General features: G+C 38.7%; 1 protein-coding gene and 2 pseudogenes across 2 annotated transcripts; 1 reads left to right on the top strand and 2 right to left on the bottom strand.

Moving 5' to 3' along the window:
* Positions 1–120: 120 nt before the first annotated feature.
* Positions 121–1,350, bottom strand: LOC148013977 (glucose-1-phosphate adenylyltransferase small subunit, chloroplastic pseudogene; annotated as a pseudogene).
* Positions 1,351–19,466: 18,116 nt separating this feature from the next.
* On the top strand, positions 19,467–23,623 carry LOC148013978 (uncharacterized; annotated as a pseudogene).
* A 460-nt stretch (positions 23,624–24,083) lies between these two features.
* Positions 24,084–100,324, bottom strand: LOC148013979 (agamous-like MADS-box protein MADS2). 2 transcript variants are annotated; one of them, XM_087666432.1, is made up of 6 exons: positions 99,391–100,324; positions 31,275–31,377; positions 25,154–25,215; positions 24,949–25,048; positions 24,805–24,846; positions 24,084–24,674 (listed from the first exon to the last, which is right to left on the bottom strand). In XM_087666432.1, exons 1-6 carry the CDS (start codon positions 99,774–99,776, stop codon positions 24,297–24,299), a joined length of 1,071 nt encoding a protein of 356 aa, XP_087522558.1. In that variant the 5' UTR covers positions 99,777–100,324; the 3' UTR covers positions 24,084–24,296. The 2 variants fall into 2 exon arrangements, with proteins under 2 accessions (XP_087522558.1, XP_087522557.1); XM_087666431.1 differs by lacking the exon at positions 31,275–31,377 and adding an exon at positions 55,612–55,690 and having other exon boundaries at positions 24,805–25,048.
* Positions 100,325–144,179: the final 43,855 nt, after the last annotated feature.

The following is a 144,179-nucleotide window of genomic DNA, read 5'->3' on the forward strand; positions in this document are numbered from 1 at the left end:
ATGATGAATGAATCACAGCTGTGAGGCAGGACGCGAGGTCAAAGAGGAGTGACCTGGACAGTCTTGGCAAAGGCCCTTCTTCCCTTTCTGATGGCCATGGGCAGAAGAAGTGGCATAACTTCACCTGAGGGAGCTACTGCCATCCCAACTAGACACGACAACACCATCAGAGTTGCCGAGAGTGGCCTTGATTTCCAAGAGGGTGCTAATGTCAATGCTCAGAGCCAAGGACCCCAGAAATTCTGCACTAGTTTCCAGAGTGCTTCCCTCCCACTTTGCAAATATAATAGTTCGGTTGCGATAAAAAAGATGGCTAAAGATGTGTGAGTTGTGCCCAATGCCAACTGGAATACTACCCTTGGATGTAAGAACATCTCATTGCTCATCTGTCTCATAATAATTAGCACCCATAAGAAGAGCATCTTCAATGATAGCCCCTTCAGCAATCCACGACCGCAATCCAACCACTGAATGGTGAATTTTACAGTTCTTGATAATGCACCCTTCTCCAATAACACTATCAGTAATATCAGCGTCAATCATCATTGAAGGAGGCAGAAATCGGGCCTGAGTGTAAATTGGAGCTGATGGATCATAGAAATTGAAGTCCGAAAGAGGTTTCTTGGTGATTCCCAGATTAGCATTGTAGAATGCTTCAATGGTTTCAATGTCTTCCCAGTACCCATCAAACAAATAAGCTTGCACATTCATCCCAATAGATGTAGCACTAGGGATGACCTCACTGCCAAAATCATTTGCTTGTGGAAAATCATCTTACAATAGCTTGATCATTGCATCTTTGCTCACAACATATATCCCCATACTGGCAATATATAGAAGTTCTTTTGCTCTCTCCTCATCCAATCCTAAAACTGTGGTGTCTACCTTCATAGCCTTTAGAAATTTGCCTTTTGGTTTCTCAGAAAACTCCACTATACAACCCTCAGAATCATTCTTCATTAGTCCGAATGCTATAGCCCTTTTCTCATCCATTGGCAATGCTGCTACTGTGATGTCTGCATTTGTCTCTCTATGAACCTGGATAAACTTTTGGTAGTCCATTTGATAGAGATGATCTCCTGCCAGGATAAGGAACTCCATGACTTGTTGCTCCTCAAAAAGCCATAGGTATGGCCTGACAACATCTGCAGTACCCTGAAACCAATTGGGATTTTCTGGGCTCTGCTGAGCTGCTAGGACCCCCATAAAACCCTCATGCTTGTAGCCCCCCATGTTGCTGGAATATGCACGTGAGAGGTGGTGATTGAGGGAGGCCCAAGATGTTATCCATGAATCATTCAAGAAAAGACTTATCAGATGCATTTGCAAGAACAACCAGAAATTCGCCATCCTCAGTTGGCAAAAAACAAAGCATATGGTGGAGATGAAGGGTACTACCAGTGGGAAACTCTAATCGATTTGGAAGTAGGGCTCATCTATCTAATGGTTTGATGCCACAAGTGAGGCCTTGGAGCAGTGGGTCAGAGGTTTCAGGCTTTGGATGGATCACAACTAGAAAGAGAAATTTGAGTCCTCCCTTGCACGATAGCTATAGCTTTGGCTTCCAGAAGCTCCATTCTGAATTGGGAACAAGTGGGGCAGCAACATAACCACTACGAAGATCTTCGCTAACATATGTAGGAGTATAATCATAGGCATACAGAGTTGCCGCAGGCAGTGCTCGAGCTACAACTTGGGGATAAAATGGACTGAGGATCCTCTCCCCATAAGCAAGCAGTAGGTCAGAGTACCAGCTCAAGTATGGTGTATTCCATCCATAGTGATGTTGCTGAAAAAAAATTGTATGCTTGTGATGGTCCACTCTAGTTTGATATTTCCACTGTTTGGATTCCTTAAGGACGATACTCCTAATTTCACTGGCTCTTTTATTCAATGACCAAAGCAATGGTGGAAGATTTTTTGGAGATTACAACAATGTTTGCATGTTGCATGTGTAGCAAGAATGAAAGAAGCAGTATCTAAAGCTCGTACCCAATTTTTAGCGTGGACCCCATAGCTTGATTTGAAGAGGGCATCATCCCCTTTGATCTGAGCCAAAAATCTCTCCATTCCGCCCTAAGGTTTGGGAGATACACCCAATTTTGTGCTCAGAGGTACTGTGGGATAGGTAGCAGTCCCTACACAGTTAGCCCACAAAAGTCAATTACAGCAAAACCCTGATCATTTATTATCAGAGATATTTTTACATAGCCTCATAGAGGGGATTGAGAGCTTTAATTAGAATCAGAAATTTTGGTGATCGGGGCTTCCTAGCTCAAGATATTGCCATTTCTGTAACAGGGGGTCTAGTGGACTGTACTTGGGATGGCAAGCCACAAGGGTAAAGCAAAGGCCCAAGAGGACTTCCAGCGTGAAATAAGGGACTTCCATGCCTCAATGAATGATCCTAGCTCAACCCAAGAGGATTGTGAAGACATGTTTGAAGAGGTTGCCCCTGAGATGGACCGCTTCTCTATGCCAACATGAGACCTGTCATGCCGACTGGCATTGAGAGTTGGAACAATGCCATAGGGAGATGGAAACCCACCAAGATCAGCGTCATTCCGAGATGATGGCCAAGATGGATTTACTCATCAAGCGCATGGGCGCCCTTATTCCCGCCATCACACCCTCCTCTGCTCAGCCCAAGGAGCATGTCCTTCCCCGTGAGGCCAACTCCCCTCCTACCTTGGAGACTGGGCGTAACCCACAAGGTTTTAGTGGCACCCATGGCCTTCCCCATAGCACCTATGAGTTGGGTGAGCCCTCTATGTGACATGATGAACCCATTCTCCCATCACCCGTGACGAACCCTTCTAGCCCATCCTTGGGACTACAACTCCCTCGTAATGGAAGCTATATGCACACTCATGGGAATGGCCAGCAAGGGCCTAATGCAAATTTTGGGCAGCATGGAATGCAAGGTGTACATGGGTAGCATGCACATGGAAATGGGCAGCATGCACATGGCAATGGGCAACATGCACATGGCAGTTTTGGGTAGCATGGTCATTTTGGACAGCAAGGTCCTAATGTGCAATTTGATCCTCATGTAATGCATGGGCAACATGGCCTCCATGGAAATTTTGGACAGCTAGGGTTTGGACGGCAAGGCATGTATGGGCAGCACAACATACATGGGCAGCATGTAGCACATGGCATACATGGAAAGTAAGGCCCTAATAATCAGTTTAGCCCACGTGTAATGCATGGGCAGCATGGCACCCATGGACATTTTGGTCAGCAAGGCATGTATGGGCATTCGCACGGACATTATGAGTACCATGACCATTGGCATGGATTCGATGTGCAAAGGCAAGTGCATTTGCCTACTTATGGTCAACATGCACATGATGAGTGTGAATATTTTGAGCAGCATGCATCTGATGACTATGTATGTTCTTATGAACTACATTCTGGTCACATACATGGACAACCATCTAGACATCATTATGTACATGGACAACATCACGCAAATGTATATGAGTATGTATATGGGGAGCAACATCATTATTAGCAATGAAGTGTTCGATATATTTAGCCACTTGATCATTACTATAAGCAATATGCGCATCCTTATGAGCCACATGATACTTCTTAAGAACAATGCCATGATGAGAGCATCTCACTGCTACAGGCTCATGAGTAGATGCTCCATCAACCCAAAGCCCTTAACTTTGAATGCCCAGTAGTAGCTATGCATGTGAAACTCATGGACATGAAATGCCTAGGGATTGATGCACTGAATGATGTATTGATTGCAGCCTCATCTGCTCTAGTCCGATTTGATCTAGTGGTTCCCAATGAGTTTATGGACAAGTCAATGCATGCTACCATATGGGTCGGTAAGGATCTTGTGCCACCATCAGTGCTTGACGATGACACCATGAATTACTTCTATGATACAGTGGATGCATTGGATCACAATTACCCTTTTGACCCTAGTGGTAGTATGGTGACCCATGCTTGTATGGATGACCCTTGTGCTCTTGATGCTTATTATGCAGGTTATCCATTCGATCTCGGGGAATGGAATGGTCTTGGAAAAGCCCTATCCTGATCAGCATTTCACCAGTGCAGTTCTTTCCTTACTTCAAGGATGCAATTTTGATTGAGCAATAGCTAAATTTTCCCCAGTCTGAAATGCAAACAACTTGCAGACAACATACTATTTCAAAACACTTTTTACCTTGCATTAATGACAGTCAAGTGTCACCTACAAGGCTTGAAAGTATGCTTCATGAGCTTTGTTTTGACATGTCACACGTCTCAATCGGAGCTGTCCATAGGAAGTTATGACCAGTTTTCTCCAGCAGGCCTGTTCTGGACAGCATGCTGTCCCAGCCCCTAATTGTCAAGAATTGGAGGCCAAACTCATATGCTATCAACTTGCATGTCATATACATCATATACACAATTCTATGTCCCAATTCCACATGAGATTGTACTTCACTATACCTATATTCTCTTTTGTAATGCTGAGCAGAGTAGTATTCTGCAACCCTCTCCTTTTGCTGTGAGCCATAGGTCCTCTTTTTGTTTTTGAGGGAAAAAACCTTTGGGGTCGGGATGGAATATAAAAGAGTGGGGATAGATGGGTAGGACACAGATTAGCATGAGAATACCCAGTTATACTGAGAGGGTATATAAGGTGTTGAGAGACCCAATTAGGACATCAGTTATCAATAATCAAGTATCTCTTTTATCCTTCCTTCTAGCTTTCATGGCTTCCCTCCTCCTCTCTCTTTTCCTATCTTTTTCTCTCTTCTGCTAGTATTTCTCTCTCTTCTTCTCTCATCTTCTTCCTCTTTCTCTCTCCTCTCTACAGTCTCTCCCTTCTCTCCTTCTCTCTCCTAGGTCTCCTTCATTACAACTTGACCCACGTAGAGAGAGTGAGCAACCCTTATGTAGGTCTAGACAGTGGGTCAAAGGGGATGGATAAGTGAAGATAAGTGCATTCTTGGAATGTTAAATATATTGGCACTAAGAGGGGAGTTTTTTTCAAATGTGTCTATGTGTGGAAGCAGTGCATCAAGGGGCCAATCCCCAAGATGTAGAAGAGCTACGATAGGGCCACCACAATCATCCGGTGGGGTGCCCTTGTGTGTGTAATATGTGGCATTTAATGCCAATGTATGTATAATCTCCCTCTAAGGAGATGGGGGAAAAGGGAACATCCAATGGATTACAGACTATAATGTGCAATAATTAGTGTTTAGGATAGTGTATCCCTCCATAGACGCTCCTGGCCCACGAGGCCGTGAGGTGGGTTTGTCTGTTGAGAGCATGAGGTCCGACTAGTGCCTTAGCTAGTGCCGGACCATTTTAGGTCCCATCATATGCCTTTGTTAAGGATATCTTTCTTAAGTGTAATCCCAAGGGGCTTTTACAATTGCCTCCTGATGTTAATCCAAGCTACTGTGGGGATTATTGACATGTCATGTTTTGGCTAGTAATGGTTAGTATGGATTATGAGCCAAATAGCGATTGGCCATATTCCTATTTTGTCATGGATGCATTAGATCATTCAATGACATATTTGTCAGACATCCCTTGCCATTTATATAGGGGGCCCTAGCCAATAATTTGATGCATTTAGTGGAAGGCCTAAATGGCCATCACCTTCGTCTAGCTTAGTGCTTTAGTAGGATTTATGTGAGGACCAACGGTTTGTTTTCAAAAGTAGGTTGCTAAATGGTGTACTTAATGGTTACATTGTGTTAGGCCAAGAGGCCATTTTTTCCTTGGTATGGGTGTAGTTATTGGACATTGATTTGGTGCTACACTAAATAGATTCAACGGAACACCTACAGGGAGCCTCTTGCTGCATAGAAGCTTCCTTCGGCCAAGTCAAAGTGATATCCTTCTTTTATGAGTTCCTTGCCTTTATTCTTCATGTGTATATGTATATAGTTGGGGAATTGTCCTTTCTTGGGGACTGACATTCAAGGCATAAAGTCCCAAGATTTGGTTAGGTGTGTCTAGGGAGGTTTGAGTAGTTGTTCGCTTCCTGTAAAGACATTTTTAAAAACTCTAAGAGCTATTGTGTAGGGTAGTCCTAGTGACCCTATTCTACTAGCTTGTAGGAAGCTAGTTCTTGGAGTCCTTGTTAGTTGTGAGGAGGTAGTTGTAAAAAACCATAGATAGAGAGAGACAAAAACTAGGCGAGAAGGGTAGCAGACATGCTCTCTCTTCAATCCATTATCTTCTGCACTCAATAGTTAGTACAACACACCACACATACAAAGGTCAAGTAACCTAGATGTAACTATGGTTAAGCCAGTATCACTCAACCTTATTCAACTAAGGTAGAAACTGAACCAAGGTTTATGAGCTTGACTCTCAACACTCCCCCTCAAGCTCAAGTGTGGCAGTTCACTCCAAGTAACTTTCTGAAATGCACAAACTTATCTTTACACAATGACTTGGTAAAGATATCTGCAGGTTGGTCTTTTGTCCTCACATAGACCAAATCAATGTCACCTGCAATCACTTTTTGTTTGATAAAGTGATAGTGTACTTCAATATGCTTACTCCCAGTATGATAGGCAAGATTATTGGCTAGGAGCACATTACTCATGTTGTCATAATAGAGTGTGACAGGCCTGACTTCCTGCATGCCCAAATCATCAAGAATCTTCATGAGCCATGTTGCCTCACACGCAACAAGTGCAACACCTCTATACTCTACCTCAATACTAGAGAGTGCAACTCTAGGTCACTTCTTACTACTCCAGTTGACCATACTACTACCAAGGGAAAATACATACCCACTAGTAGATCTCCGATCATAGGTACTTCGTGCCCAATCGATATATGTATATCCTGTAAGCTCCAAAGGCTTACTATGGTCATAGAATAGACCATAATTTGATGTATCCTTCACATATCTCAAGATCCTCCTCATTGCATCTAAGTGAGGCTTCATAGGATTTTGCATGAATTGGCTTACTAGTCCAACTAAATAGCTAAGATATGGTCTAGTAATGGTAAGGTGAATCAGGCTACCCACCACCTCAATCCCAAGGAAATACTTCAATTCACCCAAATCTTTGGCTTGAAATTTTGCATGTAACATTTCCTTGATCTCTCCAATTTTTGTGACATCATCACCTATAATGATCAGGTCATTCACATAGATGAATAATATCACATAACCAACCCTTGTCTTCTTTGTGAATAGGCTATGATCAACCTTGCCCATAGTGAAACCAAGTTTTTGTAAGCATGCACTTATCTTAGCATTCCATGCTCCAGGTGCTTGCTTCAACCTATATAATGCTTTCTTCAATCTACACACACATGTAGGAAAATATGGATGTACATAGCCCCCTCAGCTAATCCATGTATACTTCCTCAACCAAATCACAATTGAGAAAAACATTATTCACATCCATTTGATGCATATTCAATCCTCTAGATGTTTCCAATGCAATCACTGTTCTCACGGTTGCCATCTTAGCAACGAGGCTAAATGTTTCCTCATAATCAATACCATATTGTTGTGCATACCCTTTTGCCACAAGTCTTGCCTTGTATCTTTCCAATGTGCCATCTGATTTTCACTTCACCTTGTATACCCATTTGCAACCAATAGGCATTTTACATTTAGGAAAATCAACCAGATCCCAAGTGTCATTTTCAGCCAATGCTAAATATTCCTTATCCATTGCCTTACACCAATGATCCTCCAAAATAGCTTCAGAAAACTTTGTGGGTTCCTTGAAGCTAGTGACTTTTGCCATATATGCATAGTGCCTCATTGTGTAGCCACTGTATGTAAGCCTATCCACAAGCTTCCTAACTGTTTTTTATATCCTCAATGGAGGTGCAATATGAGACTCTCCTGTCTTATGAGGTGGTATATATCTATGTCTCACACTAGGAGTCACTACAACTAATGGAATACCAAATTCACTATCCAAGCTCTCAATGCCAGGTGAATCATAACCAGAAGTGAGTGGCCCTATAAAATCATCAAGTTTTCCTTTGCCTTTATCCATATTTCTCCCCCTCACTGACATACCTGTGTCAGTGGACAAAGATGCTGAAGTCCTCAACCTACCTGTCCAAGGACTAATGGATGTAGTAGCATCTTTAAAGGCCTAGAAATTTCTGCACTCTCATTTATACCTGCATGTACATAAGTCTCTTGACAAACATCATCATCATTCATCAAGATGGTATTCTTCTCATGCCATGACTTCAGCTCATCAAATGCTACATCTCTTGAGACCAATGTCTCATGAGTACAAGGATTATAGCGTTTATAAGTCTTCCTATCTTGTGCATACCCAATAAAGATGGCCTTTACTGCTTTTGGATCAAGCTTCTTCCTCTTCTCATCTAGAACAAGTATATATGCCAAACATCCAAATACCTTAAGATGGCTAATGTCAGGCTTTATCCCATAAAGCCTCTCATGAGGAGTACTCACCTCATGTATCCTTGGTGTTGGTGTATGATTCATGACATACACAATAGTCATTTCAGTCTCTACCCAATATGCATTTGGTAGGCTCTTTTCATTTAACATGTCTCTAGCAGATTCCATGATCACCCTGTTTTCCCTTTCTGCCACACCATTTTGTTGTGGTGTGTACTTGCATGTCAATTTCCTCTTTATCCCATGGGGTGCCAAGAAGTGATCAAAGTCTTTAAAGACATATTCTCCACCACTATGAGATCTCAAGCATGAGATGTAGCAAGCCAATTCTTTCTCCACATGTCTCTTGAAGTCTTGAAAACCATCCATGACATCACTCTTGTGCTTTAGCACATACAACCATGTGTACCTACTATAGTCATGTATGAATGACACATAGTAATGTGATCCCTCAAGAGATGCATTCTGTGAGGGTCCCCATACATCAGAATGTATAAGCTATAATGGTATAGTAGTGGTGCTTACATGCCTCATAAATGGAAGCCTTGATTACTTCCTAAATTGACATGACTGACATACATCTCCCAATTTCACATGCTTGAACTTAGGGAGTCCAATTACAACTTGCTTATGTTGCATATTCTTCAAATTTTGAACATTTACATGACCAATCCTTTTATGCCATATCTCAATGTCCCTTATTGGAGCATTGTTATGTGAGTACATAGCAGCATTCAATGCTAGAAATTTTGTATCCAATGTAAACATCCTACCATTTCTTTTGCCTTTAGCAATGAGTTTGAATCCTTGACCATACTCTTCAATGTAGCATCCATCTCTATTGAATCTAACTTGTAGATGTTATTCGGCCATTTATCCCATAGAAAGCAAGTTTTTGGTTATGGAGGGTACATATAACACATCATAGAGACTCTTTTTCTTATCACCATGCATCATCAAGGGAATAGTGCATGTATGTTTAATGTCATACTGTGTATTATCCCCTATGCAAACATATCCATGAGCACTTTCTATCGATGTGTCAAACCACTCTCCATGAGGAGTCATGTGGTTAGATGCCCCTGCGTCTATATACCATACATCATCTACTTTGCCTTGTGTAGGAAACCCTTTCTTCAAATGTTGCATAGCAAACAACCTGTCATCCTCCTGCATACCAGTAGAAGAAGCATAGTTACCATGTTGCCTTCCTCTTGCTCTCTGATCATTCTGCTTCTTGTAGCAATCTTTAGCTACATGCCCATATTTGCCACAATAGTGGCAATCCTTATTTGCATTTGATTGTTTTTCATGACTCATTTGAGGCTACTGCCAAGTGATTCATCCTCTAGATGAGTAAACCCCTCTTCCATGAGTATTTGAGGCACCTCTATTTGCTTGAGGCTGCCTATTTTGCCATCCAGTACCTTGTTGTCCATGAGCTGCATATGCATTTCCACCACCTCTTCCTCTAAAGTTTGATCTTCCTCTTCCACCTCAACCCCTTTGATTTGAGTAGAAGACATTATCCCTATTGTTTTTAGACCCACTGGAGCTTGTATTGAGTCCAATCTTCACTTCTTCATGCAAAAGAAGTGCCACAAGTTCATCAAAGTCAGGTTGATCCTGACGTACTGATATAGAAGTGTCAAATTACTTATACTCCTCTCCAAGACCATGGAGGGTAGTGGCCACCAAATCATCATCCTCAACTTCAACTCCAATTGAGCCTAGTTGTTCTGCAATGGTTCTAATATCACTCACATAGTCTTCAATAGACCTTCCATTCCTAGATATGTGGCTAAATTTTTGCTTCAATTGTGTCTTTCTTGCATGAGAGACATGCCCATAATTCTTCATTAATAAGTTTCAAGCGGCTTTTGGTGAAATAAAATTTGCAATTTGCATAGCTTTTGTGTGTGACACACATAAGGATAGCCAATGTAAGACCTTGCTAGCCTTTTCCAACCATATCCTATGTGCCTTTAATTGATCCTGTGTTGGAGGTCTATCCTCTGGTAGCTTGGGCTCATCTTCAAGGCCTCTGACTAGGTCACAATAGCCTCTTCCAATTAAAAAATTTGACATCCTGAACTTCCATAAAACAAAGTTATTGTAGTCTAGCTTCTCACCTACTATTTGGGTGATAACACCCTTCTCTCCTATGTTTTTCATTCCAAAGTCTTTAGCTTTACAAAACAAGATTTGATGTAGAGAGTCAATTTTACAAAATGCCAGCAGGAAATGCGCTTTAATGACCCTTGCAATTCACAAAAGATCTATAGCTATTAATCTTCCTTTAAAGTTCAACTTTCCAACATGGAACATGCACATATACTACTAACAAACTCAACCAAAGTCACATACAATAGACAATGGAGCTGTGGCATTTTGAATGTGCTACTAATGTGCTGTCTTTAACATCTTCTTCAGCATTGATGTCAACTATATCTGACTCATTGTTGCCTGCTTCGTTTGACACAGAGTTATCTATTGCTATTACATCATCAACACCTCCTGATGCATTCTCTGTTGAGACCTCTCGTATAGGATACAATTCAAAGCAAATCTCAGCTGCCAATGAATTTGCACAATCGCCAAAGAACTTTGCATTCTCTGAAGTAAACTATTGTGATCATACAATGTTAGCTGCAATGAGCTGACAATCCAAATTGAGGCCAATAAAACATGGTGACACTGATCAGGACAATGGAAAGTGTGAAGCTGAAACTACAGAACCAATCAGGGAGAGTCTTGATCCAAAAACATCTCATATGGAAGGAAAGCATATGTACATGTTCTTTTCCACAAATGCTTTCAGATGACTGTATATGTAATAGGATTACAGCAACTCATCTATGGAAGGAAAGAAAGATGTGACTGTTCTTTTTAAGGCATCAAGGGTTGATGGGGCGTGAAGTGTTGGTAGACAACAAGTACATGAGGAAAAACTATCCTCTTTTGCTGATTGATTTCTATGAAAAGTATTTTTAGGTACAGCTCACCAAACGATTGTGTAAATAAGGATATCTCATGAATTGGGACACTGCATCCATGTCTCAATTGAGGCTGCCAGCTTTATAGGTGGCCGTCAACCTCCCGAGCAGAGCAAGCCTATGAACTTGCCTCCATCAGCAACCTAGGGTCCCCTCGCTTTCCAATAGCTAATCATATGCCAAATCTTCTCAGACTACACTGCCAGAAGGTTTACTCTTCATTCGATTAGAGATGAAAATCTGATGCTTCATTCATTCCATCAGCTAATCATAAGCAGGTCTCAACAATTAAATTGCGCTGCATAGAGGTTCTATTATGTTCAAAATGATATGCTGATCATACCATCCGAGAAATATCAAACCCATCCAAACTAACTTCTGACGCTGCATATAACAATGTCTGCAAGCATGCCACTGTTTGAAAATTTGTCTCCCAAGCTTCTTATGCACTTCATGATGAGAGAGTGGAAGACAGTCACCCTAGTCTGAAGAACTTTGCACTTCAATCAAATGCCACAGATCCGAATGCTTCTGTCCAATCTCTTCAACTGGATGAAAATCAAGAGGCAGACTTAGTGGAGTGTATTTTGAGAAGAGGATAATAACTTGTTCTAATACCATGTGAAAAACCAAAGATAGAGAGACCGGTTAGGCTAGAAGGGTAGCAGACATGATCCCTCTTCAATCCATTATCTTCCACACTCAATAGTTAGTACAGCACACCACACATACAAAGATCAAGTAACCTAGATGTAACTATGGTTAAGTCAGTATGACTCAACCTTATTCAACTAAGGTAGGCAACTGAACCAAGGTTTATGAGCTTGACTCTCAACAGTAGATAGGGAAGTGTGTCAAATAAAAGAGGGAAAAAAACATGAATGTGTCTGAAATATATAAGATATGAAGGTGTGTAAAAGGTGTTTCTAACCCCTAAAATAAGAAAATAAAGGGAAATTTTTTTCCAAGAGTAGATGTTCATTGCCTTGCAAAGGTCTGATAGCCTTATCTTCCTAGGGGTGGCATTTATCCAAAAAATAAGTAAGGATGGCTAGAGCGAAAACAAAAGTGAGTAAAAGGAAAAACGATTTAATGTCACCTTGTGAGAGCTTGGTAGGTCCTTGGGTACCAAGACAAGACCTGAGACTAATGCATTGTTCTCATTGGGTCACAATATGCTCAACTCCATCCTCTTTACATACCCAAGTATAAAGGATTGAAGGAAAAAATGTGGTAAAATAGAATGGTGAAAGACGATAGAATCAAATGATGGATTTTGGGTAATATAGGAATATACATTTGTTCTTAGTTGGTTATGGTCCGTGGGTTGATTGAGCAAAGGCTTTTAATTATCTTTGATTAAGAACCATGGGCCCATTAGTGGATGCTAGGAAACTATAGAGTAACTTTCAATCTTAGAAGTGTAGGCCTAAAAGAGATCACTAATTTGCATTTCTAGATAATGAGCTGATAAAGCTACTCGAAAAGAACAGCCCCAACATACCAAGACAAATCCTTATCATTAGAAATAAAGCAAGTCTACCTTAATATACATGAAAGACATCAGCATTGTATCTAGAGTAATAAACTCTTCAAAAACCATTTGAACTACTTCTATGAGTAGAGAAGATGTCCATGCACTAGGCCAACCTTTCTCTAGAGGAGAAAGATTCATTATAGACAAATCAATATACAAGGCTAACTTCTATTTGTAATGAACCCAAAAAGAATGATCTAGGGAAACTATCTCCACAAACTGCTCAAAGATAGGCGTAATGATTTACATTCAAGCTTGCAATCTTTAAACTTTCACTTGCAAAAGAGGGCACATTGAGGCATTGTGTTGAAGAGTAATTGAATCCACTGAGGAAAGAAATGGAATCCACTGAGGAAAGAAAAGGAATCCCTAAAATATTGGGACTTAGTGGAGGGATGGAACAAGACTGTGCTAACTATTCTTGTATTCTTTAATCATCTTATCCTATTGATCAATGGTAACATTGGCTAATTGCAACTTAGTTGAATGAGTAATCATTTGAGATTTGAGATCATGACCCTCTTGTTTAATGTTATCTCTTTCACTTGTGATAGAAGTTAATTATACCTTACCTTTAGTATGTTTTGTGCTTGCAAGGATGCTAGTTCAACATCATGAGCTTCCAATATCCTAGTTGACTCTTCCATTTTTTGAGTAATATCAATCAATGTCTCTCATGTAGAACTCAAATCAATCATGGCTTGATGGAGTTCATCCTTAGATAGTTGCATTTCCTCATGGAGAAATAAATAAATTTGTAAAAATATGTTGTGAGACTACCAACTCAATAGAGCATTGAATGTCCTTGAACATGAACAAAATGGAGTCACCTACCACAAAGTGATGGAGGAAAGGAGACATCACTTCAAATTATCCTCTCACTATGCTAGAAGTAAATTTGGACGTATTAGGAATGTAGGAAGAGAATCTCCTAATGTGGTAGGTATAGAGATGGTAGGGACTAAAATAGGAGAAGAATCCATAGGACATTTCAAATATTTTGTGCAATGAGTCACCATGGGTAGTAGAGAATCCTTTTCAACTAGAACGGGATTAGTAGGGATACGAGGGACTACAAGAGGATTAATAGTGGGTGTAGGTAGACTCTTTAAAGAAGTAGAATGTGTAAGAAAGATAACCAAATAAGCACCATAGGTGATATTGATAACATTGTCCTATGTTAATCATGGAGACTAACACACACGAGGTGGTGATAACTCCATTTGGGAACAAAGTCTTAAAAGTCTATCTCTACAATAGATTCATGATCACATTAGAGGCAAGTAAGTCCTGGGCTACTAGAAAAACATCATCCCCGGTTTACAAAAGAGATAAGGCCTTCCCTAGACTTTGAGATGTAATGTAATAGCAATATCACCAAGCGGATGAGAGCGCTTCCTGTAATTGGATAAGAAGACATTACATATGGAAAGATATTTGAGAATGAGTGGAAGCAACTTGGCCACAAAATCATGCAAGTCAGCCTTGTAGATAAGGTCAAACTGTAGAAGGGAGGAATAGTCTTTGGAGACCAAGGGGACATATTGAACTAGTTAGAGTGCCCTCCAGATTATTCACAAATGCACACTAGGACAAACAAGGGAATGCTTGCAAAATAGACCAAAATAACATGAATAAGACCTCCAAAAAGAACAGAACCTTCAAGACATGAGAAATAAATCCCTTCTATGATAGGTCCAAGTTAATGGATCACATTCTAAATTTTTCCTCACTATAGTTGCAAGACTTAAGCTGATTTAGCTTTAGCCATGAGGTTATTAGCCTCATTAACTTGATGAAATAGTTTTAAAAAGTTTTAGGGCTCACAATTTGAACTATATTTATCTCACTACTTAGCTATCAAGTGGATTTACCTTGTTTTGCTGATGAAGGGTTGTTCACTCCAATGCTATCAAGCTAGATAGTTGCCATTCTCATGCTAGCTTTTATTGTTCAGTTGTTATTTGCAATTTTCTTTTGTATAAGATCCATTATGTAAACCTAGAAAGTAATAGCCATGACTACAACAAAAAGGCTCCATAGACGCTCTTGTAGACGCAATATTTGAACTGTGTTAAAAAATGTCGGACATGTTTATTACCGTGTCTACTGTTGCGTCTAAAATTTCGCGTCTACAAGCGTGCTTATAGTGAAATCTATACGCGCATATAGACGCGCCTATTGATGCGCTCCGTAGATATATAATCATATTTATTAAAAAAGTAGATATATTCATATTCTACATCTATACACGCGTGTAATTGCACGTCTACAAAGGCGTGTACTCTATAAATTTTTGACGATAATAGACGTGCACTTTTCTTGCAATTTAGATGCGCTAATAGACGTGCAAAATAGAGGTATGAAAAAAAAACCAGAGAGCATGTGGCTTTGCAAGCCACATGCTCTCTGGTTTTTTTCCCCCCATCAACATCAAATCGTATGCTTAGGGAAAATAGAGAAAGATTATTTTGAAGATTTTTGTACTGAAAACAAAACAATGTATGTAGAACACGAAATTTCATATATATATAGATGAAACATTTTTACATGATGAGTTCTAGTGCTTGTGACCTCAAGTATGGTCATGGTCGCAAGCACTAGCTAAAAGTAATACAAATCAAAAATGAAAACTACAAGCCAAGGGGAGGCATGCATGCATGGGGCTCCTCTACATCTCCTCAGAAGAGGCATCATCATCGCTACCACCACCGCTGCCGATGCCACTGCCGCTACTGCTAGTCCCCCCTTTACTATCCTCAACTACATCAGGGTTCACCTACACAAAGGATTAAGGTATATAAATACCATTACAAATAATAAATTAGAGTTACCTATACTTTTCATGTAAAAAATAAAACATACCTCTTTTGGTTGTGGAATCCTCATGGCACGATTATATTGCTCCTCCATGATGAGTCCCTCCTCGTAGAAATGCTACCCAAGTGGACGCTCGGTTATGACCTCGATGGTAGCCTACCTCTCTAGGAGTAGGCATCCTACCAACGATATGATACTATAAAACAATTTGAACATACAATGTATTAGAACACACTACATAATGAATTGAAACAAATTACAAAATTTAAACTTAAAAAAATCAAATAATACTTACAAACTCAGCCTCCCATGACTCCCTACCACCCGATCCATAATGCGACGATCCCATGGTTGCCATCTGGATACGTCGCGCCTTTGCATGCTGGCAACTTGTCCTTTTCTCTATTGCTCTCTTCTTGGCCTCTTTCCACTCCCTGCAGTGGCAATTGGGTGGTTGGCCATATCCAAGGCGCCCATGCTCTTGTCTCCACAGTGACTCCTTAGCGAGCGTCATAAGGTGAGACCTCTTGTTATGAAGTGCGTCTCTCATCTTTGACCGTCCCCAATCATCTGAGAATCGTGAATTCTCGGGATGAGGGTACCTTCTAAGTGATGATTGCAGCACCTCTTACCACTATGTATATGCATAGTGCGTGGAGTACCTGTTAGTAGAGGTGTACCAAGGTTTGGTGTGCCAAGGTTTGGTGTTTATGCGGCAGTGCTAGGCAAAGATCTGATAGGTGTCCCAGACATGACACTAAAAACCTCCTCTGCAGTGGGAGGGCGACCAATATAACTAGTTATCTCCCCCATGACTTGCTCCTTGTTCGAAAAACCTCCAAAAAAGCTGCTAACACCTCTAGAGAACTCTGCTAAGGTGTTGTTCATGCGTTCCAACTCAGGATCAGTGCTGGAAGATCCAAGATTCCACAACAAAAATCCATTATTACCCTGTGCAGATAAAACATATTACATGCTGCATCTATACCTCCGTCTATACCCACGTCTGTCAACACGTTTATTCATGTGTCTATACATGCGTCTACACTGTCATCTAGATGCGCTAACAGACGCGCAGAGTCAAACCATATTTTGCAAATTGTTATAAAAAACACACAAAAAAACCTCCATAGATGATAGTCTATAGCATGTGAAGAGGGAGAGAGAGAGACAAACAGACAAAGAGAAAGTAAACAAGTTTCAGAGAGAGAAGAAGAACTCACCTTCTTTGCTTGTTCCGATGGGTGGCGGCTAGGTTGCAAGCTCCTTGTCCTCCTTCTCCCTTCCCTTGCTAGGTTACTTGATTCTTCTTCTCTTCCTTGCTGTTTGGCTCTTGTTCTTCACTCTTTGGCTCTTCCTTCCTCCTGTCCTCTTTTTACTCTTATTTCCTTCCCTCATTGTCTTCATGAAGCGATAGATAGATATGATTAGTGACATGATAGCAGAAAATGCGTTTACAGACATGATAGCAGAAAACGCGCAAAAAACGCAGGAAAGCACTGGTTTAAAAAGAAAGACACGACGTTTTTAAATTTTTTTTAATATTTACATGGCGTGTCTGTAAGCGCGTGTATATGCATGTGTATATGCACAGATAAGACATATTACACGCGCTGATAGACGTGCAATTACAATTAAACTTATTAGATGCTAGCTTTTGGTTGTTTTTGGATCAACATGACTTTCCTAGTCTTTCAATATCAAAATGTTTGCATTAATGTCGTAAGTATGAATGAATTTAGGGAATATGACATATATACCAAATGAAATCATATATATCCTTATGATTCAAGTGTAATTATGTCGTCATCTTCTACTAGTATGGGACATGCTGAGTCAACAAACAGTACATCCTCCAGTGAGGATGAGACATTGCGTCTTCACAATTGAGACGCTTGGCTACGATGAAAAATCAAATGTATGTGTGATTGTTGTCGAGGATGTTTTTTCGAGCACGTCGAATCACAATGTCACACCTCAGCATGTACGGAGAGTGGGACCAAGAAAAAGACCCAGTAAATTTTATTGCTTTATTTGCACAAATATTATTGGTCTATGTTGTGTCTTCACCATTAAACAAAACCTCCTTTTTTTTATTAAGCAGGATGCGGTACCACATCCTCAAATGGTCCCTCTAGGGCGTTAAGAGGCTGCGAAGCATCGACGCAAGGAGGCAAAGTCCTGAGGAAGAGTAGAGATTGATGACGACAATAGCAGCCCTCTTCAAATGCCCCATCAAGTTTTGGTGGAAGAGATTTTGAACAACATGGTGCACGATTTTTTTTCCCATAAGGTTCGGGGGGAGGGCACCACTAGAGAGATAGATGACCCGCTACACATAGCGTCAAAAACTCCATTGTACGAAGGTTGCACCTACTCTGTTCTACATGCATCTCTCGAGATACTGAACTTACAAGCCACTTATGGATGGAGTAATGCTAGCTTGAATGGATTATTGAAGTATGTATAATTTGATATTAATTTATAAATGCTTCTAGACAATATTCGCGGTTTGTTAACTCTGTTTGCACAATATATGCAGGTTATTGTCACAAATGCTTCCAAATGGAAATAAATTACCAACTAGAAGGGAGCAAGCAAGGCGTTTCTTGATATCTCTTAGAGGTCTCGATTACATTAAAATCCATGCATGCGTCAATGATTGCATCTTGTTTTGTGGGGATCATGCATCTGCACGACAGTGTCCTATTTGTGGTGAACCAAGTTACAACTAGGAGATGAAATCAATGGATATGCCTCGTAAGGTTTTGGGACATTTTCCTATTATTCCATGTATTCAACTTATGTTTAAGTGTGAATCTATTGTGAGACTCGTGTCATGGCATGCTAGTTACCATTCAAGTGATGGAAAGTGGAGAATTCCTTCAGACACACCACCTTGGCAACACGTAGACAATTTGTGGCCTACTTTCAAAGAAGAGCCCATAAATTTGAGATTTGGTCTAGGATTAGATGGAATAAATCCATTTGGCATCAAAAGCACCTCATATAGTGTATGGCCAGTGGTATTGGTGAACTATAATATCCCTCTGTCCATGGCAATAAAAAAAGGACATGTAATGTTGTCCCTTTTGATTCCTGGAAAACAAAAAGTAAAAAACATGGACGTTTACTTAGAGCCTTTGATCGAGGAGCTAGAAATGCTATGGAGAGGTATTGAGGTGCAAGATGTGAGGGCATCATTGTCCTCTAGAGATTTCACTTTAAAGGGCATGTTGTTGTGGACCATGCATGACTTTTCAGGCTATGGAGAGTGTTCAAGTAGTTGCATACTCTATTTTATTCATTCTTACCCTTAATCAAATATATGTCATCATTAACCCACTTGTTTTTAAAGGTTTAACTACATTAGGATATCATGCATGTCCAATTTGCGGTCCCTCTCTGGTTTCTTCTAGATCGACACGCTTGAAGAAGGTTATCTATGACAATTATCATCGTTTTCTTCCTATTGACCACCCCAAATATGCACCCCCCACTAATGGAAGAACTCCACAATCTTTGACCATTCAAGATTGGAAGGATACTTGGACACACGCCAATGATCATCCTCCACTCGAGGTAACTAGTTTACTTATTTTGTTTGTCTTTAAAGTACACTCCATTATAAGAAAGAGAAATAATATATTATTTGTGCCTTAGATTCTCTATATTTTTTCGTGTTCCATATTGGACTGAACTCAAGATCAATCACCTATTGGACCCCATGCATATATTCAAGAATGTTGCCTCTACATTATGGGATCACTTAATCGGGACTCGTGATTCTGTCAATATAAGGGAGGATTTATGTAGCATTGGACGTTTGAGACAAGCTTGGCCACGCATCGGACCCAAAGGAAAGATCCAGTTACCGCGTGCACCTTGGATGTTGTCGAAGATCGAAGAAAAGATGGTAAAGCAGCAGATATGTAGCTTTCAAACTCCCACAGGATATATGAGATGTCTTAAGGGAGCCTTCATAAAGAAAAATAAAAGAGGTGTGAAGTAACTATCTGATTTAAAGTCTCACGATTGGCACAAAATGATTCAAGTAAGGATTTTCATATCCATAAATATATTAATTAGTGGAGTAACTATGTAGACTAATTAACAATGTATGAATATTTACATACAGTTCATCCTTCCTACTAGCATATCCCATTGTGTTTCGAAAGATGTGTGTGATATCATTTACAAGATGGGTGAACTCGCGAGGTATGTATACTTTATACTTATTTTTTAGTTTACATATTACGTACATCACATAGTAACCCGCTTGAATTTATGGACAAAACTAATCATGGTTCTCAATTGCATGTTGGTAGATTTGTGAGTTTGAAGGAAATTGATCCAAATACGTTGCAAGAGGCTCGAGTATTGTCCATTGAGGTGGTTTGTTTGGTGGAGAAAACTTTTCCTTGTTCCATTTTGACTACTCAAGTACACTTACTCGTACATCTGATTGATGAGATTGCAATTTGTGGGGTAGTTCATGCAAGGTGGATATTTTTTCTAGAGCGCTTTATGAAAATCCTAAAAGATTTTGTAAGGCAAAATGCACGGCCCGACGGAAGCATGGCTGAGGGTTGGTTAATTCTTACTAAAGTGGACCCCTCTTTACCACAACTATGGAAAGATGATGAAGATTTGAGGATGACCTCTATAATACCTCAAGGAAAAGGAAGGAGCAAAGTGCTAATGAAAGAGGGACTTCGTAAGTTAAATGTATTTTGTGTGCTAAACAACGAAGTAATGAGAAAATGGGTGACAGTATATAAAGAAGCAAGGGCAAGAAGAGTAAGCAAAAGACAAGCATTTCGTGCTAGACATGGACATAATGTCCCATATCCAGAACATTTAAGTGCACTTCCACATCATATTGATATAGATTGGCTACATGAAGAAATGGAAAAGATGGAAAAAGAGGAGGCGATGGATATAGAGGAGTGGGAATACACACGAGGTTGCTTATCAAAGGTGAGACATACTTATAATTAAATTATCTTTAGTTATATATGATATAATAATTTCACGTGTCATCTTTAACTAAATCATTAATATGATCTCAACAATGTACTACTAGTGCACATTGTTCAATGCTATTTGGTGTGAAGGCAAATATTTTCGAACTCAACGTATAGATGATAAGAGAAATACCTAGGATTGTGATATCCTTGCAAACTTCCAGGATACCAATGGTGCCATGGAAGGTTATTGTGGCTTGATCCAAGATATTTTGAAGCTTGACTTTAGGAAATTTTTTATATATGTATTAGATGTAAAGTGGTTTAAAGAAGTAGTAACAACGGGTAAGCATTGCACAATTAGATGTCATCCAAGTGGTTTTATAGTGATTGACTCTACAAAATTTCACCAAGGCAAGAATGACACATTTGTACTACCTCAACAATGCGAGCAGGTATATTAGAAGCTATTTATTTTCATATATATTACTTCTTGATACATTCTCAAAATACAGTAAATATCTAAGTTGCTTACTTTTTTTAAAAAAAATGCAGGTTGTGTATCACCCAATGGTAAAAAACAACCGATGGTGGCACGTCATCCCCATATCTAATCGTTCAAAACCAATATATGGCAATGCTACCAACATAGAGATAGTTGATGACAATCCAACAATCAATGATGATGCACATGATGATGCCATGATCGATGATATACATAATGCAGTGCAAGATGATCCCTGGGAGGATGTTCAAGGAAGCGCAGAAGAGGATCACAATATGGTTGTAGATGATGATGAAGAAATTGAGCAAAGCAATACATCTGACAGTGGGATAGACGCATTTGTTTCATTGCCTATTGGTAACATAGACCTAGAGGTAGATAGTCTAGCAAGGGCCGATCTCATTGAAGATGAGATTGATCATTCATTGTAGCATATATAATTAGCTTTGAATGATTGGATGTATATTTATAATACTCAGAAAGAAGTAAAGTTGGTAATGTATTCAAAAAAATACTAGCTGTTAAGATGTTTGGTCATATTTAGGGACTTTATGAGAAATGAAAAATATGTGTGTTTATTTTCGCATCTATAAGTGCGTTTAAAAATGCGGGTATATAGACGCATATTATATACTAGCGCCAATAGACGCGTTGATAAACGCGCCCGCTATTTCGCATGTACAGTGCGCATCTATAGGGCCTTTCTCTTGTAGTACATTCCACTATGCTTTCTATCCCATTCTCTTACTTTTGGATAGGGTCTTAACTAACACCCACCACTCTAGCCCAAATGTTCTAGATACTCCATAATCTCCAAGACAATTGATATGAAGTCAATAGTTTTGGCATCATAAAGTGCCCTAATGGCATGCCTTGCCTTACTCAAAAGCTTTATTTTTCAACCAATGTTATAGTAGGGGTTTTAATGTTAAGCTCTTTGCAAGAGCAAATCGATCTATCCAGTCCATAAGAAGATTGACAATTCTCTTGGTAGGAGGAAGAAGAAATGAAAAGATATAATAGTATTCTTACAATGAGGAGGGGCTGTAGTGGTCAACGTTAGGTGTTGAGCTAGAATATATAGACTAAATTGGAAAATTTTATTATATAATTGAGGAAGAAGTATGATTTCTTGTAATAAGGAGGGGTTAGAGTAGTCAACATTGGACAATGAACTAGGATCTCCAAATTGGTTAGGGAAATTCATCAAATAACCACACCCTAAGTGATGTACCACTCATAATTATGTTTATTCTAGATAGGTTTTAGTTCCAACAAATACTCTCTTATCAACCATTCTAATTCTATCCTCTCAATGCTCAAGGTGATACTAGTGAAGTGACCATTGCAATGTTGCACTAGTTAATATTGTGATTCACGAATAGGTCATTACAATGTCATTGATATGCCCACTATGATGCCCCAAAATTCTAGGCAATCATTGGTCCATAACCTTGGGTACTTTGTAGAGGGATGTAGCTAGAGCCTCAGAATGAAACCAAGCTAATTAAAAGGATTCAAAAGTTAACCTTGACTCTAATTGGAAACCCTATTTTTGCTATGATATAACAATGAACAATGAATATTTTTGCTACAACAAATTTCCCTATGATGCCACATTAGCAATATTGCAATATCAATTGAAGAGTATATGCTTCTACGAACCAAGCATTTAACAAATATAATCATGTGCTCATTTTGAAGAGAATTTGATACAATATACAATGAGATAAAGCATAAACCTATTCCTTTTTGTTTTCTCAAATCAATTAACTTCTTCTTGAAGCAATAACTCAACGACATTATCCTAAGCAAAGCACAAGATAAGCAAGCTATTTGAGATTCCACAAGGTTCCTCTGTGTCTTAGAAATGAGACCACAATGTTATAAGACACAAGTTCACTACATGGGACTTGATGGTCTATCAAGGCTTCTTGACACTCAAAGGCTCACATATCTCTCAACTCAATTGCTTTATTTTCAAGTGTTGCCCCTCTCCGAATTCGCTTCTACTCCATGCATGCAAGCTAGAAGAAAGGAGAAGTCTTGAGAGTTCTACAAGTGCTAACCAATCCCCTAAGTACTAGCATTATGGTTTGGATGGTGGAGAGAAGCTTTGACTATCTTCGTTCTTGTATGCACGCTCTGGAGCTCCTCTTGCTTCACACTCTTTGATCCCTTCATCTCAATGGTGTCATGAGTAAGCAAGAGAAGAAAATAAGAGATCAAACTCAAGATAATAAGAGAGGAGAAGCTCTCATATCCTCAAACTCAAGGAAGTTTGCATAGAAGCACATAATATCACTCTCATTTAAGCTCGAGCTATGGTAGATGGAGAAATAAGAAGAAGAAAGATAGGCACACAAGTTTACATGTATTGTGTGTGTTTGAACCTTACAGAAAGTTGGATAAAGCTTTCCAACCTTCTACATGGGTTTTTGGTTCATTTCTTATTCATATAGTGCTAGAAGCTTGGCCTTGGCCTTTGCAACTTTGCTCATGGGGTTCTATAGTTTGTACACTAGAGAACCTAATGCCCACTTTTACAAGGGACATTTGATGCTATTTGTAAGATTTGAAAGAATATCAAGAATGAGTGAGCCAAAATAGCAATAATGTAAAGATCAAAGAGCACACATGATCTTTGGAAGTGAGTAGAAATGCAAAACTAGATTCATGAGCTAGTATTTGAGCTTCAAACACATGCATTAGACATAGCTTGCTTTTTGGTGCCTGTGAGTGCACAACCATTGTCTTCAAAAAACTGGAAGTGAATTGTACCATGCCAACTCTTGACCATATATATTATTATACAGCAATCATGTAGATATACAAAGTATACACAAACAGAAAGGTAGCTTATGATCCACTAGTTACGCTTAGAAGCATGTGTATTAATTTGGTAAATAGGGAGAGCATGGCTCTTGTATCCAAAAATTATGAGCTGGTAGTTACACTTGTAGCGTGTGTATTAATTTGGTAAATGGGGAGAGCATGACCCTTATAGCGATAAATTTGGTTACATATCCACCATACATATTATATGTCACTCATGCAGGTTAATGCATGGCACACTTTTAGGACGCTATTGCTCGTTAACACGAACGATTCTATGCTTGTAATCATCCCTGTCGCAAAAGACATTGGCAGCACAAGTTATGTATGTGCCACTTCCATGGCTGTCTGTGGGGGACTCGGGAGACTTAATCAAGGCGAAGGCATGCGGTCCCTTTTGCCGCGCATCCCATGGCTCCACGTCAGGGACGACCTGTGCTCCCCCTCCATCGTCAACATCTGCATTCACACAACACGCACACACACACACACGAACGTGCTCTATCACATCCTGCTGCTGGTTGCTAGCAATCATCATCGCCCGGCCATAGCGACCTCCAGAATTCAGGTCATTCTTATTACTTACCTTTGCTTTAAGCATGCCGTTCTCCTGTACCAGCGATTGGGCCTGAAAATATAGACACATTGAATCACGCCATCTAGTTATACTCATATAGATGCAAAATCACATGTCAGACGGTTTGTGTGCACCTAATTAACCCTTGCTTTCGAAACCCAAGTCTTTTGCGCATCCCTACCTGTTCATTAAGTCCCTGCACTTGTTCCGTCAGCAGTTTGGTCTGCTCAACAAGTTGAGGCGCAATTGTTACAACAAGCTGATGCGTATACAATACATTTGTACCGTTCACCGGCAAATCTGCTGCATGCGGCTCCGAGTTTACCTGTCTTGATCTCACCCGCTCTACAGCTCCTTGTAGCTGGCTTTCCAGGTTATCTAGCTCCTTTAGACCTAACATCTGAAGGTCTTCGCCCATCAAACGCCTACAACAAAGCATTGTGTACTATTGTTGCTATCGCTAATTAATCCAGCAACGCAATTCGCGGCCTATTGCGGACACGTTAACAGGAACTGCAATCTTGCCATACCTGAGATTATCTTGCATGGCTTTCAACTCGCCGTTACGTCTTGCAGCTTCTTCTTTCCAAAACTACAGCAATAAACAAACCTTTGAAAAACGTGTCTTTCGCAATTCAGAGAGTCAAACAGAGAAATTAACATGGAATGTGGTTTTTCACAGTAGTTAATTGTGGTATTGGTTATCGTATTGGTAAAATGTAGCGTAAAGAGTAGCTATTTTGTTCAAGTCTAGTACGAGTATGTATGTATGCACACAGTAAATCAACATGGATTATGGCTTATCCTCCCTGTTGATATTTGCCTTTAATTAACTCGGTAAAACTACCTTGAACAGAAATTATGTTGTTGATCTCTAACAGAAACATTTAACTATGTACATAGACACCTACATACATCCTTGCCAGGGTGCTTCTCGGAGAGGTTCAGGCCTCAGTTCACTCTTACCCAAGAACCTTCAGCTAGATTCCAAGGAACTGCACGTAAAGGAGCCTGAACATCAGGATGGCTACATCTTCTAGATAAGCTTGTAAGAAAGATCAGCACTCTTTGAGAGCTGGATGGACTTGTCTCTCCTATACCAAGAGAATATTGTGACAAAACATATAGCAAATTGCTAAGTTATAAAGCCTTCCAATCTTTCCATTTAAAGTGGTTACAAAGAGACTCTACATCTAACTCAATTTCTATCTTGCTTTTTAGGCTTTTATAGGGGTAGCTGGCTATGAAGTTTGTTTCATGGGAAAACTATCTAATCCATTCCAATGGTCTTGAGTATAGCTTGTAACTTATAAAGCCTTGCAAGCCATACAGTGATGTGGTTGCAAAGAGAATCTTCACCAACACACGAGAGCTTGCGACCATGCAACACATCCCCTATGGGAAGACCACGGATAAGGAGCCTCCATAGAAAAATTCACCTTAATACGAAAGCTTGGCCTTCCACAATTGAAGCAGATGATCACACCCTCAGAGGCTTGTGGAGACGAGATGTAAGAAGCTCGGAAGATATGTTTTAGTAAGAGAATTATTAATAATACCTCGTCACACTGGCATAGGTATAAAAGGTGTGATAAGTGATTTTTGACATCTTTTACAATAATACAAGTACGGTCTCTCATCTTGCCTGCTTGTACTTAGTTGTCATGGCTTTTCTCTCTCCTTTTCTATCTTTCTAGTCTTTCTCTCTCTTGGTTACTCATTCTTTGTATTCTTTTCTCTCTTTTGCTCTTCTTTCTCTCACCTCCCAACCCTCTCCACGATAGGTATATTAGAGCATTGGTCTTTAATCCATTTAGTTCAATCTTTTCTTAGATTTCCTTCACAGGATAGTTACCTTCTTGTTACTCAAGGATAGGGTGTCAACTTGAAAAAATAGATAGGTGCACTAACCAAGAAGACCAAGGATAGCCCAATTAGAGTTAATTGGAGTACTTAAAGATAAAGTTGGTGGCATCTTGGACAAAATAGCAAGTTGTGCATCCATGACAAGCCATTTTGAAGGCAAAATAGTTAGAAAAAGGGACAATATAGTTAGTCAAGATTAGAAGTCCCATTACTTTTTAGGACAAGTCTTCTTTTTCCTCTTCCTTCAAGCTTTTGGGTGAAGCTTTCATGGTGGATGGCAAATATCTTTTTCTCTTGATCAGTAGCCACTTTTTCTTTCTTTGGAAGCATGGGGCAATGATTCTTTATGTCTTGCTAATCATTTTAATCACCAAACTTGAGGCATGAGGCTTAAGAGAATACCAAAAGTAGGCTCGAAAAATGTGTTGAATAATACATTGACTTACTACTCTCCATTCTCAGCTCAAGGTAGGCATCAAACTCTTCTCTATATCTTGCTTACTTCATGGACAAGTGTCCTATATCATTCTCAATTGGGATATACACCTTTGAACCTCTAATTTTCATTTTCTTTGCTGAAACCCTAAAACATAGTAGGGTAGCCATAGCCATAGATTTGGAAGCTTTATTTTGTTCAACAATTGGCTCCTTTTGACTTCAAAAGTTTCTCTACTATCATTTGGGAGTAAGATTGGCTTTAAGATTGAAAACATTACAAAGATTTTAGTATATTGAGCTTCTTGCTAGCTTCTTGAAGTCTATAATGGAGTTAAATTTTGGGGCTTTTGCTCAAAGAGCTTGAATCTTTGATATCAAGTGTTCAAGCGGGCTCCAAGTATTGATTCTTCAAAGATTTCATCATCTTTAAGCATGGATGGGCTGAATTCAATGGATTATTGGAGCTTTATAATGGATTATTTTGCTACATGAACATGGAGTTATTATCTTTAAAAGTCATAAGCTTATAGATAAGAAGATGGCTATAAATGTCTATGAAATAGCAACTAAGAAACATGTTTTTTTGTGTTTGAAACTTATGAAACATTTCTTAAAGTAAAAAATGTTCCTAAGAGTAAAAAATGTGGGGTTTTTTTGTGAATTTAAACCCAAAACATGGTTTTTTTATAAAAACCATTGGACAATGTTAAACATGATGATAATGTGCAATGACTTGTGAGGGCTCAAGATTTTGAATGAGAGACTAATTTTTATGGGATTTTGTTTAGTTATTGGACATTGTCAATCTAATTTCTATTATTGTCTTGACAATTGATTATTATACGACTTTAGTCTTATTTATGAGTTATTTATTATATATTTGATTCATTCTCGATTTTGACATTTTGTCAGTTTGTTTTAAAATGAAAATCATGATATTGCAACTTAAGTTAGTTCATATTGTAGATAGAATAGTTACATGTTTATTTCAATTTTCTTTGTATAATATATAATCATGATGTTTGAGTTCTTAACCATAGTACAGCTTGCCCAAAGACTAACTTTGATATAAATGACTAACTTTGATATAAGTCTATGGTTTGAGTTCTAAACCATAGTATAGCCCAAAGACTAACTTTGATATAAGTGACAAGTCAATAATGGATTATGGATATGTAACATATTATTCTCAATTGAGTCTATTATCACTCAAGCTCAGTTGGCCATTCTTTGTTTAAGAGAGAGTTTCATAGAGGTTTAGAAACTTTTTTCCTAGTAAACAAACCTATTAGAAATTCCTATATCAAAAAACCCATGTTTCTTATTTTACACCCTCTTGAAACAAACTTATGAAACACATTACACGTTTCTAATATTTTGTTTCCAAATATTTCTGGCATTTTTGGCTACTATGGACTATGACCAAGAGATGTTGCCTATTCTATTATGTGGTGAAGAAATAGTATAATTATTTGTATGGCAGTCACTTTAGAGTTCAAAGTGATCACATGGTCCTAAAGTATTTCCTTATTTTATATGGCAATCACTTTAGAGTTCAAAGTGATCACATGGTCCTAAAGTATTTCCTTATTTAGTCAAATCTCACTTCTAAGTAGCATAGATGGGTAGCTACCTTGCAAAACTATGATTTTAATATCAGTCATACAAGGATAAAGGACAATGTGATAGCTGTTTCTCTTTCTATAATGTGGGCATGCCAGGTTTCAGCTATGATCTACTTACATAGTAACTAGATTGAGGCGTTACAAGAGGCCTAGATTTTGGATGATGAACTCAGCCATATATTTTAGAAATTATAGCAAGTTCTCATGGAGAAAAACTCAAATTATTAGTTTAAAAATAGCCTAATTTGGTGTAAGCGCAAGATTGTTATTCCCTCTACTTCTTCTTTTATGCTGAAAATTATTGAGGACTTGCATTCTTTGCTTATAGCTAGACATTTTGGAGTGTTTAAGATCTATGATAAGATCAGAAAAAGCTTTCATTGAAATGGATTATGGAGAGATGTTAAGGACTATTTCATGAAGTGTATGCCTTGTTAGTAGAACAAGGATAGCACCCATAAGCTAGGTAATTTGTCATTGTCTATCCCTAAAGCCAAATGGACACAAATTACCATAGATTTCATTACTCAATTACCTACTATAAATAAGGATTGGAATAGCATTTATGTAATAGTGCATAGACTCACTAAGGTAGTCCATTTTATTCTTACACAGACCCAATTTACTACTTCGTAGGTGGCTAGTCAATTCATGTAGTAGATACTTAGATTATATGGATTACCATAGGTGATTGTGCATAATGAGGATACCAAGTTCATGAGCAACTTTTAGTGGGTGGTGTTCAACTCTGTGGATACTAAATTCGATCCTTCTACAACCTATCATTTGCCATTGCAGACTAGTGGCAAGACAAAAAGGGTAAATAAGTGGTTGGACACTTACATTTATCATTTCTATCATGATGTGTAGCATACATGGGATTCATGGTTGCATTTGACTCAATTTTCCTATAATAACTCCTTTCATGCTAGCCTTGGAGTTTCACCCTTTGAGGCTATGTATGGTTACAAGATGCCCCTACCTATAGTAATTTTCAATGAGAAGATCAATCCTCATGAAAAAGAAGAATTGGAAAGAATGCAGACCCTTCTTCAACAATGTAAGATAAATCTTAAAAAAGCTCAAGATCAAATGAAGATGTATGCTGATGAGAAGAGGCGACCCTTGGAATTATAGAAGGGAGAGTTGATTTTATTGAAAGTACCCAAGTCTCATTACTCTACTTTGAAGGATGGATCCAACAATAAACTTGCTCATAGGTTCTATGGACCATATAGGATCATGAAGCATATTGGAGACTTGGCATATAGATTAGAACTTTCCTCTTCCACTAAGATTCATAATGCATTTTATGTTAGTCAACTCAAATCCTTTGATGGTACCCAAGTAAAAATAGTCGATGAGCTGTCTCCTATGGATAAAGAAGCCTTATTCATTGTAGTCTTGAGGAGATCATAGATCAACATGAAAATAAGCTTTGTTCTTGCTCTATCATTGAGTATTTGATCAAGTTGAAGGGTTTACTAGTTAAGGAAACTTTTTGGAGAGACTGGATTCTATTTTACTTGAGTTTTCTTATCTACGGGATGCATCAGTGTCTAGGACATAGTCAACAAGGAAGCCACTTATGGTATAAAAACGGCCTAGATATTAGTTTGTTTTAGAATATATTTTATTCTACTTAATTTTCAAAAATATCCCATCTACATAGAGTCAAAGTACTCTTCATTAGCTATGTTTTGACATGTGGCAAGCCCTATTTGGATACTTTTATCAGAAGATATAACAGTTTTTGTTTAGGAATGAATGTTTCTACAACAAGATATCTATTCATTAGAGAGTGTTTCTTGAAGATCTAAAGGCTCCAATTTCTTTTGAAGACATTGCGATTATGTATATGGTAGAGGCTTTCCTTTATGTCTTCATTTTAGTCAACACGTTTCCATTTCTCTACTCCTTAGTCAACACTTTGTTTCATCTATCATTCTTTGCTATTGTAAAATTGTTTTTGTGGACAAAAACCTTTGGACAGGGATGGATTATAAGAGGTTGGAAAGACATGTTTTAGTGAGAAAATTATCAATAATAGCTTATCACATTGACATAGGTACAAAAGGTGTAAGACATGTAATTTTTGACATCTTTTATAATAATAAAATTACTATCTCTCATCTCACTTGTTTGTACTCAAATTTCATGACCTTTGTGTCTTCTTTTTTATCTTTCTAGTCTTTCCCTCTCCTCATCACTCATTCTCTCTCCTCTTTTCTCTCTCTTCTACTTTTCTTTCTCTCACCTCTCAACCCTCTCATTGACACAATAAAAGATAAAGAAATACCAAGAGAGGTGCTAGTTTTGGGACCAACAAACTCTCCAATGTCCAAGATTAAAGTGGTAGTGTGCATTTTAGTTTATGTGAATCAATTACTTGTTGTAATGATTGATTAATCAAGTCGTTACTACTCTCTCTAAGGAGGAAGGTTCGATTCACACCTCCTCCTTGAGATACATCCCTCCTAATAATAGAATCTAAAAGAAAATAAAATTAAATCTTTTGGTTCAAAATTCTACCAGAGTATCCTATATAATCGTTAAAAAATGTGATGGAAAGGCCTTAGCATATACATGTGCATGGATAGTGTAGAGGCGCAACCGCCAAGACCCACGGATGGCTTATTGTTCAAGCATGTCAAGGGAGCACTAATGGCTACCTCTCACATAGCCGACGCACTATCCCTCTCTACAAGTTTAGTGAGCTTACCTTGATGCCCGATTGAGTTGCTTCCTCTCTCAAGCACTTCGATAGTTCCACGATTTGTGATGCAAGCTCAAGCATCCTCAAGCCTCTTCCTCCAAGCTTCATTCTCCATAGCCACATACAAGAGAAGAGAAGATAAGAGAAGAAGAAGAGAGGAGAAGATGCAGAGTTTCACCTCCAAGTTCCCCCACTCTCACAAGCTCACTTCCTCACACTCCCTCCCTCAAGCACTCACAAGCTCACTTCCTCACACTCCCTCCCTCAAGCACTCACAAGCAAGCAAGAGAAGAGAAGGAGAAAACAAGAAGAGTCCACACACTGAAGAATGAGCTCACATTCACTTTTTGAACTTGATATACAAAGCCCTAAATCCCTTTTGGGCGGTCATCCCCTTATTCCCTGTTTTATATGGCCAGCTTCCTACCGTGCCCATCTACCTTTAGAATTTTCACGGCACTCTTAAAATAAATCACGGTGCGCATTGTGCTCTTTTACAAAATTATTGACTTGTGTTTTTTCTTGAGCGTGCCTCCTTGATTTAGGACTTTTTTACAATTCTTGTGTTTCTCGATTTTTCTTGTCATGCCTTCATTCTCCATTCTGCTTTTGCCTTGGCTCTATCTTCTGCTTTAGATTTTCCCAATGTTTCACCTTGTTTGCTTGTTCATTTGAGGGTTAACATTACCCCCTCCTAGCTAAGTGCCCGTCCCATGGCACATATTGGGGGATGCATCCGACTCTGTTGTTGGAGTAGCCAAGAAGCTCTTTGAGTTTGTGTGCAAATCAAGTTGGAAGGTGTGTTGGAGGGATTTATGGAACTCTAAGGCCCTTGAGTTGGAGATGATCCCTTGTCTTGGAGGGGTTTATGGACCTGAAGAAAGGCCGTTGAGGTCTGGTCATGGAGAGAGGCTGGGGGGTGGATCTGGTGTTGAAATTGAATATTGTGTTGGATGGATCCATCACATGGCCCTCTACAGTGACCTTCTTATGCACTATTTGAAATGAGCTTCTTTATTCACTTTTTAATTGAGGTTGTTGCGTCCACCCCTTGGTTTGTTGGGTCGGCATGGTAGGATGTTTCATGAGATGGGGAGCACATTGCATGGATGATGGGGTCGCTGAAGCTGGTGGGGGGGGCCTTCAGTTGTACTTGAAAAGAAAAGAAAGGTGCATTACTTGTGGGTGTGTGCCATTGTCGATGGGTGCATTGTGTTCCTGCTAATGGGATGGAGCTTAGGGTGAGAGGTCTAACCATAGGCAAGTGTTACCTCGAGTGTGTGTCCTGCCCTTGATGTGCCCCCTAAGAAAGAAGTGGGGGATCAAAATGAGGCTAGGGGGTTAGAAATGGAGCTGACTAACTGAGGCCATTGGGCGCACCTAACTTGAGAATCCCTAGGTGTAGTGACGGTAATCAATGTGTAGCTTGTGTTTTTTTTAAAATAAAATAATTTCTTGAATTTGGAGAAGTAGTACAAGATGACAGATTCGTTTTCTGGGTTCATGGGCGTGGGATGGGAAAGTTGGGGGCTTTAATGATTTGTTAAGGAAGTGTTTGCTTAGCATATACCATTTTTTGCCTATTCTAACGTGGAGAGGTGTGGTGGACAAGAATGGATGGCTACATTTGGTAAATTGGCTGTTGTTCATGTCTTCTAGAAGGGCCATGCAAAAGGATGGGAGTAAAGCATTGCGCAACATTAGCCGAGTCATGGCGCACCCATCTATTTCTACATTAATGTCAAAAAAGAGCAGCGGAAGATGGTACTCTGCCGGTGCGGGGGGTTGCTTGAGGAGAGTCTTAAGTAATCTAATATACTTACATGTTGTTACAAAGGCAAGGTCTGGGCAAGAGGAGAATTCCATTAGAAAATGGGCCATGGAGTTCCATAGATCTCATTATGAGAAAGCGAGTGCCTCCTCTGGCTTTGTGGTGTTGACATTGTAGATCCTCAAAAAGTCGTATCGACCATGGATGTCCGAGTCAAAATCTACTCCCACCCTTTGAGGATATGGTAGATAGGTCGATAATTCCATTCGAAGGGTAGGGAGCCACAAATTGACATCCACGCATCCATGTTGTCATTCCAGACTCTTCTCCTCCACTTAGGTTGGGATTCATAGCCCTTCATCGTATGGGGCACCTCCTCAACCTTGTTTTCCCTGTAATTTGGGGACACTATCTCCCAAGATGTTGGATTTTTCTCTCTTTCAATGAGCCATATTTTCCTAAACCTTTTTCCCGTGGTGATTACCTCCATTACTGCTTTGGTGGATAGCACTTTTCTCAAACCCACTGGATATTGGAAAGTGAAGTTGAAGGGTTGGCAATGATACTCTCACTGCTCCTACACCGACAACTCTATACTCCAGTTCATAGGTAAGCAATCCCTTTCTAGTGGGATGGGTGGGTATGGAACTGCATGTGGTTGTGCTTGAGCTCATTTGCATGCTTGATCTAACATTCTGGCTCTCTTCCTTTTTGCTTTTTCCTTCCTTTCCATTGTGGCATCTTGTTTTTGAGGGGGCTTTGGTTGGGGTGAGGGGGTGGTGGGATCCACTCCTCATCTTGTTGCTTTCCTTCACGGCTTGACCCTATCCCTCCCTCTTGGGGTTGTCGTTCCTGAAGTTCCAAGGCATCAATCTCCCCTCGTGTCAAGCTTGGTCCTAACTATTTCTCTTACTGATCTTGACTGATTCGATCGAGGCTTGCATCTTGGACTTGGGAGCACAACCCTTTTTTGATTACCTTTTAGGCTATTTTTAGTTTTCTTTTGAGCATATCAACTGCCTCCTCCTCCTTAGAGAGTGTGAATTCTAAGATTGTGCTAAGGAAGGCACATTGTTGGACTTTGAGTCTAGCTTGAGTGGCGTCTGCCCTGCCTTATGCTAATATTCGGCCTCCCTCTGCGTAAGGGTCAAGTGGCTCACTAGATCCTTCACTTGCTTCTCACTCTTGGCTTCCCATTCCCTTACCTTCTTTTTCATTTCTTCCAAGCCCTCACGTTGCCTTTGTGACAATGCCACTATCACTACCTCATGCCTTTTCCATTTTTATACAAGGTCCTCTTTTTCTTCTATTAGGCGCCTGATCTTCTCCTTTAGTGTTGCTCGTTCTTTCCTTTGTCGTTGCGTTCTACATTCTACTTCTTCTCTCTCTTTTTTCCATTCTTCTTGCTTTTGTGCTCTCTCTGCTTCTAGTGTGGCGAGCTCTTCCATGCCCTCTTGAAGTTTTCTCAAATGTGTTTCGAGATACACCTATTGTAGAACCAAGATCTTGTATTCCCTTTGCATTGCAACTAGCTCGTGGTTCACTTCCTCCAATCTTTTTTGCCACTATTCTTTGTTGTCTTCCTTGGCCCCTAGCTCTTCTTTCAGTGCATGGATTTCTTTGTATAGCAAGGCCACTTGGTAGGTCCTTTCTAGATGGGAGGCATTTTCCATTTCCCTTTCTGTTTCTAGTGTCACCATTGCCACCCTCTTCTCCTCCTTTTCCCTTTCCAACTGAGCGTAGAGCTCCCTGGCATGCTTGTTCTAGTCTACGGCCTGCGGCTTCATGGTAATAGCATCTACCTTTGGTCACTTGGGTCCCTGTTGAGATTCAACAATTGCCACAACTGATCTTCTCACTTCTATAGTTGGGGTTCTTACACTAGAGGTGGGCATTGGGGTATGTGCCTTAATAACTAAGAACTGCACCCATGCCATGAGGTTACTGGCCTCCCCTATGGCTAGGCACATGTCTAGCATTGTTGTGATGGTTTGGATAGTGGGCAAGAGGATAGGCGGGGTCGGGTAGAGTGAGGCTTTGCCCTTTCCTTTAGGGTGGAGGTAAGTCTTCTACTGCTTGGGCACTGGCTCCTAGTCTGTCCTGCCTAGGCAGGCACATTGCTACTAGCTCCTCCTAACTACACTGTTGTTCTATGAACATGTGCACCACTTGTACCAAGTCCTCCTCTTCTTTCTTTCTCAACTCCTCCTCTTGTTCAGTGGCTCTTCTTGAGTCATCCTTGGCTTTTAATAGGCCCATTTCCTCTTTTCTCTTCCTCTCTTTCTCCTACTTCTTCTTCATTGCCTTATTTTTTGGCATCTTTGCCTTCCATTTGCTGGATTGAGCTTCTTACTCTCCCTCTTCTTCACTAATCGTCCTCTCACTTGATGCTTCTTTGTCGTGATGAGGAGGTGACTTTGCAGGCATTTCACTTGATCCCTCTTCTATGTCTTGTGCCTCTTTTATAGCCTCTCGAATAAGGGCAGTCAAGACCACTCCATACCCTATGAATGCAACCTTGGCCAAGGGCTTCTTCCTGTCAGTTTCCTTTGATGCTGGGGATTCTCCATCCGCTGGTCTACTTCCAAGGTCGAGTGTCTTGGTTGATTGGTCTATGGTTTTCCTAACATAGCCATTCCAATCCACTTTATGCAACGAATGAGCCGCCACACTCTCTAGCACAGGCACGTTGATTCTATGCATGAGTAAATTGTACCTTAGGCTGAAGAAGAGGGTGTGGATAACCTTTGCTTGCAATATGATCTCCACATCGAGGATGTCCTGGATGCTTATGCCATCATTTGCCAAGAGACTTTCCTTCTTCATCCCTAGCATGGCATAGATGTCTTTTTATGCCACTTCTCTTTTATGCCGTTTTCACTAAGGTCTTACTGAGCGGGACCTACACCTGCTTGGTTCCTTCCCTGCTTGTCAAGGACACTGTCCCACTCTCCTTGTCAGGGTCATACGTCCTTAGGAATTCCACACACCTAGTGTGGTCCTCCCAAACTTTTCGATATATGTAACGGGGTTGTAGTGATTCACAATCCTCCTAATAACTTCTTATCTGGTCACCACCCCTTCGATGTTGTGGATGCTCTTAAACTTGAGTTGGTTATATGCCCAATTTTCAAGGGATAGACGTACTTTTCTCTTTCCTCTTCCATGAAAGGTAGGCAATGGGCTCGGTCTTGTTGCGACATCCTAAGCTCCTATCATAAGCCATGGTTTTCCATTAGTGATTTTCCACCTAGCTTTACATAAAGAAAATACTTCATGGTTGGCAAATAAACCTATTTTTAGTACATAATTATACTTTTTCCTTCAACAGTCTAAGTCCATTTCTTCCAAGTTTTATTATCAATTCCTTAGTCAGAAGTTGATTCGTCCTACCATTGAGGTCCCTCGTGTCCCGCATGTGCTATTTTATTTTATGGTTCTTGTTATGTTTTTTAGTTTGTTTCACCATGCCTTTGTTTCACCATGCTCCCCCCTCTTGGAATTGAGAAGAGTCCTTCCTAGGATTAAGGGGTGAGAGGATGAGGGCCGTTTAGCACACAATGTGAGTGTTTTACCTTTGCTTGAGCCAAGCATAGAAATTTGGATTATACTCGAGGTTAGCATAGCTATCCATGTTGAAAGGGTGGATGCCTATGTGCGTAATATAAGTTAGAACATCAAGCAAGAAGTCATTGAAGTCCATTCGACTAGAGACATGCAACTCCTCTTCAGTGATGATGCAATCTAAATACGGATGTTCCTCAACGTGGAACTTCTAGGGATTGGTTATGAATAGAAGGCAACACCTTATAGGAAGTTGGAGCAACATAGGTTGGGTCATATTCAGATGTTTTGATTATGCATCGTTATTTAGCATTGGTCATTATTTGGTATCCTATTTTCTCCCATTGCAATCGTAGAGTGTATCATTTCCGCAAAAAGGAGTCGTGGTCGGTAAGTTGTTTCAACTCTGCGATTTCTTGATTTGTGGCCAGGGTTGTATTCTTGGTATACGATGTAATGGGGCACTACTTGATAGCTTGCTCCTAGGGTATCTTAGTTGCAATAAAATCTTGAGTTGCTTTAGAAGCCTTGACGAATACAAAGTCTAACTCTTCCCAAGAGCAAGGGAGTGTTCGTACTTCCATTGCTATAGGTTCGTCTAGCAGGCCTAAATCTAGTCATTCATGGCTTTTATCCAAGGTCATGAAAGTAGCGTCCAAGCATCTGAGGCAAGCAACCAAGTTGTTCCCTGTACTTTCAGCTAAGTCCGTGGCCAAGGGTAAGATTGATCGTTGCTCATAAGAGGGTCAAAGGCCGGTGGGGGGTTGAGGCTTAACAAGATTAGAGAGTTCAACAACGAATAGTCATAGTTTGGGTTGTTCTTTAGGTCGGCATTTGGCCTCACATTCAATGGGTTTAGTGGGATGTGCGGTTATCATGCCACTAGGTGCATTTGAGATGTGAGAGGTATCATTAACGCTAGAGCTGGGCATTTTGCTAGTAGTGGGCTACGATTTTGGGTGATAGATTGGTTCAGGCCCTGCTGAGCTAGACTTTGGAGGTTCTACAGACTTAGTGATTTGATTCTCTTGTGTTGTGAGTGTCTTTGGCATGATGTTTCATGTGGTCAAGTTTCAGGGTGTTGTTTGAGTAGGGCCTTTGGTTGTTTTGGCTTTAGGTAGCCAAATCCAGAAGTTGCCCTCATAGTAGCCTTGCACATGCAATAAGCTCTTAGGGACCCATCACGGCTTGACCATGCGTCAATGTTTATGGTTCCGCCTTGGCCTCCTAGGTTTTGGGTGTGGATTGTTAGCCTTGCAAGGCCATGGTTTTCTATTCCTAGGTGGCGCTCCCTGTTTAGGTACCCATTGGAACTGCGGTTCATGGGTTTCAGTGGTGGTTCTAGTGGGTTGCTGGCTGCGATACTGGATAGGTTGTGATAAGTCAGGACCTCCCTCTTGAGACTTGGCAGTGGGCTTCTCTACCTATGGCTTCATGGACTTAGAAAGAGTCACACTGCCCTTGCTGAAAGCTGTAACTCTGTGAATGTTACCCACGGCTAGGTGGATGCATTGCGACTCATAATCGACAATGCAATGAGCTTGCTTCTTGAAAGTTCGTCTCCTAACATATATTCTATTCCTGTAACATCTTTAGTGTTAGGCAACACATAGAAGATTATTAGCATGGTCTCAGACTTGATAGAAACTGTAACCTTGCACTTTTCCAGAAGTTTGTAGGGTCGGCCTCCATAAGGGGTGAGATTAGCATTAGTAGGCTACAACTATAGTTTGCCAATTTGGGCCAAATGGTCATGGGTTAAGATATTAAACTCAGGTCCCTTGTCAATCAATGCGTTGATGGTGTATGTGTGTTTGGCAGTGATCATCATGCATAGGTAGGCTGGTGGTACTGCTTCCTCATCCTCACTGTCCATCTAACACCATATTGAGGAATATGGGAATTTTCCATAAGTTAGGGACACGTGGTCAAATCTTTGGATTTGTCATAACTTGAACACTATAACTTCAAATTGAGTGTTCTACAGCTCAATAGATTCCATATTTCATGTGCTTTCCAATGATAGGTCACATCATATGGTTTTGAGAAACTTATGGATATGCTATCCAGGTGCCACCTTTTCAGTATTCAAAATTTGGGAATTTGGAGATTCCTAAACTCACTAATATTGTGTTATCTCAGTGATAGTGGCTACTCGTACGTTGATAGGTAGCATTGGCATTGGGGGCTCATGCAATGGGTGTGTGGGGGAAAAGTACTTCTTGATGTTGCTGCCATTGAAGAAGCCTATGCCCTTGCCCTCTAGGGTTTCAAGTTCTACCTTGCCAGTTCGGCCAATGGTTTGAACATTGAAAGGTCCTAGCTCCCGGAATTTCGGTTTTTGCCTATGTCCTTTGACTAAGTAGAGTAGTACTAAGTCACCCTGTTTGAAGTTGCGCCGCTTGACATGCTTATCGAACCAGCTTTTGCATCTTGCCTTCTTGCATATGAGCACATGGGTGGCTAGAAGCTGGGTTTTTGTTAAACATGTGAGTCCAATCAAGCTTTCTGTCCGTGTCCCCTTCCAATCCCATCTTTCTTGAAGGGCAATCCTGAGGCTTGGAACGAGGAATTCCAAGGGAAGGATTGTATCTATACCATATGCCAATCTAAAGGGGATCTGTTCTACCACCATCTTGTAAGCCATGCGGTAGGCCCACAAGGCCACCATCAATTTGTTATCCCAATCATTGCATGATGTAGCGAAGACCTTGGTCAAGACATTCACTAGGATTTTATTTGTTGATTTAGCTTGATTGTTTGCCTGTGGGTAATATGGTGAAGATTTTTGATGGATGATTAGAAAGGAAAACAAGAGGTGAGCTATCACTTCATTGATGAAGTGGGTGCCTTGTTCGTTAACTAGTTTGATGGGGCAGCCAAATCGTGAGATCACTTGCTCCCATAAGAACTTAGCGGTGGTCCGAGCATCATTCTTTCTTGTAGATCATGCTTCCACCCATTTGGTTAGATAGTGAGTGGCCACAATGATGTATTTAGCCTGTGAATATTGTGTCATGAGACTAATGGGGCCGATGAAGTCAATACCCCATTTCTTGAAAGCTTGTCATGTAATAATTGGGGTTAGGTCCATGCGATCTTTATGGATAGGTACTTTAGTTCGTTGGCACTCATCACAATGCTTCATGAATTGCGTCACAACTCGAAAGAGGATAGGCCACCACAACTAGGACTGCAACACTTTGTGAGCTATCATGTCTCCATTGAAATGTCCTCATATGACTCTGCCATGTGTCTCTATCAATACATCATGTATCTCATGCTCACAAACTCATCTGCACAGTAGTCCATCTTGTCCTGACCTATAAAGTTAGCCATCTATCAATTGATAGGGTTGGATTTTCAAGATAAGTCATCTAAGTCGGACCTTTTCTATCGGTAGCCCGTGTTCAAGCACTTGAACTATGTCATCTGCTAATAAGGTATCATGTCAGCTCTAAACAAAGATTTTTCATTGGACAAGTGGAATAGATGCACGTTTGGCAGCTCATCCACAATGCCTTGCCTAGCCAATTCTCCCATAGGGATGTGAGATAGATGGTGATAGGGATGTAAGATAGATGGTGAACCATGTAATGTTGTTTTCCCTTACGCACTGTCATAGGGAAATCAAACTCCAAAAGCAGAAGAAGCCATCTAGCAATGCATTGTGTAGTGCACGGTTTGTTAACCAGATACAACAAGGCTTGATGATCAACAAAGAAAGTAAAAGGTGTAGCTAGAAGGTAATGCCAAAATTTCTTTATAGCAAACACCATGGCCAAGCCCTCTCACTCCATTGTTGAGTAATTCATTTCAATCTCTGTGAGTTGCCTGCTAGCAAAGCTCACCGCGTAATCCAAGTTGTGTTCACCAGGTTGGCATATCATTGCTCCTATGGAAAATTTCGAAGCGTCAATGTGCATATGAAACATGAGTGTTCAATCTGGGGCTCGTAGAATTGGTGCTGTGGTTAGAGTATTTTTCAATTACTCATGTGAGCATTGGCATTCCTCTGTCCATTCGAATATAATCAACAACTTATATAGAGGCCTAGCAATCAATGCATAGTTTAACACAAACCATTGATAGAACCCAATATGTCCCAAGAAGCACTAAACACCCTTGTAATCCGCTGGGAGTGGAAGATTGATAATGACCTTGATCTTTGAGAAATCTATGGCAATGCCATTCTTTGACACCACGTGTCCTAGGATACATCCATGCTTCACCTAGAACTAGCATTTCAAGGGGTTCAATGAGAGGCAGTATAGCTGACATTGTTCAAAGACCGCTTGGATACGGTTTGTGTTCTCACCAAGTAGAGTGAATGCGCGAGTCATCCATGAAGACCTCTAACTCCTTTCTCAATATGTCTTTGAATATTGTACACATCAGTCGTTGGAAAGTGGCTGGTGCATTAGTCAATCCAAAAGGCATAATAATGTAGGCAAAGAATCCCCAGAGAATGTCAAGATTGTGGGAGAGAAGGAAGGAATCTCACTTGTAGCTTTCTTGCTTGCACAATGGGGGAATAAACACAAAGGTGGAGGCTGAAAACAGTTTTCCTCTTCTTAGTTGTGTAAGCCAAAAAGAACTCAAGTACAAAAGAAATAGAAGAACCCTATATATGGGTCTCAAACCAAACTCAACTAACTAAGGTGGCATACTAACTGAGCCACAAACTAGAGTAGATAAGGATAGCTATCATCTAGCTATTATTCATGGGTGGTGTACCAACCGCATTTGCAACTGACAAGTCGGTGATATAAATGCACAACAGTCACCTTGGCATATCACGAGTGCAGCTCGATATCTCAACACTCCCCCTCGAGCTCAATCCCAATTCCTGCACACCAAGTAGGTCTCTAAACTTGCGCGGCTTCTCTGTGCCCAATGCCTTCGTAAATATGTCAGCTACCTGATCCTCTGTGCTAACATAAACTAGATCAATAAGACCTAGTAAAACCCTCTCTCGCACATAGTGATAATGCACCTCAATGTGCTTTGTTCTAGCATGATAGACTGGGTTATTTGCCAAGTGTATACTGCTCATGTTGTCACAATAAATGACAATTGGCCCATCTGTAGGCTGATGCATATCATAAAGTAGCTTATGCAACCAAGCTACCTCACATGCAGCCATTGCTGCACCCCTGTACTCAGCCTCTGTGCTCGACAGGGCAACTGTAGGCTGTTTCTTGCTGCTCCAAGTGACTGCAGCACTCCCAAAAGAGAACACATATCCACTAGTAGATCGTTTGTCAGAAATACTACCAGCCCAATCAGCATCAATGTATCCATGCAACTGTATCTGAACCCCAGTCTCATAAAATAGTCCATATTGCAATGTGGACTTCACATACTTGAGTATGCGTCTAGCCGCATCCAAATGTGGTTTCCTTGGAGCCTGCATAAACTGACTTACCAATCCAACAGCATAGCTCAAATCTGGCCTGGTAATAGTCATATAAATCAAACTTCCTACTATGTGTCTGTACATAGTAGGGTCTTCTAGAAGCTCACCTGCATCTGTGCTCAGCTTCACATTCTGCTCCAAAGGAACTGAAATAGGCTTCCAGCCTGTCATCCCATATTTGGACAGCATGTCCAATTCATACTGCCTCTGCAAGAGCTGTATCCCACTTGGTGATCTAATCACCTCAATGCCCAAGAAATAACGCAGCTCTCCCAAATCCTTCATCTCAAACTTCTGCTTCAATAGCATTTTCACATGAAGGATATCTTCATCACTGTCACCTGTCATAATCAAATCATCAACATAAATGGCAAGTAGCATAATACCTTTCTCTGTTTTTCTCACATAAAGTGAGAAATCTGCCTTGGAAATCTGAAAGCCAATAGTGACAAGATACTGTCCTAACTTGTCAGACCATGCTCTAGGTGCTTGCTTCAAGCCATACAAGGCTTTCTTCAACCTGCAAACAAACTCAGGATGAATAGCATGCACATAACCTGGTGGCTGCTCCATATAGACCTCTTCTTGCAAATCACCATGCAAGAAGGCATTCTTTACATCCATCTGATATAAAGACCATCCCTTTGATGCAGCCATAGCAATGAGTGCTCTTACGGTTGCCATCTTTGCAACCGGACTGAATGTTTCTTCATAGTCAATGCCGTATGTTTGTGCATACCCCTTGACTACTAATCTTGCCTTGTATCTGTTCACAGAACCATCTGCATTGTGCTTCACCTTATAAACCCACTTACAGCCAATTGGATTTTTACCTTTAGGCAAAGGTACCAATTCCCATGTAGCATTTGCTTCCAAGGCATCCATTTCTTCATCCATGGATTTCTCTCATTTTTCTCTTCCCATGGCTTACTCAAAAGAAGTGGGTTCTGGTTCCTGTATCACTTTGACCATATATGCATAGTGAATGGCTGTAAATCTATCATATTTCAGCCTATCCATAGGATACCTAGCTCTCGTAGACCTGCGCAAAGTAGGTTCACTCCCAGCTGCTCTCAAAACATCCCTGGTCTTCCTTACTCCAGGTGTAACAATAGAAGGAATACCCAACTCATCATCAATGCTCTGTTCTGAGCCACTGGATTCACCATCCACATAAGAGTGACCTGCATTCACATCAAACATGAGCTGATCAACCTTCTCTTTTCCTTTTCGTGATACCTGCATACCACTATCTGCATTGCTTTGAGAAGATTCTCCTGATCTCAATCTGTCTGTCCATGGTGAAGAATGTGAACCACTGCTAGAGGACGCTCCAGGTCCACTAATATTTTGTGACTACTACTGTGAATTCTGTGCAGCATTACCATTTTGTGCATCTACATCATCAATCAAATTTACTGGTTTATACCAGCTACTCATCTCATAAAAAACAACATCTCTGCTCACTGTAAACTTACGAGTAGAAGGGTTATAGCATCTATACCCTTTTTGCTGCAGAGAGTAACCAATAAAGATGCACTTCTCAGCTTTTGGATCCAACTTGGATCTCAACTCATCTGGCACATGTACATAGGCAATGCAACCAAAAATTTTCAAATGAGAAATATCTGGTTTCCTACCAGTATACCTCTCCTCTGGAGTCATTCCATGTATTGCTGCAGTGGGAGTCCTGTTCATTATGTAGACTGCTGTAGCAACTGCTTCAGCCCAATAAAAATTTGGCAAGTCTTTTTCATTGAGCATGGCACGAGATACCTCTCCAATATGCCTGTTTTTTCTTTCTGCAATTCCATTTTGTTGTGGGGTATGACTGCATGAATATTGCTGCTTTATGCCATGCTCCTGCAGGAACCTTGCAAACTCATTTGAGAGGTACTCTCCCCCTCCATCTGACCTTAGGCATTTTATCTACATGCCTGTTTCTTTTTCAACCATAGCTTTAAGAGTTTTGAAATGCCCAAAAACTTCACTTTTCTTTTTCATAAAATACACCCAAACTTTTCTGCTATAGTCATCAATAAAAGTGACAAAGTAATGACAGCCTCCAAGAGATGCAGCTTTAGTAGTCCACACATCAGAGTGGATTAATTCCAATGGCTTCTCACTCTCTTGAACATGTCTAAGAAATGGTTTCCTTGCCTGTTTTCCAAACTGACAGGCTTCACATACCTTATGCATTTCTGCAACCTTGAATTTAGGCAAACGTGCAACAATATTTTGGGCCTGCATTAGTTTAAGTCGCTGTACATTAACATGACCAATGCGTTTATGCCAGATATCAATATCTGCAACTACACCGGTCCCATGTGCAAACATTGCTGCACTCAATTCAGACATGTCTGCATCCAATGTAAACATTCTGCCCTTCTTCTTTCCTTTTGCTATCAAGCGACCTTTATTTTTCATATCCTCAACAAAGCATCCATGAGGATTAAATCTGACCTGCAAGCCCTGCTCAACCATTTAACCAACAAAAACCAGATTCTTGGTGATATTCGGGACATGAAATACATTGGACATGTATTTCTTTTTCCCATCCTGCATAGACAAAGGAATTTTTCCAATCTGCACAATAGGATGTGTACTATCATCACCAGTCTCCACAAATCCTGGTTTTTCCATTTTCCTTGCAATCTCAATCCATTCTGCATGACCTATCATGTGGTTTGATGCACCTGAGTCAACATACCACAGATCGTTGCTTTCTTCTGCACTTGTCACAGAATTGTTCATGTGCTGCACCATAAACAAATGCTCATTTCTGTCATCACCCTGTCTACTAGAAGATGCATAATTTCCTTGTTGCAATTTTTCATTCATGATGTCATTCTGCTTTTTATAGCAGTCTTTAGCCATATTACCCATTTTACCACAATAGTAGCATTCAACATTACTGTTTGCATTTTGGTCTCTTTGCCATCCACCACGACCTCTTTGGCTCCCCCTGCCTCTAGAGTTACCACATCCTCCTCCATAGGACTGGTTTTCTTGAGTTTGCTGCATATTTTGATTTCTACCACGGCCTCCAAATCAGCCTCCTCTACCTCTGCCTCTATCTCTTCTAGCATTTGAGTAGAAGACAGTTTCTTTTGAAGTTCCTCCTGAAGAAGATGCACCGCCATTTCTCTGCTCCTCAGAAATTAGAAGAGCAATCAACTCCTCAAAATCAGGAAATCTTTCACGATTTGAAATGGATGTCTGAAACTGTGCATAATCCTTTCCTAGACCATTCAAGGTCACTGAAACTAAATCATCATCTTCCACTGGCGACCCAATGAAAGCAAGTGCATCTGCAATCTTCTTCACCTTCATGTGGTAGTCATTGATGCTCATATTTTCTCTTTGCACATTGTGCAACTCTTACTTGAGCTACATTTTCCTGGCTTGCGTATTTGTGCTATACATCTTTGACAGAGTATCCCATGCCTCCTTTAGCGTACTTGCATCCTGAATATGCACAATCATAGAGTCTGAAATGCTGATAGACAGCCAGTACATAACTTTCTTGGCTCTCTCATGCCATGCTTTAAATGCCTGCATTTGCTGTTGATTGGGAACATCAGGAAGAACTGGTTCTTCTTCATTTCCTGCAACAAATTCCCAATATCCTTTTCCCATAAGGAAATTTGTCATTCTAAACTTCCATGCTTGGAAGTTGTTCTTGTCAAGCTTTTCAATGACAATCTGTGAAATAGAATCATACGCCATTACAGAACACTGCAAAAAATTCTGTCACTACAAAAAACACAGCTTCAACCTCACAAGGGAAAATCTGCAAAACTGACGAAAGTGGTACTTGACTACACAGTCACTTCCTAGTGACGATTTTGCATCAAAAGGAAATAAGGATGATTCTGTAACTCCCAATGTCTCTACGCACAGGCATACGATGCAATTTCTACAGTAACTTTTCACTGACCTGTAGAACAGTGGTCGCACAGCATAAAACTGGGCCATTTCTTAAGTGCGTGCAGAAAACTTCTGCCTCCAAAAGAGGTCCCGAAATGGCCTCAAATCAAAAAAGTAGGGTCACCGCAAGGACGTCTCAACCTGAGACAATGCACTCTTGCACTTTTCGGCAGTGCTACCTGCAGAGACTTGCTCCCAAAACAGAAGAATGAAAGCAACACTGGTCCTCTTACTAGAAATCGTGAACTTGGCTTGCTTTCTTGAGCTCCTTACCACGAACAAGGCTCTGATACCATGTCAAGATTGTGGGAGAGAAGCAAGGAGTCTCACTTGTAGCTTTCTTGCTTGCACAATGGGGGAATACACACAAAGGTGGAGGCTGAAAACAGTTTTTCTCTTCTTAGTTGTGTAAGCCAAAAAGAACTCAAGTACAAAAGAAATAGAAAAACCCTATATATGGGTCTCAAACCAAACTCAACTAACTAAGATGGCATACTAACTGAGCCATGAACTAGAGTAGATAAGGATAGCTGTCATCTAGCTATTATTCATGGACGGTGTACCAACCGCATCTGCAACTGATAAGTCCGTGACATAAATGCACAACGGTCACCCTGGCATATCATGAGTGGAGCTCGATATCTCAACAGAGAACATGTCTAAAAAATTGTAGGCCTCCTTGTCGGCTACTCTCTCAAGCATGTGCTCTATGCACAACAATGGGCAATTATCTCTCTTTGTAATTGCATTTACCTTCTTGTAATTGACACATACTCTAATCTTTCCATTGCTCTTTAATATGATTACTATGGGGGAAACCTAGTCCGTGTGTTCAATTTTGTAAATGAATCTTGCTCTCATTAGCTTGTAGATTTCTTTCTTGACAGCATGGACATGCTTTGAATTAATGGGATATGGTCATTGCTTGACGGGTCTTGCATCAGGTGTCATGGGTATGTTGTGGTCACCACACTAGGGTCCACCCCTTTAACTTCTTCTAGGAACCAAGCAAACACGTCTATATACTCTCGTAAGAGAGTAATGAGACTTGTTTCATCTTGCTTAGCCAAGTCATCCGCTATAAAGATAGATTGTGGGGTCTCCCCATCCCTAGCTAAATTGATATCCTTGACCTTGGCGGGTCCCTCGATTGGTTCCCTTATTTGCCCTTCCCATTTGGCTCCCACCAAGATCACCACCCTATCTCCCTTTTTGAACTTTGTGAATAATTTTGATAGGTCTTTTTATTTTCACTATTCTTCTATTTGCATCTCTTTAGGTAGCTTCTGTCGTTCCTCCCTCAACCATTGGTGCCATAGGTGGATGGGTAGGTCCCCCTTAGTGCATCTACTCTTGGGAGGTCGAGGTATTTCAGGATCACTATCTAAGCTGACTTTTGATTTGGGATCAAACTCTCCATCTTCTCTAAAAGAGAGGCTCTCCCCTGGCGGTTGTAGCATAGAAGGTGAGTTCATTCGAGCAGTGGTGCATCATTTGGCAGGGCTGGGCCTGCCTGCTCATAGTCAATTGCACCCATGTGCTCCAACTAAGTTCGTTCATAACCCTTGCATCTTTTCTCTACTCTAAGTGCACTCTACTTGCATGGTATGGGGTCTATTTGTATTAGTTCGATCATATGTCCCCCAATGTCATACTCTAGGGCATTGACTTTCTTTTTGCTCTCATCACTGAAGGAACAATAGTCCTCATATTCATGATCAGAGCTGTCTTTGTCCAGTTGCTCCTGATTCTCCTAGTTCAGACTATTTCCTTCTTTTTGGTCGAGAAGTAAGGCCAAATTATATTTCAAGTTCAAATCCTGCACCTTGGACCATCGCCATTCAAGCTCATTCAAGAGATCTTGGAGTGGCTTAAGATTCATCGCTAGATTACCAGCCAACTGATTGGTTAAATATCCTAGGATCTCCTGGAGCTTGCGTTTATTGATTGAGACTCTGAAGGCAACCTGATTAGGTCCTCCATGTAGACTCTTAGTCATCATACAGACTGGTACTGAAGGTGTCTCCTTGAAATTACCAGTTGCCTTGAAAGTTTCTTCGTACTCCTCACTATCTAATAATGATAGGTCGATGGTGGCAAGAACGTGCATCCAATCTCACTTGTCCTCAAGGCACGATATATACTTGGTAAGAGCTCCATAGGATCTCCTAGTCTGTGCATCGCTCTTCAGCATGGTGGAGATGGCGTCTAGGTCGATTGGTGTGGTTTTCCAAGCATCCATCTCCACTCTCATAGCTTCTGTTTGATTGCCTAAGAAGATAAGACCGTTGCCCCAGTCTTCTACGACTCTTGCATTGCGCACCTAGGGTTAGCCTAGCAGGATATCATAGTTCACTCTCTCATGACTATAAATTCAACCAAGAATTGGATCCCTATGATCTTTACTGGAAAAAATTTTAACACTCCAAATAGCTTCACCTTCATTCCATTTGCCAGTGTGACGTTAAATCTAGTAGTCTTGATCGATGGGTTGCCCGAAGTTTGGAGTACTGTATGACTTAGCACACTCACTCCTATCCCTGTATCCAAGATCCCATTTCTAGTGACATCCCCTAGTACTAAGACCAGTAGGATTGCGTGCATTTATGTGCCTTCCCAAAAGGCATTGATGTGTAGGGATTTGGACATGGAGTTTGACGTCAGACTTGGTATTTGAGTTTCTGCATCGTGCTTAGGAAAATCTGTGGCAACTGGCTCATTTGGTTCTTCAACTCCAACCATAGCATTGGGTGCTACCTAAGCAGGTCACCTAAGCTTAGAGTTATAGGGGTGGTTATCAGTGTATTAAGGAGGTTGCTAGCTGCTTGCCTCTCTTCCAACTCCACGGTTCTTGGACAATGGCCTTGATTGGCTTGGTGGCATGAAGCATTTAGACTTTGTTTGGGTGGCCCAATTCGTGGTGCTATCACCTCCCTTAATCTTGGTCGTGGGGGAGAGATTGGCGTACTTATGATTGAGAGATCATCGATCTCGTACTCTACTATAGGTTCAATGTCCTTTAGGTTTTCTTGGGCCTCCTTCACCCACGCCTTCACCTTTTTGATGGCTTCGAGTTGGTGCTTCAGATTGGGGTACTTCCCGACCTTAGCACTTCTCTTCTTAGTTGTCCATGGAGTCAACATTTCTTCCTCTGCATCAATGAATTTTCTTCCAATTGGCAGTGTTGTGGCACTTTCTTAGTTGTCCATGGAGTCGACGTTTCTTCCTCTGCATCAATAACTTTTCTTCCAACTAGCAGTGTTGTGGCACTTTCGGTTTTAAGGGTAACCTTGGCATCCAGTCTCTTCTTCCTTCATGTTTGACTCTTTTTCCCAATTGAGGTTGCATCAAGGTTGCTAGGACCTGGCAATGATAAGACAATCTGCTTCATTTGCGCACGGGTCATGACATGCAACAGGATAGGTGTGGCCTCTCCGTCGAGTGTCTCAACAGCAAACAACCCCAAAGGAACCGATGGCTTGTTTGCTAAACTAGAGGATGGTGTCCGCCTAGGGAAATCCATAAAGAGATTAGTGATTCCATACTCAACTCATCTCAAGTTAGCCTTATCTTTGTTTGCTTGCTCCCTCTCGGGGCAGCACAAAGAAATATGTCTTGGGTGAACTGCAAGTCCAACACATGATTGACTATTGGGCTTACCCTCCTAGGCCTCTGCCTCTCCCTCTTCACAATGCCATCATTGGTATTGGTTGATAGTCCATGGAATAGCATTGCCTTCCTTATCGTATGGCATGTATGGGTTTACATAAGGCTCGTATCGTTACTAGGCTCGTCCACATAGTGGTTGGAGTATCACTCAGTGGGTGGGTCACATAGGGTCTAGGTAGTCTGGGATGCTCGTAGGATTTATTCCCATCCGAGGGATAGTAGGTTTACGGTCATTTGGTTCTGGGAGAGCCAGTGGGGCTCCCTTTCCAAAGAAGTTCGATGGCGTGTTCATAAGGTGGGGCTGACCGTAAGGCTGCGGGTATGGGAGCCTTTGGGATAATTCACAATGCATGGTGTCATGGTGAAACTTACCACAATTAGCACAAGGTCATGATCTAGGGTCCTGAAAATCAGCTGGCAAGTGAGATCCGCCACAATGCACACATTGGACGTGTGGGTATGTTGGTTGTCTCATCATCTCCTATAGTTTGGCTATGTCCATCCTAATCTCCGCTAGCTCTTGTCCCCGACTCAATGTCCTTCCCTTTGTCTTGCATGCTTAGGTCTGCTCTCTCACTCAGCATTGAGACTCTCTCAAAACTCCTAGCATTGGACTCTTCTTGATTTGAGCCTCTGGAGCCGCTTTCCTTGATATGGTCATCTACTCTAATAACTTCTTTAAAGACCCTGGCCAGTGTGCCTCGCTGTAAGCTTGAGTTGCCGGCCAAGGCTTTGTAGAGCTCTTCACTTCGTATTTTGTTCACGAATACTGTGGATACTACCCTTTCGGTTTGGTTTCTCACCCATGGGAATTCTCTTAAAGAGGCTCCTCACATGGGTCACATAATCTCGAATATCCTCTCTCTCTTTCTACTTAATGTTCATAAGTCGCACTAACAGGTTCACATTATCGCTCCAAGTTTTAAAAATGTCTTACTGAAAATATTTTTCAAGCCATTGAAATCGACATGCTCTACAGCATCTAGACTTGTGTACTAGGTCCCACCCTTGTTGCCTAGGCATAGTCCAAAGGCTTGGGAGCATTGAGTAGGATCAGTGAGGCCGTTGGCCTCGCAGACCTACTCAAACTGCTCCACAAAGTTGTATGGGTCATCAGTAGCTTTGTATTTATCAAACTGTTTTGCTACCACACGGACTTTTGATTGGCTCTTAGAGCCTTGGATGACTCCTAACCTTGTCAATAGCGATGTTGCCAATGCTACAATGCTTTGTTCTACGGCCATGTTATCTAGTAGCTGCTTATTTAGGAGCTCGCTCGGTGTGAGATCTCCTTCTAGCGCTCTCTCTCTCTAACCAATTCCTAATTGTTGCTAGGGCTAGCACCCTCAAGATCTCTCGCATTTCTAAACTCTGGGGTAAGTTCCTAGATTTTTTATCCTAGTTGTATGCAGCTAGGCCTTGCAAAGCTCTGTGGGCCAGTTTTCTTTCCTCCTCTAGGTCTGCAAAGATGTCCTCAACTGGTCTACCACGCTGTTCTAGCTGGGTTTGAGCGTCATATTTGTATGCTAACTGTTGGAAAACCTCAAGAAAGTCTCCTAGATTAAGCTCCTCATTGCTTCTATGGCATGAGCTACCCTCTTCTATGTCTAGGACTTCCTGTATTGCCAAGTCATTGATCACGTAGATAAGGACAGGTAGATCCACTTCTGCGATACTATTTATCCTTGTTGCATTCAGATTTTTGGTTGTGTCCTTTACTTGGTCCTACTTTTGGGGATTTGATCTCCCTTCTATGTCCATGGGTCTTCTCTTATGGTGGGTTCCTTCAAGTGCTTAAGTCCAGGTGTATTCCTTAATACACTCAACTAGTCCTCAATTTAGCCTCACTATGTGTGTGTGTGTGTGCATGTGTGTGCTCTTTCTGTGCATTGTACGAAATCAAGCTTTTAGCTTTTCTCCATCATGCTTTGAGGGTTGGAATTCAGAATGAGTGAGAAGACAAGTATCTAAACAACTATATTGCTCTTGTCATGGGTTTAGCTTGATAGGCTTATATGCCCACTTTTTGGTCAGTTTTTGGCCATCCTTGCTGGTTTATAGGATTCTCTGCTACTCCCTTTTCCCTATCATTATTTGAAAGTGATCTAAGACTCCACTCAATGTTATTGTCAAGCTAAATTGGTAGATGGTTGACTAGCGCCTCTATGCTTGAGTCTCGCTGATTCCTTTGTTCCTTCTACCAAAAAGACTTCTCTAGAGTTTGTGTGGTCTTCCGATGTTGACACAGCCAACGTCTAGGTAGTTTGGTCCAATGTTTTAAAGATTATTAAAATTCAAACTCGGCCCAATAGGTCCAAATTGCAAGGGCCAAATTTCTGATTCAGCTCGTCCGAATGGCAGAGGGTCAAAAGAGAAAGGGCCAAATGTAATTGGTTTGAGTGTCGAATGTCAACAGTTCGAATGCCATTGTCTGAGGGCCGAACGGCCCACGGCCGAGTCAAGTGGGCCGAATGGCCGAGGTTCGAATGGTGAATTTAGTGAAGCCGAATGTCAACTTGTCAACCGAATTATCAAGTGTCTAAGTAAGATGGGCCGAATGGTTGATTTGACCACGCTGAGTACTAAGCATTCAAATGGTTGATTTGGATGGATTAAGAGGTGGGTGTTTAAGTCAAGTGGGCTAAATGGATGAACAACCGAGGGCCGAGTAGGGGTTTGGTCGAGTGGCCAAATACAAGGTGGGCCGAGGGCCAGTTTTGAGACTCGACTCAAAATTGTCGTCACTCAGACGCTGAACGCGACACATTTTTCACCAAGATTGAATTTTGCCGAGTGATCAAAGCCTTCGTGTTGCTCGAGTACCTCCAGATCCTAACTACACATGCAAGGGGAGGTGTGGGAATACATGTAGGCAATGAACTCATCGGCGACGAGATTGAAGCAAGTCCACATAATGAATTCTCTCTCTCTCAAGCAACCAGGGTTTCAAATGAGCTTCCCCTTGGTCTCCTAGCTCGTAAACCCCTCCTCCACAAAGTTCTTGCCACTCTTGCCCCCTTGCTTGTCAATCTCAATTGCATTTAGCTCTCCTTCCTCCCATTTTTCACAGATCTTTGCCCTGTTTGGCCTATTTTATAGCAATAAAGCCTACACTTTTCCAATTGATTTTCTAACCTTAACCTAGTCTAAATGCAACAAGATTCGAAAGCAAGATACTTAACTAATTTCTCCTACTAAACTAACCATCAAAGATAAAAAATACTTACTTGTAGCACGGATTAAAGACCCAAAACCTCCTATCTAGCTCAAGCTCTAGTTCGAGGATGGAACCCTTACTTCGATGCTCAATTTGAAGCATGCAAGTGCTCAAGCTTGAATCTGTTGGTCCTGACAATGGAAGAAAAATGTAGAGGCGACAACCACCAAGACCCATGGACTGCTTATTTTTAAAGTGTTGCAAGCGAGCATAATGGCTACCTCTCACATAATCGATATAGTATCCCTCTTTACAAGTGTAGTGAGCTTACCTTGATGCCCGATTGAGTTGCTTCCTCTCTCAAGCACTCCGATAGCTCCACAATTCGTGATGGAAGCTCAAGCATCCTCAAGCCTCTTTCTCCAAGATCCATCCTTCATAGCCATGTAGAAATGAGTGGCTATGTAGTTGGCATATTGCTATCATTACATCCCTTTATATTTGAAGCCTTTGTGAAGATTATGACTAATATATTCTCCGTAAGTACACTTGGGAGGCTTACTTTTTGTGCAAAAGGCAAGAAAGACAAAATTAGCATCCAAAAGAATGGTGACAATTTTCTCATAGCTAATCTCTCCAATGACTTTGAGGGCTACAATAGTCTCTCTATATTTTATCCTTTTTTGTGAGAGTGTTATGAAGAAGAGCCTTCTTATTATCATCATCTAGACAAGTTTTAAGAGTAGTCCTACATAACCCTAGATGTATCTTTCCCACAAAAGATAAAACCAAACCCTATCAATTGGGATAGTAAAATATTTACATTAGAACAATGGGAGTCCAAAAATCTCTTATCCAGTCTACTATTCATTTTCCAAAGGAACTCAGAAATGTAATAATTAGGGTTGTGTAGGAAATCACTAAAGTAAAATAATAGCTAAGGAAAAAGGTGGTTAGAGCATAAGGCCTAGGATTCCAAATTATGGTACCGAGAGCAAGAAGATTATTAGCATGACAAAGTATTTGAGGTACCCAAAACAATACAAGGCTCTAAATCTCAATCAAAGTGGTGAAGAAATCTCATGGATATTAGCATAGAAACTTGGGTCTCCTTTTATAGTGCACTACCCCTTGAGAGAGAAGATTCCACCTATGCCCTACTAGTAGAGACACGGGGACAATTACCATAATGGGCAGTGTGGCTTTCTCCTTATCTTCAAAATCAATGTCCATAGGGAAAATTATAATCTCAATGATCTAAGAAAGAGACTTAGTGCCCTCCTTCAAATGATTTGTGTCATACCTTTTAGATTTCCCTAGTCAAGCCTTTGTTATCATATGTAACTATTTAAGGATACTCCTCACATTGTTAAAGAAAAATAGAGTAGCAAAAGAAGAAGGTATGCATGCTCTCTTCTTTGATATAAATGTAGGAATAGATAGATATTCCATATTTAGATTACTCCTTTGAGAAACAATGCTACCAACTTACTTGAGTTGCTAGAGAACATAAATATAGGTAGATTCATTAATTATAGTAGTTCCTTCAATCCAACTGCAACACCATTAGCAACAAGGTTAGCCCTCAAGAGTTATATGGTGAGCTAGGCCTACATTGAAAAGTCTATGAAACCATTCTCTTTAGCAACATAAAAGAGAAAGAAAATTGAAAAACAATATTTAAAAAAACATAAAATTGATCTAGCATAGGTGCACCCATGATCACATCACATATTTAGACATTAAGATAGTAGTTGAAGTCATGCTCTATAAAGCACCTTGCTATCCTTCTTTATTTGGTCTATTTTGGACAGAAGGGGGAAACAAAACAGGAAAAAAGCATAGTCTTGGTGGATGAGAAATAATATAGGTGGTTTCCAAGTCATCGAAAGCCAAAATTTGGTGCTTTAAGAGTCATTCTATAGTTCTTAAAGTACTTCAAATATAATAATGGCATTATTAACCATTATCATTCTATAAACAAACCTTTGTAGCAATTACATCAATCCCTAGAAGCAAGTGTAAATTATCTCAATCTCTAAAAGCAAGTGCAAATTATCTTTTGGTTTCTTTTGGCCTCTTTATATTAAAAACTAAATTTAGCTAATATGTGGTTTATGATTTCAAAATGGAGAATGATGAACCATGGCTTATGTAGTGATATTTTTAAATGTCTTATTAGGTTGTATATTTTTAAGTTTTGAGGTGTTAAGTGAATTTTGATTTTTTTTCAAAACACAAGGGATTTGGATGGTACTTTGAAGACTTTCATGGATTCTTGGAGTAGGATTAAAACTCTTATGAAATGGAGTGCTAAGGAAAGTCATTTGAGAAAGCCCCTTTTTTAAAACAAATTTATTTATAGACTAGACTATGCTAAAGTTAGAGTAATAGATACTAAAGCATTAAGCCATATGCTCTCTCTCACATTTATAGAAGCTTTGCATTTGAGAAGGCTTAAGAAGTAACAAAATATTGAGAGGACATGTAGTAAAGAGACAATATTGTAAGGTTAGTTGACTAAGTGATGGGGACATGATGTTTAGATATTATTATTTTGGGTAAAATAGAACTATTAAAGGAAAGCTAAGTGATAGGACTCCGAATAGGTAAAGGATGGGCCAATTAAGAATACTAAGAGAAATTTCAATTCAATATTTTCAACACTTAATAGTTATTTTTAAAGTCCATGTTCTTTGATAAACATGCATGCATCTATACACATTCTCTATAAAACATGGTAATTCTTTTCCTACCTATTACATTTAGAAGTGTATTAATTTTAACTTTTGAATAATATTTCTAGCTTGATGAAAATTGTTCAAATGTTTACCTCAATTGAGCATTCTAAATGAGTTTGACTAAACTTTCCAGTGTTGCTTCTTTTATATCTCTCCAACACTTCCTCCATACTAGGTAAGTAGTCATGTATATTAGATCTCTCTCTCTCTCTCTCTCTCTCTCTCTCTCTCTCTCTCTCTCTCATGTACATATGCATGAAATTTTACACCTAAACATGCATAAGTAACACGTGGAATAAAAAGAAAATCATATGAGAGTTTCTTAAGTACTAATACAATAAGTCACTTAGATATACAATGAGATTTGAGCCATGTATATCAACAATTGGTTGTATAAAAGAATAGCATGTCAAATGAAAAATATGTAATTTAGAGATACTATACTAGATACCACCAAAGTTTACGAAGCAAAAATATTCTTCCATTTTACAGTAATAATCACACTAGATTAACAACCCTCATATTGATATTATAGTAACTAATATGTATATCTTATAGAAAAATATGGGATTATCATTATGAACCTTACTTTGCATACAAAAATCTACATTGCTAAAGTAGTTGATGTTTGAGCATTGGATCAAAATAAAAAATAAAATCATATGATTTACTTTTCATTCATAGAAATACATGAGCTTAAAGGCTAGTAGTTGATCTTTAGAAATAAGAAAATATATATGATTCTTTCGATATTATTTTCCTTCTTGGATAGATAACACATTAAAGACTACCATGTTATTATACTTTGTAATAATATCGTGCTTAATTTTAGAAGTAAATAAATATTTCATTATGCCTTTGGGGATGCAGCGTGCAAGGTTTGAAGTGAAGCACCCTTATAACTCACTTCAAATCCAATCTACTATGCCCTATCACTAAGTCATTGGTATATCTTGCTTATATTTAACAAATAAAACTTGATAGATTCATCACCTAAGTTTGGTTATCCAAATGTTCCTTCCCCAAATTTCATAAACAATCTAAGCATCACATGCAATACCAGTATAAAAGAATGTAAAATGTGTACCTTAATTAGAGAAATTTATAAGATTCTTTGAATTGACATTCAACTACTATTTAATATAAGCTATTATGGAAAGGTGTAGCACTAGCTTAAAGTTGATGTATATGTAAATGCACTTTGAGATCCATGACAATTGCTAAGAAATGATTACAAATGAGATAAGATCCTTGCTGTATTGCCCACTTTGAATAGACTTAAATTGCTTTGCAATTTAGTAGTCTCACACTTGACAACTAATATAAGTACTTATCTCAAACATGTGACCCTTGAGAAGCATGAGCTATATTAGAAACCAATATAGTTGTTTGATGAATGTGATATTAAGATGCTTCTTACACTAATATGGTGTGAAAGTTAACAATACTAGAGTTCAAAAATACTAAAATTATGATTGGGATACCTCAATGGGATATATATTAAGAATTAAATGCAGTAGTATGTTGTCATGAGTGACCAAGTTGTCTAAGCATTACAATGCAACCTCTTATACGCATGTATTCATGCACTTATTTGACAAGATTAATCACCTTTCAAGAAAGTTTATATTATCTAATATGAGTGATACCATGATCAAGGCCATGTTATTCGACTAGTTACATATTATTCTATTGAGTGAGCCTCACAAAATGTTATTTATTCAAATTTTAATTGCCACATGTTAGAGGCAATCAACATGATCCTAGAAAATGAATCAAAGAATGAAGTTGAAAATTCAGCACAACCAACCCTTCTATCTACAAGAGTCTCTTTAACTCCAAAGAGACTTACTTACACTAGCACTATTGCTATTGCACATATATCATTTATTTCAAAAGCCTCTTCCATCATTGAACCTTATTCATACAATGAAGCAGGCACAAAGAAAGAAAGGAACTTAGCAATGGATAAAGAATACAAAGCCCTTATGGACAACAATACATGGAAACTTGCTAATCTACCTGAGGGTAAGAAGGCCATTGGATGTAAGTGGGTCTATAAATTTAAGTTGAATACTAATGGTTCAATTAAGAGATAAAAAGAAAGGTTGTGCTAAAGGGTTTGACAAAACATGTGATAAAGATTAAAATGAAATTTTTTCTCTAGTCATAGAGATAACAACAGCTAGACTTATGATTGGTCTTCTTGGTCAGTATGGATGGTCCATGCACCAATGGGTGTATAAATACTTTTTTAAATGGAGATTTGTAACCAAAAGTCTATTTGCAACAACCATGAGGATATGGAGATGCCAACTATCTACAAGATATGTAGGCTAAAGAAGTCTCCACATGGGTTGAAGCAAGCTTGTAGATTTTGGTACATCAAGATAGACTCCTTGCAAGCTCATGGATTTTGGAGCAATAATGTTGATCCTAAACTCGATATAAAGTAGGAAGATAAGGATACTATAGTGATCGTTGCCTATGCTGATGATTCCATACTCACCAATAGTAGTAATGGGAGCACAAGTACTATCAAAATATCAGTTTGAAATGGAGCATGACATGAAAGATCTTGGTGAATTAAAATATTCTATTGGACTTGAAGTTTTTTAAGGGATAAAATTTTTATTTTTCTTTATCAATATAAGTATGTCACAATTGTGGGAGAGAAGGAAGGAGTCTCACTTGTAGCTTTCTTGCTTGCACAATGGGGGAATACACACACAGGTGGAGGCTGAAAACAGTTTTTCTCTTCTTAGTTGTGTAAGCCAAAAGAACTCTCATACAAATAAATAGAAGAACCCTATATATGGGTCTCAAACCAAACTCAACTAATTAAGGTGGCATACTAACTAAGCCGCGAACTAGAGTAGATAAGGATAGTTATCATCTAGCTATTATTCATGGGCAGTGTACCAACCGTATCTGCAAATGACAAGTCAGTGACATAAATGCACAATAGTCACCTTGGCATATCACGAGTGCAGCTCGATATCTCAACACTCCCCCTCGAGCTCAATCCCAATTCATGCACACCAAGTAGGTCTCTAAACTTACGCAGCTTCTCTGCGCCCAATGCCTTCGTAAATATGTCAGCTACCTGATCCTTTGTGCTAACATAAACTAGATCAATAAGACCTAGTAAAACCCTCTCTTGCACATAGTGATAATGCACCTCAATGTGCTTTGTTCTAGCATCATAGACTGGGTTATTTGCCAAGTGTATACTGCTCATGTTGTCACAATAAATGACAACTGGCCCATCTGTAGACTGATGCATATCATAAAGTAGCTTATGCAACCAAGCTACCTCACATGCAGCCATTGATGCACCCCTGTACTTAGCCTCTATGCTCGACAAGGAAACTGTAGGTTGTTTCTTGCTGCTCCAAGTGACTGCAGCACTCCCAAAAGAGAACACATATCCACTGGTAGATCGTCTATCAAAAATACTACCAGCCCAATCAGCATCAGTGTATCCATGCAACTGTATCTGAACCCCTGTCTCATAAAATAGTCCATACTGCAATGTGGACTTCACATACCTGAGTATGCGTCTAGCCACATCCAAATGCGGTTTCCTTGGAGCCTGCATAAACTGACTTACCAATCCAATAGCATAGCTCAAATCTGGCCTGGTAATAGTCATATAAATCAAACTTCCTACTATGCGTCCGTACATAGTAGGGTCTTCTAGAAGCTCACCTGCATCTACACTCAGCTTCACATTCTGCTCCAAAGGAACTGAAATAGGCTTGCAGCCTGTCATCCCATATTTGGACAGCATGTCCAGCCATACTGCCTCTGCAAGAGCCATATCCCACTTGGTGATCTAATCACCTCAATGCCCAAGAAATAACGCAGCTCTCCCAAATCCTTCATCTCAAACTTCTGCTTCAATAGCATTTTCACATGAAGGATATCTTCATCACTATCACCTGTCATAATCAAATCATCAACATAAATGACAAGCAGCATAATACATTTCTCTATTTTTCTCACATAAAGTGAGAAATCTGCCTTGGAAATCTAAAAGCCAATAGTGACAAGATACTGTCCTATCTTGTCAGACCATGCTCTAGGTGCTTGCTTCAAGCCATACAAGGCTTTCTTTAACCTGCAAACAAACTCAAGATGAACAGCATGCACATAACCTGGTGGTTGCTCCATATAGACCTCTTCTTGCAAATCACCATGTAAGAAGGCATTCTTTACATCCATCTGATGTAAAGACCATCCCTCTGATGCAACCATAGCAATGACTGCTCTTACGGTTGCCATCCTTACAACCGGACTGAATGTTTCTTCATAATCAATGCCATATGTTTGTGCATACCCCTTGACTACTAATCTTGCCTTGTTTCTGTTCACAGAACCATCTGCATTGTGCTTCACCTTATAAACCCGCTTACAACCAATTGCATTCTTATCTTTAGGCAAAGGTACTAATTCCCATGTAGCATTTGCTTCCAAAGCATCCATTTCTTCATCCATGGCTTGCTCAAAAGAAGTGGGTTCTGGTTCCTATATCACTTTGACTATATAGGCATAGTGAATGGCTGTAAATCCGTTGTATTTCAGCCTATCCACAGGATACCTAGCTTTGGTAGACCTACGCAAAGTAAGCTCACTTCGAGATGCTCTCAAAACATCCCTGGTCTTCCTTACTCCAGGTATAACAACAGAAGGAATACCCAACTCATCATCAATGCTCTATTCTGAGCCAATGGATTCACCATCCACATAAGAGTGACCTGCATTCACATCAAACATGGGTTGATCTACCTTCTCTTTTCATTTTCGTGATACCTGCATACCACTTTCTGCATGCTTTGAGAAGATTCTCCTGATCTCAATTTGCCTATCCATGGCGAAGAATGTGAACCATTGCTAGAGGACACTCCAGGTCCACTAATATCTTGTGACTGCTGCTATGAATTCTGTGCAGCATTACCATTTTGTGCATCTACATTATCAATCACATTTACTGGTTTATACCAGCTACTCATCTCATAAAAAACAACATCTCTGCTCACTGTAAACTTACGAGTAGAAGGGTTATAGCATCTATACCCTTTCTGCTTTGTAGAGAGTAACCAATAAAGAAGCACTTCTCAGCTTTTGGATCCAACTTGAATCTCAACTCATTTGGCACATGAACATAAGCAATGCAACCAAAAATTTTCAAATGAGAAATATCTGGTTTCCTACTAGTATACCTCTCCTTTGGAGTCATGCCATGTATTGCTACAGTGGGAGTCCTGTTCATTATGTAGACTGTTGTAGCAACTGCTTCAGCCCAATAAAAATTTGGCAAGTCTTTTTCATTGAGCATGGCACGAGATACCTCTCCAATATGCATGTTTTTCCTTTCTGCAATTCCATTTTGTTGTGGGGTATGACTGCATGAATATTGTTGCTTTATGCCATGCTCCTACAAGAACCTTGCAAACTCATTTGAGAGGCACTCTCTCCCTCCATCTAACCTTAGGCATTTTATTTACAGGCCTGTTTCTTTTTTAACCATAGCTTTAAGAGTTTTGAAATGCCCAAACACTTCAATTTTCTTTTTCATAAAATACACCCAAACTTTTCTGCTATAGTCATCAATAAAAGTGACAAAATAATGACAGCCTCCAAAAGATGTAGCTTTAGTAGTCCACACATCAGAGTGGATTAATTCAACTCAACTAACTAAGGTGGCATACTAACTGAACCACAAACTAGAGTAGATAAGGATAGCTGTCATCTAGCTATTATTCATGGGCGGTGTAACAGCCGCACTTGCAACTAACAAGTCGGTGACATAAATGCACAATGGTCACCCTGGCATATCACGAGTGGAGCTCGATATCTCAACAAAGTATGCTAATGATATGTTCAAGAAGTTTTATATGTATTCCTATAAACTAGTCTCTACTTTGAATGCATGTCAATCTTAAGCTTGTGAAAAATGATGGATATAACTTGTAGATCTCAATGTTTATAGGCCACTAGCTGATTTGCTAATATACCTAACCATGATACATGCAAATGTTGCCTTTGCTACTATGAGTGTTGTTAGCCTATTTATGCATCAAGCAAACTCATTGGACTATAGCTAAGAAAACACTTAGATATGTCAAATGTACTACATATTTTGGATTGCACTATGACTCTATTTTAGACTTGAGGTTATTTGGATGCAAGGATGCTGATATGGATGGAAATATTGAGAATAAAAAGTTCACTTCAAGATCTTTTTCTTCTTAGTGAAAGTTGTATAATTGATTGATCAAGTGAGAAGAAGCCCAAAATTGCATTATTATTTTATTCAAGTTGAATATAGAGAAGTAGCTAATGTCATGCATCCCACAATTGCAGTATTATTTATTCAAGCTAAATATAGAGAAGTAGCTAATGTCATTTGTGAGATTGCATGGTTGAGAAGAATACTTGTAGATATTAATATACCAATTGAAGGACCAACTAAAGTCTTTTGTAATAATCTCTCAAGTGTCTATCTTGCAAATAAGAAAATCTTGTAAGCCAAGACTAAACACATTGAGGTGCACTACCAGTTCACTTGAGAGAAAGTCCTGAATCAAGAAATTGATTTGATTTGCTACTCAACATATGATCAAATTATAGATATCTTCATAATGTCGATTGGACTAGATACCTTCACTATCTTTGAAAATAAGCTTGGTGTATGTAAGTATACTTTTGTACTTGAGGGAGAGTGGTGAAGAACTATCATTAGAAGTAGTTCTAGATAGAAGAATGAGTACTCATGGAAGATAGTTCTTGATGGTAGATAATGGTTGATAGGAACCAAGTCCCTATGTAACATAGTTCTGGATAATATCTATGCTTAGAAACAAATTATCAATGCATAGAAACAAAGTACCTTTATAAGATCAACCTATGTATAGGAATAAATTACCTATATAGATAGTATACAAAATAGATACTTCTACACAGGAAAAAAATGTGTCACGACTTACAAAGCTGAATATAAAATCATCGTAGGATAAAATGGAATAAAGACATTTCAACTTAGATTTACCGTTTTATATTAGTATGGTCAATAACTTAAACATTCTAGGCCCAAGTTTTCTCAACAACTTGATATCTACGTTTTTTATATTTCAAGCTACACGATACACCAAATTCTAAAGAAATATGTGAAATAATTCAACCAATGCATCAAGTTGAAATTCTTTCCCTACTCATGATCTTCATTCCCACCACTTAAATTGAGTATATTTTACTCTATCTAATTAAAAATCCATATTTACCAATCTATAGATTTCAGACAACAAAGAAATCTGTGGCATCCACCCACTGCCATATATTGAGAGGTAGTCTCAATAACCATAGTGAATGAGAGGAATTGAAGAGGTATTGTATGAGATTAAGAGAGTGTTAATAGAATGAAAATATTTTTATTTTCATTATATTACATTTTTAAATCAATATAGTATCGTATTGAGTACGTTCCATCATTTCTATTGCACATTCTGTGGTTCCATCGAAATCTACTTGATTTTGATCTTATTCCAAACAAACCTTTGTATTATCTTCTTATTAGCTACTTTCAAGTGAACTAATTAAAGTGTTGGGTCCCTCAATATTGAACGTAACAACGAGAAATGTTAGAAACATTTAGAAATGAAACTTTTAGAAATGTATTTTGTAAGTTTCTTTCAAGAGGGAGTAAAATAAGAAACACATGCTTTTTTTATATAGGGATTTTTAATAGTTTTGACTAGGAAAAGAGGTTCTAAACCTCTATGGAACTCTCTCTTAAACAAAGAATGCCCAATTGAGCTTGAGTGATAATAGAATCAATTGACAATAATACATTGCATATCCATGATCCATTATTGACTTGCCACTTATATCAAAGTTAGTCTTATCTATACTATGGTTTAGAACTCAAACATTATGATTCATGTATATCATACAAAGAAAATTGAAATAAACATGTAAATAGCCTATCTATAATATGGATTGAGTTAAGTTGCAACATCACGATTCTCATTTCAAAACAAACTAGCAAAATGTCAAAATCGAGAATGAATTGTTATATATCATAAATAACTCACAAATGAGACTAAAGTCGTATAATAATCAACTATCAAGGCAAGAATAGATACTAGATTGACAAAGTCCAATAACTAAACAAGATCACAAAAAAATCAATTTCTTGTCCAAAATATTGAGCCCTCACGAGTCATTACACATTATCATCATCATGTTTAACATTGCCCAACCATTTTTGTCCAAAAAACCATGTTTTGGATTCCAACTCACAAAAAAATACGCATGTTTTTTACTCTAAAAAACTTTTCCTAAGTTTCAAACTAAAAGAAATGTGTTTCTTAACTGCTATGATATCAAAATTTATAACTATATCATAACTCAATCACCTTAACTCCTATTAGAATCTTCACTCTCTATTTCACTCAAAATCAACAAGAGACCATAACCATTCTTTCTAGCTCTTGGTGTTATCAGTTATTCCTAGAATATTTCCTTCAAATTCATTTAAAGAATCCTATACATTAGAGAGACATTAGATCCCTCAACTTAAAAAGTTCCAAGTCATATCTCCTTACCAGGTGATGCAAGCAAGTTGGATAAAAACAATAAGAATGCATGGACGTTCAAGATGCAAACCCTACTAAAACATGTAGAAGGTTGTCATAGGTGAAATGGGCATATGAAATCATTCTAAGAAGAACAAGGAAATGTTTGGAAAGGATAGAAACCCAAGCCCAAGACTTCACTAACATCAATGTGAGTAATATCATGGTTGGCTACATTTGAAATATAACGAGTATGAAAGAGGCATGGGACATCTAACAAAGATGTTGGAGAGTAAAAGCACTATAAAATTAATACACTTGAAGTCTAAGATAAATAAAATAACTATAAATTCAAATAAAAGTTATACATGATTGCTTGTTGAAGATTAAAGACATTGAGGATTAGCTAACTACATTGGGTAGAAATTTTCAAAGAGGAATAGATCTCATAAGTTATTTTCAAATGTACGAAAAGAAAGTACAAGCACTTTTTCACTTCCATTGTTTCAAGGAAAAGAGTTCCTTTACTTAAAGACAAAAAAGCCCTTTTTATCCAAGAAGAAAAATGATTCAATAAAGATATGCCCACTTGCAAAAAACAAGAATCATCCCTTGCAGTGGTAAAAGGAGGAAGACATTGAAGAGGAAGAGGAAACCACTTGAGCACCAAATCAAGATTTAAGAACCAACATGAAGATTCAACAAATCAGGATACATCTACAACCAACAATCCACAAAGAGGGAAAATTACTTGTATACAAAATCAAGAGGAAGAGGATATCCACTAAGAAGACAAGGCCAATGTAACTATTGTGCCTCTAGAGTCCATTGGAAAAGAGATCGTAGAAAAACATTGGCTAATCAGAAACAAGAAAGAAGACCCTACTTTCAAATGAACCACCCTCAAATGAAAGATCTTCAAATACCAACTATTTGTCATCCATGTCAAATCAGCCCAACAATGGTAGTGAGCAAGTTTTCATATCTGCTTTATAAGCCACTCAAATCAGCAACCTCAAGATGAGTAGTATATGGAATTCGGAGCCTCTAATCACATGAGTCATCATCGAGAATGGGTTATTCTAGTTCAAACCCTCAATAAAACAAAAAAAATCGTAAGTGATGATTCAGTACATACTATCCAAGGAGATGCCACCTTTCCCATTCAAATAAACTAGTTATACAAGGAGAGAATATTTGAAGTCTATTTAAAATGAAGACATTCAACTGTGATCAAGCAAACTACTCCTCCAAGACCCTCTACCTCAATGAAATTATAGCATAGAATATTGGTACACATGAACAACAAAATAATCATGCATTTGAAGAGAGAGAAGCTAGTTAAAGGCTCATTGAAGTCCATACTCCAATAATGTAATGAAGACAACCATACATATTCTACATGCTACTTTAGGGAGAAACAAAGAACAAGGTTTAAAAAAAGTATCTATAGAGAAAAGTAAAGACTTGAAATCATTCATATACATATATGGGGAGTTTGTCAAGATTGTGGGAGAGAAGGAAGGAGTCTCGCTTGAAGCTTTCTTGCTTGCACAATGGGGGAAGACACACAAGGGTGGAGGCTGAAAACAGTTTTCCTCTTCTTAGTTGTGTAAGCCAAAAGAACTCAAGTACAAAGAAATAGAAGAACCCTATATATGGGTCTCAAACCAAACTCAACTAACTAAGGTGGCATACTAACTGAGCCACGAACTAGAATAGATAAGGATAGCTATCATGTAGCTATTATTCATGGGCGGTGTACCAACCGCGTCTGCAACTGACAAGTCGGTGACATAAATATACAACGGTCACCCTGGCGTATCACGAGTGGAGCTCGATATCTCAACACTCCCCCTCGAGCTCAATCCCAATTCCTGCACACCAAGCAGGTCTCTGAACTTGCGCAGCTTCTCTGTGCCCAATGCCTTCGTGAATATGTCAGCTACCTGATCCTCTGTGCTGACATAAACTAGATCAATAAGACCTAGTAAAACCCTCTCTCGCACATAGTGATAATGCACCTCAATGTGCTTTGTTCTAGCATGATAGACTGGGTTATTTGCCAAGTGTATACTGCTCATGTTGTCACAATAAATGACAACTGGCCCATCTGTAGACTGATGCATATCATAAAGTAGCTTATGCAACCAAGCTACCTCACATGCAGCCATTGCTGCACCCCTGTACTCAGCCTCTGTGCTCGACAAGGCAACTGTAGGCTGTTTCTTGCTGCTCCAAGTGACTGCAGCACTCCCAAAAGAGAACACATATCCACTGGTAGATCGTCTATCAGAAATGCTACCAGCCCAATCAGCATCAGTGTATCCATGCAACTGTATTTGAACCCCAGTCTCATAAAATAGTCCATACTGCAATGTGGACTTCACATACCTGAGTATGCGTCTAGCCGCATCCAAATGCGATTTCCTTGGAGCCTGCATAAACTGACTTACCAATCCAACAGCATAGCTCAAATCTGGCCTGGTAATAGTCATATAAATCAAACTTCCTACTATGCGTCTGTACATAGTAGGGTCTTCTAGAAGCTCACCTGCATCTGCGCTCAGCTTCACATTCTGCTCCAAAGGAACTGAAATAGGCTTACAGCCTGTCATCCCATATTTGGACAGCATGTCCAATCCATACTGCCTCTGCAAGAGCTGTATCCCACTTGGTGATCTAATCACCTCAATGCCCAAGAAATAACGCAGCTCTCCCAAATCCTTCATCTCAAACTTCTGCTTCAATAGCATTTTCACATGAAGGATATCTTCATCACTGTCACCTGTCATAATCAAATCATCAACATAAATGACAAGTAGCATAATACCTTTCTCTGTTTTTCTCACATAAAGTGAGAAATCTGCCTTGGAAATCTGAAAGCCAATAGTGACAAGATACTGTCCTATCTTGTCAGACCATGCTCTAGGTGCTTGCTTCAAGCCATACAAGGCTTTCTTCAACCTGCAAACAAACTCAGGATGAACATCATGCACATAACCTGGTGGCTGCTCCATATAGACCTCTTCTTGCAAGTCACCATGCAAGAAGGCATTCTTTACATCCATCTGATGTAAAGACCATTCCTTTGATGCAGCCATAGCAATGACTGCTCTTACGGTTGCCATCCTTGCAACCGGACTGAATGTTTCTTCATAGTCAATGCCATATGTTTGTGCATACCCCTTGACTACTAATCTTGCCTTGTATCTGTTCACAGAACCATCTGCATTGTGCTTCACCTTATAAACCCACTTACAGCCAATTGCATTCTTACCTTTAGGCAAAGGTACCAATTCCCATGTAGCATTTGCTTCCAAGGCATCCATTTCTTCATCCATGGCTTTCTCCCATTTTTCTTTTCCCATGGCTTGCTCAAAAGAAGTGGGTTCTGGTTCCTGTATCACCTTGACCATATATGCATAGTGAATGGCTGTAAATCCATCATATTTCAGCCTATCCACAGGATACCTAGCTCTCGTAGACCTGCGCAAAGTAGGTTCACTCCCAGGTGCTCTCAAAACATCCCTGGTCTTCCTTACTCCAGGTGTAACAATAGAAGGAATACCCAACTCATCATCAATGCTCTGCTCTGAGCCACTGGATTCACCATCCACATAAGAGTGACCTGCATTCACATCAAACATGGGCTGATCAACCTTCTCTTTTCCTTTTCGTGATACCTGCATACCACTATCTGCACTGCTTTGAGAAGAATCTCCTGATCTCAATCTGCCTGTCCATGGCGAAGAATGTGAACCACTGCTAGAGGACGCTCCAGGTCCACTAATATTTTGTGACTGCTGCTGTGAATTTTGTGCAGCATTACCATTTTGTGCATCTACATCATCAATCACATTTACTGGTTTATACCAGCTACTCATCTCATCAAAAACAACATCTCTGCTCACTGTAAACTTACGAGTAGAAGGGTTATAGCATCTATACCCTTTTTGCTGCAGAGAGTAACCAATAAAGATGCACTTCTCAGCTTTTGGATCCAACTTGGATCTCAGCTCATCTGGCACATGTACATAGGCAATGCAACCAAAAATTTTCAAATGAGAAATATCTGGTTTCCTACCAGTATACCTCTCCTCTGGAGTCATTCCATGTATTGCTGCAGTGGGAGTCCTGTTCATTATGTAGACTGCTGTAGCAACTGCTTCAGCCCAATAAAAATCTGGCAAGTCTTTTTCATTGAGCATGGCACGAGATACCTCTCCAATATGCCTGTTTTTCCTTTCTGCAATTCCATTTTGTTGTGGGGTATAACTGCATGAATATTGCTGCTTTATGCCATGCTCCTGCAAGAACTTTGCAAACTCATTTGAGAGGTACTCTCCCCCTCCATCTGACCTTAGGCATTTTATCTGCAAGCCTGTTTCTTTTTCAACCATAGCTTTAAGAGTTTTGAAATGCCCAAAAACTTCACTTTTCTTTTTCATAAAATACACCCAAACTTTTCTGCTATAGTCATCAATAAAACTGACAAAATAATGACAGCCTCCAAGAGATGCAGCTTTAGTAGTCCACACATCAGAGTGGATTAATTCCAATGGCTTCTTACTCTCTTGAACATGTCTAGGAAATGGTTTCCTTGCCTGTTTTCCAAACTGACAGGCTTCACATACCTTATACATTTCTGCAACCTTGAATTTGGGCAATCCTGCAACAATATTTTGGGCCTGCATTGATTTAAGTCGCTGTACATTAACATGACCAATGCGTTTATGCCAGATATCAATATCTGCAACTACACCGGTCCCATGTGCAAACATTGCTGCACTCAATTCAGACATGTCTGCATCCAATGTAAACATTCTGCCCTTCTTCTTTCCTTTTGCTATCAAGTGACCTTTATTTTTCATATCCTCAACAAAGCATCCATGAGGATTAAATCTGACCTGCAAGCCCTGTTCAACCATTTGACCAACTGAAACCAGATTCTTGGTGATATTCGGGACATGAAATACATCGGACAGGTATTTCTTTTTCCCACCCTGCATAGACAAGGGAATTTTTCCAATCTGCACAATAGGATGTGCAGTATCATCACCAGTCTCCACAAATCCTGGTTCTTCCATTTTCTTTGCATCCTCCATCCATTCTGCATGACCTGTCATGTGGTTTGATGCACCTGAGTCAACATACCATACATCATTGCTTTCTTCTGCACTTGTCATAGAATTGTTCATGTGCTGCAGCATGAACAAATGCTCATTTCTGTCATCACCCTGTCTACTAGAGGATGCATAATTTCCTTGTTGCAGTTTTCCATTCATGATGTCATTCTGCTTTTTATAGCAGTCTTTAGCCATATGACCCATTTTACCACAGTAGTAGCATTCAACATTACTGTTTGCATTTTGGCCTCTTTGCCATCCACCACGACCTCTTTGGCTCCCCCTGCCTCTAGAGTTACCACGTCCTCCTCCATAGGACTGGTTTTCTTGAGTTTGCTGCATATTCTGATTTCTGCCACGGCCTCCAAATCGGCCTCCTCTACCTCTGCCTCTACCTCTTCCAGCATTTGAGTAGAAGACAGCTTCTTTTGAAGTTCCTCCTGAAGAAGATGCACCACCATTTCTCTGCTCCTCAGAAATTAGAAGAGCAATTAACTCCTCAAAGTCAGGAAATCTTTCACGAACGGAAATGGATGTTCGAAACTGTGCATAATCCTTTCCTAGACCATTCAAGGTCACGGAAACTAAATCATCATCTTCCACTGGCGACCCAATGGAAGCAAGTGCATCTGCAATCTTCTTCACCTTCATGTGGTAGTCATTGATGCTCATATTTTCTCTTTGCACATTGTGCAACTCTTGCTTGAGCTGCATTTTCCTGGCTTGCGTATTTGTGCTATACATCTTTGACAGAGTATCCCATGCCTCCTTTGGCGTACTTGCATCCTGAATATGCACAATCATAGAGTCTGAAATGCTGATAGACAGCCAGTACATAACTTTCCTGGCTCTCTCATGCCATGCTTTGAATGCCTGCATTTGTTGTTGATTGGGAACATCAGGAAGAACTGGTTCTTCTTCATTTCCTGCAACAAATTCCCAATATCCTTTTCCCATAAGGAAATTCGTCATTCTAAACTTCCATGCCTGGAAGTTGTTCTTGTCAAGCTTTTCAGTGACAATCTGTGAAAGAGAATCAGACGCCATTACAGAATACTGCAAGAAATTCTGTCACTGCAAAAAACACAGCTTCACCCTCACAAGGGCAAATCTGCAAAACTGGCGAAAGTGGTATTTGACCACACAGTCACTTCCTAGTGACGATTTTGCATAAACAGGAACCAAGGATGATTCTGAAACTCCCAATGTCTCTGCGCACAAGCATACGATGCAATTTCTACAGTAACTTTTCACCGACCTGTAGAACAGTGGTCGCACAGCATAAAACTGAGCCTTTTCTTGAGTGCGTGCAGAAAACTTCCGTCTGCAAAACAGGCCCCGAAATGGCCTCAAATCAAAAAAACAAGGTCGCCAAGGGCTAAAGCCCTCTCCCGTAGCATATACTGCCCTCTTACTTCACCGCGAAGGGCGTCTCAACCTGAGACAATGCACTCCTGCAATTTCCGGCTGTGCTACCTGCAGAGATCTGCTCCCAAAACAGGAAATGAAAGCAACACTGCTCCTCTTACCAGACCACCGCGAGCTTGGCTTGCTTTCTTGAGCTCCTTACCACGAACAAGGCTCTGATACCATGTCAAGATTGTGGGAGAGAAGGAAGGAGTCTCGCTTGAAGCTTTCTTGCTTGCACAATGGGGGAAGACACACAAGGGTGGAGGCTGAAAACAGTTTTCCTCTTCTTAGTTGTGTAAGCCAAAAGAACTCAAGTACAAAGAAATAGAAGAACCCTATATATGGGTCTCAAACCAAACTCAACTAACTAAGGTGGCATACTAACTGAGCCACGAACTAGAATAGATAAGGATAGCTATCATGTAGCTATTATTCATGGGCGGTGTACCAACCGCGTCTGCAACTGACAAGTCGGTGACATAAATATACAACGGTCACCCTGGCGTATCACGAGTGGAGCTTGATATCTCAACAGAGTAGACCAAAAACCTGCATCTTTAAGAGACTGTAACTGCTTATCACCTTTATTGATGACTTATGAGAAAAGGTATGGGTTTATTCTATCAAGCTAAGATTTAAACCATTTTTCCAAATTTAAGATTTCAAAGAAATGGTAAAGAAGAAATGTAATATGTATAGCAAAGGTTTTAATGGTATCATGAATCGCATGGTGGGGGGACTTCCTTAAGCTATTGTGCTAAACACACATTATACACACAAAAGAAAGCTCACTCAAGAATACAAAAAGAGAAATGCATGCCAAAAAATGTTATTACTATTTTCTTCTTCTTCTTACATACACTTACATGCACAATACAATGTACACAAATTATAAATGAGATAAAGCATTAAAAAAAGTAGCCTACTAAGCTAAATAGTGTATAATTGGACATACTAATTGACTAGTGCTATAACTATGCCAACTCTAGACAAGTACAATGAACCAAATATAATAATCCATAAATCATTGGTATGTAAGAGTCATAATGACCACTAACATGCTAAACATAGATGTACATATCTATCTAACCATGTGGTCTATCATTAATGTCCACATGTATTGAGCTTGCTATCTCAATACTCCCTCTCAAGTTCAATTGTATCTTTGTAACTCCAAGTAAGCTTCAAAATTTTAGAAGCTTCTCTATATCCAATGCCTTTGTGAAAATGCAAGCTACTTAATTCTGTGTGCTGATATATATCAAGTTGATCTCACATGTAAACACCTTCTTTCTTGCAAAGTGATGATGCACCTCAATGTATTTTTAACATGGAATATTGGGTTTCCAGCTAGTTGTATGTTGCTCACGTTGTCACAATGGATGACAACTAGCTGACCATCTCACTACATATCCAAATCACCCAATAAATTTTACAACAATACCACCTCACATGTTACCATAGTAGCACCTTTGTACAGCCATTGTACTCAATAAAACGACTGTAGGTAGATCTTTTATTAGGCATTATGCTATCCCAATCTACATCTGTATATCCAAATATGTGTAAATTATTACATGTCTCATTGAAAAAATATGTAATGCAAAGTGAACTTCATATACCTCAATATGCATCTAAATAGATTCAAATGAGGCTTATTAGGCATCTATATAAACTAATTAATAAGACCAATAATATAACTCAAGTCTTGCCTTGTGATTATCATGTAAATCAAACTCCCTACTATCCTCTTGAGTAGAGTAGGGACTCAACTGCACATTTTTCTCTAACGGCATTAAAAGAAGCTTACATACTGTCATACCATACTTGGATAACATTTCTAAGTCATACTACCTTTAGGATAGCCATATATCATCACATCTAATCAACTCAATAATAAAAAAGATATCTTAGCTCACCCAAATCCTTCATCTCTCAAACTTCTTTTTCAAAAGATCTTTGACTTCAACAATCCCACTGTCACTATCACCTATAATAACATCCACATAGATGACTATGATGACCAAACTTGCATCTCTCTTTCTTATATAAAGTGAGTGATAAACATCAAAATTTTAAAAGCTAATATTGACAAGATACTCACCAATCGTGTTAGACCATACTCTAGGTGCTTGCTTTAGTCCATAGAGCATCTTCTTTAACTTGTATACATATATTTGGATGCTCTAAATCCTCATAATCAACTAACTAATCCTTATACACCTCTTTTTGCAACTCACCATGTAAGAAGGTATTATTAGTATATTCATTTGCTATAAACTCTAATCTTTGGCTACTAGCAAAGCAATCACACATGATCCGATAGTTGCCATCCTAGCAACTGGACAAAATGTCTCTTCATACCATATGTTTGAGCATAGCCTTTTGCAACTAGCCTAGTCTTATCCTTGTTGATAGAACCATTTGCATTCTAATTAATTTTATAGTTTCACTTATAGCCAATAGCTTTCCTGCCTTTAAGCAATGGTACTAGAATCCAAGTCTTATTGGCTTCTAATGCAGCCATCTCCACATCCATTGCTGCATCCCAACGAGCATGACTAACAATATCTTTAAAATAAGTGGACTCAACATCCTTAATTACCTTTACCATATAAGCATAATGATGAGCTGTATAACCTTCAAAACCAAATATTTTAATAGAATATCTAATCCATTTGTTGCATGTCGATGAGCATGACTAACAATATCTTAAAACAAGTGGACTCAACATCCTCAATCACCTTTACCATATAAGCATAATGGTAAGCTATATAACCTTCAAAACCAAATCTTTTAACAAGGTATCTAATACTACTAGACTTGTGTAAAGCATAATGGTGAGTTATATAACCTTCAAAACCAAATTTTTTAATAGAATATCTAATCCATTTGTTGCATGTCGATAAACATGACTAACAATATCTTTAAAACAAGTGGACTCAATATCCTCAATCACCTTTACCATATAAGCATAATGATAAGCTATATAACCTTCAAAACCAAATCTTTTAACAAGGTATCTAATACTACTAGACTTGTGTATAAGTAGATCTCTTAGTGGAGCCTTTACATTACCATGTGCTCTTTGTACACCTGGTTCTCTAACTAAAGAAATACCAAGCTCATCGTCTAGACTCTCTAAACTACTGGAATCTCCATCAAACCCCAAAGGACCAGTAGATGCAGTATTACCATCTAATACTTTTTTCTTTTTCTTTGTCTTTACCTACAACACTACAAGATACACCTGAAGATTTGAAACTATTCCTTAGTCTCCCTCAGACCAAGGATTAACTATAGATATAATCTAGTCTACTAACGATTCATAATTCTTACTTTTGTTTCTGTATATAACTATCATCATCATCATCCAATGTATCACCACTTGATATACTCATGTCATAAAAAATAACATCCTTCTTCACTATTAACTCACCAATAACAAGGTTATACTATTGATACTCTTTCTATTCTAAAGAGTATCTAATGAAAATACACTTTTTAGCCTTTGAATCAAGCTTCTTTGATAGCTCATTTGGCAAATGAATATGTGGAATACAACCAAACACTTTCAAGTGTGACACATTAGGCTCCTTGCCTATAAAGCATTCTTTAGGAATCATCCTCTCACTTGCGACTGTGGGAGTTTTATTCTTAATATAGATATCAATATAAATAGTTTTAGACCAACTTTTTTTTTGTCAATTCTTTTTATCTATCAATGTTTGTGTAACTTCTACAATATGCCTTTTTTTCTTTCTGTATACTTGCAAGTAAACTATCTCTTTATCCCATGAGATCTTAAGAAGTCATTGAACTTATTAGAGAGGTACTTTTCATATCTATTTAATCTTAAGCACTTAACTTTCAAGCTTGTTTTTATTCTAACAACCTTGAAATTTTTTAAGTGCTTAAATATATCACATTTGTTTTTCATGAAATACATCTACAAATCTTTTGAATAATTATCAATAAAAGTGACAAAATATTTACTACTACCATGAGATATGTTTTGTGTAGATCCCCAAATATCTATATGCAAACATTAAGTATATTCTTGCTTACATCTCTATCATGAGTAAAAGGTTATCTTATCTACTTATCAAATTCAAATGCTTCACATAGTTTACAACATTCTAAAACTCTAAAAGTAATCAACCCTTTAGAGTGTGGTAATTTTAACCTTTGTATATTTTCATATCTAATATATTTATGCTATATTTCAATGTCTGCAACCACTCCTTTGCCTTTAATATACATAACTGTATTAATTTTAGCCTTTGTACATTCAAAAATAAACATCTAATGTAACTCGTTTGCCTTTGCCATGAAATTCATTGTAGGAATTTTAACATCTAAAGTAAATACGTGATCAACTCTACTCTCTTTTATGACCAAAATATACTTATCATTAAAATCTTCTACAAAATATCCTTTTTAATTAAATTAAACATGCAACCCTTGCTCTACCATCTGGCCAATAGATACTAAATTCTATGTGATAAAAATAGCACATATAATACATCTGGTATAGTCTTTGTCTGACCATCATGCAAGGATAAGGTAATGTTTCCAATGTGTAAAACTAGGTGCATTGAATCATCATTCATATGCATATAGCTTGGATTTTGTATATCTTACATCTTTTCAAACCATTTAGTATGATTGATCATATTATAAGATGCACTAAATCGATATGCTATACATCATTATGTATCCCTTATCTTGTAATATCATTCATTATATATTGCATAACAAACAAATAATCCTTTTTATTTTCATTTTATCATAAAGATGATGCATATTTTTCTTTGCTACAATTTACCACTACAGATATTATCCTTCTTAACATAACATTGCAATATGATCAATTTTTCCACAATAATAACAAACAATACCAAAATTGCTAGAACCTTTATTCTACCATCCACCTCTTTATCTAGAGCTCCCTTGCCTCTAAAGTTTCCATAGGCTCCTAAAACCTATATTTCACTGAACTCTTGATTTAATATATTTTGCTAGTTATCACTAGCACATGCCATACCGTGGTCTCTTAAAGAGCATCTAACACATCATTTTTTAAAACTTGAGTAAAATGCTTAGACTTGCTCACCACTACTTTCATATGAATCAAATTGCATATTGATCCCTTGAGCCATCATCATGAGAGAGATCAACTCATCAAAAACTAAAAATGACTTTTGTACATGCACAAAAGTGATAAATGATTTCTACTCATTATTAAGGCCACCCAAGGTAAATGAAACCAAATCATCATAATCAGACATTGTATCAATAATTGCTAAGGCATCTGCAATGCTTTTCACTTTCAAAGCATACTCATTTACAAATATCTTTCTTTTTTCAAAGTATTCAACTCTTGCTTAAGTTGAATCTTCCGTGCCTTTATATTGACTAAAAACATGTTCTTAAAAATTATCCAAGTTGCATGTGAAGTTTTTATATTTTTCATATGCCTTAGTATAGTATTATCAATGATTGCAAATAGCCAATACATTATCTTTGTGTCTTTTGTATTCCATTCTTTCCATACATTTGATTCTCTTGTAATCACAAGATTACTTAGCTCTCGCTCCTTTTTTTAAAACCTGAAATGAACTCATAAAGGAATTTTTCATAAAGAAGTTTGTCACATGAAACTTTTATGATCGGTAATTAGTCTTGTCTAGCTTCTCAATGATGGGGTTTCTACTATTCTCTACCACTTTCACAAAATTGATATAAAACAATTAAGTCTTCTACAACCTTTTACAACAAGTACATAGCAACATACCAAGCAATCTCTTTCATTAAAAGTGCTCAATAGTACATATAATCTGCAACTTGTTGATAGATAAAACTTATATTTTCTTCCTTAAAAACACTTCAAAACTTATAGATTCAAAATTTGTAACCTATGCATCTACTTTCGGTCCACACAATTAAAATTGCAACAGTGGATCTAAAATGGGACCAAAAATGGTCTTAGATGGCAAAATTTTAATCTCAAAAAGATGTCTCTCTTGATGAAAATGATAGGTAGTATTTAGACCCACCAAGTTCTTATCACAAAGATGACCCACATTATAGTCATATTTCAAGAAATAAAATATCTACTTCAACTTATGAAAGGTTGACATTTGGTCAGAAGAGAAATTAGAGAATGCAATTTAAAATTCATCACAATCAAACCTTAGAAGATCTACAAGAGTATCTCTACTTACAAGAGGCTTGCCTAGACTATCAATCTTGCTACTACGCATATAGCCTATATGTCCAAAGTCTCTTACATCATTGAACTTCAGCCATTTACTGAAACATACATAAAAGAACAATGGAATTTAACCATGGATGAAGAATACAAAGCTTTGATGGTCAATACTACATGGATATGTGCTGATTTACTAAAGAGTAAGAAGACCCATGGATGTAAGTGGGTCCACAATATTAAGTTGAATACTAATTATTGAACAAATAGACATAAAGTAAGGTTATTTGCTAAAGTGTTTGCTCAAACATATGGTGAAGATGATGATAAAACCTAGTCTCTAGCCACAAAGATCACATATTAGTTAGTCATTATAGATGGTAGTATACCAAATGGATATAAAAAGCACTTTTCTAAATGGAGATTTTTCTGAAATCTACTTACAATAACCACAAGGTATATAGATACTCACAATCCACAAAAGTTATACTTGTTAAACAAGTCTCTCTATGGGCTAAAATAAGCCCTTGGATCTTAGTAAACCAACATAAACTTCTTCCAAACTCGTGGATTTTGGAACAGTAATGTTGATTCTATTATATACATAAAGTAGAAAGATAAAGATACTACATTGATCATTCTCTATGTTGAAGATGTCATACTCGCCCATAATGGTAACACAAGTATGTATGCTATAAAACATCATTTGAAAATGATATATGACATGAAAGAACTTAGTAAATTATGCTATTTTATTGGGATTGAAATCTTAAGGGATACAAAGTACACTTTTCTTTGTCAACATAAGTATTCTAATGATATCTTGAAAAGGTTTAACATGCAATCCTCTAAACTAGGCTCTACTCCAATGGAAGTCAATCCTAAGCTTGTGAAATATGATGGATATTACCTTGCATATGCCAATCTATATAGGCAATTAACTCATTATCTAATATATCTAACCATAACACATCTTCATCTTGCCTTTTTTATAAGTGTTGTTAGCCACTTGATGCAAGAACCCAAGTAAACACATTAGACTACAGCCAAGTGATTACTTAGATAGATCAGTGGTACTATAGGTTTTGGATTGCACTATGACTACTTCAACCTTGAGATTATTTGAATACAAGGTTACTAATTGGGTTGGGAATATTGAGAAGGTCCACTTTAGGATATTGATGCTCACTAAAAGTGGTATAATCAATCAGGTAGGAAACATCCCACAATTGCATTATCATTTGCTGAAGTTGGATATGGAGAAGCACTTAACATCATGTGCGAAATTTAATGGTTGAGAAGAATATTGACAAATATTAGTATACCAATGGAAGGATTGAGTAAAGTTATCTATGACAATTCCTCCAATATCTATCTTGCAATCCAAGATCAAACACATTAAGACACACTACCACTTCACTTGAGAGAAAGTTTTAAATCAAGAAATTTATTTGAATCACTACTCCACACATTATCAAATTACATATATCTTCACAAACCTACTTAGATAAGATAATTTAATTATCTTTAGGAATAAGATTGGTGTGTGAGTACACTTACGCACTTGAGAGAGGGTGTTGAAGAACTATCCTTATGGTAGTTCTAGATAGAAAAAATAAGCATCTATGGCAATCGCACTGATATCCACTACTATATAATGAGGCCTAGTATTATCAACTATAGTGAGAGTGAGAGGGACTAATGAGGATTATATGATCATGTACCTAATAGATATTTTCTATTCATGATCTACATACTCACGACTCAAAGTGACTAGATTTTACTCCATCTAGTACAAAATCCACATTTACTAATCTACAAATTTGAAATAGCAAAGTAGTCAATGACATCCACTACTATATAATGAGATCCAGTCTTAACAACCATAATGAGAGTGAGAGGGACTAATGAGGGATTATATGAGTGTGCATTTTTCTCTTTTCTTAACAACTTGAATATCTAGTTTTTCTACATTTTAGGTCGCAAAATACACGTAGCCATTGGATCAAGTTTATATCTACCATGAATTGTTTACTATTCATGTTCTACATTATCACCACTCGGACTGACTAGATTTTACCCCACCTAGTACAAATTCCACATTTACTAATTTACAAATTTTAAACAGCAATATAGTTAGTTACATCCACTATTATATAATGAGACATAGTCTTAGCAACCATAGTAAGAGTGAGGACTAATTCGGGATTATACGAGCATTTTATAAGAGTGAGTATGAGCAAACTAGATTTCATGAGCATTTTATGGGAGCAAGAGTGTGATCTGTATATTATCCTCTTGAGTGTGTCTAGTCATTCCTATTGCATGTTCTTTGTTTCCACTATATCTATTAATTATGGCTCATTCGAATCAACTATCTTTGCTATTGGTTTTAAGTTTACCTTTAAAGGAGAATCTATATTTTGAAAATAAAAAGGAATCCTATGATCTAATATAATATAGACATAAATATTATTTGCAAGCTACATCTCTAGCCTAGGCTCCATTTTTTCCTACTCAAAATAACTTGTGCATGTTATTCCACAATCTTAAGGAGTTTCAATAATATTATTATGGTAGAATCAAAGGTTTGGAAAAAAAAGTAAAAATTCATATCTACAAAATTTTAATTTCCAAAAATGTATGAAAATTTGATCAAAAAAGAAATTAGAATATGCTATTTTGAGATACTAAAAATATTGACAATTTAACAATTGTAAATTTTTATTAAAAAAGCATTATATATATGCCAAAGTATCTCTCATAAAAGTTTCATCTTGATTAGAGTTTTTATACCATATTCTTCAGATATTTTGTAATTTTTTAAGTGATAGCTAATTGATAATTTAAATGAAGGAAAATAACATTCTACTTACAAATGAAAACCTCTAGGTTAATGAAATAGCAATGTAGCCTCATCTCCTTAGATATGCAATTTTCTCTTTTCTTTGGTTTAAATGTTTACATTTGGGAAAGTTTTCCTTCACATTTACGATTTTTAAAAATATTTAACTTTTAAAGCTCAAATCTTCTCTTATTTTATTCATGAAGCCTTGAATAAAACCCAAGTATGGATCTCTAGTTCCAAGTTTCAAATAAAAAATATGTAGAATCAACTCAAGGCACCTAATAACACTATATTAGAAAATTTGGGATTTCTCATATAGTTTGGAAATTCCCAATATAGTTAATATTTGGCAACATGATCAAATCTTGTCCCCTTACTTGAAAGTGGAGTATACCCTAATTACTATATAGGTTGTCTTTGCAAGTCCAACTTTGAAGCATGGGTTAAGATTTAGCCACATGACCAAATCTTTACCCCTTATTTGAATGTGGGACTTGGGAGACTCCCAAATTCTCTAATATGGTATTTAATACGTTTCAAAAAATCTAAGGAGAAATTGTTCTCATGTTTTCTATTTTAAAATTGTATGGTGAAAATGGTTCACATTGCAAGGCTATCCCTTAAAATAGTAATATCATCCTATTTCTATTGCATCTCAATCGGTATTTTGAATGTTGCAAAAAATAAGAACAAATTGATTATTCTTATGGTCAAGAAATAACACTTTTCCCCCCACCATGTATATTCACACTAATATCAAATGGTTAACTATTAATATTAGGTAGTCTTTTTTCAAATATTTTTCTTGGAGTCTAAACATTATCATCAACCACATATATTTCCATAAATTGCCATGAGTCATTTTACAAGAGATGTTTGTAAATGCTTTCTTTATCTTTGTCTTTCAAGAACTTTGTTTGAAATTTATGGTGCATTTTTATACCTTGAAATCAAAAGTTAGCATAAGTTGATGCCCATATATCTAACCTTCAAAGAAATGCTTCAAAATCTATTGATGAACCGTTTTGATATTCCAATTTCCTTTTGCTTCACTTATAGCCACTCCTTGACAAACTTGTATTTATACTTTCTAGGGAGAAACTAGGCCATAAAGACTTTCTTAAAATCATGCGAACTCACTAGATTCATATAACATTCCTAATTTACATCATATTAATGATAAGACAATTATAACTTGTAAATTATGACCTTCAATACACTTACTTTTACCAAAACAAGCCTTAATAGAAAATTAAGAAGAATTTTGATTTGCAATTGTAACAAGTGGGATACACACTAACTAGGGTTTAGACACCCAGTCACACTGACCGAGGCATGTAAGGTGTTAGAGCCCCAGATTAGGGCAACCGGTTATTATCAAGATCATAGTCTTCACCTTCATCTCTTGCTTCCATGGCTTCGTGCTTCCTTCTCTTGTCTTTTCTCTCTTCTTCTAGTCTTCTTCCTTCTTCTTCTTACTCTCTTTCTCTCTCTTAAGCCCTTCTCCTCTCTCCTCTCAGCTTCTTTCATTACAAGTGGTATTAGAGCTTTAGGCTTTGGTCCTTTTCTTCTTTCCCCTTTCTTCCTTTTCAAATCCCAAAAACCCTAGTTACTCAGCTTAAAGGTACATGTATTGCAAGAAGGACTACAGATAACTTCAACTTTTTTGAGCAAACAGGAGCTATGGCTGGAGACTCAAACATATCTGGAAGTAAAACAGTTAAAATAATAGGTCATCACCTCTTTTCATGCAAATTTTAAGGGTTCCAGACCAATTTTGGAGTCTCAAGGGTTAGAGGAGGACAACAACTCAGCTACTTTTTGCTTTAGCCCCTTTCTCTCCCCTTCCAAGCAAGCTGCCATAGCCACATAGTAGAGAACTCTTCTTTTCCCTTGGGGTAGCCATGAGAGTGTCCATCTAAAGTCCCAAGAGCCTTTTCTACTTCCCCGTGCCCAAGGGCAACACCCTTATGGAGGGGCACGGCCAAGAAGAGAGCCCAGGGAATAGCCTAAAAATTGCGGCACATTTTGCGCTACTGTTTCTTGCTCTGCCTACCCTCCCCCTAGCTCAAATCTCCCTCCTGGCCTTCCCCATGGCATTGACAGCTCCTCCCTACTCCTCTTGACCAAGTTTGGGCCTTCTTGTCCAGCATTTGAACCCCCTCCTCTAGCAAGGCTCAGTTTGTTGTTGTACCCTACCATGAACACCCATTGAAGCTGCACCCCAACTCTCAGTTCAGCCCACAACATTTGGAAGCTCAGCCTTCATGCAACCCTTCAACCCCTTTTGCTTTCCCTTACCAGGATTGAAGACATGGATCTCAGCATGCAAAGATTTTGTGGGCAGCCATAAAAGCTTCACTTGAAGCTTTCCCTCTCTAAGGCTCAAGCTCCAGAACAAGCACAGGAGCCATCATCATCATCAGGAGTATTTGAATGCTAAATTATTCCTCCATGGGAATGCCCCAACCAACTGGACTTGTTTGATGGAGCAATCAGGCATCATCATGAGTTATTCTCAACAGCCTTCCCAAGCATTAAAGAGGTATGCCAATCTGATCTTAATCTCTCAAATTCAACCACTTGCTAAGATTAATCCCTTGTTGGAGAGATTCAAGATTGCATAGATTTAATAGTTCAATCCTCTTCGTGTGCGTGCATCATAGCTCTTCTTGAAATTCATTGTATTAGCTGAGATTAACTTCCATTTTGACTTGTGATCTTGTATGAGCCCCAAAATGAATAATAGCCATTGTAAATTGGGTAAGTAGCAGCCAATGAGTCATTGGACTACCAAGGTAACCCCTACCCCAACCTTTTTCATTCCTTGCATCACATGAAAAGGCCCAATGTCTCTTTTCCAAAGCATCTCATGCTGATTGCCTAATAAAAATGTCTGCCATGTATACTCCGGCTGAGGAAAAAGGCCGATGCTAGGCGAGATGATACCTAGCGGCCTGGGGGGAACTTTTCCCACCTCTCGATGATCCAAATCCTGATACTTGAATGCAGGTGTAGGTACTCCCCATGAGCTCCACTCTCCTTGATGCAATGATCCCCCTTAGACACCCCCACAATGCTAATGGTACCCATGTATGACACTTGAAGTGCATGCAATCAAAGGAGATGAATGGCAGTGAATTCATTTATGCATTGATGAGAGAGAATATGGACATGCAATGATGCTTGGGATAATGCTCAGTATGCTCAGTATGCTATGTATATTGCTGATCAGGCCTCTCCAACTATGCTCCATCCATATAAGGCTTTTGCAATAAGAGCTAGGTAGTGTTTTTGGTCACAGTCCTATAGGACAATCAAGAAGATCCTAATGCAAAAATTTCTATTTTGAATCTGGAAGTGAACCCTATATCTCACCTCAAAGAGGTATTTTTTTCCTCTCGTTTGAATTAAAAAACTCCCCAATCAAAGCTACGGTTTGAGAGTTATGCCCATTTTTGTGCACTAGGGTCACTATGGACAGAGTGCACACTGCTCCAGGACAAGCATAGTAAATCCATTACAGAAAATTCTCATCATTTTATGTCACAAAGGTTAATAGCGCATCTCAAAGAGGACTTTGTCACCTCCAAATTGAGCCAAAAACCTCATCAATTGGAGTTTCCTACAAAGAGTTACGCCCCTTTTACTGATAGCAGGTCTCGTGGACTGCATCCAAATGACTGGCTAGAACGACAAAAGCAAGGCCCAAGAGGAACTATAGAGGGCGATTAGAGACTCCTGGAACTCCATGAATGAAGAACCAAGCTTGACATAAGATTACCATGGTGACATATAGGAGGAAATGCTTGAAATGGATCCGTACACCCTTCTCAATCACACCCTTTGTCAGCATGAACTTCATCATATGGAACACCATAATATGGTTACCAACCACTGCTAAATGATGTCTGAATTTAATGAAACAATTGAGCACATGACTCTCTCAAACTCGAAGACTCAATAGACTTGGAGCAGCTCACTACTATTGTTGCTCAATTAGCAACCGCTTCATCCCAAGAGAAGGCCAATGACTCTAGGCATGAGTCTAGACATCCTCCACATCAAGAACCGTTGCATGGTCCACAAGGTATACTTGGTGCTAAGGGAATTTCCCCTTCTACCTATGAGATCAATGAACCCTCTCATGCGCATGATTAGCCCCTATTGAATTCCCTTGTCCACCATGCAGCCAACATCCATTTGAGGCATTCTCCCACCCTTGGTTGAATTTTCCTCACTCTCCCTAGGAGCCTCCATGCACCCCATATGAATCAACCCCATCAAGGACAATATGGTACAAATGGCTAGCCTGGCAATCATGGACAGCATGGTTATAATGGACAACATGGGCTTAATGTACCACATGGGATGTATGGATACCAGGGCATGTACGGCCACCACAGGATGTATGGACAACAAGGGTTTCATGGGCGGCATGGCCCTAATGAATTGCGTGACAAGATCATCCTCACAATGTACAGTGGGCAATCCCCCTCACCCTCTAACTTAGAGTAATGGACATCCAAGTTGGAGTCCTACTTCAATATCTACCCTCGCACTAATGATTAGAAAATACTTTTTGCTTCTCTCCACTTAGAAGGATTTGCCCACCCATGGTGGCATTGACTCGAAAGATTTCAAAATGCATATGGTCTAGTTTTTTGTGTCTCCTATGGAAAAGGAGCAATTAGCAAGACAGTGGTACACTCTTGACACCAATGTAACCTCACTGTACATGAGTACACAAATCTGTTCATGAACTTGACCATGTATGTGGAGAGCATTAGCAATGATGCTGATTTGCACAAGTATATCTATGGGTTGGAACCAAGCCTATCGGTAGATGTCATGGCCCAAAAATCTACCACACTATTTGATGTAATTGAATTAGTTGAGAAATATGCAAGAAAGTACCGTAAGAGTGAACATTTTCAGCAAGGTGTTGGATAGACCCGCATTTCTTCATGAATATATGAAAATACCCCTTATCTACCTCCTATTTATGGGACCTTACCTTATAAAATATACATTCCTTCCCTTAGATAACCCCCTCCCTTACACTCATGTGGTACCATACGGTAAACCCTAGTAGACCCCCTGGGTTTTAGAGGCACTTCTATGCCTAATAATAGCCCCAAAGTACCCACTTACCCCTCCTTCCATGCTAAAATAAAATGGGCACCTTTGGGAAAACGTTTGGCTGTAATGTTGAGAATAAGTATGTTGAAAATAAATAGTCCACGACATCACCTTTCCATGGATCCAACGGCCAACGGTTCATTTCTTCAGATGTTGTCAAGGAACAAAAAGAAAAGGGCCTATGCTTTAAGTGTGGAGATAAGTACAGTGCTGATCATGCCTCCAAATGCCCGTACAAGACAGCTAAGGTCAAAGTTCATAGCATGTATATCATGGAAGATTGGCACAATGATGAGGATGACCTACCCAATGACCAAGCTGAGCTGACGAAGGATATTGATCACGAACAATTCTATGACTTGGAGGATGGGTTTCCCTTTGACCCACGCGGTGATCCATCATAGCTACTTGATTTAAAATCCCACCCAAATCCCACTTCCCTTTGCTCGATCTCCTTGGACACTTGGACGGGTTCTCGAAGACCTGAGCACCCTTCACATTCAAGGTAGTATCAATGGAAAGCATGTCTTTATCCTTGTGGATAGTGGAAGCACTCGCAGTTTTGTCAATAAATTAGCCATTGATCAGTTGAAATGCACCCCTATGGCATTACACGAGCCCTTGAAGGCCTGAGTAGCAAATGGAGAAGAAAAAATCAGCACACATGTATGTCCTGCAATTCCCTTTTGCTTGGCTAAAAATTATGTAGCACTGGTTGATCTGATTTCCCTAGATATGGGCCCCATTGATGTTGTCTTGGGCTATGATTGATTGAAACAATTGGAAAATTTTGCCATAGAATTATCTTAGCTCTACATGGAGTTTATGATGCATGGATAGCTTATCCACCTAGAGGGAGTTCAAGATCATGCTGATTTTGAGCTCATCACACCAAAGAAACTCAAAAGGGAGTTTAAGAAATGCTCACAAATCTTTTTCTTGCAATTGAATAAGGACAACCCCGATCAGCCCTCTGTAGTATCTAATGATTCAACCTTGCAAGCCTTACTTGATGAATACAATGATCTATTTCACATGCCTACAACCCTCCCTCTTAAGAGACAAGTAGACCACCCACTTAACATAGAACCCGATTCCAAGCCACTAAACAAGCCTCCTTACAAACTCTTCAAGCATGAAGAGGTTGCAAAGAAAGTCAAGAAGTTATTAGAGATGGGTTTCATTGAGCTAAGTTCTTCCCCCTATGCATCCCTTGTCTGATAAGTCAAGAAGAAAGATGGCTCCTTTTGCATGTGCATTGATTAGAGAGACTTGAACAAAATCACGATGAAGAACCACTACCCCATCCCACTGATTTTGATGACTTGCTGGATGAGTTAAAAGGAGCATGTTTTTTTTACTAAGATTGACTTGCGCTCTAGGTACCATCAAATTCATATGAGGGAGGGAGATGAGATGAAAATGGCATTTAGGACTGATCGTGGACTTTATCATTTTCTAGTGATGCCTTTTGGGTTCACTAACACCCCCACTACATTTCAAAGCCTCATGAAAAAAGTCCTACAACCTTTTCCATTCAAGTTTGTACTTGTTTTCTTTGATGACATCCTCATTTACAGTAAGTCATCCAAGGAGCACTTGACACATGTCAGTAGGGTATTCGACATATTGAGAGAGCATCAACTCTTTGCTAAGGAGAGAAAATGCACCTTTATGCAAACATCTGTAGAGTACTTGGGACACATTGTGAGCAAAAATGGCATACAAGCTGACCCAAAGAAGATAAAATGTGTTAGAGACTAGCCCACTCCTTCCACCACCACTTCCTTGAGTGGCTTCCTTGGTCTCTCTTCATCCTACAAGTGCTTCATTAAGCACTATGGGAGCATTGCAGCACCTTTAACTGATCACTTAAAAAAGAAGTCATTCTTTTGGGATGCCACTGCGGATCATAGCGTCAAGCAGTTAAAGGATAAAGTCAATTTAGGCTCCATCCTTGTTTTCCTGCACTTCTCTAAGCTATTTACCAAGTGGTCAGGGTATTTGTGTAGTATTGTTGCAAGAGCATGGTGTGATTGCATTTGAGAAACCCAAACTTAATGAGAAGGAGATGCAAATGAATGTGTATGACCAGGAGATGTTGGACATCCTCCATGCAATCAAGAAATGGCACCACTATTTGTATGGCAACCACTTCCAGGCTAAAAGTGACAACCAAGTCCTTCACTATTTCATGCCTCAGTCCACTTTGACTCCTAAGCAAAGGCGATGGGTGGCAATCTTACAAAACTATGACTTTGACATTTCGCATACTTGGGGCAATGATAATATTGTGGCTAATTCACTTTCTTGAATGTGGGCATGCAGAGTATCCTCTATATTTGAATTGCATAGTGATTGGGTTGAAGAGCTTCAAGAGGCTTACTTGTTAGATGATCACTTCAGCCACATATTTCAAAAACTATAGCATGGGGTCATGGCTGAAAACTCCCAATATCAGCTCAAGCATGGCCTTATTTGGTCCCACAGCAAGATTGTCATCCCCCATACCTCCCCCTTCACGTACAAGATCATGGAAGAGATGCATTCTTGCCCCGCTGTTGGTCACTTGGGTGTTTTCAAAACATATGACAGGATTTCCAAGAGTTTTCATTGGAAAGGCTTATGGAGGGATGTCAAGGACTTTGTGACCAAATGTATTCCATGCCAACAGAACAAGGACAGTACACTCAAGGCCACTGGCCTCTTATAGCCTCTCCCTATCCTTGGGAAGTGGACTCACATCAAAGTGTGACTTTATCACTAGCCTTCTCGCAACCAAGAAAGGGTGAAATAGTATATATGTGGTAGTTGATCACCTCACCAAAGCTACCCACTTTATCCCCACTAAGATCCAATACATTGCCTCTCAGGTGGCCACTTAGTTTATATAAAATATCTTTAAGTTGCATGGCTTGCCACAAGTCATAGTACATGATTGGGATGCAAAGTTAATGAGCAACTTCTGGCAAATAGTTTTCACCTCCATGGGGACCAAGCTTGCTCCATCCACTACATACCACCCTCAGACTAATGGCTAGACTAAAAGAGTGAACAAATGGCTTGCGACATATTTGAGGCACTTTTTCCATGATGTACAGCACAGTTGGGATACTGGCTCCACTTGGCTGAGTTTACATATAATAACTCCACGCACTCTAGTATTGGAGTTTTCCCTTTTGAGGCCTTATATGGGTATAAGGTTCCCCTCCCCACAGTCTTATTTAATGATAAGATCAATCCTCAAAGTCAGGCTGAGTTGGATTGCATGCAAGCTTTACTTCAGTAATGTAAAATGAACCTTCAAAATGCCAAAATACACATGAAACTCTATGCTGATGAGAAACAAAGGTATTTGGAATTTCAAGAAGGGGAATTAGTCCTTTTGAAAGTGCCTAAGTCCCGCTACTCGACTCTCAAAGAGGGCAATAGTAACAAGCTGGCCCACCGCTTCTATGGCCCATATCGGATCTTGAAGCAGGTTGGTCACTTGGCCTACCAATTAGAACTCTCCCCTACCATCAAAATCCACAATGTGTTCCATGTCAACCAGCTGAAACCCTTTGTAGGCTCCTCAATGGACTATGTGGAAGAACTTCCCCTCATAGATAAAGAAGGTATCACTTAGTATATTCCTTAAGCAATCATTGGGTAGTGAGATAAGCACTTATGATTCCCGATCCATTAAGGAATACCTCATCAAATGACAAGGCCTACCCTTGAAAGAAGCCTCCTAGCGCCCATCAACCATTGTCAATGAATTCCCCTACCTCCATGGGGCCCAACAGCTAAAAGGCTAACCGATCATGCCCCAATGGATCACCCTCTCTGCCTGTAGATGGCACACTGTTTTAGAACAGTTTTCTACTTAGTCAAATCTCAAGCATGTGCATCCTACATAGATTGAAATTGGTACTCGTCATAAGTTGTGTTTCGATATGTGGTACGCCCTATTTGGAGCAGCCTATCAAAAGTTATGACTTGTTTACTTCAGCAAGCCACTGGTCTTGGGGATAGCATATTTTCCCTAGTCTCTACCCACCCAATTTTCATTGTGAAAGGGCTCAGAGTAGTGCTCTACAACCCTCCCTTAGCCCACCCATCACTCCCCTCTACTTCTTGTTTTTTAGGGAAAAAACCTTCAGGGTGGGGATGGATTGTAACAAGCGGGATAAACACCGACTAGAGTTTAGACACTCAATCACACTGATTGAGGTATATAAAGTGTAAGAACCCCAGATTAGGTTAACCAGTTATTATCAAGATCATACTCTTCACCTTCGTCTCCTGCTTCCATGGCTTCCTCCTTCCTTCTCTCCTCTTTTCTCTCTTTCTCTCTCTTCTTCTAGTCTTGTTCCTTCTTCTTGCTCTCTTTCTCTCTCTTCAACTCTTTTCCTCTCTACTCTTAGCTTCTTTCATTATAGCGATCACATCCATATCCTTAATTGAATATGCCAAGTTAGTGTGATACTCTTATCTTGAGTTTCTTAAGTTTCTAAATCTTCTAGGTAAACCTTGAGGTTGAGTGAAGGTGCCAAGTTACTAATAAAATGGCACCGAAGAGTATTTGGCTAAGGTTATAAAACAAATCTCAATAAGTGGATTGAAGTTTATTATTTCTAATATAAGTTAGCTCTTAAAGAACCACAAATCCAATCAACAAAAGGTCTTGGTGATGAGTGAATTTATATATGCATGTCAAAAAATATAAAATGACTAAAAAACATTGTTTCATGGAATTTTCTATACGTAAACTTGCAAGCTCACTGTTAAAAGGAAACATCCAAGGATATTAGAATTACTTAATGAGGTGGTCTATTAATGTTAATAGCTTATGTTTAAAACAAGAAGTGATAACATTACCAAGACATTGATTACAAATTGATTTAACTAATCTAGTAACATACTACACACTTTCTAGGATTTTTCTAAAGCCTAGATGTCTCCATATGTTAAAAACACTCATAAGTAGTAACATTACCAATACATTGATTACAAATCTATTTTACTAACTTAGTAACCTACTATACACCCACTAGGGTTTTGCAAAAGCCTACTTGTCTCCATACTAACTTTCCAGAAACCTTGCTATGATAGCCAAGATTTCATTTAAGCAAGTGTTTCAACTATCACAAAGTTACATATGATGGTATCCATCTGCAAGTTACCACTATCACTTTCAATTTCTTAGTTGGCCTATAAGCATCTAAATAATATTTCATTGATTTTTATAGGCCATGATTAATGAGAAATTGCCATCGATTATTTATGGATTGGAAATATTGCTATAGCCTTTGATACCAGTTGGGTATTAGGTTTAGGACTTATAGGTTTGACCTTGGCCCAAAATCACATTCTTAGTAGAATAGGTCGTAAACCAACCTCTTCCAGGAAACAAACAACTAGTTTCTTATTGTATAATCAATTTTGTTTGTTAACACTTCATATGTTGCCATGTGAATCTCTATTTAGTTTAATTATAGTACATGGTGTATATGTGGATAAGTTCTTACGAGTATTATTTTTATCATTGTACTTATCAAAAATTACATAATGGAATGACATTGTTTACTATGAGAAAGATGGAAATCATAAATATTAAAATGGGGACCTACAAAATCATATGCTATTGTATAGAGTACACAAAAAAGCATATGAAGAAAACAAGAGATAAGGTTCCACTGAGGGAGAGAAGGAAAATGAGAAAAACAAAGAGAATAATTATGAGCATCATAGTACTTCTACATGGATATCCTGGATTGGACCTATCATGACTGTGGTATATTTGTAGTTAATATTGAATTTATGGTATATCTTTCCCCATATCTTACTTCAAACCAAGTCTTGTGGGAAATGAAATCTCTCATGCAAAATGATTTATCATTAAGTTTTATCATAACATGATGTGCTAAATTTAAATGACATTTTGAACATGTGTAATTATTAGACAATCCAATATCTTCTATCCATTGCCCAAAAGACTAATAATCACTTAAATTATGGCATTAGCGCTTCAGTTTTTGGTTAGTTAGGGAGTCAATGAGAGATACCATAAACAAGAGACATGATGGTAGTAAAAGCACATGCATGTGGCATGCCATCACTCCAATACATGTATATTATAGGGGTAGGCATACATTAATGGTCGAAGGAGGGGAAGCACACAAACAAGTATAAACTGATGGCATTGAGCTGATGGTTATCTCCAAGTGGCAACAGATACCTAGGACATGGTACTAATAACTAATCAAGTATGAATCAAATGAAGTGCAAAGGGCTATTGCTATGGAGGCTTACACACACACACACACACACACACACATATAAACCTTGAATATGAAGAAGAGTTGAAGCTTTTTATTGGGGGAGAGTTACATATATACATACATAAACACACACACACACACACATTGATTTATGCCAATATGAACTGGAGAATAATCTAGAGTCTTAAATCCTTGTATGCAAAAGAATCACAAGTAAGTTATATATCTAAGATACTTTGTAGGTTTTCATATAATGATTCAAACTCTATTACTCTTTCAGTTTTTCAAGTCATATATGAATCAAACCTATCATTTCTTATTGCAATGATTTCCTTAATCAACAAGTGAGAACACAAAAGAAGATTGAAAGAGCAAGAGAGGAAGAATAAGGAAGAAAGAGAGGAAGTGGAGAAGAGGAAGAACACTACATACTACTTTGTTTTCTTATTATAAGTTGCTACTATGCGTATTAGTATAAGCTAACACTACACAGATGAGAAGGTACAATGTTTCATGGACGATATGGATCTAAGTCCATGTAGCAATTCATTGTGTTTCCACATAAGTTCTCATATTATTTACATGTAGATCCAAAGAGGCCAGCACATAGCATATAGAATCGATGTGCTCTCGGAGGGATTTTTGTCGAAACGTCATATCCATCAAGGATCAGAGATAGAAGGAAGTAGATATAGGAGATGGAAGAGAAGAAAAAGAATAAACAAGAGGTAAACACGATAAAGACAAAGCACAATGAATTGAATCAATATTTATTGACAAAACCTGGAATCCCTTGTCTGGCACTACTCAAAAGCAATCTCCAAGCATTAGATCTCCTAGAGCTCCCTCGTAGACCAAAAACGTGCATCAAAACAACAGCTTCTTCTCTGTTGCTCAAAACCCAAATATGATGGTTCCCTTGGCTTTGAAAGGGGGGTAAAAATACAAGACACTTGCTCAGGGGTCTCCCAGATCACTTCTTCTTTTTCTTCAAAGTGTTGTTCTATAACTGTCAACTGCGATCACCACGCACGTGATTTCACCCATCTTTCTTTTTTATGAAAAATCCCTTAACTGGTTGAAAAAGAAACTTGCTTTTTGCATGTTATCCTAATCTAAAAGCTTTCCTAACTTTTTAGGATTTTATTTTACAATAAATAATATTAAAAATAGGCTAAAATTGTCCAAATTCTAGTATTTTTGGACCATCTATGTCACAGAAACTAGCACTAATGACTCAGATCACATTGACTCTCTTGATCAATAAAAAAGTCAGATGATGCACTCCAGAGTTTTTCACATCGTGTCCATGTAGTGGCACGACAGTGCTCATGATCACTAGCTCTATAATTCTTTGAGTTTTTCAAGTCACATATGAATCAAATCTATGACCTTTCATTGCAATGATGTGTCTTAATAATTGCGAAGCAAGAGCACAAAAGGAAATTGAAAGAGAAAGAGAGGAAGAGTAAGCGAGAAAGGGAGAAAGAGAGAAAAAGAATAAGAGGAAGAATGCCACATACTACTCTGTTTTCTTGTTACAAGTTGTTTGTTACATAATGCTCTATTTTCTAATAAATTACTTGTTATATACTGTTATGTTTTCTCATTACAAGTTGCTACTAGACTTATCAGTATGAGCTAGATTAGAATATACGATCTTTCGTGGCTATTATGGATCTTTTGTCCACATGGAAACTCATTATGTTTTCACATCAATTGTTACAATATTTACATGTAGAGCCAAAGAGGTTAGCTCATAGTCTATAGATTCAATTCACTCATGATCAATGCTCCTCAAGTTCATGCAACTATGATGGGTCCAAACCTTGTGGAGACATCACTATCTTGCTAGCTTGACAAAATGCAACTCAGTGCTCCATCCTCCCCTTGACCTTGCAAGCCCATAGGCCACCACACAATTATTCAGCCCCTCAATCTATCAGGCCACTACATTTACATTCTACCATGGACTCTCATCATTGTTTATCTATGCTTGCACCACTAGGGGGATAAACAATGAATTTGTAAGAGCATAGGTTGGTAGCTTGTTGGTAGATTTCCATATTTGTTGAAAACATTCCAAAGCCTACCGCCTACTACACTCTAACCAATATCTTTTTCCCTCCTAGACTAATCCCCTTGCTAAACCCCATCTTCTGTTGCCATCTTCTCCATGCCTCATGAGGATAACCTTGATATGATTGTTGGGCCTAGTGACATATAGAGCCTAGTAGGTTGAGATCATCCCTCCTTGTCCGAGACCACTAGAACCTGAAAGTTGAAGAGACCCATGACATCTCTTAGCATGTCATACTTGATTACAATCATATAGGATAGTTGGTCATGTTTAATGATAAAGGAAAGAGACTCATTGCCTAGTTACACAAGCTTCTACTAGCACATATGTACCACCATAACATCATAGAGAAATATAAATACAAAGAAATATTTCTCAAATATTATATCCTTCACACTTTTGTATGATGTATTTCCATAGTCACATCTTGCTTATCAATTTTCAAATGATTATATGTAGACACATACAGAAATATATACCTCATCTTTATTCTAAGGAGGTATGTGATGCGTATAACAATGGATTAGGAAGGCTCAGATGACTTGATCAAATCCGTGGAAGAAGTTTCAAAATGGCATAAAGAAAGAAAGATCCTAATAAGGGGAGTTGGAAAAAGGGGGCAATCCACACATGAGCTACAATAGGCTTGTCATCGCATCTTGGAAGCAATGCTTATGCCTCCTTCAAGGTGAACTTTAAAAGTTTCATGATTTAGTTTGTTAATATTCTAGATTTGGATTCTATAAGTCATTTCAATATTCTATCTATTTATTTACATATCCATTTTGTGAATATTGTTTTTCTAATATAGCTACACTAGAGATTCAATAACCAAGTTGGAGAAAAAGAGCATGTAGCATGCCTTGGCATCATGTGGCTTACGGAGAGGCTACAAGCATGGGGAGGAGAAATAACTTATTATTATATATAACAAAATTGTATTTTATATTTCATTCAAGAGTTGTTATTATCTATCCTTTTTTGTTATGTAGTACTAGGACAAGGAGGATTTACATGAGGCATGGTGCCATTTTTGAATAAGTGTAAGATGAATAGGTAACCTGTTAAAACACTTGAGATCTCCAAAGTAATGTTCTAGGAGGATGGACAGCCATCACATGAGCAAATGATGGGTTTGGAAATATCAAGTGACTTGATCAAAACCAATGGAAATAGATTAACAATGACACAAAGGAAAATCCCAACAAGTGAATGCAATAAAAGGGAGAAGCACGAGTGCCAATCGCAACACGCTCATCATCACATCTTGGAAGTAGTGGGGCTAGACCTTCTTAGAGGTGAACCTTGTAAATGTTATGCTTTACTTTTTTATATATTCTAGATTTGGATTTTATAAGTCACTTCTATATTCTATTTATTTAAAATTCATTTCAATGCTCTATCTATTCATTTAATATTCATTATATATCTATTACCTTTTCTATATGAATATACTAAAAGTTAAACAACTATGTTGGAGAAAGAGGGTGTGATGCACCATGGGATTATACAGCTTGTGGAGATGTTATGGACACAAGGAGGAGAGGTAGCTGATTACTATATACTAACAAGCTTGTGTTTTATGCTTCATTGAAGAGTTCTTATTACCTATCTTTGTTCTTATTGTGTAGCCTTGGGTTGATGAGGATGAGATCTTCAATTGGGAATCTCATTATTCTCCACTATATAGATATCTAGTTCTATCATTAAGAGTTATAGTTTTATATAGGCATCTTGTTATATCCTTTGGAGATGTATCTTGGATTGATAAATATTTATGTACTTTCTAGTATGGTTGTTGTGTTATATTCAAATGCATCATTTATATTTATATGGTAGTCCATATATGATAGGATAATAGATATGGACAATAAGTATCATATTCTTAAAGGGCTAAATCCCTGCTATATACTATCTTCTATGCACTTGTCGATCAATACAATAGTCAATCTATCTTCTCTACACTCACTCATCAACATAAGCATAAATATATTTTCTCTACAATAAATTTAAAAAAATGTTGGAATATGCATAAAAAAGCTATCAGAGTACTTAAATATTCACATCATTATTTAGCCATATGCATTATTTCAATGGCTCTTCCAATGTATATTCTAACATATATTTTCCCATTATCATTTTGACAAACATACTAGTGCAGAGGCCTAATATTTTAAACCATTTTTACTTGTATTTGTGTCAAAATTTTTGAATATACATCCTTCACATGTTGTAGTGAAAATTCTTGATCTACCAAGGGAGGATCTAAGGAAGACAATGAGGCCCTAGAGAAACTTGATTTACCTCATTCAAAAGAGAGAAAGAAAGGTTGAGAAAACATGAGAAGGCACAACTAAAGGCTAATGAACTTGAAATCAAAGCAAAAATGCATGGTAAGGAACTAGTCAAGAAGCTTACACTATGAAAGCTTGAAGCATCATGTCTATGCTTTACCACAAGTGATGAAGAGAGTTAGAGTTTTGACTCATACACCTACAAGATGTTTACATGAGTAGTGATATCCTTAGCATGCAAAGCTATCAAGTCCTTTTAGATGTTGGTGCCAAGGTGCCACCATGCCACCACTTCATAATTTTCTCAAAACTCATTTGGAAGGAGTGGAAGAATCAAGATGTATGATAGTTGTGAAACTAATGATAGACCAAGAAGCCATCACAATCATCTCTATGTATGAATCTAACATTTCAACAAATAATGGGCGAAAATGGGCTTTTCTAAAGCATCAAATTGGACGCATGCAAGTCATGTTCTCAAGTGATTGAAATGTAACACTAAGTGGAGGGGAAGAATACCAAGGATTAGGTACCATTATGAACAAGTAGAGTGTATATTGGGTAGCTCCAACGATCAAGCTTTGATTACTTGATGTCACATTAGACATCACATCATCAACAATTCCTTTCTTCACTTACCATCGTAAGTGAAAGGGAGAGATAGGGAGGGTGATGCAACACGATTGATTTTATAATGAAACATGGTAGTTGGTGCATGCTCCTATAGTATTAAGGAAAATACCATTTTCCAGTAAGTAATACAAGAGAATCATGACCTAGTTTTCACAATATGTTGTCAAAACTTAAACAAAAGTAAGCACTACATAGTCATTGTTTAAAGGATCTCTTGTAAGATCTAAAAGTTAGAATACCACACTATCTATTGATTTTCTTATAAGGTGTCAAATTTAAAATTTTCTAAGATTGTATCTTTACCTATTGGTAATTGACTATTTTATATCCATACTTTCTAGTGCCAAAACTCTTCAACATTGGCAAATGCCTACATCTAGTAGCACTATTTAAAACCAGAATACTAGTAAATACTTCAATAAACACATGAACCAACCACAAATTCTAAAAGTATAAAAGTGATTTACCTTAGCATATACATATATTCCCTTGGATATAACATAATGTTCAAAAGCACAACCACATGTACCATAACACACAAGATAACTAAAACAAGTGGACCACTCAAGCATTACTTAAATTTTTTAATAGTATAGCAATCAACCTAAGCCTTTTATCCATTGTCCATAACTCCTCCTCAAGCCACAATATGAGGACTAGGTGAAAGCATAGCTAGGTGGTACCAAAATTCCACTATTTTGGTGGTTAGAATGGGCTAAATAATTACGAGTCAATAAGTTTATGGCCTATTATGTTAACATTGATGAATTCTAACATTATTAACATGAACCCTCAATGGAAACATACCACATTACTAGCATGTAAATATTATTACAACAACCATACCTATGTCATATCCTCACCATACCCTTTTTTTGTACAAATTAACCTCTCTTGCATTGGCTCCCTCCATATCTTTGATATAAATGTTTCATTTACCATGTCTAAACTAGACCTATTCTCAAGGATAATATATGCTTGAATATATAAACTATAAGTGTCATTTTGATTTAACATTGTTTCTATATGCAATCACTCCACTTCTATTTAAGGCTTACAACTTTGAGATTTTGTTCAACAATGCAAAGAAGGTGTTACCTCATATCAAATTGCAAATTTTATAATATATCAATATCAAATACTAATGCTATCATTACTGATTGAATTTACTTGACTTTCCTAATCAAAAAGTAACGAAGAATAGATATAAGAGACATGGTATTATCAATAATATCATTAAAAATGGATGTAAATTAAGTTTTATCATGTAGAGGTGCAAAGTAATGGACAATTAAGGGCAAAGACAAAAAATATGCATGCTTGCATTGCTGCGTGAAAATGCTTAACCATGGACATGTCACTATAGGCAAACAAACTTGAGAAGTAGCATAAATACCATTTGTTTTACTTTTCAATACTTGCCTACAATAAGAGTCATGTTAATGGATGGAAATCCTAAGTAGTAATTCACATGTTTGCCAGAAGTTTTTATCACTTAGTTCTAAAGTGCATTCCTATTGTAGAAAGTGTGGTCTTGCTTACAAGATTTGAGGTCTTATTGTAGTATTTGTGACCCTGACTGGAATTTTAAGTAATTGGCAGTATTTTTGCCACTTTGCAATGAAAAGGAACCTTAGTAAAGAGAAAAATATAGGAGATGTGAAAAGGGGAGAAAAAACATAATGTGAGGAGAGGAAAACATGTAACAAGTGATTGAGATTTTTGTGGAGCTGTACAACAAAATCCGCTACTGCAATTTCTATGTTCTTTGATAACAAGGAGGATTTGCTTATAGCTTCTCGTTTCTTTTCTCTTGCCATAGAAAATTTAGTGAGTGTAATCTTTTGTTTGAGATATCATTGTCGGTGAGAGAGATAGTAGGAAGACTCTCTGACATCATTGATGGTGTATGTCACATATTAGAGGTCTCTCATCAAGGAGAAAATGAGAGTAAGAATTTTAGTGTTTAAGAGATTTATGTGTTGCAAAGGCTATGTACTACTATTAAAGCTTGAGTATGCTACTTGAGTCAATGAAGAATTTGAAGAATTTACAATAGCAAAAGTAATAAAATTGTAGGTTTCTTTGGAAATGGAAAGACTTTCTTGCATATACATATTTAATACTTACATAGTCTAAAATTTTACATCTCTTGAAGTTCTACAGATTTTAAAGCTTTATAGTGCTTTATTAGGGAAGAACATCCTAAAATATATGCATTTTCACACTTAGATACAAGTCTAGAATTTTAAGGGCAATTCATTATTCGCAGTCTTGCAATCCCCACACACCACTCTGCAGTGAGTTTTGAAGCTTCGTAGCGTTTGCCAAGGAATAATATGCTAAAATATATGCATTTGCACATTGAATATATATTTGAAATTTAGAAAAGAAGTTTGCTACCCACAACCCTATAGTCTCTGCAGCAGTGCTTGCAACTCCACATCAAGTTTGCAACTTCTAAAATTAAGAAACCTATAAATGTGAAAATTTGGATTGCTAAAAGGCTAGATTGAGCTCTCAATGGACAAAAAGTGATACATGGAACCTTGTTTTGCTTTCTATGGTGTTGATTCAAGCACTTTTGTTATGAGAGATTCTTGTCTTTTTCCTTGTGGTGTTGACTTGGGAGTCATTAAAGGCTGACCACCCAATCTACCCACCAATATGACCTTATATTTTCAAGTGGATGTGGTTGGACGATGTTCCAAGGTTTTTATCCTTAAGGGCCGAATGAGTGATCACTTACATCAATAAACCAACCGGTGACATCTACAATTATGTACATTTAATGCCAAATGATTAGTTGTCGCATATCTCACGTCACAACATAAACCCTAGTTGACACTACTATTGGCGTGTGAAGATTTTGCTAGGCCTAGTTGCGTTTTAATCCATGTACAATAATTCTAGTCTTGTCCACTTATGTATTGTCTTATGATTCATGTATAGAGCCTCTTAGAGTATTGGAGAACGTCTATCCATATCAAGCTAGATTAGAAGGTTGGACGCAATCATTAGCCTAGTCTTTGGACGTTAAGTCGAGGTAGGACTGGAGAACAACATAGCCCTAATTTTGTAAATAACAAAGACTTGCGTGTGAAGTAACTAATGCAGGGTTAAAGAACAACTTGGCCTTACTGTTGCAAACAGAAATAGCTCTACAATTGGGGTGCCCGCATAGAAGCACTGATCGTGAGCTTGACAGAGCAATATTTGACTGCTGTTTGATTAGAAAAGGCAGTGTTACGCTAGCGAGGCTGTGGACACGATGCGCACCTGGTGTTGCAGAAGTGGTAGAGCCTGCCGGTAGCGGAGAAGATGATGACCGCCACGTGCGCGTCGCAGAGGATGGAGAGCTCCCGAGCCTTCTTGAGGAGGCCGCGCCGGCGCTTGCAGAAGGTGACCTGGCGGCTGCTAGGGTTGGGGATGCGCCGGATCTGGATCTTCCCGCGGGGCACGGCCACGGCGGCTTGCACAGCCGGCTGCACTGCAAGCTCGTGATGCACAGCTCCATCATCGCCAGCAGCATTTCTAGTCATGAACGCATGATCAGCTCTTTCTGCTTGCCCTCCTGCTTCTGCGCCATTTATCCTCTCTTCATCGGCATCCCCGTTGAGGTTAAGCCGCTTGTGACGGTCGTCGGCGCTGTGTTTGATATTCATGACGTTTCTGATCAGAGGAAGACCAGACGGGAGCTGCAGCTCTGCGCTTCCGGCGTGCGTTCTTGGCCACTCATAGAAAGGTACTGAAATGGTGGCTGGTGGCCAGGATTCTGCTTCACAATATCAGAGAAAATGTTAGAGTTGGTCTCATGATGATAGTGTGGAGGAGGAGGAGTCGGTAGATGGCTGGAAATCGGACAATTAGATGCGTCCGGCGAGCCGATGAGCGGGTTTTAGGTGTGGATTGAAACGAGGATAAGGCTAATTAGGAAATGCCGTGGGTGCATGCCGGGGAGGGAACTTCAAGAGAGAGGATGAAAATTGAATCAACTACTGGCAGCTCACCCTATCAGGCTCTGTGACGGCCGGGGCGAGAGAGAGAGGGAGAGGGTGAGGGAGAGGGAGAGAGACGAGAGGGAGAGGGAGAGGGAGAGGGAGAGGGCGAGGGCGAGGGCGAGGGCGAGAAGCAGGCCGTAGAGTTGTGGTTGGTGTACTCGCGTACATCTTCTACCACACACGATGCGGAGCTTTACCAGAGAGCCTTACAAGCCCCCCCAAACATCAATGCCAGAGATGATTTCTATAGGCATGATAGCTTTCAAATACTTAGAACCGTGATCACGCCTATGAAAGCTACATATTTCAGCCTTTGACAGCCTCCATGCACTACTACAAACGGCTTCATATCAACCTACAATGGCAAACTCGGTGCCACATCTAACTCGTGAACAATGTTATCAAGTTGGTTGTAATTACGTTGAACAGCGTTTTTGGTTGTGATTAGGTTGTTGAATTAGCTTATGTTCAAAGCAGAGTTAGGGCTGGCGATAAATGATCCAAATGTCATCATTGTGTTAAATTGGCTTGACTAAAACCTCCAACTTATATTTTAAAATGCCATGAGAAGTAAGCTACTATAACATTGGTGGAGCATGCCAAACACAATATATATAGTTTATTTTATGCCTAAGACAATCTAGCTTTCGGCATCCTCTGCTCCTAGTACTATGGCCATCTACATCTACCACCTTTGTGTCTTCATCCAATTTTTTCTATGCACCACCTTTCATTAAAAAGGCATGCCAAAGGCAAACATGCCATTGACTAAAGTTTTAAAGAATATTGTCACAAATCCATTTGCACTAAGTCATGATTTCTCTAGGCCTTTTTACATGCTAGCTATTGTGATAAACAAATGTTATTTATAAGAGATTATCCTTACATGAGCCAAGCAAAATTACTTATCTGCATTTAAACATGTTATCTTGGAGAAAGAGTATGAGAAGGCAACTTGGAAAAGCTTCAATGCCAACAGCAGAAAAAGTAACCTAGATCTTCTCATTGATTTCAAATGGCAAATCTTAGTGGCTATCGAATGGTATAATATTCACATTGGACATGTAGTCTTCAAGCTTTATTCCTAAACTTTATCCTAACATCATTCTCTTGGGACATCCACTTCATGGTTCACCAAAATCATGGAATGTGCAAAGTCTATAAATGGAAATTTCTTTGCTGGGACATATTTGTCTCTTATTATCACAAAGATGTTTTTAGACCACCCAACCGCTTTATTCTTTATTTGGACAAAAGCAAACACAAAAGCTATAGCATGCTTATTGTAAAATCGGGCTATTCTTTAGCTTTGAGATAAATAAATTTATAAATACATGCCTTGTGAAGCACTCACACAAGGCATGGGGAGAGATTGTACCCAATTGGTTTTTTTGCCTCATGTCATGCAAGTCTATCTTCTTGCTTTTTGAGCTTAATAGAGTTCTTTTGTTCTTGGGGACCTTTCGATGCTCGCTACATATGCATCCAACATCCGATTTGTGCACCACTTATAGAACTCCTAGACCCATTCCTTGGTGACATCACCACTCTCACAATCATTCTTAGTCAAGAGGACACCCCTTAAGTAGAGCACATATACCATAACAACTACTATCATGGAACCCATCAACCACAACCCATACCTTTATCCCCACCCCATCATCCATTGTCAAAGAAACACGAGAGATAATTTTAAGGCACAAATGTATAATGCAAAAGTGGTATGAGATCCATTAAAAAAGCATTTTTAGTGGAAAATCTATCGATCATGGATCAAGGAGTTGGAGTTTTCATAAATGCATCTCAATGTCTCGAATCCAATGGAAGTGTTCGTTTATCGATTGAAGTTTGTTTGATTGTAAGGATTGGAATTATGAAGTATCTATGTGATCGGAAGTCGAAAAGCAAGGGATGGAAGCCAAGCTAATAGATTTCAATGCCAAGAAGTTACCCATCCACTCGAATAGCAAATATGAGGTCATTTGTCCTTTCATTCGACTCGAATCCACTCGTGGGATAGTGTGAACGTACAGAAGTGAGCTGGTTATTTTAATGGTTAAAGAATTATTGATTAAAAGAAGCATGCAACCTCAAAAATTTGTCGAGAGAGGAGAGGGGGAAATTTTTTTTGCACCCCAATTTTGGGAGTTTTCTTGGCATTAGGCATCCTCCTCTTGGGTTGAGTTCTTGCAATTTTTCACTTCCAATTGCTCTAGACCGCATGTGATTTTGTGCACTCTATGAAATGTTCAAATTTTAGTATTTATTTCTCATTTTTCTCTCTCACCATAAATGCTATTCACATGGAATGAGAGGGTAGGGGGAATGGGTGCCAGTTCATGACGAGATGTGAGGAATGGTACAAAAAGAAGCGAAAAGGAGATGTCAAACAGCTATAAAAGAGAATTTGTGGCTTTTCAAATCTAAAAATTAAAAATACTCATAATTAATACTTAAGTAAATGATAAAAATCATAAAAATGGATATTTTGATTAAATTTTTAGTTTTTATGTAAAAAATTTACAATAAGCTAGGTAGATATGTATCGATGTATGGTGAAGGTAGGGGATGGGGATTTGCCTTAGTCTACCTTCATTTTTATGTGAAAATGCCTATTGACCACTTTTCTATATGAAAAAATGATATAAAATATCCTCTTAAACAGGTACAGGATTGCAAAACCTAAGCGGTAAAGGAAAAGGGATTGTGGAAAGTTAAGTATCAATTAAATTTTGATTTCCAAGCATATCATGATATATAAGACTTGCTTCATTTAAGTTTAAATGAACAATAGTACAGATAAGTCCAATGTTATTTGCAAGAGGGTAGTACTTCGTTAGAAAGGAAATCATTGAAAGCATATTTTTTCACATGACACATTGGTTGATTTATGGTTAATTTATTTGAGCACCATATGGCATTACACCTTGCATTTGCATTCTCATACATGGTATCATGAAAGAGGAAGTCTCCTAGATGCATTGCATTTGGTTACTAAATCTACTGATCAACAATGAGAATGTGAGAATCCTTGAGTTGTAAGATAGTACAATTTTCTTTTGGACAATAATTAAGTGAGAAAACAAAGTTATCTCTTATAGCACTTTATGAAAAGAGTGGACAATGTTACAATTGTGTTTTATGTTTCAAACACATCTTAAGGCCAATCCCCAGGGTGTAGAAGAGCCGTAAGAGCCACAATGATAAGTTGGGGGGTGCTCAATATGTATGAAAATCGAGGTGTTCCTCACCTCTATGTGTGGTATATTGAAAGAAACATAGATAAATGAAAACCAACTACAAAATTTCGCAAAAATTTTATGTCTTGATAAGATATTTAGGGCTTTACCAAATTAAAGCAAGCTCCATAAATAAAGCGCAACTGGGTGGTTTCAAAAAAGGATTGGATTAAGTCGGTCAGGTAAGGAAAATTCCTATTGTACATTTCCTTTGATGAGAGCTTTGTTTGCTCACTTGGTGAAAATGGTAGACACGATAGACTCAAAATCTGTTCCATTATGGGTTATTGGTTCAAGTCCGATAGTGAGCTGCATATTTGCCTATTAAGATGGGTAGATAAGAGAAATGAAAGCTCTGTCTCATTTTAACCGATTCTCCTTTTATATTTAGTTAAATCGATCCCAGACTTGCTTGGGCCTATATTGGATCTAAAGGAGCTTGCAAAGAGCCCCGAGGGCGAGTATAACTTAATAGGTTAGAGTATCAGATTGTGAATCTGAAAACACAGGTTCAAATCCTGTTACTTGCCAAAAACATACTATTTCGACGCGCTTGACTGCTATCAGCAAAAGATACAAATAATTATAAATATAAAAAACAGACGAAAACCATTGTTTGTAGCTCAAGGAAGGATGGCTTTGTTTGGAAAACTATTGTTTGTAGCTAAGGTAAGGGCCATTGTATTAGCTTGACTCGTGATTGTTAAATATGAAATCATTATGGCCTTGTTCTTTCTTTCGTTTTGTTAGTTTCAGGTGGCCAAGGTCACCTCCAACTAGGTAACATAATGGCAATGTGTTGGTCCTAGAATGACGGTTCGACTCCGTCCCTAGTTTTTTTCATGAAAGTGGTTTGGTCGAGGGTTTGCCCTTTTTCCTTTCCCTCCACCTCGGTAACCATCACACGGTAGCTTAGCAGCTAGAGTCTCGTGGTGAAGAACCCACTTAGCTGTAGCATAACGAGCTTTAGTATGGTAGGCGGTATTGATATTAATTTTGCCAATCTAATACGTGGCTTTACATAAGACACCATGCCTTAGCTGTAAAATATTACACGGTGCAGCGAACAGAATCTGAGAAAGAGATAGAGAGTACACAACAGATAAGAGGAGAATCAGTAAATTCTTTAACTCCAAACAACTGATACAAAGATGGATCTGTCCACCCGTGCGCTTCCACTGTGTGAAGCTTAGATGGCGATCTAGACAGAAGATAGGTGAAGAGCTTAAGGCTAGCTGGAATAACAACTCTGACTGGGTGAAAGATGAGTGTAAGATGGTTGCGAAGGGGTTTAGCTTTTATAGCCCGCGAAGGTCGGTAGGTCGCGGCCTGCTGACCGACCTACCATATGAGCCTCCACTAGTCGGCTAGGGAATATTCCCTTTACCATCGGGCCGGGGACCACTCCGTCTAACCCAAAGATTAGACCCACAACAGTCACCTTTTTGCCATCCGGTCACATAGACCTCATCTGATATACAAGTCAGGACTCAACCAATGTCCGGGCTCACACTTGGCTTCTCCTCATAATGGGGCCTTACAACTTTGAGCACCATGGATCATTGGTAGCACCTAATGAGGGTGGGGCATTGATCATATCTAACACCCCCCCTCAATGTCCACCCATAGGTGAACTATCTCCTCAGCCCAATGCCGAGTCTTTGAAGATGAACTTGAAGCAGATCCTTCGTAAGTGCTTTGGTGAAGATATCTGCTCCATTCTCCTCTATTGGACAGTAGACCAATTCCACTATCCCATCCTCCATCAAATCACGCACATAGTGATACTGGATCTCTATATGTTTGGTGCGTGCATGAAACACTGGATTTTTGGCAATGGCGATGCAACTCTGATTGTCACATCTCAGCACAGTTGGTTGCTTGTACTCTGCTTCGGTAGAAGACAATGCCACTGTTGGTTGCTTCTTACTAATCCAAGAGAAATTTCCTGAATCCAAAGAGAAACAATAACCAGAAACTGACTTCCTGGAATCAATGTCTCCTGCCCAATCTGAGTCACAGTTCCCCACAAGAGAGGTTCCGAAACTGTATGTGATACCATAGTTAAGAGTTTTCTTCAAGTATCTGAGCACCCGCATCCCAGCCTTCCAATGACTCTCATGAGGTTTGTTTGAGAACCTGCTCAAAACACCAACAGCAAAACTGATATCTGGTCTGGTGTTACACAAGTAGATCAAACTGCCGACCAACCTCCTATACCTCCCAATGTCTGCTAGTGCTCATGTATCCTCAACGGATAACTTTACATTCACCTCCATAGGTGTAGCTATCTCCTTGCACTCGGTCATGCCAAATGCCTTCAAGATCTCCTATGCATACTTCTTCTGAGAGATGAAGATCTTTCCTGGCTCTTGCTAGACTTCAATCCCCAAACAATAGTGCAACAAGCCCAAGTCTGTCATTTCAAACTCAGAACTCAAAGCCTTACGAGTTTGGTTGATCATATCTTCATAGTCACCTGTAATAAGAAGGTCGTCCACATATAGGACAATCACTATAGACTTTTTACCATCCCTGTAAACATACAAGTTAGTATCTGAGGCACATCTTTTGAAGTTTAGGTTTAAAAAGAACCTATCTATCCGCTGGTACCATGCTCTGGGGGCTTGTTTCAGCCCATACAATGCCTTCTTCAGTTTACACACTTTGTTCTCAGAATGGGGGGCCTCAAACCCTAGTGGCTGAGCCACGTACCACCATTTAAGAACGCTGACTTAACATCCATTTGGTACACTGGCCACTTCTTGTGGGCAGCCACTGCAAGTACCGTGCGAATAGTGGTCATTCTGGCAGTTGGGGCAAATGATTCTTGAAAATCAAACCCTTCAATTTATGAAAATCCTTGGGCAACCAGTCTAGCTTTGTACTTTTCTAAGGTACCATCAGCCTTGTACTTTACCTTCCAGATCCACTTGGTGCCAATAACCTTCCGCTTTGCTGGTCAATCCACTAGCTCCCAAGTGTCATTCTTCATTATGCTGTCATACTCCGCCTGCATAGTAGCCTTCCATGATGGATCTGCAAGTGCTTCTTCTAAGTCAATTGGCTCATTTACTTCTCTCATAATCTCAACCATCAAGGCCATATTGACTATGTGAGCAGAAGCCCTCCTTTGCTCCTCTATTCTCTGAGACCTCCTTGGTCCGTCTGCCTTCTCCTCAACAGATGCAGGCATAGGATTATTGTGGTCATAGAGCTGCTTCACCCAACGTGGCAATGGCTTTTCCGGTGGGGTGTTGTCAGGTTGGTGAACTTTTTCCTCATCATCTGAAGATGATGCTTCCTCCTCCTTAAGGATAGGGATAGCTCTCGGGACAGGTTCATAGTGGACTACTTCTTCGCTTGATGATAAAGTGGAAGAACTTGCCTTCTCCTACTCCACTATATGCGGCTCCTCCTTGAACACCACATCACGGCTCGCGATGATCTTCTTTGCCTCTTGGTCATATAATTTGTAAGCCTTCTGCTCATCACTATAACCCAAGAAGATACATTTTCTACTTTTTGGTTGTAACTTGTTTCTCTTCTCATCTAGAACATGTGCATAACATTCACATCCAAAAATTCTGAAATGTGAGACAGATGGTTTCTTACCACTGTAAGCCTCATGAGGTGTTTTTCCCTTGAGAGCCTTTGTATAGCTCCGATTTAGAATGTAGACTGCAGTATTAACAGCTTCAGCCCAAAAATGGTTAGGCAATCCCTTGCCCTTTAGCATGCATCTTGCCATCTCCACAATGGTGTGATTCCTGCGTTCCACAACACCGTTCTGCTGAGGTGTGTGAGGTGTCATCAATTGACGCTTGATACCTTTGCTCTTGAAAAAGCCTTCAAACTCCTTTGAGTTGAACTCACCACCACCATCTGTTCTAAATTTCTTCACACTTTTCCCTGTTTCATTCTCAACAAGTATTAGCCATTCTTTAAACTTACCAAAAGCTTGAGCCTTATCACGAAGGAAGTACACCCACATCTTCCTAATGTAGTCGTCGACAATCAACAAAAAATAAGAAGATCCCCCCAAGGCCTGTGTAGGCATCTTACCACACAAGTCAGCATGCACCAACTCTAGAGGAGCATGTGCTCTATTCTTGCTTTCTTGTGGAAATGCCTTTCTCTGTTGCTTGCCCATCATACAAGCTTCACATGGTTCCTTCAATTCAGTTATTGTAGGTAGGTGAGCAACCATACCTTGCTTTTGCATCTCCTTCAATAATGCAAATCCGATGTGTCCAAACCTTTCATGCCAAAGCTTACTTGTGCCCACTCCAGCAGTGGCTGTAAGAGCACTTAGCTCATACAAGTTGTTCCTTCTTTCTCCTTTGCCAACAATTGTGCCAGCACTATCAATAATTTCTGCACCTGTCTTCTTGAACCTCACTTCATGACCAAGATCAGTTATGGCAGCAACTGATAAGAGATTTCTCCTGATTTTGGGAACATACAACACATTTGAAAGCTTTTTGCCTTCACCATTTGCAGCAACAAAAGAAATAGTACCTGTGCCCACAGCAGGGCATTTAGCATCATTTCCAACTGTCACAGTGATGGATTCTTGTAGAGGCTGCATAGAACTGTATAGACCTTTCTTGTTGGTCATGTGACGGGAGGCCCCACTATCCAACACCCATGAGTCAATGGTAGATTCTTCTTGTGCTGAGGAGCACACTTCCTCAATGGTCGCCATGAATAATTCCAACTCTGCTTCAGCCGTATTGGCTGTCTCTTTCCCTTTACTTTTAAGGGTACCATTCTTTTCATCTGCCTTCTTGACATGACAATCTGCAATTGCATGTCCTTTTTTCTTACAGTAGAAGCACTCTCCTTGAAACTTCTTCTTGCCGCCCTTCTTCTTTTTGTCACCATCATTTTTGGTGGAGGAAACACCTTTGCCTTTTGCATTGGCAGAGAATGCAGCATCTCCATTGTTGCTTCCTTCTCGGGCTTTCAGCCTTAACTCCTCCTCCATTAATAATGCACAAAACTCCTCAAAAGTCAAAGCTTGAGGTCTCACCTGAGTATTAAGGGCAGTTACTAGTCCATCAAACTTTTGTGGACAAATCCGAAGACACCTCCGAGCTAGCTCTTCACTAGTCTTTTGTATCCCAGCGCCAGCCATCTGGTCGAACAGATTCTTAATCCGAGTGATGAATGCTTCAACCGTCTCTCCTTCAGCAAACTTCTCCACTGCTAGTTGATTCTCCAAGTTTTGAATCCTTGTTTGGTTTCGTGTTTCATACTGACTCCTTAGTACATTCCAAGCATCTGACGCTTTGGTTGTATGCTGAATCAGAGTCAAAACACTGTCAGAATAGCTTGTAACTAAGGCACACAATGCATCTGCATTCCTTCATTTCCAAGCTCGTAGAAGATCTGCATTCGGAGGAATCATCACAATAGGATTTGATGGGTCGGGGGTAGGCTGTGGTTCTGCGTCAGTCCCCAGCACAGTCTCCAGAAGCTCATAAGAATCAAGGATAGTTGTAATTTTGAACTTCCACAAGGTGTAGTTTATACCATTTAACTTGCCTTCGCTGAAGGATGGTGGACGAATCCTCAGTGTTTGAATAGCCGGTACAGCAACACCACCTCCTGCACCGCTTCCTGATGCGCCAGAACTGCTTCTCGGAGTCGACATAGTTTCTCTTTGCTGTTGAAGCCTTTGCCTCTTGCACGCTCTCCGATCTCTGGAGCCCCCTGGGCTCTAATACTATGTAAAATATTACACGGCGTAGCGAACAGAATCTGAGAAAGAGATAGAGAGTACACAACAGATAAGAGGAGAATCAGTAAATTCTTTAACTCCAAACAACTGATACAAAGATGGCTCTGTCCACCCGTGCGCTTCCACTGTGTGAAGCTTAGATGGCGATCTAGACAGAAGATAGGTGAAGAGCTTAAGGCTAGCTGGAATAACAACTCTGACTGGGTGAAAGATGAGTGTAAGATGGCTGCGAAGGGGTTTAGCTTTTATAGCCCGCGAAGGTCGTTAGGTCGCGGCCTGCTGATCGACCTACCATATGAGCCTCCACTAGTCGGCCAGGGAATATTCCCTTTACCATCGGGCCGGGGGCATTGCCCCCGGACCCCCGCCAGGGGGGTCGCTGGTCCCCCCTGGGACCCCCCAGCCAGGGGCCGCTTCCGCGGCCCCCGGACCCCACAATAGGGGCCCCTTTTAACTCCCTTACACCGCAACTTGATGCAATGCGCCTCGAGTTGCTACCAGCTTAACCACTCCGTCTAACCCAAAGATTAGACCCACAACAATCACCTTTTTGCCATCCGGTCACATAGACCTCATCTGATATACAAGTCAGGACTCAATCAATGTCCGGGCTCACACTTGGCTTCTCCTCATAATGGGGGCCTTACAACTTTGAGCACCATGGATCATTGGTAGCACCTAATGAGGGTGGGGCATTGATCATATCTAACATTAGCCTCCCGTTTTGACAATACTTGAATAGCCCCAAGTAGTAAATAATGCATAGTAGGGGTGATAGTATACTGCTTTGTAGGTCCCCAAAGGATACTTAAAGCCTTGCTTTGGATTGAAGGGAGTTGCCATTGGACTGAGATATATTGTAGGGACCTCCCCTACCTGGCCCATCATAGGGAAAACTATAACCAAATTCCTTTTTATCTGGCATGAGATTGGAACCACACACATCTAAAGCACCTTTCACTAGAATCAATGTGTGTAAACCCAAAGCAATAGCGTGGTGAACCTCCGGGTCCAATACTGAAAAATAATGAGTTACTATTATTAATAGCACCGAACCAACTGGGTAACCATAAGCTCTGACCAGCTTTTAATGCTGGGCTATCTATCGAGGATAGAAGTACGTCAAAACCATACGAGACTTTACTTTTAACAAATTTCATTTCTTTTCGTTTCCATTCCTTTAGCCAGCCAAAGGTCTTTTTGATATGATCCCAAAAATGCCTATAATCTTAACAATGCCCAAAGAATTTCTGATAGCAAAAACAAAGAAAATACCATTTCTCATAACTCCAAGTCTTAAGGCCCGGCTTACAATGGATACGGATCCCAAAGACCAGGCCGATATACATTAGGGATCTAACCTTAATCTTAACTCTAATGTTGCAAGTCCTTTTTTTGCAACCTTAATGGATCGCAACTCGCTAAAAGGAATTTTCACTTACTCATTAGAGAGACATGAATGGAAAGTTTTCATCAATGGCGTTCCATGAATCATCGTATATGAAATGAATTAAACATAAATAATCCATCACTTGCATTTTACTAGGCGCTTGAGCAAGACAAGGTCTTTGTGCACGCATGGAAGGCCACTTTGGTTAATTTGTATTATAGAAACGATTTATTTAGAATATCTGGGAATGAAACTTAAGCGAATATAGATTAATAGTAGATTATCTGCCTTCCAAGTAGAGGATATGGGTTCGATTCCAGTTATTCGCAAGTAACTTTTTGACAGGCAAGATAAGAGATGGCCATAAGGAAACTAACATTAAGCTAATGTTGATTTTCAATGGGTCATCCTATGCCTATCATCATCTCGGTGTTTCTTAGGTAAATGGAAGTAGAGAAAGAAATGGGATTTTCATTTATGATATAATATTATTGTATGTTGATTTAGCAAACTAATGTCTCCAAATGGGCCCTCATTCCGAAGCGCTACAGGGTTGGGCCAGCATGCCTCGGACATCTAATTTATTTGGATGGCATTACGGTTTTTCATGCCCTTCGGGTGGACGGAGTCGAGTTGACTTAATAAGGCTAATGGATCATAATGTGGTCCATTAAATTTTTTGTGAAACCGTTGCACCTAGCCTTGTCTATTCACAAGGACTTGATTTTCCATTCAAAAATTACATGTCAACGAATAGAATCATCAGTAATGATATTGTGCTTAAAAAGGAAAATAAATGAAACTACTTAAGACACAAGTAAGAACCCAATAAAGAAAATTGAAAGTAATTTGTATGGATAAAAGGAAAAAAACCTATAAATTTATTTGATTGTGTAGAAAAATGGCTGGACAGGTACATGTTAATCTAAATCGTAGGTACTTTGAGATAAAAAGAAAAAAACCCATACCTACTAAAGATATGGCGTTGTGGCTTAAGACATTGGTTCATGAGTCAAATAATTAAGTTGTCTTGCTCCGAAACAAATTAAATACACGTCATTATTGCTAATACAAAAATCAGAATTGCCATGAAATATAGAGCTTCAGTTAAGGATATTGCTCATATTTACTATGTTTACCTAATAACATCAAACTCATTAAAGAAAGCAGCTTTCAGAGTTTGGATTCAATTTATTCCTTTATGGGTAATCATTTGTTTTGGCATGAAAGACCTCCTTTCAATAAAATGCCCTAACTATATATTAACTTTATTAAGAAATGTTTAATGTTGTTTGATTTTCTTCTTCATATTCGTATAAGGTAGCATTAAAATTGAAAAAGTTAATGGCTAAAGGGCAAAAATTTATTTGATGTTTCTTTTCAGCATCATACTATTGGAAGCAGGGACCGGAATTGAACCGACGTACAAAGATTTGCAGTCCTCTAGATAACCACTCTGTCACCCGGCCTAAAAGTAAGATCACTGTGAACATCTTGCTTTGAAATCTCGATAGATTTCAAACTTAAAGAATCTATCCAAGTACGTTATCTCTTCCTCTCTTTGTTCATAACTTTAAATATACAAAATAATGCATGGTCTAATCATCTAACGACTTTGCTATTAATTAAATTGGCATTAACTTAAGCAAAGGCATCTTGTCTGGTTGACAGCAGATTATTTATAGTATTGTTATTGCCAGAAAAATCTTTTTTCCCTTTTTATTTCTAAATGAGTTAAGTTAGCTTAGCTCATTTGCTCTTTCGAAGAACACATTACCTTTTGCCTTTAGCTTGCCTGCAATAAGCCAATCGATAAGGTCAAAAGCAGTTATCATGTCTCCTAAACCGGTCTAGGCTTTGCTTGCCTGGTGGACCTTTGACAGACAAACAAACAAGATGTCCTATATTATATTATTTTTTATGATAGCATGAGCATTCGATCATGGCTTTTACAAAAATCAATTCCCATTTAGTTTAAGCACTTCAAAATAGGTTCTGATAACATATCATCATACTCAATATCTAAAATATCATATTCCGCTGGTGAAGTCTCTTTTATTGAGTTTTTATCTTAGCCTTCATTAACCTTATTGTTTGTAGTTTTTTTGTATGAAATCCTTATTGGCCATTTTTATGCAGTGTGCATTAAATGCACAAAGATTAGACAGCTAGAATCATAACGTATGACAATATAAACACGATATCGAAGCAAACCCATGGAAAATCCGAATGCACCTAGAATAAAGTATTTAAAGCCAACTTCTGTAGAAAATTCAAAATTTCTTCTCAAGGCTACGATCACATAAAAACATAAGCTTTAGGGCTACTCACTCCACATTGGAGTTGGGATGGAAAAATCGTTGGACTACAAATCGATACATACATATGATTTATTTAGAGTAGTGTGTAGCCACCACAAATGCTCCTAGCTACGACATTGTGAGGGTAGTTTGGTGAGCACATGATCCCAACTAGACTCCTAGAGCTAGTGTCAGGCCCATTTTTAGTCCCAATAGTAGGTGGTGCATTTGCCAGGAGGCTAATAAGTAGTAGTTTTTGAATCTTGGTTGATAGGAACCAATTCTTCAATATATGCCAAAGAGCATTGAAATAGATCTGTTATTTCTTGATAGACACTCTCAAGCCAAGATCCAATATCAAGAAAGGGAAAAAAGGGCTAGACAATGGAGCTGAGATCCTTAGAAGGTTTTCTCCTAAGCATAGTAGTCTAATATCTTTAAGAAAGAAAGGTCTTGTTGACCCTACTATTCCAATCTGCCCATTAGGAGAAAGAGGAAGCTCTAGCATGCCTCTTACCCCAACAACTCAACCAACTTCTAATGGAGTTGTAGTCCCACTAATAGATATACGTGTAGCAAGTCCAATAGTCCTTATAGCACAAGCCATTGCAATACTTGTGAGAACACCAAATTTTCTAGCCCTAGGTTTCTCTCTACTCATTTTTAATACATTAGCGGAGGAAGATGTAGAGCTCCCCATTAGTGAGTTTCAAAAATTAATATTCAATTGTTGAATCTAGGATGAATGACATCTCATGATGTTTTCCAACATGACTCTGAAGGGAAGAGCTATAATGTGGTATTACCGCTTGGAAGCTGGAACCATAACTATGATAGATCTATTTTATGTGGTCTTTCGAAGAGAGTTTTCCCCAAAGAGAGGTGGTCAATATATTAGCTGCATGTTCTAAATGTGACACATTACGAGCCCCATAAGAATGCTCGAGCATACATTAAGAAATTGAAAGAGATGTTTTGTAAATTGCAAACCTCTATTCCTTGCACTAATTTTAACATGTATTAGAATTTAATATCCAATTACAGTTGAGTAGTGTTTCTCTTGTTGATATATGCACGTTATTACATAAGCAAAGGAGAATAAGGTCATGCTTACAAGTGACCTAAGCATCTAGGGCTAACCTAGATTTGAGTCTAGATCTTAGAAATAATTTGGCATTGATCACTGGAAGTCAAGATGTGACCAGTACACCTATGACAAATTCAAATGGAAGAGGAAGCATAATGCAAAATGTACCCATGTTGCCAACCCCTCTTAATATTGCTATCCCGCTGGCTAGTCAAATGGTTCCACTAAATAATAGAAGCTAAATGATGAACCCTAATGGCATGCCAACTAATTAATGGTCCATCCCTAATCGGGTAGTTAGATGAGCTTAAGGGCAAGTGAAGATCTTAGAAATAATTTGGCATTGATCATTGGAAGTCAAGATGTGACCAGTACACCTATGACAAATTCAAATGGAAGAGGAAGCATAATGAAAAATGTACCCATGTTGCCAACAACCCCTCTTAATATTGCTATCCCGCTGGCTAGTCAAATGGTTCCACTAAATAATAGAAGCTAAATGATGAACCCTAATGACATGCCAACTAATCAATGGTCCATCCCTAATCAAGTAGTTAGGCGAGTAAGGGCAAGTGAATAATCATGGCTATGAGTTTAGTGTATCAAATGTTCTTGGAGAATTGAAGGACATGATAAAGTATTATACCAATATGATAATAGAAAAATACAGGCAAAAAGCTGTAGATGTTAGTCTCCTAAAGAAGTAGCAAAACTTAATAGGAAGTTGACATCCTAAAGAGGGTGTTCCATTAAAATTTTGTTGTAAGTGGTGTGGTGGTCAACACTTTTTGAGAAATTGCCCTAATGTCAAATGCAACATATGTAAAAAGTTGAGCCGTCTAACTAGTACTTGCTAAAGTAAGAATAGCTCTCTTCAACAAGGGAGAAAGTAGCTAGGTCCAATTAATCATCGAGCACAAGAAAATAACCTTCAATAGGATGAGAGACCAAAGCATATATTGCCAATATGAAAAGCTCATAGAAGAGATGCCCAGTGGTAATGGTATAAACCTTATCAAAGCTATGTGTGTCGATACCATTGAGGCTTCCAATTTATGAGCCTTTACAAGAGGACAGAAGGTTAAACAAGACAATAGGGATAATGTAAAACCTATCGAGGCAAACCCTAAACAAAATGATAAGGGAATGCGAGTCCTTAGGGACACAAGTCCTTAACCGTGATATGGAAGTCGGTTCTCTAAAAGTTGTTGATGGAAAAGCTGACTCCAATAAGAAGCAGCTACCAAGGAGAAGATAACAACTAAGAAAGCGGGACCTAAGCCTATTCGGCACGACCAGGAGAAAGAATGGTCTGATGAGGGAAGAGAAGCATTGCTAATTATCATGAATTTGACTTAGCCAATTCTCTTTGCAAGGTAAAGCCTAGTATGAATCTCCTACTAGTTGATCAAGTTATCTCCAAGAGTACGTAAAGAGTTTAAGAATATCGTTTGCATTGGGTATATCAACGAATCCTTGAAAATAGCCCGTGTGGAAGATGACTTGTATGAACATGCTGAAAAGCATGCTCCAAGAGGGTGGCAGCATATGTTGACATCATTTTAGTGGATCATGCCATTGTGGATACAAGATTATTTCCCACTATTATGAGTTCAGAATTCATGGAAAGGCTATGGCTAGAAATCCAAAGGATGCCTCCACAATTCTCCAAATGGCTAATGATAGTTTAAGGTAGCCAAAAAGTTGCATTACCAAAGTCCACGTGATTGTTGCTAATGTGGAATGTATTTTAGACTTTAGGGTTACTAGGTTCATAGGGAAGCCAAGTTGTCAAGTATTATTAGGAAGGCTATTGATCTTGCAACCAAACTATCAAGTTGATATACTTGCTGGTCATCTAATTTTTGGCAAAGGTGTGAGATGCATAATAGTGGATGCATATCTTAAATCTCCTCAAAGGGAGAGTGTATCCATATCTTTGATAAAATTACATGCTATAAAGGATCCTTTGACAATGAGACTTTATGAAGTAATGAATCAAGAGAGGGATACACTACATAAGATTACTACCAAGTGGCTCTAAATGAGCGACTAGAAGCTCAAGAGAGAATTAGAGATGAAGATGTGATTGAGCTAGATCTCAGTACATTTAATGAGCCAACATCGATTAAATTAGGATCTATGCTTAGTTTGGAAGAGACTCGAAAGAGCTACATGTCCCTGATTCAAGAATTTTGTGATATTTTTGCCTAGAGCTATGATGAGCTGAGGGATATTTTTCCTACTTTGGTTGTGAATACTATTCCCTTGAAGGAAGGTAGTCATCCAATTCAACACAAAGTGAGGCATATGCCTTTTGAGCTAAGGGACAGACTATTTGAGGAGCTACAAAAACTACGTAAGACTAGCTTGATATTTCCTATATAACATAGGGAGTTTATTCACCAGTAGTTATCAAGAAAAATAATAATCATCAAATCCGGCTTTATATAGATTTTAGGGAGCTTAATAAACAAATGGTCAAAGATTACTATTTACTATCATTTATTAACCAGATTCTAGATCAATTAGTAGGTAGGGATATCTATTCATTGATGGATTGCTTTGCCTCTTACAACCAAATGGCTATTGCAAAGGACAATAAGTTTAAAATGACATTTATCACTATATTTGGCACCTTTGCATATCATGTTATGGATTTTGGATTATACAATATGCTAGGTTTTCAGCAATGTATGATTGATAAAACTTTTGGTGATATTTTTTCAGAGGAGCTGAATATCTTTATTGATGACTTGGAGGTAGCCACCAGTAGGGAGAGACAACTAATTATTTTGAGAAAGTATTTCGAGTGGTGCAAGCAGTTCCACATTGCACTGAATCCAAGAAAGTGTATATTTGGAGTGCCAAATAGATTGTTGTTGGGCCATGTGGTTAGCTTGACTAGTATTGCAATCGATCCGTGTCAAGTATCCCTCGAGGTTGTAAATCAAGAATTGGCAAAAGCGTCAATCTTGAAAGCACAGGGGTCAAGAATTTTATATGTTTTTTGCAACTACAATGTATAGTATCAATTGCTATTTAGCCCAATCTTGGGAGGAGATGTGTGTAACAATCTAATTCTATCACGCGGGATAATTCATTTTAATTAGAAAAATGTAATTTCTTTAATTATTCCCTCCTTCCCCCAGCCGATTGTTGAGTTGGGGGAGAGGGAGGGAAGCGTGGGACACTAAGCTCCTTGCTGGAGCTTAATGCAAGGGGGAATCATGCCTCTCGACACTAGAGAGGGAGGATCTCCCTCCCCTCCCCTATTTATATAGAGGGGGGCTGCTGCCATGAAAAACGAGGGAGGAAGGAAAAAAAAAAGGACTGCGCTTGCTACTACTATGAGAGGATCGTGAGGGAGATATAGAGGCTATCGCAGTCGTTGCGAGAGGGGAGAGGTGGAGACGCCACATACCGCCATCGTTGGCCTCCACCATCACAGTCGTGACCAATTCGTCAACACGCGTCCACATTCCACTGTTTTTTTTCTCCCTCCTGCCACACGTGAAGGCCCTAGAAGCTTCTAAAAAGAAGCTTCATAAGCCCCTATTCCCCCCAAAGATCTAAGGCCTTAAAGGTATTATTAACCCACACCCCCCCCCCCCCCCCCCCCCCGGGGTTTTATCCTCTTAAGGGCCTTTCACCCCCTTATTGTATCTTTCAAAAGCCTTATTATTACCCCTGTGTCCTAAAAATCCCCAAGGCCCCCTTCTTATGTTTTTTGGAACCTCACCCCCCCCCCCCCCCCTTGTGTTTAAAGGATCATAAGCCCCTTTTTTTCCCTATAAAGAGTGGGCTTAGAAGTCCTATTATTACTTTCCCCCCCGTGCTTTTAAAAATCACTTAGCCCCTTTCCTTAAGCCCCCTTTTCGTATTTTATAAATCCTCAAGCCCCCTTTTCCTTGGAACCACACCCCCTATGTATTAACCCTTAACCCCTCCCCTTGTGGCATATTGAAACCCTTTCCTCCAAGTTTGACCTAAGGATCCTTCGACTTTACTTATAACCTTTACGGTTGTTATATTCCCTTAGAGTTCTCTTCCACACCTTGTGTTTTTTCCATCCCTTTTCATTCCTCGTTGAACGATCATTATAAGGCCATTAAGCCTTCCCCATGGATTCAATGGGTCTTGGTCGTAAAAGATTCTGAAACACCCTTTCGAATTCCCGACTTCAAGGAGGGAGCCTTCCAAAAGAAAGACTACTTTTGACGGACAGTGCAAGGGGAGCAACGGTGAATTCGAAAGAAGAGTTGTAAAGCTACTTCCACGTCCAAACGACTACAATTGCGATGCCTCCTTAGAAAGTCCAAGGCACAACTGCGGGAGGGTCATCTCCCAATATCCATGTGGATATCTCACCCCAAACCCAAGTTTACCTTCTTAATTTTTATTTTATATCGTTGTAATTCAATCATGCAAGGTTAATTGTTAGAAATAGGATATATCTTGTCCTAGTTGTTCACGACAAAGGAACTTCGTCTTTAATACATTTAATGGAACATGCAAAATAAATAAAGCATAAACGTATTTCTAGCAAATAGCTTTATGCATTGAAATGAATGAGCTAGATTATTACCCATTAGAATAGTATACTTCGATTAAGCCTAAAATTATAAAACTGCATGTCGCATTATTAACCCCTATTCTTTTTGCAATGAATCATCATGGAAAGTGCAAATCATGAAATGACTCTTATGATGCATAAACTCTATGAAATTATCGTTGTTAAGTGTATAAATTAACAAGAAAAAGGTTGCTTATTTAGCATGAGTTTTGTTCACAAAGAAAAGGGAAGATTAGTTAAATTAACCTAACCTATGCCTGACCTCAAATCGATAAGTTAGGGTTACGCATAGACAATGAATCATGTGGAAGTAATCTCAAAATTATCTTTTAGAGTTAACCAAATTGATATAAACTTAAAGATACCTATGCTGTGAAATACCCATTGGGAATGAGTTAAATTCCAAGAAATGCCCATACCTTAAATACTTGCCCACATTCTCTAAATGTAGGGTCAGTGAATCGTAATCGTAAAAGGAACTAGGGTTTGTCCCTGAGATTCTTACAAAAATGAAGCTAGGAAACCCTAGGTCTAACGACGTCAACTTAAAGAACGTGAAACGGATTATTTCGTGACTCCATTATTGCATAGTATGATGCGGCACTTGCGCAGCAAGTACAGAGTCATGGTCTTGTGATTGAATCACAAGAAAAAAGGCCAAATTCTCGCAACGAGGATGGCGGATCCTTACGCAAGTTATCTTGCAAGAGGATGCATACTTTGATATCCTTCTTGAGTAAGGGAGATTAACTGAAGATTAAAGACCAGAAACTGAAGTACCCATAGTAGGAAGTTTGATTTATATAACTATTACCAGGCCAGATTTGAGCTATGCTGTTGGATTGGTAAGTCAGTTTATGTAGGCTCCAAGGAAACCACATTTGGATGTGGCTAGACGCATACTCAGGTATGTGAAGTCCACATTGCAGTATGGACTATTTTATGAGACTGGGGTTCAGATACAGTTGCATGGATACACTGATGCTGATTGGGCTGGTAGTATTTCTGATAGACGATCTACCAGTGGATATGTGTTCTCTTTTGGGAGTGCTGCAGTCACTTGGAGCAGCAAGAAACAGCCTACAGTTGCCTTGTCGAGCACAGAGGCTGAGTACAGGGGTGCAGCAATGGCTGCATGTGAGGTAGCTTGATTGCATAAGCTACTTTATGATATGCATCAGTCTACAGATGGGCCAGTTGTCATTTATTGTGACAACATGAGTAGTATACACTTGGCAAATAACCCAGTCTATCATGCTAGAACAAAGCACATTGAGGTGCATTATCACTATGTGCGAGAGAGGGTTTTACTAGGTCTTATTGATCTAGTTTATGTCAGCACAGAGGATTAGGTAGCTGACATATTCACGAAGGCATTGGCCGTAGAGAAGCTGTGCAAGTTCAGAGACCTGCTTGGTGTGCAGGAATTGGGATTGAGCTCGAGGGGGAGTGTTGAGATATCGAGCTCCACTCGTGATACGCCAGGGTGACCGTTGTGTATTTATGTCACCGACTTGTCAGTTGCAGACGCGGTTGGTACACCACCCATGAATAATAGCTACATGATAGCTATCCTTATCTACTCTAGTTCGTGGCTCAGTTAGTATGCCACCTTAGTTAGTTGAGTTTGGTTTGAGACCCATATATAGGGTTCTTCTATTTCTTTGTACTTGAGTTCTTTTAGCTTACACAACTAAGAAGAGGAAAACTGTTTTCAGCCTCCACCCTTGTGTGTCTTCCCCCATTGTGCAAGCAAGAAAGCTTCAAGCGAGACTCCTTCCTTCTCTCCCACAATCTTGACAAGGGAGGGAGGGACCTTCATTTGTTTGGTCATTGACTTTAGCTTGCTTTTACTTTCTCATAAAGTCATGATTTACTTTTTCACATTTTGTTAGTTTTTCCTTTTGATGAAGGCTTTGGTTTTTCCTATTAGCCCTACCTTTTTTATGATTTTCACCTAATGAAGGTTTTCCTTATTTATTTCTTGTTTTGATATTTTTAAATGATGATTTTGACATGCTAAATAGATTTTATCATTTTCTATTTTAAAGCTTTAGTAATGATTTACTTTTGATGTCAATAATAGGCTTTCAAGTGGTGCAACTAGTGTTTAATTATTAAAAAGTTCATTCTATGCTAACCCTGTAGATATGATAGCAAGTTTCTAAGTTTTTTTTTTTTGCTCTAAACAAACCTGTACAAATCTAAACCTCATGTGGTAAAAGATAAGTAATAGGATTTTTTAAATCGTAATTCTAACACATTCTATAAGTTGTTATGTACAATTGCTCATTATATTACTATGATATTTTAGAAAGTATTTTCAAACCATCCTTCTCCTTGTGATTTCTCTTTTGTACCAAATAATATTGGTACCTTGAAGGTCACATCAATGAACAAGATCTTGGCTAGTGCATGTGCAATCTTAGTCCTAGGGTATCTAGTTGATTGCAAATAGTTAGTTCATTGGATATGCTTAACCTTTGCAAGGTAGAGTCCTTAAAATAAAGAAGAATAGATAGAAAGATGAAAAAAATGTAGAAATCTCAATGCAAACTTCCTATTTTTTCTATAACATCCTAATTAGAGCTTGAGGTAGAAATAGTCTTGGTTAGCACATTGATAAGGATCTTATTTATAGATTCTACTTGAGTATTTTCTCGAGAACATTAAGGAAAATGTTTTTTATGTAAGACCAAGAATGTGGATAGGGGTTGTTCAATGTGACTACATTTGTAAAAGGATTCCTTTGGTCTTGACAGTGCAAGCAAAGTTGTTGTTGGCAAAGGAGAAAGAACGAACAACCTGTATGAGCTAAGTGCTCTTACAACCACCACTAGAGTGGGCACAAGTAAGATTTTGCATGAAAGGTTTGGACACATTGGATTTGTAGTGTTGAAGCAGATGCACAAGCAAGGTATGGTTGCTCACCTACTTGTAGTGACTAAATTGAAGGAACCATGTAAAGCTTGTATGATGGGAAAGCAACAAAGAAAGGCATTTCCATAAGAAAGCAAGAATAGAGCATAGGCTCCTCTAGAGTTGGTGCATGATGACTTGTGTGGTAAGATGCATACACAGGTCTTGGGGGGATCTTCTTATTTTATGTTGGGTTGTCAACGACTACAGTAGCAAGATGTGGGTGTACTTCCTTCATGATAAGCTCAAGCTGTTGGTAAGTTTAAAGAATGGCTAAAACTTGTTAAGAATGAAACAGGGAAAAGTGTGAAGAATCTCAATGTGGTAGCCAAATTAGGAGATGAATTGCTCCCATAAGGACTTGGCCATCTATGTTATCCTTGCACATATTGTGTATTGGAGACATGGTATGATTCTCCTCAACACATAAAAACACTTGGAGCGTACCTTAAATGATTGATACCTATTATGCTAGAATGACTTGAAATTTTTGTATTAGTGCATAAATAAGAGAAAGGGCTATAGATTCAAGTTTCCTAGATATCTGTGTTTCTAAGAATGTGCTTGTAGTCCAATATTATCTATTGCGATTTATTAAAAGTAAAAACTTAAATGACAAAAAAATACTCTTCTAATTTAGACAACTCCCAAAATAATCTGAAGGAGTAAAGGCTTGGATATCATTGTTCAAAATGTGTTGCACACATTGATTGCTTTGCTTATACATTTTGGAAAGCATTAGGAGATTTCAAATGTCATTTGTAGGGTCTTGTTAGAAACACATCAGGTATATTCTTATGATGTCTCTAAAAATTTTTATAAAGTCCCAAAGGAAAACAAAATATAGTGATCTAAAACTTCAAAAGCAAACTCCAAAATTTATAAGGATAATACTCTCTATAGTCATAATAATGTCATTTAGAGCATGTGGTCCTAATTTGTTTTAAAAAGTATAAGAACTTTTTTGACATATTTTCATAGACTAACTAATTCATTGTTCCTTGCATTCATGGATTGGAGATTTGGAGGGAATTAGCTCTCTAAGCTCAAAATTAAGAAACCTCGCTACATACATATAGCTTCATTTCTACACCCTCCACAAAATCCTCCAAATCCCCCAATATTGTGATTATGAATAGAAATATACATAGTGAGTATAATGATGAGGCTAGCCACAAAAGCAAAAATAGTAGTATCACCTACATAATGATCTTGGATGAACACATTCCTATTTGTTGCAAGAAAAAGATGGTTTCTCTAGTACTACACATTAAAGCAAATGTGAGGCTAGCAAGGCCACAACATTAGATCTTGGGTGTGAAGGTTCTAAAAACCTTGAACTAGAGTACATCAACCACTCTCCAATCCAACAACCCTCTTGCATTTCATGGGGGATGGTGTCAATGGCCTTTTGGGGTACTTCTATTGCATATTCAAAAGAGTAGAATGTGAGAAGCTAGGAGGAAGAAGAGGTTATCCTAGATCCATGCATTGGTTGTATGAAGGCTAAAATTTTATTAATATACCAAAAAACACTCAATAATAGAAGACTACCAAATTAGGCGAGCTTTATTAAGTGAGACACACAAGCATAATTGAAGTTAACCGGTATCCAAAGCTACACAATGTAGTTAATCCTTGTCATCACCATGCCATTGAGAGTTTCACCATCATGTGCTTTGATCCTATCAATGCAAGCAACACTCATCTTTCCAAGAAAGGGAGGGCTAGAGACATGAGCAAACAACCTTACAAAATAAATATCTCTAAGGCTATATAATCCTTAAGAATTAAGGTTTTGCTCTGCTTTTTCAACGTTATTATTTTAGGCATTTTTAGAGAGAGCAACTCCAATCTTACTATTGCAACCATTGTAGCCATTACCATCATCTTTATAGATAAGCTACATACAAAGGGATTGAGATATTTATTGTGAAAGAACTCAAAGGCATAGATCATGCAAGAACTCGAAATCATAAAGGTTATGACTGTGTAGAGCATGGTTAAGATTCGAAACGGAGCATATGGAGCAAGAGGTATGTGATGGCACCCAAGAGGAGCACCATGGATGCAAAGCATATGATTGTGAATACCATTTCCATTTCACCCGCATAACAAGCTTTGTAGGTGTCTTTGTATAAACTTGAATAAAATGATATAATGTATAAGTAAAGCATATCACTCAACCTTAATAGCACATAGGAATATGTAGCATCACTATCACTATTACACCAATTGCTAGATACCATTTCCTTAAGTAAGGATCATCTCGCCAAGCTCTGAAGGAAGGCTCGATAGTGTTTCAAGATATGTTTAACCCAAGACCTTAACTTGAGAAATGAAGCGAATGCTAGAATATATTCGAAGTATTGGAAACAAAACTAGAGTCCTATGTCATCAAGTTAGAATTTGAAGAATGGATTAGTTTACAAGGGACTCAATGGCCCCCTAAGTTGAGATTGGAAATGGAGGTAGATACCTTATGAAACAATAAGAAAATTATTTTTACATAATATAGTATTATCTTTTGAGGGGCAAAAACTTATGACATACAAAAAGGTTCAAGATATGCTAACTTAATTTGCAATCAAGATATCAAAATGGATTGCTATATAACAACCATAAGTGGTCATACTATTTGGAGGATTATATTGTTGACAAATTTATTGACCATTGTGATTTACCAAGGGGTTTCTTGAAATCTGTTTTGTTTTGAAGAGATAACAACACTTGTTATGGGAAAACCTTTATTTTATTAGCTTAAAGATAGGTTTTTTTCCCTTGTTCTCGTTTGAATCTTAAAATTACCCTAAGGGAGAGAGTTCTCATTTCAATAGTTTGTTGGAGGAGTGTTTGATGCATAGGTGGATCACCTCCATGATTGCATTGTAGAAAAAAATTTCAATAAAGGAAAGAGACCCAATGGGCATAGTCAATATACTCGGCAAATATTAGGTCATATAAAGGCCACCATGGAAGGAAAGGCTCACTAATATAATGATATATGGGTTAGGGTGGGCTAATTTGGCCTCAAAAATTGACTTTTCCCACCCACTCAGAAAGTAGTATTTTCTATATATAAAGGTTCCTAACTATATTGTATATTCATTTAAGCATTGTTCATGCTCAATTTTGCCCTCTAGTCTTTCTTAACAAAAATTATACTAAGGAAATCAATCTATACAAGTTCCTCTCTTCATTGAATTTCCTAGTGGAACCTCTCAGGGCCATAAGCAAGAAATTGTAAGATGAAAGTGAATTTTCATGTTTGTGTGGTTGAAGAGAATGCTATGGGAGGGAGAGGAAATGAGAGAGGGAGAGGAAGAGAGAAAAAATATTAAACATAATAGGGAAAGGGAGAGGGAGAGAGAGGAAATGAGAGAGGGAGAGGAATAGAGAAAAAACATTAAGCATAATAGGGAAAGAGAGAAAGGGAAGGAGAGGAAATGAGAGAGGGAAAGGAAGGAAAAAACATTAAACATAATAGGGAAATAGAGAAAGAGAGGGAGAGGGAGAGGGAGAGGGAGAGGAAGGGAGAGGAAATGAGAGAGGAAGAGGAAGAGAGAAAAGGAAATGAGAGAGGGAGAGGATTAAAAAAACAAATTGTTTGTCGTAACATAGACAAAATGGAAAACGATGAAGGTCTTGTTGTTCGAGATCGTGAGGCATATCTTAATCAACATGTCCCATGTCCTTGCTCTCAATGCAAGTTGGCAATTAGACAAAAATGTTGATTGTCTATAGAACACGTACAACGCTTTGGCAAGTTTCAATCTGAGATCATTGATCTAGCGATATTGGATTTTCAGCAAATGATAAGAAAAGTTAATATGAATCATGCATTGTACTCGCAAGCTAATTGAATTACCATATACAAGAAGATTGGGTGTAGCTAGCAAATTTTCTATCTAGGGAGGTGACGTCTCCTCCCAAGGAGGAGTGCACCCTTTGCAGCCAATTAGAAGAGTTCGTGGGCATGCGATTGATGGAGTGCCTGAGCCAATCCACCACTTGGAAGGTACTGCCCAATCTATACCATCAATACCAGAGGAGACAGGCAGCCTTCCAGACCTACCTACAATCTTGGAGTCTGAGATGGAGGCAATGATCGATGCATTGATTCCCATGGATGTCGAGACTTCTGATCCACTTAGAGAGGAAGCATCCATACCATTATATAATGGGTGCCAAGTATCTCGCTTGAAGACACTGCTTGCACTCCTAAGTGTGTAAGCAAAATATGGGTGGAGAGATGCGAGTGTGACCGAGTTGTTCAAGTACCATGTACGTATGCTGAGTTGATTGCTTCTCGGAACTATCATTAAAAACATTTGTAATTTTTCAAGGTATTTTATGATTTTTTTCAAGTTACTGAAATATCATATATTACCACTTGTAAATACCATGCCTGAGTCTCGTGATGATGCACGAGACTCAGACATGTTTTATGAAAGCTTGGCATGGACTACAATAGCATCCATGCATGTATCAACGATTGCATACTGTTTCGACGAGAATACGAGACTATGGAGAGATGTCCAAAGTGTGGTGCTCACAGGTATCGACAGGACTTGCAAGGACAAACCATCCCTCAAAAAGTTCTTAGACACTTTCCACTTATCCCCCACATAAACCACATGTTTCGTATGTCCGGCATGGTGAGCTTGACAACGTGGCATGCGCAGAATAGGTCCATAGATGGAGTTCAAGGAATATCAGCGGACTCACACGCATGGGGCCACATTGGCTCTACCTTCCCTAGCTTTGCCCAAGAGCCAAGAAATCTTCGTCTTGGTCTTGCAATGGATGGTGTGAACCCATTCGGTCTGCGCTCAACTTCTTACAGTGTCTGGCCTATAGTCCTTGTCAACTATAATATCCTTCCATGGATTTCTATGAAGAAAGGACATCTCATCCTTGGTTTACTCGTCCACAATCGCTACAAAGTCAAAAATATGGATGTTTATCTTTGTCCATTAGTCGATGAGCTTAAGATTTTGTGGAAAGAGGGGGTCACCGTGCAAGATATAAGCAAGTGCGATGGTTGATGGTTCACTAATATTCGAGCCATTCTCATGTGGATGATGCATGACTTTTCGAGATTCGGAGAGTGCTCAGGTAAATAGGCTTCCATTCTCGTTGGTAATATCTATCATAGCTCATTCAAGTTTGTATTCACTGGATAGAGGTGTTGGAACATGTCTGGTTACCTTAGGTTATCATGCATGTCCATTGTGCGGGTCACAGTTAGACTCCTGAAGGTCATGAACCATGAAGAAGATGGTATATCAAGGACATGTCGCTTTCTTGCCAGAGGGTCATGAACTCAGGGAAGGTTTTCTTGGACGACCTCCAACACGTATGAATGCCGCAAGCTGGTACGAGCTGAAAATGGTCCACATGGAGTCACATCCAAACGGAATGCGACGGTTCTCAGTTTTCTACGAGTTGCCATATTGGACCCACTTAGAGATCAACCACTTGTTGGATCCCATGTATATTTTCAAGAACGTGGGCAGCTTTCTATGGGACCACATCACAGGAAAGAGAGACACTATGGGGGCACGAATGGATTTGAAGGAGGTAGGCAAGATGGAGGCACTTTGGCCACAGTCGAGTGCTGATGGTCGCGTGTAGCTAGGGTTTTGTCCCCACTAAAGAAGAATGCATTGTGAAGTAAATAGTCAAGTCTATCCGCACTCCAACAGGTATGATGCATTCTTTCAAGTCTGCATTTTCTAAAGACGACCAATTATCAGGATTAAAATCCCATGACTGGCATAAGATATGTCAGGTTTGTACCATAAATGGATTGTAATTGGTGTGTGCATTTTACTATTTGGAGTGTAGGCATTGTTCATAATGCTTTCTCATTTGTGGCAGTTTGTACTATCGATCGCAATCGCATGATGCCTTACTCCAGAAATACACCTACAGTTGTCAACTTTAGTGCAATGAATCTTACAAAAGGAGATTAAGATGTTCTCTATTGAATCCGTGAGGTGGGGAGCAGTGGAGACGGTCTCTCTCTTTGAGAAATACCTGTCTACTAGCATGCTCACGATATAAATCCACCTTCTTGTGCATCTTGTAGATAAAGTGGAGATTGTTGGACCTGTCCATGCACGATGGATGTTCTTCTTGGAGTGCTTCATGAAAACCCTGAAAGGCTTTGTGCAACAACAAGCTTGGCCAGAAGGTAGTATGGCTAAAGGTTGGTTGGTGTCTAAAGTGCTAGTGCATATTTTACAATGGCTACCAATGGTGGATCCAGACAACAAAATGCTATGGTCGCTGAAGGACGATGATAGATTGACCAGAGATGTGGTGGTTGGAAATGAGGTAGAAAAAAGAATGCATCTGCAATGGAGGAGAAGGTGAATCGCTTTTGTATGTTGTACCATGCCTCTATGGAGACGTGGCTCGCTAAGTACCAGCAAGCTAGGCAAGATAGAGAGGAAGCACGATCTGAATTTTGACACACTACGCACCATCGACCAATTCAATATCCCGAGGGCATGGAGAAGATGCTGCGGTTCATGTCAACACGATGGTTGCATGGAGCTTTGACCGCAATGTCTCGCAAAGGGGCAGAGGTCTCAATCGAGAAGTGGGAATTCTCGAGGGGATGTAGTCCAAAGGTGATGATGTGTTTAGGATTTATCGTATCTATATTTTATATGTGATAAATAATTTGAGTGTTTCAATGTACAGTACAAAATAATATAGTGCAGCGTGGTCACACGGATGGCATTTTTGAGCAGAGCGTATTGACAAAATGCAGTCCATAATGGATTGTCGTATCATAGCAAAGTTTGAGCAAGAGAGCCGACGACGAGAAACGGATCCAAACATGGTTATAGATGAGATGGAGTATTTTGGGAACTTGCAAAGTATTGTTACAATGGCTTACCGTAGCTTCTCCATGATACTATTCGATGTGCAATGGTTCAAAGTGGTACTTGAAGGAGCTGGAGAAATAGTTCAACGAGGTCCATCTGGATTTCTTGAAATAGATTCTGGAAAAAAATGGACGGATTTGCGTGACACCTTTGTGTTGTTGACCCATTGTGAATAGGTGTATGAACTTATTTGTTTGTTAATTGTATTACGATATGGTACATGTCACAATAGTTTAATCTCTCTTGTACGTGTTTGTGAACATGTAATCTTCTATCCAAAACCCCGATAACCTCGATGGTGGTATGTTATACCTTCAGCTCCCCGAAATGCGAGAGTATATTATCAAAGCAATGTTCCGAGCATAGATGAGGACAATATGCAAATAGAGGGGTTGATATTGCAAGGGGTGGAGGCCACCAAAAGCTTGGAGCATGTAGAGGAGCTAGCATCAGGTAACAATGATGGAAATACAGGAGTCCAAGAATTCTTTGAGAACGATGTGGACTCATCCTTTTGTGGTGACATGTCTATCGACCTTCCAGTGTATGCGGAGTCGTGTCAGGAGATTGATATGGGACCATAGGATACTTCATACTTTGAGCATCCACTTACTCAATTCGTTGACTAATCACTTATAAGGGCACATAAGATATGCATTTTAAGTGAGATAATTTTTTTAGGATTTATATTATTGTGCTTTGTATGATTTAAATTGAATATGCTAACATCATTTTTTGTCTGTGCAGGTGACCTTTTTGGATACTTAGATCATCAGGATGAGTCGAGGGATGAGCCATGAGGAGTTGCAGGATATCTTCATGCGCATGTCTCCAAATCAGATGGCACGATTCCGAGACATGGCGGACTAGGAGATGTCTCGGACATCGTCAGGCCCCTCTATTAGATCTTCTTCAGTGCGATCAGATGCTTCAGCTTCAAGCAGATGAGGTCGACGCTCCAAACTTGAGCTAGAGGGAGGGAGTGCTTCAAGTTTAGGGGGATGCTGTAGAGATACATAGATAGTGAGCCCGTGATAGGCATGGGATACATGTGCTACTCCTCATTCTTGTGGCGGTTCCAAGGAGCGTGGCTCAGGTGGTTGTGGAGGCACGAACATGGTGTCTCCATCTTGTCGTTCTGCTGGAGTTGCATCACCTCCAGGATTTGTCACACCTGTGGGGACATCTACTCCAGTTACTCCAGCTTTTGCTCAACCGTCTATAGGTGTCACCCCTATGGGTGATACACCGATAGATACTACCTAGTCGGTACAGCAAATGTACAGGGGTCTCCTAGATATGCCCACGAGCATGGTCGCAGGTGGGGGAGGACCCATCTTAGGCATACCCTAGAGGGATATGCCTATCTTGTCAATGATAGGTTAGAAGCCATCATCATGAATGATGAGGGGAGGAGGGTGATGGCTCACATGAGAGAGTTGTGTCAACAAGTTTTTCGACACGTCTTAGATCATTGGAAAAACATACCGAAGGGGAGCAAGGACTACATAGTAGTTTCCTTGCATGAGGAGTTTCTGGTTCTAGCCACATCAGATAGATGTTCTACGGGCTGGATGATGGACTGCATGCATGCATATATGCCATACAGACAATCGGACGCATGCAAGACACTCAAGAGTGGGGTTGCAAAGCCCGAGTGGCTAGACATGGACGACTGGCACCGATTGAGGAAGAAGGCTACATATTCTCCAGGACGTTGGAGTCAGCAGTGCCAGGCAGTAAGAGGGCACGACTAGAGGCCGAAGTAGTCCATCATCTTGGGAGTGGCGGCCACATGACATATCTGGAGGACTTTGTAAGTTTTTCTTTTGTTTTGCTTGCTTATTTTTTTGCAATATCCTTTGTACTAACAATCATGTTTCTAACAGTTAGTATTTTGTTTTCTTTGCAGCACTCCATTACAAATCACGATCCAACCGGCCTGGAGACTCGATATGCAGAGAGGCACGGTCTCATTACATTGATCGACCGATTGTGTAGACGCAGCGGCCCTGTATGTCACTCATCTTTCTTGTCTGTAGTTACCATGCTTAATTAGAATGCATTATTGTATAGTGGGCTGATGTGTAGTTATTTCTTTTTTTGCAGAGTCCGTTCAATGCTCCTTTGCAGCGGGACGAGCTTTCGGATGCCAAGGATGTATAGCTCACCCTTGGATCCCTGGAGCTCACACACCCTTCTTTTTTGGTCGCCTGATCTGTGTAGACATTTTCTATGTAGTAGTGATATCTTGCCATGATTGTACCAGTCACTTTCATTATGCGATCATGTATTTATTTCATGTATCAGTGTTATGATTTAAGTACACTTTGTTTTTGTTTACATGAGCATTGTACACAATGTAGAAACTATTTTGTATGGCCCAAATAAAGCAGACAGTGCTATATGTGGTAGTGCAGCTTACTACCCTACCACACAAATTTTTTCCCCTGTTACCGTCACTATTAGCGTCGCAAAATTACCTATATACGTCATTATTGGCATCATTATTAGTGTCATAGATCGTCATTATCACCGTCGTTTTTTATGTTGGTATCAGCATGCGACGCTGATACCGATGCAAATAGCGACGCTGATAATGATGCTAATACTAACTGTTCTATAGCATCGCCAATAACAAGACTTTTTGCGACAATAGGGAAATTTTTATTTATTTACATTTTCGTCGCCTTTAACGTCGATATAAGGCCTATATCTTGTAGTCCCTTGTGTCTCCCCATTCCTCATATTTATAGTGAATTAGAGAAGAGGGCTTGTGCTTGAGAAGTGGAGCTCTTTATGGAGGGAGATCTTGGAAAGATCAGTGATCTGATGCTTAGATCATAAATATGATGGTTCCATTGGCTCTGAAAGGGGGGTAAAACCAGATGACATTGGCTTAGAAAGCTCTTAGTTCACTTCTTCTTCTTTTCTCTGTTCAAAGTGTTGTCTTCTGTCTGTAGTCTACGATCGTGGTGTGCGCGATTTTGCAAATCCATGTCTTTTTTTTTCCTTTTGATAAAATCTCCAAAACTAACCAAAACATCACTTGTATTTTCTTTTAAATGACATCCAGTTCTAGAAATCTCCATATCTTTTTTTAAAGATAATATCTAAAATATACTAGTTTTTTTCAAAATCTAATATTTTTGGATCATCCAAACTATACACATTAATACTAGTGATTAATATAGCTCATAAGTCTCATTCACGTTGTAGCTTACATGAAGGGTGGTTGTGGTCCTTGTCAATCCGAGAAAAATATCAGATTTACGACTCATGCTTTTTTAAACATATATTTTTAATTAAATAAAAATTATTAGTTACTAATGTTAGTTAGTTTTTACCTTAGTTAGTCTTTAGTTAGTAACCTTACTAACTCATTAATTGACTAATTAACTTTCAAATTGACCAGCAAACTCTTAATTCCGTGGAAATATTACATCCTCCTTCCCTTAGGTTAATCTAGATGTCCTCATCTCGAGAGAAATCGGGGGTATCATTTTGGAATCTGTGGGTTATGGGCCCACCATGCTTTCGCTATGCTACTCTGATCACTAACAGACATACAGTCTTTTGAAACAACAACCTATTGTATTTGATATATTCGAGTCTTGATTACAAGAGAAATTTTATTGTAGTTACATCTCATGGATATCTTCTAAGTTTTTCCTAAGCACTTGGTATATTCTAGATCACTAGAGCTTGTACAACTTTATTTCTTGTAAGCTCAAGTTCTCTTCAAGTTCTGTTGGGACAATTGGCGTAGTTATGTCCAATATTGTGATACTCGGAGCATCGTTGTTTAGGGTGCTTTGGACATTCCCTTTTGAAATGACCTAACTCACTGCAATAGAAACATCGTGGAACTTTATCACTTGTGGTCACAAGATTCTTGGTTGTCCTTGGTAGGATTTTTTTCTTTAGACCAAATTGTCCTAGCATCCTTTTAGCAGATCAAAGTGATCTTCTAACTATGATATTATGTTCCCAGATTGTCCTCTCCTTAGTTCAGGACTGAGCTCCATGGACAATTGGCTTTGCTTGTAATACTAAAGAATACTTCCAAGCTTTGACATTCTGGTCAGACCCAATCTGTATTAGTTGAGAAGAAACGACTTAAGAGAAATTAATTGCACGTTATATTTGTCATTCCTTGCCAGAGTATCTCTAATCATTTGCAAGTTCTAGGCTCAAGATAGATGCAACTCATATTACTCAGGTTAACTCTAGTTACAAGAGTAAAGTTTATTCCAATACAAGTTGTATTTCATGTCGATAAAATTTCTAGGATTTCTAATCATCCTGAAGAGGTGTTGTAGGTTCTAGGTCTTTGTCTTCATCTAATTCCTCTATATATCTATAGAGTGTACCTCTGTAGCTTCGTTTTCTTGGAGGTTCAATGTCTTCCAGACTTAGATCAAGGCAATCTTCTTGGATTTGTCCTAGCTCCTTACAATGGAAGCATTCATGGTAGAGACATATCCTACGGATGTGTCCTATCTCTCCACACGTATGGCATCTCTTACCCTGATCTCTGGAGTCATCTTTGCCACAATTGCCCAATTTAAGTTATTGGATAATTGGATTTGCTCGGAGTAATGCATCTTGTAAGTTCGTTGGACACATTGCTTCAAGAGGGTGGTTGAAAAGAGTGTTTAGGCCATGTCAAAACTTGGATACTTGCTATGCAATATCCATAGGCAGTGCATATTTTAGTAGGGTTACAAACTTTGAGTAGTAAGCTTTCAGGGATGATTCCAACTGCTTGAGCTTGAATAATTCATTCATCCCCAAAATTTGGTAGGTTGGCGGAAGGTATCATCCGCGTACAGCATCTTTCAGCTGAGCCCAAGTGACATTGTCTTTGAAAATACCTTGATCCTTGCACCATTGCTTCCACCACAACCAAGCCCGGTCAACTAGCTTAAGTTTGGCTATCATTGCTTGATTCATGGAGGCGATTCCCAAAGCAGAGAAATAATCACCCATTGACTCAATCCATATCTGTGCGATACTTAAAATCAGCTTCACTAACTAAGCCTTTAAGAAAATAGGGTTCGTTCACATAACTTATAGCACATACACGAAAACAGAGAAAGCAATCTATTGATAAAACAAGTTCAAACAAGTTCCTTAACTTATCTTCAAGTTAAACTTTGTCTCCCACCCATACAGGAGAAATTATGTATCCCTTCTGTCCAATAGAAGTATCTCTTCTGCCCTGCAGAAGTAACTGGTTCAAATCACATGGCAGCACAAATTCAATCCTTTATCTAGAATAGGATATCCCAACATGCCCAGATGTTGGGGGCCTCGGAGGTCTTTAACTCTATTCTAGACCTAGCAAGTGGTGGCCATAGCTCCACTTGATCTGCAAGCTATCTAGGAGCGAAACATTATTCCCGTGGTTGGGCTTTTCATCACTCGACCTTCGGCCCATGAATCGAGCAGTGCCCTCTTTGGGTTAATCCGCAGTGCGATCATGGAAGTGATCCACCCGTGCAAAATATCATTCCTTAATTAAATCATTTACGAATCAAGCACAACAAGGCATCCAATCCTAATATCATTTTCTAGGAAAACATTCCTTTTTCCCCATGGCAACTTGTCATCATAGACCCTTGCCATGCATTTAGCATAAATCATAAGCACTTGGAACAATCATCCAAACAACAAACTAACAACTAGTTGAATGTAAAAGCATTTAGGATGTTTTTTGATCAACCAACAAAACCAATTGTATTCTTTCCAAGAAATGCAAAAATAGACATTTCCATCGTATATTTGCTCTCCCCCTTGGGATCTAAGAGCAATACTATGCAAAAATGTTTCTTCACACTTCCTTTCTTCAGCTAGGGCATATATTAAGGGTTCAAACACTATTCATGATGTAAGTTTTATAGGTCACTTACCTTGATTGATAACCCAACCCTAAATTTGGATTGGTAAAAGTCATCGCTATTCAATGAATCTTAAGATATCTTAGTTTTAACCCTTATGATTAATTTCTTGTACTAGCTCTTAGTCAAGTCATGAGGTAAATAGGAAATTATCCTCATATTTCAAAATATGTTATAGGCATAAGGTGTAAATACTTGATAAGATAAGTGCGAGATTATCTCAAGTAATTAGACTCCAACAGGCCTTGCCTTGAGCTAAAATCTAGTTCTTCTTAATATTTAGGCTCTTAGGCTAAGTACTTTTGAAGTATCTAAACTAGTACTTTCTATTCATGATTCTTAATGTCATATTTTTTAAGCAATTATGCTATTTATAACCCTTGACTATCCTTTAACCTAGCACTTGTATGCACAATCTTTTAATGTCGTTCTTTTAATGACTATATCCTTCATAACCCTTGACTAATTCTTCCTTGTAGTTACTATATCAAGGAATAAGACATATGCAACTAGGTGCAATTAACTTTCCTTTATATATGCACTTCGCAAGCTCCATCTTATGAATATGTGAGATGAAATGATCTATACTCGTGCATCATAGTATGGGCATAACGTACCTCATACGAGAATCAAAACAAGTATCTATCAACTTGGAAATACATTACTTATGACCAGTACTGCAATTTGGATTGACGGTGATGCCTTTGTCTGAAGCATCATTGTTGGTTATTGGATTGCCATCCACACATGACATTCTTCGCTTGGGGTCCATCGTCCGAAAGTAGACTCAAGAGATTAAGAAGGTGAAATAGATTTGAGATAGGAGAGTGTAAGAGAATATGGTTAAGTCGAGGATCGAGATAGAGGAAATTGTGCAACCTCTCAAGGTAACTCCTTTCTCTCTCTCTCTCTCTCTCTCTCTCTCTCTAGCTCTCTCTCTAGCTCTCTCTCACAATCTCTTGGAGGGGTATCCTTCTCTCTACCTATCTCTTGCAACCTCTCGGGGTCTTCTTATGCTCCCTTGTGCCTCCCCATGCCTCATATTTATAGTGAATTAGAGAAGAGGGCTTGTGGCTGAGAAGTGGAGCTCTTTGTGGAGGGGGATCTTGGAAAGATCAGTGATCTGATTCTCAGATCATAAATATGATGGTTCCATTGGCTCCAAAATGGGGGTACAACCCCAAGACACTGGCTTAGAAAGCTCTTAGTTCACTTCTTCTTCTTTTCTATGTTTGAAGTGTTATCTTCTGTCTGTAAATTGTGATTGCGGCATGCACAATTTTGTAAATCCCTATCTTTATTTTTCATTTTGATAAAATCTCCAAAACTAAATAAAACATCACTTGTATTTTCTTTTAAATGAAATCTAGTTCTAAAAATCTCCATATATATTTTTTAAGATAATATCCAAAATATACTAGTTTTGCCCAAAATCTAATAGTTTTGAACCATCCAAACTATACACATTAATACTAGTGATTAATATAGCTCATAAGTCTCGTTCACATTGTAGCTTATGTGAAGGGTGGCTATGGTCCTTATCAATCCAAGAAAAATATCAAATTTATGACTTTTGATTTTTATAACATATATTTTTAATTAAATAAAAATTATTAGTTATTAATGTTAGTTAGTTTTTACCTTAGTTAGTCTTTAGTTAGTAACCTTACTAGCTCATTAATTGACTAAATAACTTTCAAACTAATCAACGAACTTTTAATCACATGGAAATATTACAGATTATCTCTTGATAAATTTGTGCCATTAGGATTCGATGGATAGACATCTTACAAATATAGATATGCACCAAGGTATGACTTAGTCTCTAGATTTGCAAGGCCATGCACTCTCTAGAATTTGGATGAAAAGGGATCAATTTGTGCACACCTTAGATTGACTTTATGATTTTTCTACATTATGAAATGTTTTGGATATGGAATGGCAGGTATTGCTTTATCAATGCCGATCATCTTCACTATATTAGAACCATCCTTAAGTATATATAGTGGAGGGAAAATCTAAAAGTTGTTTAATGTTTATTGTGAAGGAATCTATGGTTAACCATACTATTAATGTATCTAATTTCCATGGGTAAATCTTTATAATATGATTCTTATCATGATGTAATATCTCTTAGCTATTGTAAAAATATAAATAAAATATGACTCTTTGCCTTGTGCTTGTCTAAACTCAATAACTCCTAAAATTTTATGTTAAAATTTAAGAAGGTTTATATAGAATCTTTATCATGTATATTAAACTAGTTCGTTATGTATTATAAACCAAGACGTTTCAGTTGACGTTAATTGTATTGAGTTACAAGAGAAGAAATCCCTTCTTAAACAAATTAAAAAAGAAAAAGATAATAAGAACAAAAACTAGTTGTTTGTCATAACGTAAACAAAATGGAAAACGACGATGGTCATGATGTTCAAGATCGCGAGGTGGATCTTAATCAACATGTCACGTGTCCTTGCTCTCAAATGCAAGCTGGCAATCAGACGAAAGCATCGCTTGTCTATAGAACACATATGATTCTTCCGTGAGTTCTAACAGGAGATCATTGATCATGCGATCTCAAACTTTGAGCAAACGCTAAAAAAAGTGTGTATCAATCATGCCTTACATTTGTAAACTATTTGAATATCATATATAAAAAAATTAGATGTGACCGTAAAATTTATACAAAGAGGTGATGTCTCATCCCAAGGAGGAATGCACCTATTGCGGCCAGTTAGAAGAGTTTGTGGGCATACAATGGATAGAGTGCCTAAGTCAATCCACCACTTGGAAGGCATGACTTAGTCTATACCATCAATACTGGAGGAGATAGGCAGCCTTTTGAATCTTTCTCTAATCTTGGAGCTTGAGATGGAGGCAATGATCGATACTTTGATGCCCATGGATATCGAGACATCTAATTTGCTAAGAGAGGAATCATCCATACCATTATATGATGGGTGCCGAGTATCTCGCCTGAAGACAATACTTGCACTCCTAAGTGTACAAGCAAAATACGGGTGGAGAGATGTGAGTGTGACCAAGTTGTTCATGTACATTCTAGATATGCTTCATTGATTTTTTTTCAAAACCATTATAAAATTTTTTTGTGCTTTTTCAAGGTGTTTTATGATTTCTTTTCAGATTTCTAAAGTATCATATATTACCACATGGAAATACCATGCGTGAGTCTCGTGATGATACATGACATATTTTACAAAAGGTTGGCATGGACTACAACAACATCATTGCATGTGTTAAAAACAATTGTGTGCTATTTTGAGGAGAGTATGGGACTTTGGAAACATGTTTAAAGTTTGATGCTCATAGGTATCAAGAGGACTTGCAAGGAAAAACCATCCCTCATAAAGTTCTTAGATGCTTTCCACTTATCCCCCGTATACGTCACATGTTTCTACGTCAAGCATGGCGAGCTTGACAATGTGGCATGCACAAAATATATCCACAGATAGAGTCCAACGAAGGTACTTGAAGGTACTTTAAGGTCTTGACATGGAAATTCATTGATTGAAGCTTTGTATGAAGGTTATACATAAGTACACAAACTTGGAATAGAGCATGAGTTGCTGTAAACAATGAATATACAGCATACATTGGATCTTGGTTGAAGCATTGAAACTATCTGACATGCATTCTTTTGGCTCCATTGAAGTGTAGATACATCATGGAAGACATATGTATTGTGTCTTATGCATTTGAGTTGCAATTTATTGAAGAAAATACTCAAATCTAGAAGTATATGGCAGGCTGAAAACTATCATAAAATTGTGGATAGCAAGTACTCATTGGTCTTGAAGCATTACATAACATTTATTAGCTTATGTCAAATGTATGACATGGTGTAAAGAAGATAATTCCTACAGGAAACCATTAAACTGAAAATACAAGAAGTAGACATAAAATTCCAAGAAACCATAGCCAAGGTGGCTAGGCATGAAATGATATTACAAATTTTGGCTAAGAATCAAATGATGAGTGGCTATAGCATGGTATGCACCCCAAGCTATGGTGGCCAACAGTATTCACCCTCTTAGATGGTGGAAGGTTGAAACCTCAAACATGTAATGTTTAAAAATAGAAAAAGATCCTTCATATCTTACATCTCTACCTTTTATACTTAACCCTAGCCTACCCTAAACTAAGGCATTTATGCTTTATTACAAGCCATCCCAGCCTAAAAGAGTCTTGTCCTCAAATCTTTAATTGGAACAATTTACAATGAAAGGTTACAAGGATAGCTTTGTAAGTAATGGATCCATGCTGAAATAAAACTCCAAGCTGAAGAATATCTCATACAAGTGTGAAATTTGAGTATGCTACTAGAAATTGTCCAAAACTGGTTGTTGCACAAGAATGGCCATAAATTGAAGAAGAAATGTCCAATCACCATTCATGAGCTATAGTAATGTAGAGGAAATTCCCTAGTATCCAAGCATCTATAAAAATCCAATTTTCATGACCATAGATTAATTATTTTTATGACAGAAATCTATACAGCAAGCTATCCTATTTAGATATTACTCTATTTCTTGCAAAAGCCATGGAAAAGAGTCAAGGTATGATGATGGTTTCCAAGTAGACTCCTCCATGGGCAAGCCTCACCATTTAATAAGGTATTCCATTAGTGAACGGTTCCTTAAAACCTTTTCTCTTTTGCCAATAATCTTTTGACGCTCATAAATGACAAGCCAATCTTCATCTATGGGAGGTAACTTCTCCAAAACCTTTATGGATGGACCCACATATTTCTTGAGTTGGAAAACATGGAAGGTAGAATGAATCCTTGTTGAAGAAGGCAAATCAAGCTTATATGCAAGGTCACCAACTCATTTGAGGATTTGATAAGGCCCATAGTAACAATGAGCCAACTTATTATGACCACCTTTAAGAGAAGAATACCTAGATTTAGACATTTTGCGAAATACCAATCTCCTTCTTCAAACTCCAAAGGCCTCCTCGTTTCATCAGCATAAGCCTTCATAACATCTTGTGTCTTTCTAATGTTTTCTTTGCATTGATGTAAAAGAGTTTCCATTTTCTCAACTTCAGCCTTGGATTGTGGATTCACGTCTTCATGAAAGAGAGCTGAAGGTATTTGCACTTTGTATCCATAAAGCGCTTCAAATGGTGACATGCCAATGCTCATATGATGAGTGTTATTATAAAAAAAATCAACAAGATGTAACCAATGATCCCACGAAGCTTGAGTGTCATGGGAAAAATGTCGAAGATTGACTTCCAACCATTTATTGGCATGCTCCATTTGGCCATCGATTTGGGGATGATATGCCATACTAGGAGTCAAAATTGTTCCCATAGAAGTTAATAAAATCCTCCAAAAACTTCTCAATCATGATCCGATACTATTTTCAATGGCATACCATGAAGCTTAAAAATACATTCCATAAATTATTTAGCCACTTGCTTTTCTATAAATTGAGCCTTGGTAGGGATGAAACGAGCTGATTTAGTCAACCAGTCTACCACCACATAAATGTTATTCTTCCCATGCTTTGTTATAGGTAATCCCACAATAAAATCCATCATAATATCAGTCCACTTTCCTTGAGGAATAGGGAGTGGCTGAAGTAAACCGATGGGTAGAAGAGATGAATCTTTTTTTTGTTGACACGGAAGACATTGCATAACATAATCCTTGACATCCCTCCAAATGCCATTGCAATAGAAACTCTTATGGATATTGTCAAATGTGTTGAATAACCCATAGTATCCCACTAAAGGTGAAGAGTGCATGTCATGCAAGATACGGTCTTTGAAAGAAGATTGTGATGTCAAGAAGACTCTACCATGATACCATAAAAGACCATTGTGCCATTTGAAATTGGGATACTCTTCTCCTTTGCCTTGCCAAAATTCCTTCATCATCTTTGATGCTTACTCATCAACCAAACACTCCTCTCGAATGTCATGGATCCAATCCTTATGCACGATTGTAATGGTAGAGATAGAACATGCCCACATTCTTGATAAGGTATCCACCACCACATTGTCTTTTCTAGCCATATAAGATATCTCAAAGTCATATCCTTGAAGAGTAGCTAACAATCTTCTTTGCTTGGGAGACAAAGTTGATTGTGAAAGAAAGTATTTTAGCACACAATGATCACTTTTGACCTTGAGATGGCTTCTATAGATGTAATGATGTAGCTTTTTGATATCATGCAATATTGCTAACATCTCTTGCTCATAAACATGTAATTGACACTCCTTATCATTAAGCTTTCAGTTGTCATAAGCTATGACTCCATGGTCATGACATAAAAGAGTCCCAATTCCTCTTCCACTAGCATCCACACATGATAAACTCCTTAGAGAAATCTGAGCATATAAGGATAGGTGCTGAAATTAAGAGAGATTTCAGCTCATTGAAACTTTGATCGGTAATGTAGTCTCAAAAGAAAGCCTCCTTTTTTATTCTATCTATCAATGGAGCCACCACATGAGCATAATTCTTGATAAACCTCCTATAGAAGGATGATAACCCAAGGAATCCTCTCAAAGAGGTTGCATTTGTAGGAGTAGGCCATTCTTTAACACATTTTACCTTATTGGGGTCCACTCAAATGCCTTCCTCTCCCATAACATGACCTAGGTATTCAACTTCATCTTCCATGAAAGAACACTTCATCATCTTGGCAAAGAGTGTGTGTCTTCGTAATGTGTTAAAGACCTCTCTCATATGCTTCAAATGCTCATCCTTGGATTTGTTATAGATTAGGATATCATCAAAGAAAAAAAGGACTATTTTGAATAAGAAGAGCTACAACATTTTATTCATGTGGGCTTGAAAAGTAGCAGGTGCATTGGAAAGTCCAAATGACATAACCAAGAAGTGGTATACCTCTTTCATTCCTAAAAGTTGTTTTGAACTCATCTCTTTTCTTCATTCAAATTTGTTGGTAACCCAATCCAAGATCTATTTTAATGAAGACCTTTGCATCTTTCATTTCATCCAAAAGATCATCAATTCGGGGAATAGGATACCTATTCTTGACCATTGACTTGTTCAAATCCCAATAATAAATACACATGCGAAATGGTCCATTCTTCTTCTTGACTAAGGGCACAGGAGAGGCAAAGGTGATTGAATTTGCTGAATTAAGCCCATTTGTAGCAATTCTTTGACTTGTTTCTCCACTTCTTCCCTTTCAAACTTGGACAAGCGATAGGGAGGTTTGTTGATGCTTTTTGTGTTAGGCAACAAATCAATATGATGGTCAAGCTCTCACTTTGGAGGTAAAGATGATGGTGGCTGAAATAAATCCTTGTATTCCTCCAATAGCTCTTCCAATATTGGATCCCTTTTCTTTGAAGAAGAAGATGGCTGATTTGTTGATTGCCCTTCATCTACTTTTGCAATTAAAAGAGTGAAGATGTATGACTTGGCATTGATTTCTTTTTGCAATTTCTTCATGGAGATGAATTCTATTTGTTTGTGGTCTATGCCTTTCAACTCTATGTGCTGTCCTTGCCAATTAAATCCCATTTGCATTTGCTCCAAGTCTAAGGTGAATTTTCCAAGTGTTTTCAACCAATTAAATCCAATAACAATGTCAATAGGTCCCATATCCAAAGTGATCAAGTCTACTTTTATTGTGAAAGAGGGTGATAGCTCAATTGAAATACATGGACACACTTATTTACTAGACTCATATGCACCATTCGCAACTTGTGGATGCAAGGAAGAATCCATATCAATGTGTAGCAACTTTAGCCTGTTCAAAGATTTGATGTTGACAAAGCTATGAGTGCTCCATGTATCCACTAAAATATGTGCAACCTTGCCATTAATGAAACCTTTGAGTCTAAGTGTATTTTTTCCTTTGCAACTAGTTCATGCATCATGTGAGATATACACAAGGAAGAATGAGAATCATGAATACCACCTGGATCAAATGGAAATCCATCCACGGGATCATAGAATTCATCATTAGTGGCATGATCTTCTTCATGAATCTCTTCAACCATTGGGTATGCATTAACATGCAGTAAACTTCCATCTTGTTATTCTTCTTCTTCAACTTCCACTTCTTGAGTGATCACCATGTTGATTTTTGAGTTCTTAGCTTTATACTTCAGCTTATGATCTTGTGACTACTTCTCCCTATATTTGAAGCATAATCCTTTCGCATGCATTTCTCTAAGCTTGTCATGAGGAAGGAAGTTGCTGTTAGAACTATTTTGAGGTAGTTTAGGAGCATTTTTAGCTCTTGAAAAAGTACCTCTTTCCTCAACCACATTTATGAAAGTTTGCTCCTATTTCTGTACATAATTTTCACCCTGTTTAGAGGCATAAAAAGTGGGAAATGTTGATACCTTATTGGTATAATTTTTTTGACTATTATAACCCATGTTTTCTTGCTTAAAAGAATCTCTCGATTGGCTGAAAACTTGCCTATATTTTTGTAGGTTGATTAGAAATATTATTGCCCATGCTCCTTTGCTGGAAATTTCTTGCATCTCTCTTATACTTCAAGGAGTATCTTTCAGCCAATTTTATGGCCTCATGTAATGGTTTTGGTTGTTAAGATCCTATTTCCGATGATAGAGCAGGGTCAAGAACAAAAATGTATTTATTCAGCTTAGCAAAATCTAAAATGCCTTCAACATACATGGAGAGATTCAAGTAAGTGTTCGAATAGTCTCTAATAGATATTCCTCTTTGAGCACATGCATACCATCTTCTTTGAAGCCTTTCTTTTTCCAAAGGAGAAACAAAGACATCAATCATTGCTTGCTTAAACTCCTTCCAAGTGTCAAATTTTTGCCTTGTCTTGTGCATGTAATGCCACCATGTATGTGCATAACCTTCAAGATAAAGAGCCGCAAAATAAATCTTGGCTTCTTCACTTCTAGGATAAATGGTGAAGTACAACTCAAGCTTATTAATCCACTCCTCTCATTCCGAAGGTGAAGCGTTATCTCCTTTGAAATTAGTGATATTGATATTTTCTTTATATTTTTTTTCATTGTAAGATGACTGCCCATAAGAATGTTATCTCCATGAATCTTTGTTACATTAATTTTTCCTAAAAGTAAGTGGCCAAAAACCTTGAGATGAAGGTTTTCCATTTAAAACATGCTCTTGGTTTTGGATGTCATGGGGTGATCTTCGCGCATCATGCCTTCCACCTTCATGAATTTGATTGTTGATTGCATTTTCTTTTTGTACATTTGAGGGCTAATGATAAAAAGTTTTGTAGAAGGGGGCACATCCATGATAATCATTATCCCATCGAGTGTTGTCTTTTTCCCCTTCATATTTATGATTATCTCTTGGGCTACCACACTGAGGCCTTGGGATATGAATGCAATGGATTTGTGAAGGATGATGGTTGCCCCTCACTCTAGATGGTTCTCCCCTTTCAAAAGTGTGCATAATTGGCTATGAATTTTCTTTGCTTGAATGGAAAGGATTACCAACAAAGGGAATTGCATGGGAGTCTTCAATAGTTTCAGGTTCCCTTTGTGGCTTGCTTCCAATTTCCTTTATGGCTAAGATGAGTTCTTGGAATAAAGATTTGTTGCTTTGTTGCAAATGAGAGATTCTTTGGTTTACTTGTGCCATCCCTTGCAAAAAACCTTGATTCATTTGTGTTAAGCCTTCATTCAAGGTGTTTAAATCCTTAGAAAGGCCTTCATTGACATGTCCCAACTCTTTTGACAGTAAAAGATAATCATTCCTTGCATGCATTTCATGTATGACATGTTGTCCTTCATGTGTGATGTAAGCATTCCCAATTCTTAAATCTTCATCTATTTGTTCAAAATTATGGGCTTCATTTGTGTAATTTTGATCCTCTTGAAAGTCCATGGCACCATCATTCAATGCCTCTGTAATGTGATCTTTCTTCTTATTCTTGGCCATTAGGAGACAATGATGTAGTAGTAGACAGTTTGTCACTTAATTCCATGTTTCTCTCAGAATATAGCACCAATCCCAATTATTAATAGCTCTATGGG

The sequence above is a fragment of the Lygodium microphyllum genome, chromosome 25 (genome assembly GCF_053477565.2).
Source record: "Lygodium microphyllum isolate KBCC chromosome 25, Lygodium_microphyllum_v1.1.10, whole genome shotgun sequence".
NCBI classification, from domain to species: domain Eukaryota; kingdom Viridiplantae; phylum Streptophyta; class Polypodiopsida; order Schizaeales; family Lygodiaceae; genus Lygodium; species Lygodium microphyllum.

Excerpts from the sequence above, each read along its gene's own strand:
- LOC148013979 (XM_087666431.1), bottom strand. The coding sequence starts at position 99,776 with ATGAATATCAAACACAGCGCCGACGACCGTCACAAGCGGCTTAACCTC. Across the intron at positions 25,216-55,611 it reads ATTTAGAATGCTCAATTGAG|TTTTGGAAAGAAGAAGCTGC; the intron begins GTAAACATTTGA and ends TTATTGCTGTAG. Across the intron at positions 25,049-25,153 it reads GCCATGCAAGATAATCTCAG|GCGTTTGATGGGCGAAGACC; the intron begins GTATGGCAAGAT and ends GCTTTGTTGTAG.